This window comes from Mauremys reevesii, linkage group 6, assembly GCF_016161935.1.
Source record: "Mauremys reevesii isolate NIE-2019 linkage group 6, ASM1616193v1, whole genome shotgun sequence".
Lineage (NCBI taxonomy): Eukaryota > Metazoa > Chordata > Testudines > Geoemydidae > Mauremys > Mauremys reevesii.
Window position 1 is genome coordinate 60,651,482 of NC_052628.1, and position 144,179 is coordinate 60,795,660.

Below are 144,179 nucleotides of genomic sequence, written 5' to 3' on the forward strand. Positions count from 1 at the left end.
CTTTGCAAATTTGAAAGTCCCCTTCCTGTTTGCTCAGTGATGCATGCAGTGGTCTCAATGCATCTTTCCAGTGGCCATGCCTGCTCCACACACCAGGCGATGCCCCGCTTGGAGCAATGCTGAGCTGCTGGACCTCATCAGCATTTGGGAAAGGAGGCAGTGCAGTCCCAGCTGCTCTCCAGCTGTATAAATTATGATACCTACGGACAGATATCATGATGCATGATAAAAAGGGGCCATGAGCAGGATACATTGCAGTGTAGGGTAAAAGTGAAGGAGCTGCAGAACGCCTACCACAAGGCACGGGAGGTAAACCACCACTCCCAAGCTACGCCCATGAGCTGCTGGTTCTACAAAGGGCTGGATGTGATACTCAGTGGTGACCCCACTTCCACTGTGAAGGCCCCTGTGAATACTTCGTTGGCTCATGTTCCAGTCGAGAGTGGACCGAGCCAGGAGGAGGAAATCTTAGATGAAGAGAGGGAGGGGGACCCAGAGGCAGAGGACCAGTCACAGCAGTCGGAGCTTGGCAAAGCGCAACAGGAGAGGAGACCCCTGGCAAGTGGATCTGATTTTGGGAATTGATGAGGCGAGTTGTTGGGGGCAGGAGGGTTGCAGGAAACAGGCTTGTCTCCCACCGCGTGCCTAGTTTGAGTGGAGGAAGAGGCTGTTGATTGACTCCCTCACTTTATGGGAATATCCCTCAGAGATCTCCAGGAAACTCTCTTGGAGATACTGGGCAATCCTCAGCAGAGCTGCTTTGTTCCTTGCCCAATTAACGGTAACTTTCCCGTGCCACTTTGCTGTGACTGGCGGGGTGTGTGGAGGGGAGGAATAACCACTGCTGCACACAGGCTAGCTGCATGGGAGCCAGGGCAGAAGCTGCAGGCTTTGAGAAGACCCTCCCTGGATTACCTGCTCACCCTCAGCAGCAAGATATCTTCCATAATGATCACCTCCTGTGGAAAGTGTGGGGACAGAAATTATTATCAGGCCCACTCTACAGCACTGGCTTTCCCCAAGAGCCACATGCCAAGCGTACAACAGGATCTGGGAAGAGTGATTTACCCTGCCCCTGCGGCTACTCATCATTTTGGGGGTCTTGTGGCTCATGTGTGCTTGCCTGGGGTCAGCCAGTTAGTGACAGGTGTGTGAGTACTGGCTGTGTTTCAAAGCACTGAATCACTGTTGTCTGTGTTGCAAATACTGCTTCTGTAAAATACTGCATTTAAACTTCACAGAGAAGACCTTGTGAGACCAGCCTCCCTTATCAGCATCAGAACAGCTGAACAGAATTAGAAAGCGTCCAAGAAGAACTAAGGAGGACTTTCTGCGTGAGGTTATGATGCACTCAGCCGCTGAGAAACAGGAATTGAAGGAGTGGCAGGACAGTGAGAAGAAGGACTGAAAGGAGAACGTGGCACACCAGAAAGAAGCCTAACAGTTATGGAGTGCCAAGAGGACATGCTCCAGGCAATATTAGTTCTTCAAACCGAGCAGCTCTGTGCCTGCTCTCCCCTGCAGCCTCTGTCGCAAAACTCTTTCTCATGAGCCCCCCCCCACACACACACACTGCTAAACACACTGATCAATGTCCTGGCTCCACTCTCTACCCGCAGCATTCCACTCCTCCCTCCTCACAGTCCAACAGTGTGGACTCCCACTACCCACTGCACTCAACACCCATCCCTCAGCAGTTTGGCCCTACTTGAAGTACAGCACCGGGCACATTGTACTCCAAAGGAGAAGGTTGGTATGATCCCTGGATATACACAAATCTGTAGCTGTCCCAGGACCCCTCCTCCGGTTGAAAACTTCCCTTCCCCCATACCCATTCCCCCTTCCTGCTGATGATTTTTTTCATTTGACTCTTTCCTCCGCTTGTTGTCTTTTAATAAAAGAATTGTGTTTGTTTGGAAGCAATCTTTATTCTATTCTAAAGCAAAAAGAGCACTACAAAGCAACATACAATAATGTTAAAGCCCCTTTTTGCATCATGTGCACCAATCACCTCCTAGCATTACAAGCACTGCAATCCCAAGCATAGCAACAAAAATCAGTGGTTTTGAGTTTCAAATTGCAGCCTCAAGGCATTCCAGATCCTCATGGACCTGCACTGTGCCCCTCTAATAGCCCTGGTCTCTGGCTGTTCAAACTTAGCCTCCAGGCGCTGAGCCTCTGCAGTCCAGCCCTGAGTGAAGCTTTCACCCTTCCCTTCACAAATATTATGGAGCATACAGCACACAGCTACAAGCACTGGAATATTGTCATCGCCATGTCCAGCTTCCCATAGAGACAGCACCAGCAGGCTTTTGAACGCCAAATGCACACTCCACAGTCATTCTGCATTTGCTCAGCCTGTTGTTGAACCACTCCTTGCTGCTGTCAAGTTGCCCCATGTATGGCTTCATGAGCCACGGCATTAAGGGGTCGATGGGGTCTCCCAGGATCACAGTGGGCATTTCGACTTCCCCTACGGTGATCGTCTAGTCCGAGAAGAAAGTCCCTGCTTGTAGCTTCTTGAACAGGCCAGTATTCTGTCATGCACTTTTCCTGACCAGCCTCCATTAATGTCTGTAAAATGCCCACGGTGAGCCACAAGTGCCTGCAGAACCATTGAGAAATACCCTTTGCGATGAATGTACTCAGTGGCTAGGTAGTCTGGTGCCAGAATTGGAATATACATGCCATCTATTGCCCTTTCAAGGTTAGGGAAGCCCATTTGTGCAAAGCCATCCAAAATGTCACACACATTACCCAGAGTCATGGTCTTTCAGAGCAGGGTGCGATTAATGGCCCTGCACACTTCCAGCAACATGATTCCAATGGTCAACTTTCCCACTCCGAACTGGTTAGTGACCGATTGGTAGCAGTCTGGAGTAGCCAGCTTCCACAGTGCTATCACCATGCGCCTCTCCAGTGACAAGGCAGCTTTCATTCTCGTGTTGTAGGGCTGGGGCAAGCTCATCACACAGTCCCATGAATGTGGCTTTCCTCATGCAAAAGTTCTGCAGCCACTGCGCGTCATCCCAGATGTGTATCATGATTTGATCCCACCACTCAGTGCTTGTTTCCTGAGCCCAAAAGCAGCATTCCATTGTGGTCAGCACCTCCGTGAATGCCACAAGCAATCTAGTGTCGTAGCTACTATGCGTGGTGAGATCAATGTTGCACTACTCTTGCCTTTGTAGTTTAAGGAATAACGCCACTGCCACTGGTGACATGTTGGTCAGAGCGAGCAGCATACTGGTCAGCAGTTTGCGATCCATTCCTGCAGCCCAAAGAGGCAGATCGCGCAGTACACAAACCGTTGAAAGATGGCACCAAATGTGGATGGAAACACACGGATTTGGGATGCGAAGCAATGCATCATGGGGCATTGGGACAGGATCCAGGATGCCCCACAACCCCCTCTGCCTTCCCACAACTCTTAGCAGTAGAAGAGAAAGAGATGCTCTGTGGGATAGCTGCCCAGAGTGCACTGCTCTGAATACTGCTGAAAGTGTCACAAATGTGAACATGCTATTTTGCAGGCAGCTGTCATTGTGAACACACAACAGTGGTTTCCCTTCAGCACTCTCTGAGTGGTGCTGTAAATTTGCAAGTGTAGACGTTCCCTAATTCTTCATTTTTAAGCTGCCTCTTTAACCCATCAGGTCATATGAATTATTTTTCTAAACTCTTTATTATTGCAAAATTCACACATTCAGGAGCAGCAGCATCCAATTTATTCAACAATGTGAATGACTCCAACATGCTGCTACTCCAGTGAGTCGCTCACACTAGATGGCTCTTGTTCAAAGTGCTTCTCCTTACAAAACAATCACTTTAAAAAACTGCCCCAATGATTATGTGACTGAAATCTACAACCATCAGTAGACTTATTCTTAACAGCTCTTCATAGACACTCTACATTTTTTTCTGGAAGGACAAGTTAGGGTGGCCTCTTACCATGTCCCTTTGAGTGACTACTTCTGTTCTTAGGCCTGGTCTGCTATACAGAGAGGCATAGGGCTATGTTGGTGTAGTTAGGGTGATGCTATGTCCGTATAGACAATGCAGTTACTTACATCCACCGTTGGCTGTCACTCATCAATGGAGCCATGAAATTGACAAGAAAGCTGGACTATTATTCTAGAGAGGGTGGGGGTCCCAAGCTACAGCCCAGCTGCCTCTCAGACTTCCCACTTCTAGCCAGGCTGCACTCCCCCTGGGAGCTGGGCTGCCCCACGAGTCCTGGTTCCCTGCTCCCAGCCCAGAGGGAGCTGCGTATGGAGCTGAGAGCCTGGGCTGTCAGCCTCCCACATTGTGCCTCCTGGTGAGGATGCACACCATCGACAGAAGGAGGGTGGTGTGACCATGAACCACCAGAGTAATTACTGCAGTGGTTGTAAGTTGTCCTAGCACAGGTTGACTTAAGTTTCTAGTGTACGCATGTAAGTTAAACCAGTGTAAATATGGAATAACTCAACTGAAATCAACTCCCTAGACAGATACACTCATCCAACACAGAACATTAAATTGGGAGGCAGTGTATCAGTCACACTTCATATGGTGGGTATTTGGCCAATGCATCATTAGTACTAGTACGTCTCCTGGCATAAATTCTCCTTTCATTTACACTAGTGCTACCTCAGAGGTTTCAATCCTTCTTCCAAAAGGCCTTTCCTGAGTCAAGTGCTGTCAAAGCATGAAAATTTCCACTCCTTAAAAAAATAAATCCACACAAAAATTATGCAACATGTGCCAAACATCTCTTCTCAGTCACACGTCTCTTCTCATGCCCCATTCCCACATTCCATAGCTGTGATGTGATATTGCCTCTGGATTGTAACCTCTTTGGGGCAAGGAATTTCTTACCCAGCCCTGTAGAAAACCTGTAAAAGGCATAACACAATGCTGGCACGATTTAAATATTAAATAACAATTAATATGATGACACCAGTTCATCTGTGAAGTGATGTTTTGGGTCTCTCTCTAATCCAAGCTCATATACAGGTACTTTGTACTTCTGTGACCTTCAGCTGTTCTTTCTACTTTAGGCTCTCGCTTTTTCATAGTAAGAAGGGAAGTGGGAATGGGATTCAGGTGCATTCACTGGCAGCAGCAGCAGAGGCTCAGCATCACCTCTAGCAGTTGCATCAGGCAGGGGTGAAAGTAACTGAGGACACTTACCAGTACGGGGTAGGGGTGTGGCTCTGGCCCCCGGAAGGGGCAGGGCCTCGAGCAGAAGGGGTGGGGCTGGGGGTTAGCATCCCCCAGCCAGTCCTTGGCCTGCACCGCCCGGGGCTCCCGTGTTAATTTAAAGTGCCCGGAGTTTCAGATGCTGCTGCTGCGGTAGCGGCAGTGGCGTCCGGAGCCCCAGGCCCTTTTAAATCGCTGGCCTCAGAGCAGCTGCTCACTTTGTCCTCCCTGCCCATCAAGGGCAAAAGGGTCAGGGATGTTAAAGCGATGCACAGTCCTTTGCCGCAGCAGCACTTTAAAGTTGCTGTGCCCCTCGCCCCCTTCGGTGGCCCTGCCAATTGCAGGGGCGCAGCAACATTAAAACGCTGCAGCAGCAAAGGACCATCCGTGGCAGCGCTTTACAGTTGCTGCTCCTTCCCGCTCCCTCCCTCTCCCCCCCTCCATCGGTGGCCTGCTGGTACGGACCCTACCAGCAGGGCCTCCAACAGGGGAGGCAAAAGGGGCAGGGAAGGGCTGGATATGGGCCAGTGCAGATTCTTACCAGTACGGAGTGCCGGCCCGTACTGGCTCACTTTCACCCTGGCATCAGGTATTGTGCTCACGTACAAACAAGACACAGCAAATCTTACAGTTCTGAAACAAAGTTATTTATGAGCTCAGTTGGAAGTCACATTTATCATGTCCTTTTCTTGCTTTACAGTGCATTCTGTAGGCAAAAATACTGCTTACAAGTAATTTGTGCAAGTTAGGAATTCATTAAAAAAATTATTGATCAGCTTTATGGCTTTAAATGCACTGGGTTCTAAAACATAATTTTGTTTGCTTTGTTTCTATACATTGTAATTCACATCATAAATATGGACATAGTGGCTTAAATCATAGAATCATAAAAATGTCGGACTAGAAGGGACCTCAATAGGCCATCTACACCAGTCCCCTGTACTGAGGCAGTATTATCTAGAGCAGTGTTTCCTGAACTGGGGTCGCCGCCGGTTTGTTTACCTGCCCCAGCTGCAGGTCCGGCCGATCGCGGCTCCCACTGGCCGCGGTTTGCTGCTCCAGGTGAGGGACGTGCTGGCTGCCACTGCCAGCAGCTCCCATTGGCCTGGAGCAGCAAACTGCGGCCAGTGGGAGCCGCGATCCGCCGGACCTGCGGATGGGGCAGGTAAACAAACCGACTCAGCCCGCCAGGGGCTTTCCCTGTACAAGTGGTGTCCCAAGTTTGGAACACACTGATCTAGATCAGTGAGATTCAGACTGAGGCGTGAGCTGCAAGTGGGTCTTTAATGGCTCTCCTGTGGCTCTTTGCAGCACATGATATTAAAACACTGTGTGATTTAATTATTAACCAATCTAAGTTATTAACCAATAAGGAGGCTTTTATTATCTTATTACCCAATTGCAGTTGATAAAATAATAATACTTAGTGAGTCATTTTGCTGTGAGAATTTATACAAACTAAATATTTCCCTTGTCATACTGTTTAAATATGACTATATAGTACTATAGTAAATGAAACAATGAATTCACAATACTGTGGCTCTTTTGGGTAATGTTGCTCACTAATTTGGCTCCTGAACCACTGAGGTCTGAGTAGAACTTGCCTAAACCATCCCAGAATTTGTATAACCTATTATTAAAAATCTCCAATGATGGATATTCCACAAAACTCCCTAGGTAATTTGTTCCAGTGCTTAACTGTCTGTACTGTTAGGAAGTTTTTTCTAATGTCTAACCTAAATCTCCCTTGCTGCAATTTAAGGTCATTACTTCTTGTCCCGGCCTCAGTGGATAAGGAGAACAACCTTAAAGACTATTATCATGCCCCCACCTTCAGTCTTCTCTTCTATAGACTAAACAAACACAATTTTTTTCAATCTTTCCTTACAGGTCATGGTTTCTAGAGGCTGGTCTACATTTACTGGTAGATGGGAGAGCACTCGCCTCTTGATTTGTGTACTCCACCTCTCTGAGAAGCATAAGGAAAGTTGACAGGAGATGTGGTAAGTTAGATCAATTTACCTCGGTAGCATAGACCAGCCCTCAATCTTTAATAATTTTTGTTGCAGTCCTCTGGACTGTCTCCAATTTGTCTACGTGTTTCCTAAAGTGTGGTGCCTAGAATTGGACACACTGCTCCAGCTGAGGCCTTGTCAGTGCTGAATAGAGTGGAAGGATTACTTCTTGTGTCTTGCTTACAATACTCCTGCTAATACATCCCAGAATGAGTTGTTGCCATTTGGTAATCTTCTACCAGCTGCCATCCTAGCCTTCCTCTCCCTGATCCCACCCTGCAAAAAGGAAGTTACTTGCTCACTGGGCTGCAGTATCTGCATTGTGCTTCATAGCTTCTTTTGCCTTGAGATAGACCAGTGGTTCTCAAACTTTTGTACTGGTGACCCCTTTCACATAGCAAGCCTCTGAGTATGACCCCCCCTTATAAATTAAAACCACTTTTAAATATATTTAACACTATTATAAATGCTGGAGGCAAAGCGGGGTTTGGGGTGGAGGCTGGCAGCTCGCAACCCCCCCCATGTAATAACCTTGAAACTCCGTGAGGGGTCCCACCCCCCAATTTGAGAACCCCTGAGATAGAAGCATGCTGTGTAATGCAGCTGTTCCTAGATTCCTCACCCAGGATCAGGACCCCTGGTCATGTACCGCTAAGCACCCAATGTAAAAGCCATGGTGGGCTGGAGCTAACTATAGAGCCATAAAGGGTGCATTGGATAGATGTATTATCGCCTCCATGGGATTCTCCTGACCCTCCTCTAAGTGTATGACTACGGTACAAAACTAACTAACTTATTCTATTCGAATTTTCGGAAGCGATTTTATACATTCGGTGTTGCGTGTCCCCACTAAAGCATGTGAATTTGGCAGAGTGTCTCCACAGTACCAAGGCTAGCATTGAATGTCGGAGCGGTGAACTATGGGACGCTATCCCACAGGTCCCGCAGCCCCTGCCACCCATTGGCATTGTGGGTTAAGCTCCCAGTGCAAGATGGGGCAAAAACATTCTTGTGGGTGTTTCTGGGTGTGTGCCGTCACTCGCTCCTCCCTCCATGAAAGCTATGGCAGATGCCATACTGCCAGCAGACGGTGCAGTAAGTGCACTGCTTGTCTCCTGGTACTATGAATCCACCTCACATGTGCTCTCGTCTTTCTATCTACTCTTTTATCTAACCAGTTCCCACCTCTTTTTGGCTACCATGAACCGAGCAGCACAGCTTCCGCTGCAAACTGCTCACGCTTCCGCCGCAAACTCTGCTCTCCCGCTCTTGCAGCTCTAGCGAGCTTCCCGACTCCATAAAAGCTACAGAAGACAACCGTTTACCACCTTTTATTGGCCATCTTGAACCAAACAGGCCTCCTACATTTTGCGCCCTTTTTCCAGGATTACCATGCAGGTGCCAAAGCGTGGCCATCATGGAGCCCGCTTAAATCTCCGCTGCAGTTATGACCATTGTAAATACCTTGCTCATTATCCAGCAGTATGTGCAGTACCTGCAAAACCGGGCGAGGCAGCGATGACAGTGCGATTACTATACTGATGAGGACATGGACACAGACAGTCCTAGAAGCACGGCATGCTGTGGAATGCTGATTCTAGGCCCAGCAATCAGTCAGTCAGGAATCAGTTTGGAGTGGGCAAATCTACTGTAAGGGCTGCTATGCTGCAAGTAGCTAACGCAATCATTTCCCAAAGTCACTACCCTTGATAGCAGCTGGTCAATGTGCAGACTATTGTGGATGGCTTTAATGTGCTGGGGTTCCCTAACTGCGGCGGTGCGATAGATGGAACGCATATCTCTATCTTAGCCCCGGCACACCGGGGCAGCCAGTACATAAACCGCAAGGGGTACTTTTCCATGGTGCTGCAAGCACTGGTGGATCACAAGGGACATTTCACTGACATCAACGTAGGATGGCCAGGAAAGGTACATGACACTCGCATCTTCAGAAACTCTGATTTGTTTGAACAGCTGCAGGAAGGGACTTACTTCCCAGACCAGAAAATTACTGTTGGGGATCTTGAAATGCCTATAGTTATCCTTGTAGACCCAGCCTACCCCTTAATGCCATGGCTCATGACGCCGTACAGAGGCAGCCTGGGCAGTAGTAAGGAGCAATTCAACTATAGGCTGAGCAAGTGCAGACTGGTGGTAGAATGTGCTTTTGCATGTTTGAAAGCACGCTGGGGCAGTTTACTGACTTGGTTAGATCTCAGCACAACCAATATTCCAATTGTAATTGCTGCTTGTTGTGTGCCCCACAATCTTTGTGAGAGTAAGAGGGAGACATTTATGGTGGGGTTGGTGATTGAGGCAAATTGCCTGGTGGCCAATTTCACACAGCCAGACAACAGGGCGATTAGAAGAGCGCAGCAGGGCGCGCTGCGCATCAGAGAAGCTTTGAAAGCCAGTTTCATGACTGGCTATGGTAGGGTGTGACAGTTGTGTTTGTTTCTCTTGAAGTTACCTGCCCCTTATATATATATATGAAAGGAAATAAAGTCAAAATTGTTTTAAAATTGTTCTTTATTATTTGTTGCACAACACATTGAGAGAAATCTGAAGGTAGACCAGTGGAGGGAGGGTATTGAGTTAGGGGGATGGAGAAGGAGGGAAGGACAAGTCCAGAAACCAATTCAAAAGTTCACATATGCCAACATTCTGCTGCTTGGGCAATCCTCTGGGGTTGAGTGTGTGGGTCCCCGTAGCCCCCCCCCTCGTGTTCTTGGGCATCTGGGTTAGGAGGCTATGGATCTTGGGGAGGAGGGAGGGGGGTTATACAGGGGCTGCAGCGGCAGTCTGTGGTCTTGCTGCCTTTCCCGCATTAGATCCACCATACAGCGGAGCATGTCAGTTAGCTCCCCCATGAGCCTGACCATAGTGTCCTGCCTGCTCTCATAGCACGCATCCCTCCTCTCTTCGTGTTCCTGTAATGCTTTACGGGACTCCGCAATTGTTTGCATTCAGCTGGGCCCTATCAGTGCGGGAGGACTGCATGAGCTTGGTGAACATGTCGTCCCGAGTTTGTTTTTTCCACCTTCTAATCCGGACCAGCCTCTGGGACGGAGTAGATAGGGGCTGCGTTGAAACATTTGCACCTGTGGGAGGAGAAAAAGGGAGGGTAGTATTTTAAAAGATACATTTCAGAGAACAAAGGGGACACTTTGGTGTGAGTAAGCCATCGGACAACAGAATTCAGCTTGCAGGCAGGCTAGGGGCACGCAGCGTTCTGCTTCTTCTACTTTCATTTCAATGCTTTCTAACTGCTGGGCCCCCTTTCCCATAGCAAGCAATGCATGGTGGGTTTGCCATATAAAAAGTATAAAAGGAGGGCCTGTGGGGGGGGGAGGTAGTGGTGGCATCACCCCCCCTAATTGCATGGAGCTCACGGTAAAAGGGGAATGTATGGGGCTGTGACCCAGAGCACCCATTCACCTGCCTGGCTTTTTAGTACGCTTGCCTGAGCTCCTTGTGATTTGTACGACACTGCTCTGTGTCCCTGGAGTAGTCTCTTTCTGTCATGGCCCTGGAGATTTTAGCGTACATATTTGCATTCCTTTTTTTGGAACGTAGTTCTGCCATAACAGACTTGTCTCCCCAGCATGCAATGAGATCCAGTACCAGCCGTTCGGACCATGCTGGAGCTCGTCTGCGAAGCCGGGACTGCGTGATCTCCTGTGATGGTGGACTCTGCATGGTCGCCTATCATGGTGAACTGTGCTGATGGTCACCTGTGCTGATGGTGACCAAACAGGAAATGAAATTCAAAAGTTCCTGGGGCTTTTCCTGCCCACCTGGCTAGTGCATCGGAGTTGACTGTGTTGTCCAGAGCGGTTACAAGGGAGCATTCTGGGATAGCTCCCGGAGGCCAATAACATCGAATTGCATCCACAATACCTTTAACCCGGGATTGCGATCTCAATTTAAGCGATACTCCACTTGCTGGGGTTGAGTACCGAAATTGGATTAAAGAACACTTTAAATCGAAAAACGGTTTGGTTGTGTAGACGGAATAATTTTTTTTTCCCGAATTAACTCGGCTAATTCCGAAATAACAGACTAGTGTAGACCAGGCCTAAGTGTCTGATTAAAGCCTTTTTGCTCCTTTTACTTTCTGACTTCTGTTTGAAAAATCAAACAAAGAAGAAGAAAAAAAAGACTTCGTTTGGCAAATTCTTCCACTCATTTCCTGCAGATTTACTCAGGTAAAACTCACAGCTCAGTCAATGCACCAAATTCTGAGGCTCTTACTCAGTTTTATCAAGTCCTTACTCAGCAAACTCCCATTTACTTTGTTTTTTTTCTTCAATTGTAGCACTTGGTATGTTGCCATCTTTTGGCTGTACCCTGTGTAGAGAAGTCAAAATTATTGGCTAAGAAATATATTCTGTGTAAATTGTTTCCTTGCTAAAATGTTTCTTTGTTCTGCAGATCAACAGTATTATCCGTAGACTGAACACTCCTATTTTTGAGTCATCTGCAGGTTTCAAAACCATACTGCTCATTCTCTCTTTTTAAAATCGTGAACTCCAAAAGTCATCATCTTCCAAAAGGATCTATTCCCATTTACACTGATACTCTGCACCCAAAACCAGTTCTCAATCCTTAATTGTGCATTTAGCTCTGAAAACCTTGATCAGACTAATTGGTATGTGTTCATCTGATTGTCGCATGGACTTATGAAAATAAACAATTAATTGGCTTTCCTCCAGTCCCTTGCCAAAATTAAGTCACTTGTTTGTAGACCTGCTCAAACTGGAGCCATTTATGAAAGACTACATAGTCAGAAAATTATCTTGTGATCCACAAGGGACCAAAACTTATTCCCCTGCTGGGCTGAATTGTAATTGGTGTATTCATTTCTTACTGACAGGTTATCAGTCTATCAGGAATCATCCATCATGGTTCTCCTAGCCACTTTCATTCTGCCACTGCTTCTTACTGGCTTCCCACACATTTCCTATTTTTATTCTCATAAACTCATAGACTTTAAGGTCAGAAGGGACCATTATGATCATCTAGTCTGACCTCCTGCACAATGCAGGCCACAGAATCTCACCCACCCACTCCTGTAACAAACCCCTAACCTATGACTGAGTTATTGAAGTCCTCAAATTGTGATTTAAAGACCTCCAGGTGCAGAGAATCCTCCAGCAAGTGACCCATGCCCCCATGCTGCAGAGGAATGCGAAAAACCTCCAGGGCCTCTGCCAATCTGCCCTGGAGGAAAATTCCTTCCCGACCCCAAATATGGCAATCAGTTAAACCCTGAGCATGTGGGCAAGACTCACCAGCCAGCACCCAGGAAAGAATTCTCTGTAGTAACTCAGATCCCACCCCATCTAACATCCCATCACAGACCATTGGGCATATTTACCCACTAATAATCAAAGATCAATTAATTGCCAAAATTAGGCTATCCCATTATACCATCCCCTCCATAAACTTATCAAGCTTAGCCTTGAAGCCAGATGTCTTTTGCCCCCACTACTCCCCTTGGAAGGCTCTTCCAGAACTTCACTCCTCTAATGGTTAGAAACCTTTATCTAATTTCAAGTCTAAACTTCCTAGTGTCCAGTTTATATTCATTTGTTCTTGTGCCCACATTGGTACTAAGCTTAAATAATTCCTCTCCCTACATGATATTTATCCCTCTGATATATTTATAAAGAGCAATCATATCCCCCCCCCCAGCCTTCTTTTGGTTAGGCTAAACAAGCCAAGCTCTTTGAGTCTCCTTTCATAAGACAGGTTTTCCATTCCTTGGATCATCCTAGTAGCCCTTCTCTGTACCTGTTCCAGTTTGAATTCATCCTTCTTAAACATGGGAGACCAGAACTGCACACAATATTCCAGATGAGGTCTCACCAGTGCCTTGTATAACGGTACTAACACCTCCTTATCTTTACTGGAAATACCTTGCCTGATGCATCCCAAGACCGCATTAGCTTTTTTCACAGCCATATCACATTGGTAGCTCATAGTCATCCTGTGATCAACCAATACGCCGAGGTCCTTCTCCTCCTGTGTTACTTCCAACTGATGTGTCCCCAATTTATAACTAAAATTCTTGTTATTAATCCCTAAATGCATGACCTTGCACTTTTCACTATTAAATTTCATCCTATTACTATTACTCCAGTTTACAAAGTCATCCAGATCTTCCTGTATGATATCCCGGTCCTTATCTGTGTTAGCAATACCTCCCAGCTTTGTGTCATCTGCAAACTTTATTAGTACATTGCCACTTTTTGTGCCAAGGTCAGTAATAAGAAGATTAAATAAGATTGGTCCCAAAACTGATCCCTAAGGAACTCCACTAGTAACCACCTTCCAGCCTGACAGTTCACCTTTCAGTATGACCCATTGTCTCCCCTTTAACCAGTTCCTTATCCACCTTTCAATTTTCATATTGATCCCCATCTTTTCCAATTTAAGTAATAATGCCCCTTGTGGAATCATACCAAATGCCTTACTGAAATTGAGGCAAATTAGATCCACTGCGTTTCCCTTGTCTAAAAAAAATCTGTTATCTTCTCAAAGAAGGAGATCAGGTTGGTTTGGAACAATCTACCTTTTGTAAAACCATGTTGTATTTTGTCCCAATTACCATTGACCTCAATGTCCTTAACTACTTTCTCCTTCAAAATTTTTTCCAAGACCTTGCCTACTACAGATGTCAAACTAACAGTCCTATAGTTACTCGGATCACTTTTTTCCCCTTTCTTAAAAATAGGAACTATGTTAGCAATTCTCCAGTCGTACAGTACAACCCCTGAGTTTACTGATTCATTAAAAATTCTTGCTAATAGGCTTGCAATTTCATGTGCCAGTTTCTTTAATATTCTTGGATGAAGATTAGCTGGGCCCCCCGATTTAGTCCCATTAAGCTGTTCAAGTTTGGCTTCTACCTCGGATATGGTAATACCTACCTCCATATCCTCATTCCCATTTGTCATCCTACCATTATCCCTAAGCTCCTCATTAGCCTCATTAAAGACTGAGGCAAAGTATTTGTTTAGATATTGGGCCATGCCTAGATTATCCTTAACCTCCACTCCATCCTCAGTGTTTTTAGCAGTCCCACTTCTTTCTTTGTTTTCTTATTAATATGGCTATAGAACCTTTTACTATTGGTTTTAATTCCCTTTGCAAGGTCCAACTCTACATGGCTTTTGGCTTTTCTCACTTTAGCCCTACATGTTCTGACCTCAATAAGGTACCTTTTCTTGCTAATCCCTCCCATCTTCCACTCCTTGTAGGCTTTCTGCCTTTTCTTAATCACCTCTCTGAGATGCTTGCTCATCCAGCTTGGTCTACAACTCCTGCCTATGAATTTTTTCCCCTTTCTTGGGATGCAGGCTTCTGATAGTTTCTGCAACTTTGACTTGAACGAATTCCAGGCCTCCTCCACCTTTAGATCCACAAATTCTTCAGTCCAATCCACTTCCATAACTAATTTCCTTAATTCTTTAAAGTTACCTCTTTTGAAATAAAAAATCCTAGTCCCAGATATATTTTTGTTTATCCTTCCATCTAGTTTGAACTGGGCAGTTCAAACTCAGCTCGCACCGCTTCCAGCAGCCCCCACTGGCCCGGAGCAGCGAACCGCGGCCAGTGGGAGTCGCAATCAGCCATACCTGTGGACAGAGCAAGTAAACAAACCAGCCCAGCCCGCCAGGGGCTTTCCCCACTCAAGTGGTGACCCCAGTTTGAGAAACACTGCATAGATGGAATTAAAAATTCCAGTAATGGTGAAGGCCTATAGATTGCTCTAATTCATAGAAGAATGACTCAATGTAGGACACACAAAAGCAGGGCTATAACAGGCTGCTCCCACAGAAGGAACTCTCTAAATGCAACAATCAACCTTGGGGTGTGCAGTAGGGCTGATAGAAAATTGGAATTTCCATCCTGTGGGAAAATCCAATAATTTGACATTTGTTTTTTCCTAAATCAGGATAGAAAAAGTCAAAATACCAAACCTTTTTGCAGAAAGAAAAAAGTTCTGATTTTTTCAGTTTGGAAATATTGAAATATTTAGTTTTAAAAATAGAATACATATTTATGATCAAAGTAAAACATTTCAACTTTCCCAAATTGAAATATTTTATATTGGATTGGTTCATTGAACTACATCTGCTTGAGCTGCGGTGATGCCTCATGGGAACTGTTGTTTGGGTACCTCATGTCCCCCTTCTCCTCAATGGGCTCTCTAGTTGGACTACATCTCCCAGGATAAAACACAGTCATGGGATTCCCATGATGCATCAAGGCAGTTCAGCGAGAGAGGTGGCCACACTACATCCTGGGAAATGCGTCAGGCCAAGGGGCCAAGGCCATCGTTAAGAATGGGGACATGAGGTACCTAAACTACAACTCCCATGAGGATGTGTGGCAGCTCAGATGGACACAGTTTGTCAAACTGACTTGAAATGAAATGTATCAATTTGCTTTGACAAATGAAAATATTTTGATTTGGCTAAAACCGACCTGAAACTAAATATTTTGTTTAGTTTTTCCCAATTGAGGAGGTAGAGAAGGTAAAATAAATAAACCCATGGAAAACATCAACTTTGTGGAAACCACATTTTTCATTGAAAAAAATTAGAAAGAAATTCCAAATATCTGTAATCAGATCTAATGTCAACAGGTCTGTTCTAGTGCTGAATTTGTTCTTGAGAGTCTTTGATATACATGTAGCCCTAACACAAAGCTATTGCATTCTGGTTCCCTATCTCTTTCAAGACCAACATAATCTCTTATTCCAAACTCACATTAATTTAAATCAGGAGGAACTCCATTGTTTCTAGTGTAGATTTACTGGTACAAACCCAGTGGAAGTGAGAAGCAGTCCCAATAATTTTTAGACCATGCACTACACTAGAACATGAAGAGTGTGCATGCAGACTTTTAAATAATAGGCACTTTCTTCATTTTAGTAACTACATGGCACCAGATTCTAGTCTCAGTTACAACAATAGAATAAGTCAATGAATTTGAATCAATGGAGTTATTTCAGATTTACTCTGATGTAACTGTGAGCAGAATTTGGCCAGTAAGACCATATTCTACCATTGATCCTCAGGGAAAATTAGTGTTTACTTCAATGAGAATAAGACTGGTTCTCCATATGATCCAGAGTCAAAAAACAAAACAAAACAAAAAAACAGTGGATCAACAAAGGGGGTGTCTTTTTCATTCTGTTTGTTCCTCATCATACTTTTCCTTAGGCAAATTTTAGTCCCTAGGGAATAAAAAAATTCTCTCTCAGCCCACAGCCTCCTGCACTTTGCCATCTATCTAATATCATAGTATCTGGGTGCCATTAAAAAAGACAAAGTGAAAATTATGTTCCCTTTTGCATTATTCTTTTAGAAATAGTCTTTTATATTCTTGCTAACTAGGGATTCTTAGAATTCTGAGGAAGCAATTAAACAATGTTAAATATACATACATATAGGTTTTGGAATGAGAAAATAGAGGACAGGAAGGAATACAATGAGGAGAAAAAGATGAGGCCATTGTTGAGAACTGTGCAAGAAAACAGATCAGAATACTGAGCATAAGTAGCTCTTCATTATAGTGCAAGCATATATCATGGTACTGTTGTATAATCTGGTATGCACACATCTTCATAGTGGAAGGTAATTAAAACAATACCACTGATCCTATAAAAACTGACCATTATTTAAAGAATCCCAGTCATATTATAGTACTATGAGCTGGATTCAGTAAAATAGAACGTCCAACTTCTATGCAGTGGAAAACAGTGGAGCTCTGCAAAGTATTGACTTTCATGGCTTTTTCAAATATGCCCAGACTTCAGCAGTGTGCACAAGTTGAATCTACCATTACGGAAACAAGTGATCACATTTATTACAGAACAGTACTTTTTATCGATTTTTTTAAAATCTAAACAATTCCATAGTAAGGATATAAACTCTCTATTTGATTCTACAGTATAACTTACAAGTCAATGGCAAATGATAACATTTGCTATTAACTCCAGGAGTTTTTACAGTAACTTTTATAGAACTTGGTTAATTCCTACATAACCCGATGGATTTTATCCCTAGTATATTCTAAACTGTCTGTAAATATTAAATCTGGCCATATTTGATTAGTTTTTCTAACCCTTAAATCCTGACATATGATATATTTTAAAGGATTTTTCTATTGCAACATATTAAGACTAATTTGAAAACCTGTGAAAATAAAACTTAAGGCTGATTGTAGTATAGAGGAACACAGTATGAGAAAGTAAGAGAAAAAATGAAAAAAATTGTTTAATTTATTTTACAGTTATACAAATAATAAAACAGTAATACCCAAATGCTGTACACAAAATAATATTAGAGGACAAGCCTGACAGAATACATCTTAATACTGTAAACTACACAAATGGTATTGTGAATGCTCAGTAGCAATAGTACTGTGCAGAAATGCTCTACTCCATAAACTCTCTTCCTTTATTATATACATTTAGAACAATTGTGCTTTTCCCTACACAAAGTAACATATCTTCAAAACAATAAAACTTAATGTGCAATATAAAGCTTAAATCCTGCAAGAGGCTAGGCGCCTATTTGTTCTGAGCACTTCAACTCTCAGTGAACTCAATGAGAGCAACAAGTGCTCAGCACTTCACAGGATCAGACCCTAAAAAGAAAAAAAATGTACTGAACCCACAAGTATTTATCTGCAAATTGCAGTCAATTCAAACAAGTCGTCATCCTCATGAGCGTGTTGATTTTATTGTTAATGAGAAGTTTATTTCATGGTAGGATTTATTAATTGTGGTTCAGTTTGCAAAACACATCAAATTGCCCAAACCCCTGCAAGGCTGGAAACATTCAGTAGATGTTAGATGAGGGGTAGAAAAGGAGAGAGGAAGAAGTGGAGGGATAGCTCAGTGCTTTGCACATTGACCTACTAAACCCAGTGTTGTGAGTTCAATGCTTGAGGGGGTCATTTAGGGAACTGGGGTAGAAAACTGCAAACTTAACAAGCAAATATATTCTCCATTAAACCACAGGAGAGAGGGTCCCTGACAAAGAAATGTAAAAATACTAGTTTATAAATCATTTACAACAAACATGTTTGAATGAAAACAAATTCCTCTGCTAACTTTGCCTCACTGTAGCTCAGCCTCAAGATTCTGGCAACATAACAGACAGTTTCCAGAATTTTGCTTTCAATTATTATTCTTTTAAAAACATATTTGCTAGAATCATTACCGGTGATTGCTATATCTTGTGCAGGAAGAAGTCAGTCATTTGAGACCATTCCTCATTCATAATCAGCTTAATCTGATGTCCGGTTTCATATCCCCACCAAATGGGTTATCATTATAGCAGGCGGACAACTTGTCCATTTTATTTTCTCTAGTTAACATAAGTCAGCGATAAGTGTTGGGCAATAATTACAATTGATGTTTATACTAGCAGTTCTGTAAGCAGTGTAGGGAGATGAAAACAACAGAACTCATCCAAAGCTGCTATGCAGATTTGAGCTAGATTGTTGTACTGTGAGTTGAAGAACCACACAGTGAAATCCATTCCCTTGCATAGGCCCTATGCCATATTTAAACCTCCATATAAGTTCAATGAGGCCAATCCTTCACCAACCTCCACAGGAAAAAGAGGGTCACATAATGGAAGCAGTGTGATTTCACTGTTGAGGGGAGGATTTGGGGAATTTGAATGGAGGTCCAGGGGCAGCCCTGTATATTATGGACACCAGCTCTGTAATCCTCGTGCAGCAGTGTTTAGGAGCAGGGCATGGCAGGCCAGGGATGGGCTGGCATCCATGGATCTGCTGATGTGGAGAAGATTTACTGGACATTGACCTTCACAAAGGGAGATACAGGATCATGGGGAAGGTGGCTGCAGTAATGGACACAGGACTGGGAATCCCCCTTTTCAGTCTACCGAAGAATCTCCCTGCATTACATTGAGCTACTGGGTTTGTTTGTGGTTTTTGCACTGGGGTCAGTTTTATCAACAGAATTAGATGTGAACACTGCAAAATAGGCTCATGCATATCTTCTAAATACTCATTCATATTCTGCCTACTTCCCCCCAATCTTCATCTGCTGAATTTTAAATCTGAACAGGAAAAAACTCATCTACCATTCTGTTTCTAGGTCTCACTAGTTTCCCTAAGTCTACTAAAAAGCCATTTTTTTTGTGCAATGGGAAATAAAGCATGTCTATCTACTTTGAACTTTATCTTCATTGAACTCATATTGGAGTATTAAAAAGTTCCCTGAGATGGGGCAGAAAAAAACAATTTTAATCCACGAGGAAGCCCTTTTTTGACTGTAGACACTGCCATCTCAACAGGGAGCCCAAATTCACAGACCACGAAGTATGTAGTAATAAAGGTATGTGAATAAGCTAAAAAGGCACTACTCTGAGCTTCTCTGACATGGATATCAGTACATCTCTCAGTGGACAGTCAATCATTCTATAAAAAATAATGGGTGGAACAAGATGACCTCCATGCATACTTACTGTTAACAAGGATATCACCCATATTTGTTTTTAAATGCAAACCTTTAATGTTTACCCTACACAGTTTTGCAGTTTTTCAAACCCAATTTAAATATGTTCCATTCAGTGCTGCCAAGTAGCTCTAAGTGATTCCCCTATGATTTCTGGAATAAAAAAACAAAACAAAAAAGGTATTAATCCATGATCATGTAGGCCAAATCTTGGACCCCAGCACAAAGCCAAAGCAAACAAGTGTTGTGCAGGAAAGCTTGGTGGGGGTGGGGGCGGGGGGAAATGTTGACTATGTCTATGAGATGGACAGCTGTGCTTTCAAACCACAGTCTGTTGGCTGCAGTAATAAGTTCTGTGTCCTCCTCTGAGGGGAGTCTGGCTAGTGGACTTGCATGATTATAGACTTTCCTTTGCCATGTGTAATGAATCCTGGACCCGCAAATTAGGAACAAGATTTATCCTTTAGGGCTAAAACCCACCATGTGTTGTATAGATGCAGGGGGGAGGAAGGAGGAGTTAGTCAACAAGGCAAAGATATGCTCTTAAAACTTTCTTAAGTGCTAGTTCTGGAGCCTGACACATGACTGGAGACATAATCAGGCTTCAGACCCCACTGTCATTAGGGAGCAATCAGAGTGAAAGTATAATATGGCGCTCATTCCACTAGAACCATCACGTCCAAGACCAGCAGTTGGGATTGGGGGGGGGGGTCTTCACTTGGCTACAGTCATTCCTCTACCAAGGTGTGAGTAAAGTTCTTTAACCTAGCTCTTCCCCTTTTTAAATAGGTGCATCCTTGCTCATGTGTCAGGTGTTAAGTTTCCTGATATACACATTCTAAAAAGGAAGTCCTGATTTTGCTTAACTCTAATGCATTCAATCACTCTCATTACCCAAGTCTGTGATATGAACAGTCTAAGAAATGGTACTATAGACTCTTCTGTACTAGATCCTGAAGCTACTCCTTCTGCCACTTCTAAATCTCTTTCTTGGACAAGTACAGGGCAAGAGCAGTTGTTCTGAGTAAGAAAATGAATGAGTGAGTGAGGGAGGTTTGGAAGACTATAACTGATATGGGAATAATACAGCAATGTGCTATTCTCATCAGTTACTTATCAGCATCTTAGACTGATACAAGACAGGTTTATTGTCCAACACTAAGAAATTTAGATTTAAAAAGGACTTTGTTCAATTTATGCTTTATTTTCCATTCAGTTTTTTTACCCATTCCAATGACAGGGATATTACATAGTGCAAAATTTTGCTACATTAATTCTTTGTCATTAATTCTTTTATTACAGTAATTAAAAACTGAAAATTTTGCTCCAACGGAAATAAAAATCACACTCATATGTTTAAGTGCATGGAATAAAAACAATCTGGATATTTCTACAAAACAAATCACCTGGGACAAAGTCAGCATAAGGAATTTGTTTGAGGCTCTTCATTCAAACAAAGTAGGCAACATATATTCCAATAGAAAACAATACCCAAAAACATTTTTCCTTCAGCAGCACAGCAACACAGTACTAAATGTACATTTTCTGCATGAAAAGAAAAACAAAGGTATTTGTATACAAAAAAAAAATCAGTGTAATCTTTGGTACCAAATGTAAGGGCACCTTCTTATTAAGTACGTCCTCCCCAGTTGGCAAGTAACAGAAACTTTTCCTTAAGAATGGCTCAAAATTACCAATCTCATAGTGGTTCTGTTTAGCTGGTACTGACAACCGCAGTTAAAAAAAGCAATCTGGAGGTTTAGAGTTGTGCAACAGCAGGATACAACAAATATTTTTTAAGTATTTGATTTCCCTCCAATAAGAACTTATTTCTTCAAATACAACTCTTTGAAGATTTTATTTTTAATTGTTCCTATTGTCCTCATAAAATCCTTTAAGGATTCCAATACCCAAATGAATAAAACAGCAATCAGAAAAAACACCAACAAAAACAATGAGGTTATAATACAAGGTCAAACAGTCTCCTGACTGAAGGCATTTACTTGATCTATTTAATCATATAGACATCACTTTCTCCACTAATTCCACCATGATTTCTGATGACAAAGGCTGTTTTATTTCCCCAAGGACAGATTCCATCTGCTGGGTATTTCTTCTATAAGCCGCTCAATTTTGTGGTGGCAAGTCAGCATTAAATGGACTATTTGCTTCTTCATTAATTGACGATGAATGCATCATTGGATCTTGTAAACACTACTGATTATACATTCAAGCTTTGTTCTTAGTGAAAGTGGCACTTACTTGAACCCTTGCAGTCAAGATATCTTAGTTTTATAGCACTTCACAGGTATAATATCAGCTGGTCATGGACTTCAGGTAAGCTTCCTTTTCTCAATGGCTTAGTGGGTATTGAAATATATCCTCTGTTGGATCCCATTGCCTTTCACAACATCTTTATGACGAAGTGACTATTCTGTACTTTATATTGTACTTTACATGTGCTTTATTGCTGCACACATTTCCCTGTTGTTAATTTCAGTGCTCCTTGGTTATGTAACATATGTAAAGTTTTAAACTCTAATGGCATCCTATGAGGGCTGGCATTAGAAAAGTACCGATATTTTAGATCATCGTAGTAATGATATTTGACTGGTTTTCCATATAAATCCTTTGGGAATGGCCAGAACCCATACAGGTGAATTTCATCACAAAATCTGGTAGTGAGCGTGTACATGAGGAGACCGGTGCTGGGTCGTTTGATGTGGACCTTGTTTGTCAGCCAGTAGCTACAAAGCAAACAAGAAAAAGACAAGTCATGAAACGTACATACAACTCCATGTAAACAAAACTTGTGAAATGCATTTAGTTTATCTTCATTATATACATTATTTTTCTTTCATGCATGTTTTTATGGGCTTCATTCATTTCCTTGGAATGGAGATATACAGATTAGCTGGTTTCTTCTCCTTTAGGGCAAGATGGTGAGCAGTTACTTGCAAAAGTAGTTCCATTAATTTTCAGTGGTATGACCTCCGTAGGTAACTGCTCACTTGTGTGAGCAAGGAGTTCACAAGTTTTTAAAGGGGTTAACTTTCTTTTTGGAGGAGGAGGTTGAAGCCGCGACCAACACACGGTATTGCTCCTGAACTGAAGCTTTACATTGGCTCAATTGTATACTAGGAGTTAGGAATTCCAAGACAAAATGAAGTAACCACTTGAGTTCTGGAACTGCCAGCTCCAAAAAATATAAAAGGAGATTTCATTCATTTTGAAAAGACACTCTTTTTACATTATTTCATAGACGTTAGATGAGGGGAAGAACTAGAATACCAGTTTACTGAGGTGATGGGGACTGCCACCCTCAGGGGCATTGTTAACAGGTCCAGAGAGTAAAAACTACACCCTCTTTCTTAATGGGACAGGGCCTTAAGTTATTTTCTGTTGTGAGATGGGGTCATGGTATGGAAAAGTTTGGGAAACATGGATTCAAGATTAGCACCTACTAATCAGGATCATTCGCTATAATTAAACACTAAGATAGGAGGAAGTATCTGTGCCAAACAAATGTCTAAATAGTTCACTTTGACTGTGAAAGAGTTCAAATCTTTGGGCCAAAGTCTTTTAGACTATTCTTCAAAAAGATGCATGTAGCTGTTCTAATTATCAGGTAACTGCATAGGCAAAATGGGCCACATAGACATATATCTGATCATTTATACTTAGGAAGATCCAATTTAATAAATAAATATCTAATTAGCCAATTTTAAACACACAAATTAATTGCTTGTGCAAAAGTAGATGCAGTGATAAACATTTTTGTGTAATGACCTATAGCTTCTCTTAAGAAAACACACGAAGGCAAAACTGTATTTTTGTAAAATCTGATTCATTGTTTCATTGAATAATAAAGGACATTTTTATTAAAGTAATCTGACCCTTTAACTTGTTTGCATGTTTACTACAAATTTGAGACTATTCCTTTTCCCCATCACAAGGATAGCAACGTTTTTTTTAATAAATTCAACATTAAAATGAACTACCTCTATTCTCGATTGATCTCTTTATACGTACTAACAAAACCCTCATAAATCTGAACATGCTTTTGTAGACTTGATAGACAAATCTGTGTGCGAAATCAAGATGTTACCAAAAGGTGATGTATCTAATTTCTAATCTGAAATACTGTGCAGTGTTGTAGTTACACTGTTTCTTTGGTTTTCAGCAAACTCTCCTTCCAAATGCAACAATGACAAACGTACATCTTGGCAGGCTTAGTTCAGGATGTCATTAATCACAGGTTTCTCAGGTTTTTTAAAGCATATGTTGGCAATGAGACAGAGCCTCTCAACTGCAAAAGTTGATGCAAAGAGTGACAGAGAAAGAAACACAAGAATGTGAAGAATCTGATAAATTTAGGCTTTTTTTCTTGCGTGCCAAAAAGAAATCCTGACTGATGACACTCCATTGGAAGACCATTCACATCTGTTTTTGGTACATTTTGAATAAACTGAGGGAACTGTATTCTGAAAGGAGGCACTGAGTTGAACCATGTTTTGACAGAATTTTATTTTCTTGGTTCTATTCAGGTTTGCCAAAGTCTGTTTTTAAGAGATGGATGTGCCAGCATTTCACAGGTTTATGAAAAAGGAAACACTTTTGTTAGGGCCAATGGAACTAATCCACATAACATTAAGATAGAGCTACAGCTACACTGACAATGACTCATTAGGTCAACTTATTTTCTTCTAAGATATATTAATTTTTATATTAACACCAGGTTAAAGAGAGGCCAGGCACATGAGTTTGAGTTCCAAATTCTAACAAGCTCTCAAGGCAAGCAGGTGCTGAAAATAATTGCAGATAACCTGCTCCGTCCATTGAACAATGAAGACAGCATGTTGTTCTCTAATGATAAACCTTTACTTCCACACTAGCTTGCCATGCTACTACCCAAGCAGACCAGCCTCACACTGAACCTTTGACAAGTACAGAGGCTGTTTCACATATCATTCTTGCCTAAAAAACAAGTGAATGAAAATAAGAAGTGCAAGACATAACAGTACTGCATAGCTCGCATAACTGCAGACCAAGAGTTACATTTTGTCTTGCTCATGTATATTTACTTAAAAGTTTCCCCATCTGTAAAACTGGGATAATGACATTTACCCTCCTTTGCAAAACATGTGGAGATCTCTGGATGAAAAGTGCTAAATAGGAGCTAAGTTTTATTATTAATTGAAACAAAGAAAAGTGGTCTGATTTTTATGCTGAATAGCCATACATTCCACTGAAGTTAATGGGATTATGTTTGCTCGCCACACTGAAAATCAGGTCACTTTTACATAGGTACCTAAATATGGATTTAGGAATCAGGGGATGTTTTCAAGGACACAAATGGAAGTTGGGTGGACTGCATGGAAAGTCAAAGGGAGTTAGGCATCTAACTGAATCTTCACCGTCTTCCTATCTTTAGGCACCTAGTTCTGAAAAATATGGCCATATTCATTAAATAAGGTTTTGGTGTATTAGTGGCTTGGTAAGGACTGGCCTCATGCTTGCTCAAACACTTAATTAAGGTTTGTTGAGCACTTTGAAGAGGTAAAGCTCTGTAAGTGTTAAGTATTATTACTATTTGGAGCAGGGGTTCTCACAACACATTTTTTGGTGGTCTCAAAGCGTGGCCACCAGCTCTTGCCGTGCTGATACTTTTCTCTAAAATACTTAATTAACTTTAGGGAAAAAAACAAATAAATATGCTTATACACACATCCAAATCATTGTAATTTATTTATGTAAGTTTTTTTGCAGACTCAATAGTAAAAATAATACTTGTATGTTCGTTAATATCACTTTTCACAGCACACTTAGTAGCCAGCTCAGAGGCTGTGATAAGTGACTAACAAACATACAAGTATCACTTATCACAGCCTCCCAGCTAACTAGTAAGTCTGCTGTGAAAAGTGATACTTGAATGTTAATATTACTTTTCTCAGCAAGCCCCAGGACAAATTAAGCCTGGGGGGCACAGGAGGAGGCAGCGGGGCCAGAGACGATGAATGTGGGCCCAGGGAAGGCAGTGGGGCCCAGGGCAATGGGGGTGAGCCTGAATGGCTGGAGCCGGGGGTCAGCGCATGTACTGTGTGGTCAGAGGTGGGGCTGCACAGCTGAAGTCTGGGGTCGGAGCCCGCTGCTGTGCAGCCAGGACCAGGAGTCAGCATTGTGCTCCATGCTCTGCCCTCCAGCGGTGATGCAGGGCAGTGCATGCAGGAGCAACAGGGAGGGAGGGGGAAAGGTCGATAATTGCCCCCCTCCCCCATCACCACCCAGGAGGTTTTCGTGACTGCATGAAAAGCCCCTAGCGGCCGCATTTGAGAAATGCTGGTTTGGAGTGCATACTTATGGTTGTGTGGTTGGGTTTTTTTCAAGACACACAAATTATATTAATTTAGAGCAACATTGGGACCTCATGTGAATACATGTGTTTACAGACATGAGTAAGAGTACCAATATTTAGCCTTTAATATCAAAAGTGTCTTAAAAGCATAAGAATCCCCCAAATCCTAAAAATATTAATTCTGTTAAAATTGACCTTTTCAGTTTCAGTTAGTGTCTTGCAGTCTGAGTCTCTGAAGTGGATGTGGCTTGGACAGTGGTTCTTTCATCTCAGAAAAAAAAAAGGCCTTTGTTTAAAAGGAAAAAAAGAACCTTCTCTCGCCCTTCCAGTCCATCCCCCCTCCAAATCTTTCCTGTTGCACTCACAGTTTTAAAAAGCTGACAGGTTCTGTGAGTTGAAAGCAGCTCCAGGCTGAGCCATGGCCACTTTAAAGACAGCAGAGAAAGACTCAGGCATCTGTTTAGTTTAAAAGACATATGAATGAAAGCAAATTAAGAAAGCGAATATTATGGTATGCGATTATGATAATTGCACAGTACTATGTGTTATTCTGAATGTTTTCATTAACCTGCATTTTTAGGCAGGAGAGACCTCTGAGATGTTCCCTCTGTTGATCCAGCATTTTACAACTGGTAAGATTTTTATTATCGTATTTTGTTTTAATGAGTGCTAGGCTCCCTGAGCCGAAAACAACTTCAGACTGAGCAATAGTCAGTTCAAGAACTTCAAGCCACAGATACAGATATCTGCTCAATATAGGCTGAAGCTGAAACCCAGGGATCTAGTTTCAGCAGAAACAGGTGTTGCAAGGCTATGCAGAATTGGTGTGGCAGGCTCACCACATGCAGGAGGTTGCAGAGTCAAGCTGCTTACTTACTACACTGCTACCTTTCCCTCAGAAGCCCAACCAGGTGCTTCCATTTTTTTGTTGGGAACCTTCCATGGCCTCCTCTTACCCTGGGTGAATTTCACTCATGTAAGAACTAGGGTTGCCAACTTTCTAATTGCACAAAACCAACACCCTTGCCCTGCCCCTTCAAAAGGGCCTGCCTCCACCCCACCCCTTGTCTGAGGCCCCACCACCCATTCACTCCAGCCCCTCTCCCTCCTCGCTTGCTCTCCCCAACCCTCATTCACTTTCACTGGGCTGGGGCAGGGATGTGCAAGGGGGTGAGGGCTCCAGCGGGGGGTGCTGGCTGTGGGGCGGGCCAAGAAATGAGGGGTTAAGAGTGCAGGAAAGGGCTCCAGGATAGGGACACGGACACAGGGGGCGGGGGTGATCGGAGCCGCCAGGGTCGCTTTTTGACCAGTCATTCTGATAAAAAACCGGATGCCTGGCGACTCTAGTAAGAATGGCAGGGTTAAATGTTCAATAAATAAAACTGCAATATATAGAGACAGTTCCATATTTCTGGCACAAGGAATTAGTACAAGTTATTTCCAAGAGGCAGAGATGAATATTCTATTACTGCTAGGATGAAAAACACCCCCAGGATGCCAAAGTCTATCACTAGTAGAGTTTACACTAGGAATTAAAAACCTGCAAGGAAACTTTCTTCTACTTGTCAAAACTCTTATCCAAATCATACTGAGAAAAATGTAATTGTTCGCCCACTCATACAAATGAGACATGGGCCCAAACTAAACTTCATAATCAAAATATGGGGTGGGTTTAAATCTGCAGCTGAATTTTGCAGCTTGAGATCAACTCAAATACAGATCCAAAGAACACAAGATGTGAAATGAATAAAAAGGTTAGAGCAGTTTGAAGCTTAAAGCCTTCTTTAGAAATCAGATTTGTAATTAATCAGGAATGAACACATCTCACCTCTGCAAAGCCAAGATCCCAATCACTGTTTGAACTGATTTTAAAACAGACCTTTTCATCTACCTGGCCTCTGTCATTTAGTCCTGGATTATATGACCAAAATTGTTAATTACTAGAATAACTGCCCCACTATGAGCTCAATTAAGGCTTAATTTTTGGAAATTCCTTAAAGTTGCAAGTAATTGTTGATCAATAACCATTTTGCACCTTTCCTTTCTGCCTGTGAACACATTCAGCTAAATCTAAGCTATAATGACAGCCTCTTTTTATTTATTTTTAGGAGTATGGTTTGAAAGTATTGTTCTCTGTAAGATTAAGAATTCCAAGCAGCAAAGGAAAAGGCAGCTCTACTCAGGATCTGGAAAATGCAGCTGGCATCTTTAGTTTTTCACAGGTTATCTTTGGACCTATATTCACGTCCTAGACCTGATTTTCAAACTGGCTGTGGACGTAGCAAAAACAAGAAACACCACTAGTCCTGAACAGACTATCGTCTCCTTCAGGCTAAGATCAGAATCCTCCCAAGTCTCCTGGCAAGACAGAGCAGCCCTATTAACAAGAAGTTCCTGGATTCAGTCAAATTCTAAAACATCCTTGCATATTACTTCAATTCATCAAAAGGCCGTAAAACAGAAGACTGTTGGTCTCATTATGACCATTCAGTGTTAGTGTCATCATTAACCACAACAGCTGATATTCTGGCATTGAAACATTTGCTCCTTCCTCAAAAGTTCCCAAGGGTTTCTATGGTTTTCTGATTATCTCTGACCAAAAAAAGTACAAAGGAAGACAATGTATCAGTGACCGAAAACAAACAGTTATCGACATGCCCCAGTACAAGAAATACAAGCGTATGTCCTGGCTATTGAAGAAACAGAGAAATCCCACCTTTCTTCCACCACAGCAACTGCTAAATCACATTCCATTGAACTATCACAGATTGTGAATCCTCTTGTTAACTGAGTACTTCAGCTACTCCCATTGAGAAGTATTATCAGAGTCCTTCTTGGAGAAAGTCATCCACATCAAATATTGACTCTTGGAGCCCTAGGAAGCATACAGCAGGCACAGGCCTGATGACAGGATACCCTCTCACTTTGAATTTTCCCATTGGCCTAAAGTTGCAACAGGCAGTGAAAAAGTCAACTACTTCCATCCAAACTCCCTCATGCCTCTCAAAAAGCAATGACAGCAAGCGTTTGCATATCTGCTTAAAATGGATGTACATAGTAGCAATTTGCCAATTTAAATATCCTGATTAGTCATCTTTAAACAGAAGTCATTAGCAAAATACTGTTTGGCTAATTTCAGAGTAGCAGCCGTGTTAGTCTGTATCCGCAAAAAGAACAGGAGTACTTGTGGCACCTTAGAGACAACCAGATTTATTTGAGCACTTGACTGTAGCCCATGAAAGCTTATGCTCAAATAAATCTGGTTGTCTCTAAGGTGCCACAAGTACTCCTGTTCTTTTTGTTTGGCTAATGGCATTAAACAAAGATTAGTAAACTGAGTGTATACTACATAGAAAGCTGAATTGGCCATTAAAGCCTTGCATTCTGTAATATTAAGATTTAAAAAGATTTGTGAGGTAAATTTATGTATCAGAAAGAACACAACAAAAATATTTATATAAATGAGACCTGTTTACATTTTCAGTGTTTAGCATTAAGGATTATTACTTCACAAACTTAATGCATAATTTCTATTGAACTTCTGATGCAGAAGTCCCAGGTACAAGATTTTAGCAGAGGAGTGACTGGCAACAAGTCTGGCAGACACACTTAGAATAAAGTTTTCATGGACAACAGACTTTGAGAAGTCCTATCATGGTGGAAAGGTGATGTAGGAATGGATTTGTCTAATGGTGCCGTGTCCTCTCCATCTTGCATTGTTCAAGTATGGCAAAGTTTTGAGACAGCCTTTCAGCACAGTGGTTTCACCCCAGTAAGATAAAAGATAAAAGATGCTGAGGTACTGTGACTAGCAAAAATTGTGCCATATTATTCATTACATATTCCTGCATGAGAAGTTAAACAGCTGAAAATCTGAACTGACATCATTAAGGGTGAAATCAAATGGAAAATGGTGGTGAGGGTAGATTTTATTTCATATATTTTACACCATTTTATTCAGTTGTGGATGGAAAATACAGCATAGCTAAAAAACCAAGAGTAAACTTAAAAAAAAAAAAAAGTAACAGCATCAGCTGTTGGCTATCACACTATCCATTAACCTTCTTGGCACATGTCCTGTAGCATTCTGAAACCCCACTGAAGCACAGTCCATGCTGTTATAGGCTAATGAAAAATAGCACAATATGTTTATAAGTATAAAGACAGACAGACTTTGTTCCCTATTGTTTAATAAATATACATATAATTACACACACAAAAAACCTATGTTAAAAGAATGTAATTAAGGTTGCAAAGTCAAGCACTCAAAAGTTAGGAAATGCTAGAATTAAGGTTGCCTGTGCTACTTAATTTGGCCCTAATTTAAAAACTTGGCATTATGATATGACCACATACTATTTTTTCCCACAGGACTTCAGGTCCCAGCCTATGCCCCTCTACAGATTTTGTTCTCTTCTTCATTTGAATCATGCAGCTTCCTCCTCCATGTTACTGGAGCCTAGGAGAGGTTAAACTGTTGCCAATTACATTTGTACAATAAGAGCACAGGAAGCATTGTTGAGTGCTTACCTATGAGCTAATTTGCAATATTTATTGTATGGCATTCTCAAGCAGTTAGTATACAAGACAAAACTGTTTTTATCAAAAGTAATAAGGCACTTTAATAAAGGGAGATGCACTTGCTCAAACTGTTAGTCTCTCTTTAATGAGTTCAGTCAATGTTACTGCCCCCTTTCCTCCTTCTTTGACCTGACTTGGTGCCAATGGTTTCTGCTAAATATTTTCAGGCACATTTAAGTTCCTGTTTATAAAGCCGATGGTGAATGAAAAGACCATTAGCCTGGGTTTTTGATGATAGTGTTTTTGTTCTTCTGCAGAATGAAGGAAAAAAAAAATCAGTGACTGAAGCTGTAAAGACAACCAAGTTACAGGAGGCACTATATCTTGTTATGAATAAGCATGAAAGTGCTAAGAAGACTGTGTATTCATCTTAATCACCACTGTGGAGAACTTTAAACATTTCAAATATTAGTTTTAGTGACTGTGACAAAACAGCTAACAATATATTAAAGCTCAGTTTGTACAACCTTAAAAATAATGGCCAAATTCTCTGCTATAGTGAAGCTGGTTTACAGCACTCCGGGGGCGTAATCTGGGCCGAGAGCAAATTTAGCCAATCTAGAGAAGACCACCTTAGTACAAGGGTGATACTCCAGTGACACAGATGTGATGTACGGAAACTTATAACCTAGCATACGTTAGAACTGCCTTCCAGATGGCCCTGTGCAGAGCAGCATCAGGGTTGGGAAACCGCAAATATGAGCTTTAAACAACCTCTGTACCTACCTCTACCTGCACTTTATTTCAGCTGAAGCTTGCTCATTGTCTTTGTCTGTACAGGTTAAACGAAATACCTGAAAACATGTTTTCCCTTTTAAGATGATTCTGAACCTTCTGGGGCAAATTCTGTCTATATTTAGACCTGCAGAACTTTTGGTTTAAAGGGGAACAGAATTTAGCTCTATGTTTTCAGGAATGTCCAGAGGAGCTAAAATTGTACACTATCAAAAACCATCAAAGACATGTTTTAAAAAAAAATGTGTAAGCCTAAAATTTACATTTACGCATTCAGGTACATTGTCTTGCTCCCACACAAGAATTTACTGTGTATATTCAAGTAGGGTGTAAATCCACACTAACATTAAAAAGCCCACTGAAGAGTAGGTGCATCGATGATTCTTAAAAAATAATCTGTTTGTGAAGTTTTCCAAATGGCTAAATTTACATGACCAAATAAAATAAAAATAAAACATAAATAAATAAATATCACAATGTAATCCTATATATCACTGAATAAAACACAACCAGAATAGACTGATATCCCATAATGGCTGCTGAAGTGCCGTGTATGAATTATTAAAATTGATTGTTAGAAGCTCAGAAGACAAGATCCCACATGGACAAGCTGACCCATGGTACAGTAACTAGTTCAATTTGGACTTCACTGCTGAACAAGTTTTAGATGAATTTAAGAAAAATTAATGTACTGATCTCTCTTGGAAGATCAAACACACAGGTGTCACACTATAAATGTAATGGCAAAATACCATCCTATATTACTTTTCAAGCACAGGTGAAATGAACTCAACATGAACTTATACATACTATTCCAAGGAGCCTCTATACGTTTTCCTTTTGCAATATCAGCCTCCAAAATGATAAACATCTCAAAATAAGAACAGCATGACTGTGTTAAAAGTTATATAATTGTCATGTCATGCTTTTGGTGAAGGAGCAATACTTCTATCCTCAAACTTCCAAGCTAACTTTTCTGCTTACTAATGTTATTAAGAACTACCCAAAGGCAGACAATCTGGGAGCAAAATACTAACATGCTTAGAATGTCTCCTAAATAATTATCAACATACATGCATAAAACTATTTCAGCTTAGGGTTACTTAACTCAGAAAAGATCTAAATACACTCAGCACACATTGTAAAAACAATACAGATTGTTGACTTGAGAAAAGGCTCAATCTGCAGCCCCTACTCATGAAAGCAATCCTCCCCCATGAGAGTTGTTCTACTGACTTACATGCAACTATTCATGTGATTAACAGTTATGCCTCATACTCGAAGTGAACATTTAAACTAGACCACAATCTACCAGACCTAAGAACTCCAGTGATGAATCACAAAACCACCTAACCAGATGCTTAGAAGAATTTAATTAAACAATAACATATAAAAAGCTGCAAAACTGTTTTCTCCTAGATAAAAATATTAGAAGGATAGCAAGCTATGGGAGTAGTTATGACTATTAAGATATAGACTCTTAAATAGATTTTTTATTTTAAATTGTGCTATAACATGTATTTTTCAGGAATGGTTAAATGTATGCTAGCTATTCCTCTGTAATTGTGGAGCCATAGCAACAGAGCTTGTTTTTCCTTTACATTAAATGTAGTGCTACAAGATAAATTACCATTTGTTATTTTAGAAAGAAAATATGTTAATCTTATCCAAAATTTGTGTAAATCTTACCCTGCGCCACAGTAAATAACACAACTAAAATGGAAACATGAAGGTGTTTTTAAGAAGCTGTCAAAAAAATGCAGTCAATCATCAAGGATCTGTCTCCTGCTCAAAATGGAGTCAATGAGAGTTTTACTACTGATGGCAATAGGATCAGGAGCAGGCCCAAATTTATTAGCTAAAGACAGCATTCAGCATCTCTGTTCTGATCTTCAAGGCCTTCCATGGAATTGGCCCACCGTACCACAGATGCTTTCCAAGACAAAGATTTCCGTTGACATTCCCCAGGAACTATGAAGCAGCTAAGCTCAAAGATGGAGTTCCTGAGAGTAGGTGAAAAAAGTCTTATTTGGAAACAAGGCCAAGGCTTTGAAACTCATTCCCAGAAATGAAGGGCCACAAATCTCTCTGCCCTCAGAACAAGGGGTTAAATTCACTTCCAATTATCATTCCCTCAGCTGCTGTTCTGAATTGCAAAAAAGGAAAAGAAAGAAAAAGCAGTGAAGGCAAAAAGGGAGAGAGAGAAAGAAGCAGGAGACAGGTAAGTAGAGAGAAAGTAAATACATTAAAAACAAACAAACAAAAAAACCCTTCTACTGCTTCAGGAGGAAGGGAAAGCAGACCACTGGTCTAATGAGATTTTGGAGGCATTCTAATAATGGTGTGCACCATTATAAAGAACATAGGTGGATAATCTCCCCTTTCTAAACTATATAGGACTCAAATATACTCTACAGATTCTTCACTTATTTCAGCAAGATTATACTATTGTGCCTTGACTAGATAGGATTTCTGATAACACTGTTATGTCTTTTCCACCTAAGTGTTTTGTCAGTTTTGTTGCTTTTATCAAAATGAAAAACTTTAAATATGATGGAGTTCATTGCTCTCTCTCAGATTTCTCGATTGTTCATCTCGCGTCTCATTTTCAATGTACCATTTAGATAGGATGTATACTGTTAATCAAAACTAATTTCTAGTTTTGTGTTCTAATTTTAGTTTTCATAGTGGGCATTTATTCTGATTACAGATCTTTTACTTCCAGGGTAAAATTGGAGATTCATTTTATATATCAGATTCATTTTACATACCTGTTTCTTAGTCTACCAACATAACCAGTCTCTAAAACATTTGCATGTCCTTAAAAATCTCAATAATTAACCAATTCAGGAACTTATATTATTAATGATACAATTTTATATCAGCAGAACAACAATTAGATGTATGGTTAGAAGCTGAAAGCTTCATTACAGTTGCTTAAAGGAGGATATTTCCTCGATTACAAAATAGCTAGTAAGCAACTGAGGCCCAGAGTCACAAAAGGTGCCTAAATTTCTGCTGTAGATGTCCCCTAGGCACCTATGTTTTTGGCTCTGGGCATGCACACAATCCCTCAGTATAGGGGCCTGGGTATCTATCTCATGCCTAAGCCACAGCGGGATCCTCAAACCAGGTGAAACTAGATGTTCCCCTGTCTGTCCCACCTGCGCACCTAACTCAGGGTTTGTAGATTCCCCCAGACACCTAATCCCTTTGTGGATTTGGTCTGTGTCCTGTCTGGATCTCAGGGCAAGTCTATACTACAGTGTTACATCGGCGATGCTGCACCGATGCAGCTGTGCTGCTGTAGCATGTCTGGTGAAGATGCACTATGCCAATGGGAGAGCGCTCTCTCATCGGCATACTTACACCACCTCGGCGAGAAGCAGAAGCTATGTCGGCAGGCAAATGTCTTCCACTAATGTAGCACAGGCAGCGAATATGTGAACTCTATTCCTTAATGCATGTCACTATGTTCTTTAGAAAGTGCCTACCTCACTAGTTTCTCCAAAGAAATGGCATTTCTGATCAGTAGTGAAGTTCAGATGTGCCACATACCAAATTGTTGGTTGTAGGCCCACGTTGCTCACGTCATTTTTATTCATTCCACAACCATCTGTTCACACACTTAAGGGGCACACTGAAGTACATAAGGGAGGGATAGCTCAGTGGATTGAGCATTGGCCTATTAACCCCAAGGTTATGAGCTCAGCCCTTGAGGGGCCACTTAGGGATCTGGGGCAAAATTAGTACTTGGTCCTGCCTAGTGAAGGAAGGGGGCTGGACTTGATGACCTTTTAGGAGAGGGATATCTCAGTGGTTTGAGCATTAGCCTGCTAAACCCAGGGTTGTGAGTTCAATCCTTGAGTGTGCCACTTAGGAATCTGGGGAAAAGTTGGTCCTGCTAGTGAAGGCAGTGGGCTGGACTCAATGACCTTTCAGGGTCCCTTCCAGTTCTATGAGATAGGATAGGTATGTATAAACCTGGTAATGCTTGATTATTATCTTCCTCACAAGTTTCTTTATCTGTGCATCTCAAAAACTGTATTTTAATTGCTTTGGGTGTTGCCTCCGGTTTTGGCTTCAAACAACCGTTCAAAGAAAGTCATCAATTCACATTCTTGGTCCTAAAGTGGTAAGTCATTACTGTGAAATTACAAAAGGGTCCCCATTTAATTCTTTTTTGGTCTCAATTCTCTTCTCACACACACATGCAAACATGCACAATCCTGAAAGAGTTTTTCTGCAAAATATTTTTGTAAACACTGATTATTCAGAGAATGCAAGTTTGCTCTTTTAAAGCACAGAAATTAGTTGAATCTATTTTTTATTAACATGGACTGTACCTACACATAGTGAACAAATCGTGCATTAATATTGGTTGAAAATTATCAGCATTGGTGTTTTCTTACTCTATTTGCTAAGTACCCTGATACTGCAAAACTTTTCACATATGCTCCTGTGAGTAGTCCAGTGGTAGTAAACATAAGAACGGCCATACTGGGTCAGACCAAAGGTCCATCTAGCCCAGTATCCTGTCTTCTGACAGTGGCCAATGCCAGGTGCCCCAGAGAGAATGAACAGAACAGGTAATCAAGTGATGCATCCCCTGTCACCCATTCCGAGCTTCTGGCAAACAGAGGCTAGGGATACCACAGAGACTAAGTTAAGCATGTGTGAGTTTACAGGATCAGGGCCTAAGATCACACTTGATTAAAATGTTTTTATTAACAAAAAGTCAGGAAAGAAAATATTTGGAATTCTTTAAGGCAGAAAAACAACTCTGCAAAGTAAAACAGCCAAATGGTCAAAAAGGAGAGATGAAAATGTATGTGTGTGAGTTGATGAGGATGGGGATATGAGGGAGCTAGGAGCTTTCTTTAGTCTGGTCACATCAGGTCAGGTCACATCAAATTAACATTTATCCAAATCTTAATTCACAATTAGCGAAAGAGACCAGAATTTGAAGCAACTTGATCAACTGGCAAAAATGTCATTTTAACAAATGCAGAACCTTCAAGAAGTTTGATAGTCTGACAGCAAGTGCACTCTACGAATCACATACTCTTATGGCACCATGTAACTAATAAAACATAACTACCGCAGCCTGCTGTAAATCACAAGTAGAAAGTAGCAATACATCCTGGAGACGTGGGTTAATGCTGATGCTCATGAAAGTGACCAACGAATAGCTCGGGCAATAGCATAATGTGAACAAGGAGCTGTGCTACACTGATCACATAGCTCTGCCAGTGCACCTTGATTAGGACACATCTCTGCTGTTCCAGGCCCTTGTTTCCTCAGATCAGAGACTTTAAATGGTGCTGAATTGTACAGTTCCTTTTGATGTGGTTAAACATACACTGGAGACTGTATCAAAACCTCTAAACTCATTTTCACTGGTGAGCTAAGTCAACTGTTAATAAAAATCTCCAGAGGTTAAAGGCTAGTGAACCACTACACCCCTTAGTCCACCGGAACACCAAGTCAACACAAAGTCAGAGCAGTTAAGCATGCTGATAGCACAAACATAAAGCCAATCCCTTTGGCAGCAATAGTAGTGTTATGATTAAAATTAGGAGAAACAATGGGCCTGGTCCCACAAACACATACTCTACTGAGTAGTCATTTTTCATGCTAGGTAGTTCCATTGGAGTCAGCGGAACTACTCACATGAGTAAGTGTCAGCATCCCTAGATTTTTCTGTTAGATATACTTAAAATATTTCATTTTCCTTCTGTAAGCATAGTTGAAAGAGAATTAAAACAGCACAAGACTGAGGAAAAGGGAGAACAGCAAAGAGATAATGAGACAGACATCAAAACATGCTTGTGAAAAGATGAAGAGTATAATAACCATGACTTGGAAACAAAAGTAACATGAGTAGAGGAATTAGTCAAACTAATATTGACTGACTATAGTAGCTAATCTGATACTCATAGCAACATTTGTTACTTTGATCTTTGATAAGAATATTTAAATCAGTAATACTATGGGAATCAAACAAAAAAATCCATTGCGGTATTTTATTTCGAACTTTAAAAATTATATTTCATACTTTGCCTTCATTCTTAGGTTGGTAATCCTGCATAAAAAGACCCTAAAACTTAAAAAATAAGACAAAAAAACCCCTAACTAAATATACAGATAAATAGATAACACGTTCTACCCAGAAACTAATTTATTGAGGTTAGTTAGTTATCCATAGTAATGTTTGAAATTATCAGCCAAATACAATTCTCCATCTATTCAGATATGGGTCCTCATCTTGCAAGAATGACAAGAGTTATGCTGTGTGTAAACACACACACACACACAAAGATGGAAAGAAATGTGCAAAAGAGTGAGTGAAAGAGTAAAAAAGGAAGTAGTGGACAAAGGATACTTTTTAAAGTACAGTAATACCAGCTATTTCTAAAAGCAAAATGATAGGAACATATTCATAAAAGACAAGCAAACATTTATTGCATGAAAGACTAATGTTGTTTACAAAACTGTGCAAACCCACCCCGCTGCTCTGGGTACGTAGTGGCATTCTAGCCCGCACTAAAGCCCAGTTTTTAGCAAACTAGATAGATTTAAAGCAGATATGACTACACATGCTGCATGTTACACCTCCAGTTGGAGTTCAGACATAGCCTAGTAATTCATAGTTAGTGCATACTAAATTTCTTAAACAAGAAACAACACCTAGCATAATTTACTGCAGATTAAGGGTTAGTCTTAATTGTGCTGGCTGCAACAGTCCCTCTGGGAGTGCTGCCCCACATAGGGATCACGCAGAGTATTAGGCACCCATCCCACCTTCTTACCTCTTCCTGACACGGTCTCCACACCCCTTCCATTGCCCCCCATCAGGAGGAATCTCCAGCAATCTCTATAAGGCAGTTTTATGGGGGCTTAAGCTTTCAAAAGAGATGCAGCCAGGGCAAAAGTCTGGCCCATAAAGTTTTAGTGTGTCCCATGCCATCATATGAATGTTTCTTTGACAAATTCTTCCGAATCTATTAAAAGATTGGTTTCTGTTAGACAAAAATGGTCTGCTTGTTGCAAAAAGGGGTGGCCTTTAAATGATGGGCACACAAATTATGTTGTAGCTAATACAAGTCCTGGTTCAAAAAAGCACTGTTGCTCAACTTTCAGCAAGTGTCAAATCTCCCTGAAATCAACAGATTGCAAGTACATGCTTAAAGTTAATCATGACTTAAGTGCTCTGTGGCACAGGGGCCGTAGAAGTTCTCACTTTTCCTGGGGATCTCTATTTGCAAGAGAGGGAGTTGTAAAATAGAATGGGACATGGATATCACATGGTTTGTAACAAGACAATATTTGGTTTGAATGGACAAGACTATGTAACCATACACCACTCACTCTGGAAAAGCCATACAGAATGAAGAGCTGTACTCCCCTAGTGAAAAACAAAGAGACAACTTTTGGCTGATGAGAGATGATAACCCAGCAGTAAGAGTAGTTAGGAAAACAGCATGATGTAATCAAACTGCAAAATTATAGTGTTAGGAATATTCTGCCAGTGCAGAAGTCTGATTAGCTGATGATCCCTAAGTGCTTTGCAATAAACAGTATACTTCAGTTGTAATTTTTAAAACATGCATTAAAAAAAACCACACACACACACACACAAAAAACCCCACCCCAACCCACACTTGGGAATCTTACTATTTTATTCAAGCATTATCACAAATTACCTTTTATCTATGTTTTGTTCTTTTTAAATTGCAAAAGCATACCATTGGAGTGGTATAATTAAAGTTAACAACTTGCACTGATTCTACCTTCCACCATTAGCTCTAGTCTTTCCTAACAACACAGATAATTGCTCTTATGCTAATAGCCAAGAGATGTGTTTTCTCTATAGAAAATATCCCAATACATCTCCCTTTTGGACACACTGTCAACACTAAGATAAAAAGGAAAAATGTAAAAAATTAAAATACACTGCATGATATTCAATACATTAAGGATGTGGTTTGCACCCTTTACTTTTTAGATCCGATGTGAAGTTCAAAACTACACCGTGCAATTTAAAATAAATGGCCTGTTCCAGATACATATGGTGAAACACATGCTTATTATTATGTGGTGTTGTTTGTTAGAACAACTACAATCATACAGCTGGAAATTTGACCACTTTTTCTTTAAATCAAGACAATTTAAGGTCTCCTTTTTAGAGATTATTATATATAAAATATTCATTACAGAGAATTAGATTTGATAAATATAATAAACCAGGACATATTAATCAGATATAAAACTATGGATTTAGCAGTTATACATCCCAGTTGTCAGTGTATTTTTATTAGCCAATCAGAAGAACCATGATTAAGGCTATGATAAGGCATGGGTATTTTTAATAAAAGTCCTGGACAGGTGATGGGCAATAAACAAAAAGTCATGACCCCTGATCTGTCCTTGACTTTTACTAAAAATATACCTAACTAAAACTTAAGTGCTGGGGGGGCGGGGGTGGTGTGCTGCTGCTCTGGGAGGTGGGTGCTCCGGGCCCTGCCACTGCTGGGATGGAGTGGGGCCCCGGGCCCCGCAAATGCTGTTGCTTGGGGGAAAAATGGGAGGGGGAACAGCCCAGGGCCCTGCTGGTGCTCCCGGACCACTGCTCCGGGCAGCACCTGGGACCAGCTGCCTGGGGCTGCCTGAACAGTGGCCAGTGCGGCTGGCCCTGGGCTGCTCCAGCTGCTCAGCTGCATTGGTCACTGCAAAAGTCACAGAGGTCTTGGAAAGTCACGGAATCCGTGACCTCCCTGAAAGACCCACAGCATTAGCCATGGTGGATACGTATACAAATAAAGTACTTAAATAAATAACCAAAGAGGTACAAGTTACAATCTAGGACCCAGATTCAGCAGAGTCCTTATGAGCAGAAGTTAATGGGGTTTAAACACATGCTTAAAATTAAGCATATGCTTAACTGCTTTCCTCAAAAGGCCTGGTTTGCTGAATCAGAACCTACTGGAATTTAATGCTGTGAAAGATGCCAGCCTGGCAAAGTGAAGTTCTCTATTCATCCATAAAACACATACAGCACACCTACAGGCACCACAAACTTCCACAAACTGCCAAGCCAAAATGCCCCAGTCTACTTCCTAGTGTCCATGTCCACTCAGTCTCTGACTTCTCTGCTAACAGAAGTGTAATTAGCACCAATTGTGAACAGCAACTAGGCCAAGACCACCAACCTGTTTCATACAAGCCACATAGCCACCAGTTGACAATGACTGCCAATCACTGCTGGACTGGGTCAGAGAGAAACCTGGGACATATAGATGAAAGGCTCTAGATACCGTTATTAATTCCTTGAGCAACCACTTAACCACAAAAGAATCTGTGATGCACAGCAGGGGACAGCTGGCAGCATGTTCTCGATGAGGCTCCCATGACTAGCCTCCGTCATTGGCCTGACAAAACCCAGATTTGATAGCTTTCTGTATCAGCCCATCTTTTCTATTGGGTGTTTGGGAAATCGAGATAATGGAGTATGCTTGAGGGGCTTTATTATACGACTATTCATTCTTGTCAGGCAAATATAAGGGTGTGTGTATATGTGTGTGGTTTATTATATCATTTGTTTTATTTTCTTATTGCAGGTTTTATGGGTTTTTAATATAAAACAAAGATGTCCAAGTGGAAAGATGCCCATTATTACTATTATAAATCAACTCAATAAAAGAGTGTTATGACTAATTTCCAGTAAACTAGCTAACCAGTTCCAATGAACTGCATGAAAGCCACAGTCTTAAAAATGAAACTGTGCAAATCTATTTTAATATTTTTTAAAATGCAAATATTATTCATTTTGTTGCTTATATCCCTCAAGCAAATACTAAAATGTCTACTTGAATAAATAAGCTGCAAGTCATTGCATATTGCCAATGGCCCTACTTATTTACCAACAACCATATAATTAATACTAATTTGAAGAGAGATCTTTAGTTTGAATTCAATCTACTCAACTTCATCATCAATGTTATAGAAATTAAGTGTGTACACATACTGGCACAGTTCCCAGACATTTCATGCCCAGAAGTTTAGAAAAATTGAAAATAAAAATACCAAAAACAAAAACAAAAAAAGCCTAACACTCGTAAATCAATGTACTACTTTTTTTAATCTGCCCTTTCTTAACTATATTAGTAGGCAAATATTTTGCCAGAATACCCACAACTGTTTTCAGAGGTCTCCTGGCTAAGGCACTCAGGGAGTTCAATTCCTGGCTCTGCCACAGGTTTCCTGTTTGACCTCAGACAAGTCATTCAGGCCCAGATTCCCACCCATTGTCTCCCTCCACCTGGGGTCATGCTGTGAAATGACCCAAGGGATTTAGGAAGACATCAATTTAACCAGTGACTTTCTTCCTTTGTGAAGACCCCATTCAATGCCCACTGACTTCATTGGAAAGACACTTATTGACTTCAATGTGTGCTAGATCAGGCCACGAGTTCTATCACTGAAGCTGGTGGCCGGCATTCACCAGTGCATCATGCCTGAAGCTCCTAGACTCACTATGAAACTGGAGACCATTACAAGGATCTTGTCTAAATTCTCCTGTGAGTTTCTCCTTAACAGATCTTTTTGTGACTGACATTTCTGCTAAGACAGAAAGAAACAACCACTGAGACCATGTCTTGTGAGAACTGTTTTTGTGCCTAAGCACCAGAAATCTGTGATTATGAGTCTTCCTTCCAAAGAGTTTCAAAGGTTTGCTGAAGTAGATTTATGTGTGGGAACATAACGAGAAACTGGATACTGCTCTGAAAAAAAGTCATACCACTTTCAGGCCACACATGTATATCTTAAGTTCCTTGTGGGTGTTATAAGTTTTACTTGAAGACATGATTTTTATATGAGTGTAAAATGTACCCATTTTGCATTTCGGCACAACTCTGATACACCCACAACTTCCTCTTTGCAAAGTTCTCTGGCAACAGTGCACACATTTAGATTGAAACAGATACACAAAATCATGCTCCTCCAAAACACTGTGGAAAACGTTTTACTGCATTTGCTAAAAATGACATCTTATCTCAGATTATTTCTACAGATAATATTTAACAGTATAGCAGAAAATGATTACTAATTCTGAATGGAAATCCCCCAGTCCCATCTCTAGCACACAAACAGCAACCGAATTTAAAAAGTAAAAAAGTGCTAGCAATAACTTCTATGCCTCAGCATTGTCATTGATGTACATTTGTGTTTTGATAGGGGGCAAACTACATGAGATAAGACTCCTGTTCCCATTCTCTACACAGTGCTCATGTGAATTTGGGTATATTTTCAAGTGTGATTTCTATCAAGAAATTGAGACTGACTTCCATTTTTACTCTAAGAAGGGTGATGGTCATAACTTTTAAATGATCAGTTAACTCTGTTTTTAGGCACCAAGCCCACAGCTTGCATTTAAAGTCTCCTCTTACTGTTTCAAATTAATATGCGCTATATAAAAACAGATCCCCAAATGACCATTCTTAAAAATCTACATGTAAACTAAAAACAGTGGATTTAGAATGTTACACAAAGGATAATGGATTATTTATTACTTGACTTGTATGTTAGAGCTATCAAAAGAAAAAAAGACTGAGCCAAATCCTTCCTTCAAATATATGCCCACTACTCCCACTGAAATCAGGAGTTACGGGTCATATCTGAAGGCATACTTAAGCCCACTTGATTGGAATTTTTACTGCATTTTCAAACAGTAGGACAACGAAACCAATTTGTTTTAGCTTAAAATCGTTAGGGCTCTGTCCTGTTCTCATTGTAGCCACTGGCAGAATTCCCATTGATTTACTGGCAACAGGATTAGGCTATTTTTAAAATTCCATATAAAGTAATAAGCAATCCTGTGATTGTAGTGAGGTAAAAGGTACCAGTCAGAATCCTGCGGTGACATCATCTACACCTCATGATCATCTATGCAGAAATACATATATAAGGGCTGGATCCAACTCATTGAAGTCAAACAGTGAAACCCAGGAATGTAGTGTAAAGGTGACTCATGTCATACCAGAAATAAGAAACACAGGCTTGTATGTTCTTTGTTGTGGTTGTTTCTTTTCTCCATCCTCTGTAATAAAGACCTGAAAATGTTTGTGGTGGTGGTGGTGGTATACTTAGTTGTTTATTCAAAAGGAAGGTGGTTATGTGTATGGAATTCAGATCTAATATTGTCTGGAGAACTCAGTGGTGACTGGAGAACTAGTGAAATTATGACAAAATAGCCAAATAATATAAACTGAGATGGTAAGAGAGAAAGGGATATTTAGTCAGACTAAAACTCAATTTATTTTACTCCTACTTCACTTCATTAACTAACAATTTAGAGAAAAAAATCTTGGTTAAATATTCAAAATCCCTATCCTGTCACTTTACAAGTTGAAGTAATGTGTGAGAGCTAACAATATACATCTTCCAAGACCTCCTACAAAACCAGGTAAGATCATACCAGGTACGCTAATACTCCTGAAATATCTAAGGTAAAAATCAACTTTAAAACAATAACACAAAAAAATCTTATAGCGTTTTCGTATATGTCCTGTTGAACAGTGTTTTTCAAACCATGGGTCGCAACCCACTACTGGGTCACGGCATGTAAAGTGCTGGGTCTCCTTGCTCTGGTCAGCACCACCGATCAGGACGTTAAAAATGTCGGCGGTGCTGCCCAGCTGAGGCAGGTTAGTGCCTACATTTTCCGACACGTGCTGTGCGCTGGAAGTGACAAGCAGCGGGTCCAGCTTCTAGGCAGGGGGGCCATGGGGGTCCACGTGCTGCCCCCACCCCGAGCACTGGCTCTGCACTTCCATTGGCTGGTAATTGGCCAATGGGAACTAGGGGGGCAGTGCCTGCGGGCAAGAGTTTCACGGAGCCAGACCTGCTGCTGGCCGCTTCCAGGGCACAGCGTGGTCCACGGTGCACCCCGGCTGCACCACTGACTGGGAGCCGCCAGAGGTAAGTCCACGCTCCAACCCCCTGCCCCAGCCCTGAGTCCCCCTAAACCTAGAACCCCTTCCTGCACCCCAAATCCCTCATCCCGGCCCCACCCCAGAGCCTGCACCCCCAGCCCAGAGCCCTGACCCTCCTGCACTCCAACCTTAGCCCTTAGCCCCCTCTCACACCCTGAACCCCTCATCCCCGGCCCCACCCCACAGCCCTCATCCCCACACACCAACCCTCTGCCCCAGCCCTGAGCCCCTCCCACACCCCCAGCTCTGCTGGGTCACGGGCATCAACAATTTTCTTCACTTGGGTCCCCACAAAAAAATTTGAAAACCACTGATGTAGAAGCACTAGATGACACAAATCTAATTATTTTTAAATACTTTGCAAATTACCTTTAAGGGCAGAAACCTCCCACCATCGCCATGTGCACTTTCTCCCCAATATTATCCCCCAATTTGGGTGAGTAGCCCATAGAGCTAGCTTTAGCATTTATTTTATTTAGCAGTGACATAAGGAACATATAGGCCTGTATCTTGTAACACACTGGCTTAAGCAGTTAGCTTAAGGCTTGAGGCCATCAACTTTGACACAAATATATATCCTAACGGTCAATCTGAAGTTTTGGGGAACTGGAAATAGAGTGATTAAGAGGGATGTTTTAGCCATAATGACACTAGCCAACCACAGGAACATGAGCTAACACCAGCTTTTGTTATTTTAGGATGGAAACGTCTGCAGATGTCTGACCACAAAAGTGCCCTGGCAATGAATGGACATCTATGACGGTTAGTTCAGATCATTAAATTTGTACTTGTTTCTCTCACTATTCAGAGGAAGAAACAACACTTCCAGCTCCATCCTCTCATCCTCCAAATCTCTCATTCCCAATTTCACTTCACTCCACCCCATCCAACACCTAGAGCTCCACAGAGCAGCTTCATCTCTTTTCTACTCATGTCAGCAGCGGGAGCATAGACCTCAAAGTAAGGACCATAGAATTTGGCCTAATGTGTTAATTCACAAAATCAGTGCTAACTGGTACCCCATTTAAGGACTCGCTGCAAAGCCAGTTCTAATGCTATCCTATGTAAAGGTTGAAGGGAAATATAATAGTGCAATGTATATTAGCATTATTTTATATTGGAAAGTGATATTTTCCTTTTTATTCTTCCAGTGTGGCATTCCTGTAATGCACTGAGGATTACTACATTGTTTACAGTAGTAAGTAACTCCACTAAACCTCAATCACACAAGTGTAAAATTGGTGTAAGTAAATTCAGAGTCAGATCCAAACGGGCTCAGAGATGCTCAGAAGTCACAACCTTTAATGTGAGTTGCAGCCCTGCACCTCACATCATCAGGCCATTACTGCATTAAAAATACACTGGCAAATCACATTTCAGCTAAAATTTAGCATTTGTAAAACCCAACAGAAATATTTCCAATAAAAAGTTAAATCCTTGTAACTGAAATATTGCAATATAGGCTTACTGCATAAAAACCCAAATGAGAAACTGTGGAGAAACTCAGGTTTCAGAGTGGTAGCCGTGTTAGTCTGTATCAGCAAAAAGAACGAGGAGTACTTGTGGCACCTTAGAGACCAACACATTTATTTGGGCATAAGCTTTTGTGGGCTAAAACCCACTTCATCGGATGCATGCAGTGGAAAATACTGTAGGAAGATATATATACACAGAAAACATGAAAAAAAAATCAGATGTCAAGAATTGTAACATCCAAAAGCCAGTCGGAGAACTCTTCAACCTCCCTGGTCACTCAATTACAGACCTAAAAGTTGTAATTTTCCAACAAAAAAACTTCAAAAATGGACTCCAACGAAAAACTGCAGAATTGGAATTAATTTGCAAACTGGACACCATTAAATTAGGCTTGAATAAAGACTGGGAGTAGATGGGTCATTACACAAAGTAAAAACTATTTCCCCATGCTAATTTTTCCCCTTCTTGTCAACTGTTTGAAATGGGCCATCCTGATTATCACTACAAAAGTTTTTTTCTCCTGCTGATAATAGCCAACCTTAATTGATTAGTCTTGTTAGAGTTGGTATGGCAACACCCATTTTTTCATGTTCTGTGTGTGTGTGTGTGTATATATATATATATATATATATATATATATATATATATATATATATATATATATATATATATATATATATATATATATATATATATATATATATATATATATATATATATATATATATATATATATAGGTATCTATCTATCTTCCTACTGTATTTTCCACTGTATGCATCCGATGAAGTGAGTTTTAGCCCACTAAAGCTTATGCCCAAATAAATTTGTTAGTACTGCCACAAGTACTCTTTGTTCTTTTTGTGGAGAAACTGACAATTAAAAAACAAATTACCCTGACTGGCATATTTTCATTAGCAACGTGAGTTAGACACAAAATGTAAACAAAAACAGAAAAAGCAGTAAGGAAATTTTTAAAAGAAATCCTTCACTGTGAGATGTTTAGAAAGACAGGTTAAGGCATTTACTGTATTAAAACATAAACAATATATGATTTTTAGACTAATCGTGTAACAAATTTTTAATTTTCCAAATTTTTTTTTATATATATATATATATATATATATATATATATAATTATTTACTTTGGCATCAAAAATAGAGAAAGAATGTTAACAGGACAAACCACAAAATGCAATATTGATCCCTCCCAGCAATTGTTTAGCACAGAGCGACAGGAGGACAATTTGACTTATGCATGTTTGAGTTTCATAAAGTATTATTTTTCTGTACTGCCCGCTGTGAAGGACATCAGAGAGATAGGGAAGTTGTATATAAGGTCATTCCCTTCAAAATAAGCTGTTTGTCTCAACTTATAAAGGAAAAGGGCTCTGCACTGAAAAAATGACCATAAATAGGTACAACCCTGTACTGTTTACTCAGGCAAAATTCATAAAGACTTCATTAGGAATTTTGCCTCAGTAGGGAGTACAAGATCAAGCTCATTACTGTCTTTCATAAGAGATGGCAAGATGAAAATCTTAATAAAGGGAAAGCCTGAAGAATGGTTATGTGATTTCCCCTACACAAAAGACTATGAAGGCATGAAGAAATTTCCAGTGATGTGGATGCTGAATGGCAAACAGTTCAAGGGAGTGAACTGTTGCAACTAAAAAAAAAAAAAAAGTCAGGATCATGCATTACATTTAAATTAAGATGCACATGAGAATATTGTTTTTGGACTCCCAGAGGGGCACAGGGCTGGACAAGGCAGGTTCACTTCATAGAAGAATAGTATAAAAGACCGTAAAATTGTTTTACTGACTCTTTTTTGTTTCATTGCATACTCTCATCAGTGAGGAGTGAAGACTGTGGAGTAAGCAGAGGGAAAGACCTTCAGACCCACAGAACCCAGGGATCTGTGGATCACTGTGCCACAGCTCTCCAGTTCCTGGAGCTATGTGTACATCTGTCCAGCCCCTCCATGTTGCCTGCTGGTTCCTCTCTCCCTGATGGTGTAGTTCTTACAGGAGCTTTGGTGCCACTGTTTGCTTCTCTCTGTGGCCATGTAACAGCAGAGGGAATTCACTGGAAGCTAATGATCTTTGGAGCAGTGTTAACAGCTGCTCAGTTATCCATGTGGTCTGCAGAGCGGCATGCCATGGAAGAGAGCATTCCTTGCTCTGCTAGTTTTAATTGCCCTCCATTAGTGGAAATGAAAAGCAGTATTTGACCCACAATGCTAGCCAGTCCTAGTAAGTTCTACTCATCTCTTTGTCTCCTGTTTAATGCGACTTCCATGAAAGTTTTGACTCAACAAGGTACTTGAAGACCCTACATGTACACACTGCACTTACTTTCCTATTCATCTGTCTTATGGTGTATCATTAAAAACAAACACAAAAACAAACAACTGCTCAGCATGAAGTCTCAGGTCCATAAATAACTCCCCGTTTCATCTTTCTGAATTTTTTTGTTCAATTCAATTATTTTTGTTCAATTCAATGGTTTGCTTACTGGAATTACCCTATAATTAACCTTCTGGTCAGTGGCTAAAGAGAGTGAATCATTTAAATCAATTAAACCTTTAATTTGGAGCTTCTACTTCCTGCTGTTAATCTTGAACACCATGGGATATTGATTACCTCAATTATTTTGTCAATAATGCATGCACAATTACATAAAAGTTCAGTAAAAGCTATTAGACATAATGCATAAGCAAGTCACGCAACTGTACAAAGAAAAACTCTTATTGCCCCAAATTGTAAAGTAGTGATATAAAATGATATCTGAGCAAGCAATACAATGCTTAAGAGAAATTTCTTTGTATTTGCCCACAGGAAATGGATTACAGCATAAAGCTATTTGATCATCCTGGGCAAGAACTGCTTAAGTCAGAATCTGAATGTAAAGGTCACTAAAGATATGCAGTGGCTTAAAAATGCAGTTATCATACTGGACCTAGTATTTACATAATATGTGCATACAAAGCTTTAAATCATCATGAGATTTCTAAGCAATACCCATCATTCACAGAAGTTTAATAGAGCATGAAATCTGCAAAAAGCAATTTCTTTTCCAAACACCACATTACCTTTTTTATGAACCAAACAGCCCACAAGTGACCAGAATAAAAAAAGTTTTCTTTAAATTCTCTCATACCGTGGAGGGAGACTAGGATACATTCTGAATAAGAAAAGTGGCCAGATCCAGCTAAAAGTAATCCTATTAAAGACAACAGAGTTAAATGAGTAAGAAGAGAAAGGTTTAGTGCCATGTGTGATCACTGCAAAACTGTCTGGTTATTATATACGCCAGTACACATGAAGATATAATGTGGTCATACTAGATCACCTCAGTAGTCTATCAAGTCTAATATCCTGTCTCTGGAAACTGCTTAAACCTGATGGTCACAGAAAGATGAAGGAAAAACAGTGCCCCTGGATGACTTGGCAATGCTGTTCATGGCAGAGAGCAGGGGTGATTCCTTCCTGAACACTGCAGTCATCAGCCTACAGGATGAAGCGTGAAATTTCTTTAACCCTTGCTCAACAAGTCAAGTTGAAAACAAGAATCAAAGTCATCCAGCCTGTTTTAGACCACAGGTCTCCCTAGAGCACCAAATTTTTAATGAAAATTTCAGGTGAGTCAGACCACAGGGCTCCTGACATTGAATTAAATATAGAGTTGCACAGGACAAAGTTTTGCTTGTTCTACAAAATAATGAATATTTTACAATTTGATTGTAAGCTCCTTGGGGTAGGGATTGTCTCTTAATGCGTGTTTGTAAAGCACCCACAGAGATCCATTGTATTTGGGATGTCTACATTGCCATAAGAAAACCACAGCACTGAGTCTCAGAGGCCAGGTCAGCTGACTCGGGCTGCAGGACCATAAAATTTCAGTGTAGACAGTTGGGCTAGGGCTGAAGCCCAAGTTCTGAGACTCTCTCCTCTCATAGGGTCTCTTAGCCCAGGCTCCATACTGAGCTCAAATGTATAGACTGCAATTTTGCAGCCTGAGTCCCACAGGCTTGAGTCAGTTGACTTGAGCCAGCCACCTCCTAATAGTGACTCGAGCCAGCCACCTCATTACAATGTAGACATATCGTAAGGCTGACTGAGCCTTTGAGCATTACCATCTTACAAATAATATACTGTTCTACTTTGCAGGCTTTGTAGAAGTGTACTTGCAAATCTAATAAAAAAATAAACAGAGTCTCACTAAGGAGCCTCAGTTTGCACATCAGAACTCTATGGAAGTGCTCTGTCCCTCAAAAGACAAAAAAACCCAGTGACCATGTAAGCCACAAAGGGCCTCTTCTCTAACAGAGATGAAAATTCCTTTCTTTCAAAACAACTTTATGGAGTCATTTAAACATCAAATTGCACATTTTATTTATCCCCATTAGATTATCATTTCAAGTTCAGGATACTACTTTGGAAGATCCTCCTAGTATGTCTCTGGCTTGGTCTTATAAAAATCTCTCCACGTTTCACTTAATATAACTTTGGAAGGATTTCAAGACATAAAAAAAAAAAGCAACATTAGAGCCTTAATGATTTGCAGACTGATACTCTTATCATGAAGTCTAATTTAAAAAGCCACCTTCATATAAATGATTATTTAAATGCAAAATAAAATGTAAAACAATGAAGCCTTGTATGTGTTTAAAGGTTAAAAGGAAGTTTCTATGTCTTTGGAGAAAATGCGAATGTTAATTTGGGGGAATGATTCTAAACGTCACATTCACATATGTGTGCTCCAAGCTTTTTGTGGTCCTCAATGAAAATCACCACAGTATATTCAAGGGCAAGGATATGGAAACTATAAGAATCCTGATATTTAACAAAACAAGGATCACAAAAGTAATGGATATACAATTAGCACCATATTGTAACATAAAGTACCTGACCAGACAATACCACTTTTTGCAGTTAGAACATAAGAATGGCCATACTGGGTCAGACCAAAGGTCCATCTAGCCAGTATCATATCTTTTGACAGTGGCCAATGCCAGGTGCCCCAGAGGAAGTGAACAGAACAGGTAATCATCAAGTGATCCATCCCCTGTCGCCCATTGCCAACTTCTGGCAAACAGAGGCTAGGGACACCATCCCTGTCCATCCTGGCTAATAGCCTTGAGTTCAGCCTTGCCTATCTTTCTTTCATCAAAAGTTAAAACTTGATATCCTCTGATTGCTTCAAACACTGATGTAAAATATACCATGTCTAGCAGATTATTTAGCTGGTGTATACAATAAATTAGATGGTTTTTCACAAGTCTCACCCCACCCTTTTTTTTAAAACAAACAAGCAGAGTATTTGGGTGTACATATCCTGTTTCCTTTTTACCACAGAGCTAGCAGCAATCTTCTACATGTTTTCATGCTATTTCTTTCACTTCTGCAGTAGCTGAGGACTCCATTAATTATCACAGTTTATTTATTAGACAGTAACTTATGGAGACTTGTGCTCAAGCATAGCAAAAAATTCTGTATTTGTTTCAAGCTATTACTGATGTCAGACAAGGTAACTATACAAACCTTTTCACATCCAACTATTTTACAAGGTTAGTGTGAGTCCATGGGGGGGGGGGGAGAGGAGGGAGGAAACAAATTTTACTTCATGTTTTCACATTACAGGTTTGTCACTGGGGAATGTGGAACTGAAATTTAAGCATAAATTTTATTGTTATAAAATCAATCTTCAAAATTAATCTTTGCCTATCAACTTCTACCACTGCTATAACATACAAATTGTTCTGCTTGAAATACATAGACCAGATACATATTGTGGTGATAGCTTTTGAGATTTATCTCTAAACATGAAAGAGATGGTACTTTTTTCAGAGGCATAAATTGTATTTAGTACTAAACCCTATTGCTATATTTTTTAAAAGCCAGAAAACTCTGTCTATTAGGAAATCTAGAAGGATATTTACTCTAAATTTAATCAATATATATCTGTATGCTACCTGTCAAATACATGAAGCCAAATTAATCCCTCATGTCACTTTGTGAAAGTCAGTACGGTTAGATCAAAGATGAATCAGACCCAGGACTTTTAGTTTTTGTTTTCATTAGATGAACTTTCATTTTTATTCATACTGTAAATGAGAACAATGAATAATGACGACTTCCATACCTGCTGCAGGGTGCAGCTAGAAGTCCAAATGAATAGGGTTATTAATCCTCTCCACCCGAAAAACTGACTTCAGAGTAACGATTTGAAAGAGATTTAACAGATTTCCTGAAACATCACAGGAGCTCAAATCCCATACTTTTCTAAATATGGGGTCTCACAAATAGAGTAATCCTAACAGATTTAAAATTGTTGGCCTAAATTTTCAAAACTGACTAGTGATTTTTGGTGACTCAGTTATAGGTTACCAATTTAAGACACAATAAAGGGACCTGATTTTCAGAGGGTAAGTGCACAGTGCTTTAAAAAAATTAGGCCCCTTCGAGGTGCCTCAAGTTGGCCACCCAAAATGTAAGCACCCCTAGTCACTAGTCACTTTTGAGAATGTAAGCTATTACTACTACAACAGTTGTTTGTTAACTGAAACCGGACTTATTTTATAGGATTTATAATGTTATGTATTTATTCATTCAGATTTATACACTTTAAATAAAGATCACCTATCCATATGTTCCAGGCACACTAGAGACAACCTGAAAATTCAACAAAATCAGTGCCCAAATGTAATTAAAGTATAGCAGTACAATTCAAAACAACCCACCAACAGCAACCAGGCAATCCAATACCAAATTTACCTCCCCCTCTAACAATTGTCCTCCTATTCTCAACTGGCTGAAGAAGAAAAAGACATGGTTTGCCATCTGAAGGTAGTTCATGTTAACCTCTTTGGACTGGGAGGTGAGCAAACTTTAAAGCAATTTTCATGGAAAGCACTATGCTACAGCAGCTCCTTCTCAGGCCTACTAGTGAGACTTCAGCTCAAACATCTCATCTGATCTCAGCTGTAGTGGTCTGGTAGACAGGCAGGTTCTAAGCTGTTTAGGGCTGTATAATCAAAATAGACACCTTAAACAACACCTGGAAACCTACAAGTCACTAGTGAAGTTCATGGAACATGGGCTGAATATATTCACAGCAAGGTATTGCACTTAATAGATGAGCTATCCCTATGTGCATCATGGTAATGTAATCTTAAAATGACAGACATGAATGACAGTTACAACGTCCACATCCAAGAAGCACATGCAATTTTATCTGGTTGAAAAAAAAAAAAAACAGTCTCCTAGCTCTGCTGGACACATACCTAGCTTTTAACAACAACTTTTAAGCTTTCAGTTATTCTGACTAGTTGGCTGTTTTTGATGGCCCAGAAAGCTCTCAATTCAGGACAAAACAGGGAACATTTTGAAAGGAGCTCAGGTTTTTCACATCTGCCAGACAGACTCTTTTGTAGTACACCATTTCTGGAGATGGAATCTAACTGTTTCTCATGAAATACCAATCCTTTTTGTCCTCCACAGCCTGGCCCAATAGAGAACATGAAGCACTTCTATTGCATTGTGTGTGCCAAAAGCTTCCCACCCATGCTTTGAATTCACCTTATTTTTCAGTAATTCTTCCTTATGATAATAATAGTGTTCATGAAGGTGGAAAAGAAAAGTTACTAAGCTAAAACACCCCAAAATGTTTACCTTTGAACAGACTCAACGAGCGGACAACATTTATTACCAAACAAATAGCTTTATCAACAGATGCAATCCATTATGAAAATAATAGATATACCATAAACCCTTTTAGAGGTTTACTAGAGCTTTTTTCTATCTACTGGAAATTTTAGTTATGAGTTCCATTGTGCCAAGGACAGTCCAGTCTTTTACAGACACTTACCCTCTGACAGCATGAATAAGTCTCAGTGATGGATAAGCAGTTCGCACTTTCAATTTATTCTTAAGGATTAATGCATTAACCCACTCCACATGCTTCTCTCCGCCTTTCACCATGAAAGCAGGGATCCAAAGGACACTGTCATTCAGCATGGATAGTCTATGCACAAATTTTTCTCTGTCACTCTCATTCCGAAAGCCTCCAAATGCTCTTTGTACAACTGATGGATTCATGGTAATAAAATCAGATTTAGTTCCCACATCTGCAGCAAACTCCACCACAGGGGCTAGATTGCACCTGAAGAGGAAAAAATTAGTGGACAAATGAAAATAGATATGAACTATTAACTTAGATAAGGGTATGCATGAAAGAAAAGCTGAAAATGAACATGTAAGACTGTTTCACACTAGGTGAGCAAAAAAGTACCAATGGTAATCTGCATGATATTACTTAGTGCTGTATACAGCCTGGATGTTCCCAGCATGTTCTAAAAAAGGTATTATGTGTAACCAACTCAATGAAAAAGATACTGTACAGTATATTTAAAATTCATATAATTAGTGTTCAAACAGAATGTGTCAATACTTAGACAAGCGCTTAACAATAACAATATGTCCCTTACAGCTATTGTTATTTTCACTAATGTGCATTTGTTTAACCTATCTTGATTAAATTCCTTGGGGACAGCTGAAGCTCTTTAAACGTAGTCATGCCAATCAAGTAGAATTCATGTATTTTTGTTATCCATTATGTAGTTTGTACAGCACATCATTTCATACCAATCACAAATAACTGTCAGAAAAATCAAACTGGTTTGGGTTTGTTTAGTTGTCAGTAAAGCTGGCTGAAAAATTCTGACAATCACAATTTGGATGACATTTTTCATCTAAGTTTCAAGTTTTGACCAAAAGAGTGACTTTTTTGTGAAAATTATGTCCCGTTTTTAGACCAGCTGCAGTTGTCAGTGACCCCTTGCTTCCTCCAATTTTGAGCTTGTTCAGGCCTTTTCCACCAACATGTAACTTTTAATAATCACCAACTAAGCAAAAAGAGATCAGTCTCTTAACGTTTTACTGTAATATATTGGCCATTAAGCTCATCATTAGTAACACATCCACATATTATACACCTGATAATATTTAAAATCTGTTCTAGAATAAATTGCATTTAAAAAACTTTTAATATATAAAATATATCTCCAGAAGAATATGAGAATCTATTTACTGCATATACGTACAGGACACAGAAGTATCAACATAGGTAGGGTTTTTCTTACTCATTTATTTGTTTCTGCAGTTGTTGCCTTGCAACAAAATCTTCCTACTCTTCCACTGAGTAATCTTTTTGTTTGTGACAAAAGTGGGATGTAATTTTAGCAAAAATTGTCAGAAAATTTCATGTAGTGACTATTTTATGGTGCTCATCAGTATCATAAATGTGCCCCTGGAAAACACTGAATTTATCCTCACAATACTGCCGTCCCAGTCTAGTGCTTTAATCACAAGAGCGGCCTTCCTCTCAATAATTCTCAAACAGTGTAAGTTTAAATGAAGAAAGTTAAGTGTGAAGTAGGAGTTGAAATGGAAAAACATATTGGGTCAACTTCATATCTGTGGTGTAACTCAAATGAAATCACTAGAGTTTGTACAGGTGCCAGCACAATGGCTAATTCTGAATGTGACCCTTGGCACTACTGTAATATAAATAATAGTTATTATAATAGAGGTTAATTCATTTAAGAAGAAACAAGATTTGCAATGCAAATTCTATTACCTGTACACACAAGTGCTAGAATCACATGGATGGGAAGTATATGGTGCTGAACATTTTTTTTATGTAAAAACTGCACTGACACAAATTTGGCCAATATGTCTTTAAAACAAACTTCTTCTGACCTGGCAACTACAGTACTGTTTAGGTAGCATCATCTCTCTTCAATTACAAAGGTTTTCTGCAGTTAGAAAATGGTGCCTAAATGTAATTTCCCCATAAACCTGAAAAATAATTATAAGGGTTAATACCTTGTGAGTTATCACCAATTCATGAGAAACATACCTAATGCAAAAGGTTATGTTTTATAATGGTATCCTTTCTTGACCTAATGTATCTGGCAGTACATGTTTTATAACATGTTTTATAACAGGCAGCATCATGAAATTTTTCAACCCTGGGTTAAAAAAGGTAATAAGCCAGCCCAAATTCACTCCTTGGTAATGGAGGTGTCCCTGCTTTGTTACACCTTAAGCAATTTTTTCAAACCTTGGTGCCTCATTATATGGATAGAGGAATTTAAATAAGTGGTTTTATTGTTAGACGTGCTGTGTATCTTCAATACTGGTGCTTGGCCCTCTGAGAATCTAGTCAGTTATTTTAGGTACATAATTATGAATTTAAGAGAATCATTTTAGATACTCAGTTTGAAAAACTTTTGTGATAGCAAAGGTAAGACAATGCCCTGTGAAACTCTAATTTAATGGAAGTACCTCAATGTTGCTATGCTAGTGCAGTGCTTACACTATTATTATTTTGGTAGAATAGTGTAATACTTGCTGTTACAGCAATATAGAATTGTGTTAGGAGAATGAACAATACTACCTTGTGAGCAGCTGATTGCTTTATAATAGTATTATCAGACTTTGCTCACTTCCCACCTATTTAACAGTTTTTTTTCTCCAAAAACGTGGCTTACAGAACAGAAGATAGCAGTACTTAATGTTTTCTCAATAGCTTAATAACTTATATCCCAGTCTAGAAGCAATGCAAAATCTTGCAAAATCTGTAAATTAAAAAAAAGCACGTTCTTCACAAAGCAGCTTATGGTACAATTGTTTCTGCCATTCTAACTGCCCAATCCAAGACTATGTTCACAATAGTCATCAACTGTATTTTTGACACCACACTGCCACTACTAATCAACTTATATTTCCATAGGATTCTTGGAAATCTGATGTTAAAATGCCTTTCAGAATCTATTTTTTTTAAAATACTTTGGACACATGCACATACTACAGTAATGTGGGGTGGGGTCACAGAGAGAGAGAGAGAGCGCGAGCACACTATGTAAGATGTCTGTATGCGCCTTTCTGAAGGTTTCAGAGTAGCATACTTAAAAATAGGTACCTTTCTGTAAAATTGGATGTGAATGATTTCCACAGAGATATTCAGCACTTGTATACATTATGCTTTGGTTTCTGAAAAAATTATTAGCATTTTAGAGACTTAGTTGTTACATTATTAGCAAAATGTTCTTCTTTCTTCGTGCAACTGGGATTTTTCTTGGAATTCAGCACTGCATTTTCTGAATGATAACTACCTATGTCTAAATACATTTATATCTGGTATTAGACTTCACATATATTCTGCATGTCATTATATCTTTTTCTAGATCATAAACTAGTTGCATTGCACATTTCCACTTTTCCACCCTCAAGAATCCACAATCAGGTCATCTTTTATTCTTTTTGGAAGGCTTGGATTCTAAAGCTTTTAGTTGTTGTAGTTTCCATTTAGGACTTCATGTTTTCAGATACACATACATGAACCTTATAAAACCAGCCACTGCCCTTGCACACAGATTTAAGTATATGTAGATAACTTCCTATATCTGTTTTCAAACCCTTTTTGGAGTCTCTAATGCACCACCTTTGTGATGTATCATGCTTGCAATACTGTACTTAAATAAACATACTGTTTTATTAGTTGACATCAATTGTTTTCTACTGTCTGTTCTGCAGACCTGTTTCAGGACAGCATCCTGATTCAGGAAAGCAGTAAACATGTGTTTAATTTTGAGCATGGGCTCAAGTCTTACTGAAGTCAATGGACTTAAGCAGATGCTTAAAGAAAAGCACAGGTTTAATGCATACCAGAATACAAATACATGGAAGAAAATACTTGATTGCCTTCCTGAATCGGGACCTCAGATGAATGGCATGGGAAAAATGAATGGTATCTGAATTAGAATGTCATATTTTAATCACATATTCAATTTTTAACCATATTTCAAACTACCACAGCTTTTTGTCCAACTAATTCATTTCTATCATGCTGTCAGTTCAAGTCACTAAAAAGGTATACATCTTACTCCACTTACTGTTTATTTAACCATAATGCATTGCACCCAACCCCACTGCAGGGTACTGCTGTGATACACCAGACTCCTTTATAGGTCTGGGAGCATGTTCTGTGTAACATGAGCACAGAGATCAGCACTGAAAGTGCTCCAAGCACAAGGATCAATAGGTTTTAGCCCTCAGTGAGTCCCTATTAACACTCAAGTATTCTGAGGAAGTAACTGAAGATTACTTCACTAGGGCTGCCAGAAATAAAGGGAGAGGAATAATCTAGGAACAATTACATTTTATGGTTGCCACAAAAAGGTCAACCCAACCATTCCTAACCCAGCCTAAGAGAGGGGTATAAAGAGTAACCATGTCTTGTTGGGACCTCTCCACATCATAATCCTCCCAACCATATGTACTGTAGTCCCATGTCAAATACTTTCAGGTCATCATCCTGTATCTTGCTACTGCTGCTTACCTGTGCATCTCTTGACAGCCACAGGAAAGATCATAGAATCATAGAATTCAAGATCAGAAGGGACCATTATGATCATCTAGTCTGACCTCCTGCAAGATGCAGGCCACATAAGCCGATCCACCCACTCCTGAACTAATTCTCTCCCTTGACTCTGCTGTTGAATGCTCCAAATCATGATTTAAAGACTTAAAGAAGCAGATAATCCACCAGCAAACGACCCCTGCCCCATGCTTCGGAGGAAGGCGAAAAACCTCCAGGGCCACTGCCAATCTACCCTGGAGGAAAATTCCTTCCCGACCCCAAATATGGCGATCAGCTGAACCCCGAGCATGTGGGCAAGACTCTCCAGCCAGACCCTCTGGAAAAGGCTAACAATATCCCAACATTGACCCTTTGTACTAATTACCAGTGTGGCACGTTATTGACCTATTGACTAAACCCGTTATCCTATCATACCATCCCCTCCATAAACTTATCCAGCTTCCTTGCCCAGCTCTCAAGCCACCTGCTACCCAGCCTTTACCTCAAAGCCCTCAACTGCTGACTCTGGCCTACTACTCCTGGTCACACACAGGCACAGCCTCTTATGCCCTCCTGAGCCTATTCCCCTCTGCTTTCAGAATAGGGTGACCAGATAGCAAGTGTGAAAAATCAGGTCAGGGGTTGAGGGGTAACAGGCACCTATACAAGACAAAGCCACGATTATCGGGACTGTTCCTATAAAATCAGGACATCTGGTCACCCTACCTCAGGAACTCTCTTCCTTTTCTATGCTGGAGGGATTACAGAACCATAGAAATGTAGGGCTGGATGGGACCTCCAGGGATCATCTTGTGCACCCCGCACACTGAGGCAGGATTAAGTTTATCTAGGCCATCCCTGACAGATGTTTATACGGAGCTTTCTACTGGCCGGCGTTAAACTGCATAACATGATATGTTCCATTTGCTAGATCCTTTCACTGCAGCTCAGCCAGTGAAGAAGGTGGATACCCAGTAATAAGCCAGCTGATTCACTACAATATTTTCCAGTACTGGACATTAAATGACAAGCTTCAAATTAAACTTTAATTTCTCCTGTTAATAAAAGGCTATTGCAGGAGTGTCCCTGCTACCACTCAGCCAGATTGAACAAGGGAGAATAAATACTACAGTGGTATTTACTGGGCTATTTCCTGCCCACCTACCCCAATATTGTTTTCTTCCTATTGCACTACTTTTAAAATACCACTCTCAAACACAATTCTCTCCCAGATCTCAGCAACTCCCTTTAAGCTTCACAATCACATGACCATCTTAACAAAAACAGTATCACCACTACTAAAGTCAAGCTGCAAGGAAGCAAGCCTAACTCACCAATGCCCAGGAGGACAGACTTGAATATAGGAAATCTCTGAAGTCACGTACTGAAGTTGGGAACATGAAAACAGGACAGAAATATCAGTTATATCCTACACTGAAGACAGACTTCAGGAAGCAAGCGAGTGGCTCTACATATGAACATCAACAAAACCTCATCACATCCTGCGGAAATTTGCAAGGCTACAGTACAGAATTCACAAATTCCTTACTGCAGCTTATTTTTAAAGGGACTGCAATGTAAACAGGGATTGCCCTGGTAACAAGAATGTTACCAAAAAAAAAAGAGGTTGTTTTATTTAGTTCTTTGTTTTTTATCCATTAAATTTCACATTGGGAAACAGTTCTGGTCTTTGAGATTGAAAGAATAAATATTTTTATATGGAAAAAACAGCTTAGCAGCTTTAGCTCCTTGTGTTCCCCTTGCACTCACTAGTTTTATCCTCCAGTTCTTAGAAAGATTCTTCTTGGTCTGAAGGTGCAGAAAGTTTAACTATAATGGTCTTTATCTGTGGGAAAAAGTAAACAGGTGGGGAAGGATCATAATACATGTGTTGCCTTGTATTCAGTGGAGTGAATACTCGTGAACACACCTGGGTTCCACAGCTCACTACTCTTCCTATTGGATGAACTAAGACAATATCCAAAATCCTAACTCAGCTTGTTCACCATCCCATAAAAAGGATATCCAGGAAATTACAGGCCAATAAATCTAACCTCAATATCATATATTAAAAAAAAACTAGAGTGAATAATAAGGATTCAAGAACCTAGTAAGGAGGATAAGTAAGCAGCAAGAAGATAGTTAAGGTAAGCAGGTTCAAGTCAAACTAAACTGCGTGTGTGCATATTTATGACAAACATAGTGGACATAATATATGGAGATATTAAAAAACAGTTCCAAGTGGAATCTCAATTAGAAAGCAAAAATGTAGTTTGGATAAAAGTACTCATGTAAAAATATGCAAAAAGTAGAAGGATGGATACAGATCTGGCTGGAGGAGAGTAATTATTAATGACCACGTGTAACAGTATCTTGAAGCATTCAACAAGGGTCAGTGTTGTATCCATTATTACTTAGTATCTTCATAAGTGACCTAGAGCAGTGGTTCTCAACCAGGGGTATGTGTATCCCTGGGGGTACGCAGAGGTCTTCCAGGGGGTACATCAACTCATTTAGCTATTTGCCTAGTTTTACAAAAGGCTACATAAAAAGCCCTAGCAAAGTCGGTACAAACTAAAATGTCATAGTATGACTTGTTTATACTGTTCTATATACTATATCAGTGTTTCTCCATCTAGGTGTGGCAATGCCTGGGGAAGGGGAGGATGTCACAGGATGGGTTGGGGGGTGGGTCGCAAGTACAGGACTGCCGTTAGGTGGTGGCAAGCATGTGCCCCTTGAAGTTAAGATATATGCTGAAGCCCAAGCCCCACCACCTGTGGCTCAAGCCAAAGCCTGGGCCCCACTGCCCAGGGCTGAAATCAGACCCCTGAAAGGGTACAGTAATCTGGAAAGGTTGAGAACCATTGACTTAGAGGAAGTAGAGAGGACAGTGATCAGATTGGCTGATAAAATGATGGATGGACTAGCACAATTAACAAGTAAATTCAGTAGCCTTTAAAAAAAAAGTAGAGTAACAGACAGAAATTAAGATAAGATTTAATAGATAAATTATGAGTTGGTTCACTTGGGGAGAAAAAAATATTCTAAAGTATAAAATGTCTGTTTCCTTGATAGGAAACAATACTCCATTGGGGATGACATGAAAGAATAAATTGAACATGAGCATGCAATGTGATGCTGTCACCACAAAAGGAAACAAAGTACTGAAATACACTGCATGTCATTTGGGAACCCATATAATGAACCACATCCTGAGATGTACAGAGTACAGGTTATGCACATGCACACAAAGTGCTTAAACCCTTGATCCTCCTGCAGCACTGTCCAGGAACAGTCCCCCTATACCATGTCAGAACAGCCTGAGGACTGCTCTTAGTAAAAAAGATCTAGAGGCCAAAGGAGTTAAAAATGCTGCCAAAAGATTAGCATTGCATATACTTCTTTTCCTTTGGCCATGCCCCCGTCACCTACATCATGAGAGGCTCTACATTCTTACAGAGAAATTATCCATGCTGGGCTCATTATGCTGGTTTTATGGCCCAATTAAGCCTGTCGCACAGTGAAGTTGCAGAACTGAATAACCTTATAAAAAAGGTATTGCAATCACATTCATGGAAGCCACAGCCAAATACAGATTTTATTGTTCCACCGTGATGCAGTGGAATGGGCTAGGTGACCCAAATGTACATATCCAATTCTAGTATTTACGGGCCAAATCCTGCATTCCTTGCTCAGACAAATTCCAATGTAAAACAACAGGTAAAAACTGAGTAAGGACCTCAGGATTTGGCCCTACACATTTTAAGTGTGTTGATCCATTGTCTAATCTGTGCAATTTGTAGAATACAGGCTCCTTGGTTGAAATAGAAGTGTTTGGCAACTGTTGCTGGCATCAAGCAGAACCTGCACCGAACACTGCTGTGAAAGTGTTTCCTCTTTCAGCAAACCATTCCTTGTGGATCAAAGGATAATATGCCCAGCATATGGTATTAACTCAAGGTGGACTCTGGAAGCCAAAATATTAAGATTAACCTGTTGTTGGAAAATTGATATGTATTCATGTCACCTAAACTCTACAGATGGGCCTAAACTGGCACCAAGAACCCCCAAAGCCTTCCCCCTCACAGCCTGCAAACTTTGGTAATACAGATACAAGTCCTGATCTCTAAAATGGACCAAAACTGGAACCCTGAATCCAGATGCCCCTAAACTTTTAGAATGTATCTAAATCTGGAATTGAACTTCAAGGCTCATGTGCACTGCAACAAAAAAACAAAAACAAAAGCAAGGATAGCACAGAACCTAACAAAGAGGTTTCTATTTACAGAAAGCACATCACTATGACATTTGCATACTGAACAGAAAACAGCTTCATTGCCTTGCATTTGGGCTACATATAGCATGAAGCAAAAAAAAAAAAGGAGAGACCATAAGAACGGCTATACTGGATCAGACCAATGGTTCATCTAGCCTTACATTCTGTCTTCAAACAGTGGCCAATGCCAGGTGCTTCAGAGGGAATGAACAGAACAGGCAATCATCGAATGATCATCCCGTCATCCACTCCCAGTTCCTGGCAGTCAGAGGCTATGGACGCCCAGAGCATGGGGTTGCATCCATGACCATCTTGTCCAATAGCCATTCATGGACTTATCTTCCATGAACTTATCAAATCCTTTTTTGAACCCCGTTATAGTTTTGGCCTTCACAACATCCCTTGGCAATGAGTTCCACAGCTTGACTGCATGTTGCGTGAAGAACTAGTTCTGTGTGTTGTTTTAAACCTGCTGCCTATTAATTTGATTGGGTGATCCCTGGTTATGTGAAGGAATAAATAACATCTCCTTATTCATCTTCTCCATACCATTCATGATTTTATAGACCTCAGTGATCTCTACCTCTTAGCTGTCTCTTTTCCAAGCTGAAAAGCCCCACTCTTTTTGATCTCACCTCATATGGAAGTTGTTTCACACCCTTAAATCATTTTTGTTGCCCTTCTCTGTACCTTTTTTAATTCTAATATATCTTTCTTGAGGTGGGATGACCAGAACTTCATGCAGTATTCAAGGTGTGGGTGTACCATGGATTTATATAGTGGCATTATGATATTAACTATCCTTTTCCTTATGGTTCCTAATATTGTTAGCTTTTTCAACAGCCACTGCACATTGAGCAGATGTTTTCAGAAAACTACCCACCCACGAAGATGCCAAGATCCCTTTTTTGAGTGGTAACAGCTAATTTAGATCCCATAATTTTGTATGCAAGGAAAACAGCATCCCAACTAATGAGCAATATTTTTCATTTGTCAATAACTGGATTTCATTTGCCATTTTATTGCCCAGTCGCCCAGTTTTGTGAGATCCCTTTGTAACACTTCACAGTCTGCTTTGGACTAGTTTTGTATTGTCTACAATTTTTGCCATCTCACTGTTTAGGCCTTTCTCCAGATCATTTATTAACATGTTGACTAGTGCTGGCCCCAGTGCCAATCCCTGGGGAACACCACTGTTTACCTATCTCCAGTCTGAAAACTGACCATTTATTCCTGCTCTTTGTTTCCTGTCCTTTAACCAGTTACTGATCCATGAGAGGACCTGCCTTATTAACCCATGACTAAGGTTATGATTCTGTCATGGAGGTAACTTCTCCCAGGGCTGCAGGGACAACTGACCAGCAGTCAGCCCTAGGGCTGCCAGAGATGCAGTCCCCAGCCCACCGGAGCAGCGGCTGGGGTTGGGTCAGTCACCCTGGGGTTGGAGCAGTTGCAAATCTTGGCAACGCTCTATTTGTCCCCCCTTGTTCCCAGGGTATTTTTAGTAAAAGTCAGAGATAGAACGCAGGCTTCCATGAATTTTTGCTTATTGCTCATGACCTGTCCAAGTGTGGGATCTTGTCAATAGTTCAAGTACATTATATCCATTGGATCACCCTTGTCCACATGTTTGTTGACCTCCTCAAAGAATTCTAATAGATTGGTGAGGTATGATTTCCCTTTACAAAAACTACATTGACTCTACCCCAAAAAATCGTGTTCAGGCATATGTCCGATCAGTATGTTCTTTAGTACATTTTCAAATCAACCAATTTGCCTGCTTCTGAAGTTAGGCTTAACGGCCAGTAATTGCCAGGATGGCCTCTGGAGCTTTTTAAAAAAAACTGGTGCCACATTGGCTATCCTGCAATTTCATAACTGAGTTCCTGCAGAACACCTGGGTGAATACCATCTGAGCCTCACTTATTAATATTTAATTTATCAATTTGTTCCAAAACCTCCTCCGTTGACACCGCAATCTAGGACAGTTCCTCAGATTTGACACCTAAAAAGAATGGGTCAGGTGTGGGAACATCCCTCACATCCTCTGTAGTGAAGACTGATGCAAAGAATTAATTTAGCTTCTCCAGAATGGCCTTATCTTCCTTGACTGGCCCTTTAGCATCTCAATCATCCAGTGGCCCCACTGATTGTTTGGCAGGCTTCCTGTTTCTGATTAACAAAAAAAAAAAAACAGCATTTTTTTCTAAGTATATTGCTCTTCAAAATTCATTTTTGGCCTGCTTAATGATACTTTTACACTTCACTTGCCAGAGTTCATGCTCTTTTCTGTTTTCCTCAATAGGATTTAACTTCTAGTTTTTACAGAATGACTTTTTGCCTCTAACTCACTGTTCCCCAAACTGTGCAGAGGAACGTTTGGAGGGGGGGGGATTCAGAGGGACATTTGGGGGGCTGGGATGGAGTGCCACCCAGCCTCGCTGTGCCCCAGTAGCAGCTCTACTCCACCCCCTGCTCTGTCCCCAGCCCCAACTCCACTCCAGCTCTGCCTGTTCCTCTGCTGAGCCAACTGTGTGGTAACAGAAGGGGGTGCACACAGATTCCATTAGTGTGGAAAGAGGTGGGGGTACAACAAGAAAAGTTTGGGCACTACTGCTCTAAGTACTTCTTTTACTTTGCTGTTTAGCCATGGTGGCACTTTTTGGTCCTCTGTGGATTCCCCCGCCCCCATTTGGAGTATACAGTAAATTTGAGCCTCTATTATGGTGTTTATAAAAGTTTCCATACAGCTTGCAGGCATTTCTCTTTTGAGACTGTACCTTTTAATTTCCATTTAACCAGCTTCCTCAGTTTTGTATAGTTTCCCTTTCTGAAGTTAAATGCTACTGTGGTGGGCTTCTTTGATGTTTCCCCCCTCACGAGGATGTTAAATTTAATTATATTATGGTTGCTATTACTGGGTGACGTGAACCAGCTAGTCCCCTTGTGGGTTCCAGGACTAGCTGGTCCAAGAAGCAGTCATTTATGGTGTGTAGAAACTTTATCTCTGTATCTCATCCTGTGGTGACATGTACACAGGCAATATGAAGATAATAATGGGGGATTGTAACTGAGTTTCCCCCCCCCCCCCATCTTATAGCCTCTCTAATCTCCCTGAGCATTTCACAATCGCCATCACCATCCTGGACAGGTGGTCAGTAGTATAGTCCTATTGCTATATTCTTCTTATTTAAGCATGGAATTTCTATCTATCTATAGAGATTCTATGGTACAGTTTGATTCGTTAAATTTTTTTTTACTATATTTGACTTTGCTTTTTCACAGATAATGCCACTCCCCCACCAGCATGACCTACTCTGTCATTCCTATATATTTTGTACCCTGGTATTACCATATCCCATTGATTATCATCATTCCACCAAATTTCTGTAATGTCAGTTACATCAATATCATCATCATCTTACTTCTAGCTTTTTTACACAAGCACTTATAAAATGTGTCACTTTTCCTTGTCTGCAATTATGTGATGTAACTGAATGGGACTCTTTCATTTGACTGTTTCTCTTCAGTTCCTACCTGGATTTTATCAACATCTATCCTCATCTTTTTATAAGGATACAGAGACTCCCCTTTAATAGAGACTCCCCTACGGGACATCTATGAGAACGGTGTGCTCTCCACACCTGTTGGCTTTCCCCCAGTCCTTAGTTTAAAAAGGAATTTGTATTTCTTCCTAAAAGAACAAAAGAGGTCTGGCAATAGCAGTGATTTGAAAAGCATATGGATTGGAGCCCTCAGGAGTGTAGGATGGTCTGGGAGCCAGTGTGGTTCCTACCATAAACTAGAGCACAGGCTGCTCCAATTTAAGCTCCCTGCAGCTATCTCTAGGCTACTCCACAGTCTGCACAGCCCAGAATCCCTGAAAGTGATGGTCTCACTTCCTAAGACTTTCTCCCATCTGCTGGGTATGCACGGTAGCCAGCACAGAACTTCTTATAGAAGTCATACGATGGGCCTGTGCTGGGGGAGTTTTCCCAAGGCCCTTTGTGGCAGCACAATTCCAGCTCCTATCTGCCACTGATGTACAGGAGCCAGGTCTGCCCCTTAAGGTCTATCCTGGAGATGTTATCATTTGTTAATTATTCCCTACTGTAAGACTTGTCACAAGAATTCAGGTTTCATTAAAAAAAGTGTTGCCTTCTTTAAAGTCAGCTGCCAACAAGTTTCCTCATTTCTAGTACCCTTATTTTTAAGTTGTTTATGAAACAGGAATTTAAACTTATGACCACTAAGTTCCTTGTTCCTGCAATAACAGTGAACAATATGGGTTCTTCTCATGTGAGGCCATAGAGTGAAGTAACAGGGAAAGTTTAAATGGTATTAAATACTTAAAAAAAGTGATGACACATTATTTACTTCTTTGGCAGCAGACCTTGCTGCACCGCTACCCACGAGTTACTGAGTAGTTACTCTTGTTTCCAGCAGAGTTCTTCTGACATGGTTATAAAGAAATAAATTCAAATCACTGAATGGTGCTGCATAGTATATGCAAAAAACTAATTAAGTGAAATATCAAGAATGAGATCTTAATCACAGAAAGCCAGAAAACTGTAAGTTGGAGTTAGAGACGGTGGAAACTACATCTTCTTGCGTACATGTAGTTTTACTGACTTTATATAAGAGGATTAGTCTAGAGGGCAGATCTCACACCACTAACTTTTTTATACTGTTTTAATATAGGTAATTTTAGAGCCATTATGTCACTCAGTGAAAGAAGAGAGGTTAAATATTACGATTATTTACACTTCTGGGAGGGTTAAGTGGAACTCTATTTTCCAGTCATGCAGAAAAAGGATCTTTGTGGTTGTGAATAGCAAGAAGGAGCACTTAAGATATTCAAAAGGAAAAAGGGGGACATTTTATGCTGGTGGAGCTGCACCAACTGAAGGGTTAGTTTTTTTAAAACCACAAAACCCACCAAAAGAAGAAGGGGGTTAGGGAAGCAGACTTATTACAGAACTGGTAACTTGTGGTTTTTGAGTTCAGATTACTGTTTTATAGAATTTTTTTGTTTAGGAGAGTTTTACAGAGTAATGGAATTATGGTGATTGTTAAAAGGTAAATGTAGAGTTTTGTAACTTCTGAAGGAAAAGATATTAATGGATGTTCTGCATTAGAACATTCTTTGCTAGTGACTAACATGAGTATCTTAACCATTAATGGAAATTTTACTACTCTTAGGTGTCCCTCCCAGGAAAACCATTAAAAAAGCCAGACTGGATCTTGTATGCTCTAGAACTAGCTGTTCTAAAAAGCAGTCATTTCTGATATAAATAAACTATTTATCTAAATCCTGTCTGTTGTATGCAGTATTATAGCTATGGTGGTCCCAGGATATTAGGGAGACAAAGTGGGTGAGGTAATATATTTTATTGGACCAGCTTCTGATGGTAAGAGAGAAGACTCTCTTTCTCTCACCCCAAGAGAAGTTGATCCAATAAAAGATATTACCTCACCCATCTTGTCTCTCTAATATCCTGTTATGATATTTGACTAGTCTTCATGTGGGCAGCTGAAATCACCCATCGTTATTGTTTTATTGATTTAGACTCTGATCTTGCATCAAATTGCACATTCAGGCCAAGATTTATGAAACTGAGTGTCTTAAATTAGGCTTCTAAATCCTGACATCCCTAAACAACTGCCATGATTTTCAAAACTGCTGAGCCCCTGACAACATCAAATGAAGTCAATGGCAATGTTAGGTGCTCACTGAACTGATGATTCCCATGGGTAATGAAAAGTTTCTAAAGCTGGTTTTACCTCACCTACTCTGGGGCATATGGCACAGCGGGCATGCCAAGACATGGAAAAGGCCTAGCTAGAGAAATCCTGGGCTGGAGCAGAAATTCAAATGGAAACTTTCCGGCTGCAACAAAGAAAGAATAATCTCAGAGCTGCTCTAACTCATACCAGGGGCTTTCAGTCATCCCAAAGACCGGAAACAGTAGTGGTAGTAGTCACTTCTGCCCTCCTCACTTCTCAGAGGCACCAAATAAAGAACAGCAACAGCTGAAGATATGACTTATTTTTATGCAACTGTTTTGTCTGACAAACGTGATTGGGAACACAATAGAAAAAAGATTAATTAGCTGGCAAAGTAGTAATTGGCATGTATGGAAGAGAAGCAACAGAAGCATCAGAATCTATGATGGAGAAAGTGTCAGCAGAGGCTGAAAAGTTGTCTTTGAAGTGCCATCTATATTTATGATACCCTGCAATATATTTTAAACGAAATAAATAAAAAGACAACGTAAGGTGAGATAGTATTATCCAAAGACAAAAAATGGGTAAAGTGTCACCCTAAATCTTATGCTGACAAGTCTACAGGAAAATTTCTGCTAAGATACAGGAGGGAAAAAACAGAAGAGAAAGCTGGGACCTATGCATAGGTAAACACTGAGTGAAGTGAGCAATATTACTCTCGACACTATTCTCACTCACTGCTCACATACTGTCATTAAAGCTATTTTCCTACACAACAGAATAATTTGCAGAAAGAGGACAGACAATGGGCTGAAGCATTTGTAGAACATGAAGAGGTAGAGAGTTTTAAAGGTTCTATTGAAATTGTCTATCACACAGTCACATGATACCTTAAAGTGCAGTTCTGCTCTGAAGAGTGAGTTTGTAAAATTGGCAACTTCTCAACAGATCTGCTGCCTGTGTGCTTTCCTTGTTGTAACTACTTACTTTCGCAATGAAAGGAAAAGTTTCTACTGCTTTCCTACCTCTTATTTCTACAAAGCCAAGACAGTTATGAGTAACCGAGCTGGATTCTATTCCTTCTGGTGAATAATCAGCAAAAGTTGTTTATCAAGTTCCAATTACCTACACCTGTGAAAACCTCACTAAAGGCAAGGGGAATGCACTGGTTTCACTAAGGGCATGTCTACACTGTAAATTTAAGTTGACCTATGTTAGGGCAACTTATAGCCACCGCAGTAATTATTGTGGTGGTTCATGTCCACACTGCCCTTCTTCTGTCGGTGGTGTGTCTCCTCACCAGAAGAGCTTCCACCAACTTAAGAGGGGCAGTGTCAGGGGCTGAGAGCCAGGACTCTCAGCTCCACACAGTTCCCTGCCAGTAGCCCCGTTCCCTGCCTGGAATGGGGCAGCTGCACCGGGCTTCTCGGCTCCCCGCTCACTACTGGGAATGGGGCAGCTGACCAGTCTCTGGACACAGAGCTCCCTTCCAGGTGCAGCCGTGCTCCCAGCAGGGAGCCAAGAGCCTGGGAGGGCAGCCAGGTTCCCGGCAAGGAGATCCATACCTGAAATCTGGTCAGCTGCCATGCTCCCAGTGGGGAGTAGGGTGACCAGATGTCCAAATTTTATAAGGACAGTCATGATATTCGGAGCTGTCTCTTATACAGATGCCTATTAACCACCACCACCCTCAGCCTGTCCCTATTTTCCCCCACTTACTATCTGGTCACTCTAGTGCAGAACCGGAAGCCTGGCTGGGAGACCTGCACCTGGAGTCTGGTCAGCTGCCGTGTGCCCAGAGGGGAGCAGGGAGCTGAGAGCCTGGACAGCAGCCCAAATCAGAGTGGGGAGCCAGAAACCTGGCGGTAGCCTGGCTAAGAGCAGGAAATTGGGACCTGGGTCACAGTAGGGGTCCCCAAAGGGCGTGGGGAGCCCAGCAGCATCTTGAGTTGGGAGCCGGGGTGACAGCCCATCTTGGAGCAGAGACCAGGCAGCAGCCCAACTGGGGAGTCAGAAATTGACAAGAATGACAGCCAATAGATATAAGTAATGCAGTATCTACAGGGCACTGCATCACCCTAACTACATCAATATAAGCCCTATGCCTCTCATGGAGTTACTATATCAGTACAGTAGGGCACTTACAATTGCAGGAGCAAGGCTGTAGTATGTACAATGATATAATTAGGTCACCATAAACTGCCTTACATCCACCTAATGCTGTAGTATAGACCAGGGCTAAGGGAATAATTTAAGGACAATGAACATTGGAAAACTGAGAACCTAATTTGACAGGCAAAATCTTTCTTACTGAAGATGTGCAACCAGGGTGGATAAAAATCAACGATTTTTTTAAATGAATAAAATCTGATTTTTTTAAATTTAAAATCAGATTTTTCCTCAAAAAGCATTTAATCAAAAAAAATCCATCTAAAGATAAAGATACATTATAGCTCAACGATAACTCATCATGGAATAACGCTTATGAATTCAATATTTTCATGTAATGTTTAAGAAAAGTTTTGCAAATGAGTTGCAATAGTTCATGGATTAGGGATCCATGGATTAGGAGTTTCTGTATAGATTATTTAGGCTAATCTTTCTATCTACCCAATGAGACTCAGTGCTCAGTCTAGAAGATACCATCAGAGATGCTTTGTTTTGCAGTTCCCAAACTGTGGATGCGTCTCTCCAGAGATAACATAATTGTTAACAGCTGACATAGTCAATTTAATTTGTTTTTTAAAATATTTTGTTTAACTATTTTAGTTAATTTTAACAAAAACGAACCTGATTTTAAAAAACTTGAGTGTTTAACTAAATTCAAAAATTCATATGCTTGTTTTGTTAAAATATTATGTTTGCTGTCGAAGAAAAAACACTTAAATTGTGTTATTTAACTAAAACGACGTTAAATGTCTGCTGATGTTCTCCTCCTAATGTAGGAGCATTGCCAGCAGATTGAAGGACGTGATCATTCCCCTCTATTCGGCACTGGTGAGGCCTCATCCGGAGTACTGTGTCCAGTTTTGGGCCCCACACTAGAAGAAGGATGTGGAAAAATTGGAAACTGGAAAGAGTCCAGTAGAGGGCAACAAAAATGATTAGGGGGCTGGAGCACATGCCTTATGAGGAAAGACTGAGGGAACTGGGATTATTTAGTCTGTGGAATAAATGGATGTATAGCTATATCTCCTAGAACTGGAAGGGACCCTGAAAGGTCATTGAGTCCAGCCCCCTGCCTTCACTAGCAGGACCAAGTACTGATTTCTGCCCCAGATGCCTAAGTGACCACCTTAAGGATTGAACTCACAACCCTGGGTTTAGTAGGCCAATGCTCAAACCACTGAACTATCCCTCCCCCAAGAATGAGGTGGGATTTGATAGCTGCTTTTAACTATCTGAAAGAGGGTTCCAAAGAGGACGGATCTAGAATGTTCTCATTGGTAGCAGATGACAGAACAAGGAGTAATGTTCTCACATTACAGTGGGGGAGGTTTAGGTTGGATATTAGGAAAAACTTTTTCACTAGAAGGGTGGTGAAGCACTGGAATGGGTTACCTAGGGAGGTGGTAGAATCTCCTTCCTTAGAGGTTTTTAAGATCAGGCTTGACTAAGCCCTGGCTGGGATGATTTAGTTGGGAATTGGTCCTGCTTTGAGCAGGGGGTTGGACTAGATGACCTCCTGAGGTCTCTTCCAACCCTGATACTCTATGATTCTAATAGAGCATGGCAAGAAAATCCTCCAAGTATTAATGATTAATCTGTTGAATTGGAGATAGTTCACCTCCCAATGACTTCATAAATATCTGCTTCATTTTCCTTTGGTAAATGAAATAACCAAACAATCACTAATTTTCTGATACAGCTGTAAAACTAATCTGAAAAGTTTTCAAAATAAATCACTTTAAAAATGTATAGCGTGTAACCTCTAAAAATGAAACCCACATTTATCTCTGAGCTGTGAAGAATACGTATTAAGGTTATAACAACCATCAAGAATGCACTTTCATGTAGAAATCCATGATTAAATCGAGTCTTCCTGACAAGTGATTTAAATCAATTCCACCCTGCATGCAACAAAGATCCATCTGCTTCCTATAAAAAAGGGACAGCAAGAATAGCAATTGCAGAGGCCAGGAAGTATCTTTATACTTCTAAACTGTGCACTTGTGCACTAAAAGTCTGAGACAATTAACATGGAACCCCAAAATGCTGTTTTTACATATACAATTTTGAGAGTACAACCACACCTTAAGTAGAATTGTGTAACATGGCATATTAGCAGCATGTGGAGTTCAGTGGAGACAGATGGGATAAAGTGTTGTGACTGTTTCCCTTTTTGTGTGGAAGTCAGATAAAAGATTGGGGTAGGAGTTTGGAGATTTAGAAGAGAAACAAGTTCTTCACATTGAAACAGTATTGAAAAAAAAATTTTATTGCACCTGACCAGAAACCTCAGAAGCAGAAGTAGAAATCTGGGGAACCTACTGGATTACAGAAGCGGTAATTGTTGCATGAAGATGAAATTTACAGAGAAATTGGATTTCCCTTTATTTTTATTTGGCTTCCTCGTGGGCTTGTGTGTTGAATTTTAGTCTTTGTAGAGTACTATGGTTAAAAGGGTTTTCATTAGAAGATATATGGGAAATATAACCTGTCTTTGTTATGAGAGATGTAAGTGGTTTAACCATTAAGAGTAGGTTCCTCCAACTTTTAGAGTATCACTCCCAGTGAAGCTATAAAAAACAAAAAAATACAAAGGCCAAGACAAACAGCTCCTGGCTAGTAAATACAATAATATCAGAAGGAGATCTGAAAATGTACAGAAGGTAACTTTAAATTTAGAGAAAAGGGATACCTTAATAAAGAATTTCTCTGAAAATTGAGAAAGACAGATTCCATCCACCATTCTGGAGGCATACAACTGCTGTACAGGAGCCACATGCAAGTGACCATGAGAATATTCCCCTGGTACAGGCACAACATAGGGCTGGTATATACTGCTCTCCTTCTCCCGCATTAGCCCTGGCATAGAGGGCATGCTGGGGACATGGCTGGAGAGAAATCAGGGGTGGGCCCATACTGGTACTATGAGGATTCTAGGCAGCATGGCAGCCCAGGATGGGCTGCCATTACTTTGAGCAGCTAGGGACTGCTTTAATTTACACCAGGGGCCATTTCACTTCGCCGATGCGCAGCATCAAATTAAACCATATGAATGCGGAAATGGTATGTTTCGGGATTGTCATACACATTAATCAAATTCGGATAAGTTCAGTAAGACATTCAAAGGACTGGTTAAAAAGATAGCCAGATTCCTTCCCCCAACATGGGAAGGACTCAAACCCCTGCTCCTCTCCTTCCCAAACACCCTCATTCATAACCACAGATATAACTTAGATAATTTTTTCACATCTTAGTACTACACTTTATCTCAACCAAAGGGCTGAAAGTGATGCCCCATTCCCACCTTTCTTCCTTCCTCCCTTTTCTCAACTGGCAGAAATGTGAATGACTCACATTTCAAATCACTGGTACGCAGTGATCCTTGTAATGACAAATACATTTTTGATGTTTCCCCGAAGTTGCACACTTCATATTGCAACCTGAAAAGCACTGAAGGCATGTCCCATTGCTTCTTGTAGTTCACATCTTTTTTTTTTTAAATTGATTGACACAGTCAAACACATATTGAAACTTACTAAGCTCATCAACTCATCTTAGAGGCCCAGCAGTTGTCAGTTGGTCAAAATTTGGACCCTGATCCTACAAGCTGATTTCTGTAGACCCTTAAGTCAATGGGCTCAGGGCTGTCCACTCCAATCAACTTGGAGTTTTAACCATTATCTACTTGGATCTGACTCACAATGGCAATCTACAAGAAAGTTGTTTTTTGTCATAAATGTAGAGTGATCCTACAAATCCTTACTCACATGAATAGACCTTGGGGCAAGTGTCTGTCGGTCTCTGAGGGTACATCTACACTACCCGCCGGATTGGCAGGTAGTGATCGATCTATCAGGGATCGATTTATGGCGTCTAGTGTAGACATAACATCAAACCCCGATCGCTCTGCCGTCAACTCTGGAACTCCACCGTGGCAAGAAGCGGAAGCAGAGTCAATGGGGGAATGGGCAGGGGTCGACTCGCTGCCGTCCTCACGGCCAGGTAAATTGACCTAAGATACGCCGACTTCAGCTACGCTATTCACATAGCTGAAGTTGGGTATCTTAAGGTCGACCCCCCCCCAGTGTAGACCTAGCCTAAAAGAGATGCACCATTTTCCTACATAAAGCCAATGGAACTAGTTGTACAAGTAAGGACTGCATCATATATGCATAAATACAGTATTCTGGTAAAATGTACTTAAGATGTGACAGAAACCCACAACTGATTAAATGTTTACTATGTGGACAGTTCTGAGGAGCTGTGAGAGAGTCAAAGTAATGGAATACAATGAAAAATCCTTTTCTCTGCTCAGCCTATGTCTCCATGGAACATCTACTATCAAAATTAATATTTGGTAGGTTTATGTGCAACAACAATTTGCTTAATACACATGCAGTAGTTGCTATTATCTCAGATGCCACTTTACAACGTATTCCCCACACTAAACAAGAGGGGAGCAGGCATACTACAATTTCCTTAAGCAGAGCAGAGCCCCTTACTCCAGGATAAATCTAAATGCACCATCTAGCCCACACTAATATATTTAGATCTGGATTCCATGTGGAATAAGGTGCTACTCAGTGTCAGTAAGGCTGGCAGAATCTAGTCCTTAGTTTGCACAGGCACAATAAACTATCTGCAGCTACATCACAAAGGTTTCTTGAGTGATCAGAATCCTTAAGTCCTGCGGAAAAAACGAAGCTGTTTTTCTAAAATCCTCAGTATTCTTAACATTCTGAACCTAGAGGTAAACTGAATTCTCTTGTGTGCTCATGAAATCATGAACTGTTATAGGGGGGAAAAAAATCAGAGAATCCTGAACTCATTTTTTGGCAGGTACACAAGTGGCTCTTCTTTTTGATACTTGGAAACATTATAATTATCTTATAATATATGACTAAAATATAATTTAATATTTTTAAACAAAGGTCTTAAAACCACCATATAACAAAAAAATTGCCACTTGCTTACCCTACAAAGGTTAGCTCTATACTCTTTAATGGGTGTAATGTCATTAGCAGAGTTCATGCTTGAAAAACTCAAGACAGTGAGAGCTGGTACTCCATGACTGAGACACCTTAAACAGAAAAATGGTTAAGGTTAAAAATCATGTGTCCGCTGAATGCCTATTTCACCCTCATTATTTGGGGGCATTCAGCACATCCTATCGCCATTGTCTGGTTGGTTTTCTAAGTACTTGTAACTTATCTCTAAAGAAAAAGCACAATCATAATATGCAGACAAAGGAAAGGAAAGACAAAGGTAAAGGAAACCAAAGAAATGAGTCCTTAGAGCTGCAGAGATCTAGTGAATCTTACTGCATGTGTATTTTTTTACCTGACAGCAATAGCAATAGAAATATTGTTTAGAACATCCTCAGTGGAGGAACAAGCCTGACATGTTTTAATCATAGACAGGAGCACCATCTTATAGCCGTCTGATTCAACAGCTAGAGAACTGAACAGCAGCAGCAAGTGGAGCCAGGCCATTTTTCAGCAACCTGCGAGCAATCAGTGTATTATCTTATTTTTTACAGCACTGATTCCTTTCATAGAGTGACAGGTGTTCTTAGAGTTAAGGAACCTTTTCATGGTATCATACAGAAATGCTACTTGCTGTGATTTCTCACATCAGTACTGTGGATGCAGGGATCAGTGCTCATTTACTTGGATACACTTAGCTTTAAAAGGTGACGAGGAAAGAATCTGAAGAGAGAAAACAATTTGCAATCAGTACCATTTTAAGAGAATAGAAGCCTGATTCTCCTCTCTCACCAAGGTAACTCAACTGGGTCAGACCTTCTGATGCTTAAGCTGTTGTAGCTTTACTGAACTTGACAGAACTAAGCCACTTCACTCCAGCAGAAGATCTAGCCCCTTGACATTAAAGAAGTTACTCCTGATTTACACTGGTGCATGAAGAGGATCAAGTCCTGTGTATGTGTAGAGTTATGCTTTATCTCAAAAATAGCTGCTTATGATGTGCCCTAAATATGGTACAAACAGATAGTTTCACTGACAAAGCATACAACTGCATTTGCAAAAAAGTGTGTGTTTACATATGCACTTTTAGCGCTCTGTAAAGAGGAGTGATAATTGCATTCTTGCAACTGTATAATTTACTAGCACAATTACCTGTTTGTTCCCATGTGTGCATACACTGTCTCTCTCTGTTAGGTACCTATTTTTAAAAATATGGCTTAATAAACATATTCTAAACACAAACTAGTTATTTTCTTCTTTAGCTAGCTGCATGCTCCAATTGACTATGATAGGTCGGACAACAGCATACAGCACACTGTGATGTCTCAGAGAAACAGGGCCGCCCAGAGGGGGGGGGCAAAGGGGGCAATTTGCCCCGGGCCCCGGGCTCCGCAGGGGCCCCCAAGAGAAGAGCGGAGGCTCCCGCCTCCGCCCCTCTCCTGGAGCCTCGGCGCATCAAGCGCCGAGACTCCGGCCGAGCCCCTGAGCCCCGCCCCGATCCGCGTGGTGAGGGGGCGGGGCTGGGAGCTCCAACGGGGCCTGAGCCCCGCCCCGCTCAGAGCGGCGTGGGGAGGGGCGGGGCAGCTGCCTCCGCCGGCGTGGAGTTCACAGCCCCGCCCCCTCACCACGCGGCTCTGAGCGGGACGGAGCTCAGGCCCCGCCGGTGACGCGCTCGGTAAGGAGCCGGGGCCGGGGCCGCAGCCGGGAGGACGGGCGGGCGGGCAAAGCCGGGGCCGCGGCCGGGCGGGCGGGAGAAGCTGGGGCCGGCCGACCGGCCGGCCGGGGGGGGAGGGGGAGAAGCGGGACCCGCCGCCGCCGCCGAAGCACAGCCCAGTCTTCGGCGGCGGGGGGCCCCCATCTGTTCCGGGACCCGCCGCCTCCCGCTGCGGGTCTTCGGGGCACTTTGGCGGCGGGTCCCGGAACGGAAGGGCCCCCCGCCGCCGAAGACCCCGGGCCCCCGGAATCCTCTGGGTGGCCCTGCAGAGAAAGGGGGCCAGTTATTAATGACCTTGGATAACTACCTTAGAGATAAGGCACTATAAAATTTAATGTTTCAGAGTAGCAGCCGTGTTAGTCTGTACCCACAAAAAGAACAGGAGTACTTGTGGCACCTTAAAGACTAACAAATTTATTTCAGCATAAGCTTAAGCAATTACAATATGATGGCATTGGATACTACATTAAAGGTAACCTGAAAATATTAATAACCAAAAAAATATGACTTGGACACCCTAAAAGCATTATCAAGGGGAGAAGGAAGCATTCACTTGGAAGCATAAGCTTATGCTGAAATAAATTTGTTAGTCTTTAAGGTGCCACAAGTACTCCTGTTCTTTTTATAAAATTTAAATATGCTACATAGTGAATGCTTCCTTCTCCCCTTGATAATGCTTTTAGGGTGTCCAAGTCATATTTTTTTGGTTATTAATATTTTCAGGTTACCTTTAATGTAGTATCCAATGCCATCATATTGTAATTCAAGATTGCTGGATTTACTGTATCACAATCCAAATACTAACATAAGAACATAAGAATGGCCATAGTGGGTCAGACCAAGGACCCATCCCGCCCAGTATCCTGTCTACCAATACTGGCCAATGCGAGGTGCCCCAAAGGGAGTGAACCTAACAGGTAATGATCCAGTGATCTCTCTCCTGCTGTGCATCACCACCCTCTGACAAACAGAGGCCAGGGACACCCTTCCTTACCCATCCTGGCTAATAGCCATTAATGGACTTAACTTCCATGAATTTACCTAGTTCTCTTTTAAACCCTGTTATAGTCCTAGCCTTCACAACCTCCTCAGGCAACGAGTTGACTGTGTGAAAAAGAACTTCCTTTTATTTGTTTTAAACCTGCTGCCCATTCATTTCATTTGGTGGCCCCCAAGTTCTTATATTATGGGAACAAGTAAATAACTTTTCCTTATTCACTTTCTCCACACCATTCATGATTTTATATACCTCTATCATATCCCCCCTTAGTCTCCTCTTTTCCAAGCTGAAAAGTCCTAGCCTCTAATCTCTCCTCATATGGGACCCGTTCCAAACCCCTAATCATTTTAGTTGCCCTTCTCTGAACCTTTTCTAATGCCAGTATATCTTTTCTGAGATGAGGAGACCACATCTGTACACAGTATTCGAGATATGGACGTACCATGGATTTATATAAGGACAATAAGATATTCTCGGTCTTATTCTCTATCCCTTTTTTAATGATTCCTAACATCCTGTTTGCTTTTTTGACTGCCGCTGCACAATGCGTGGACGTCTTCAGAGAACTATCCACGATGATTCCAAGATCTTTTTCCAGATTTGTTGTAGCTAAAGTAGCCCCCATCATATTGTATGTATAGGTGGGATTATTTTTTCCCATGTGCATTACTTTACATTTCTCCACATTAAATTTCATTTGCCATTTTGTTGCCCAGTCACTTAGTTTTGTGAGATCTTTTTGAAGTTACTGTAGAATGTCTGAAGTACCTTCCTTACCTTCAGACACTGGTCTCATTTTCACTATCACTGCCACCATCAAATTAACAAGACCATTGATATTAGGGGTAGTGTGATCAAGATACTCCTGTTCTAATTAATCAGATACACTTTGGTATGTATTTCCTTTCTTAAATCTCTTAAGGGGAAAACACAGTATTACCAAAATTAACAGAATATTTAGTTTCACCAAAAAAATATAAGCATCTCTCTAAAATGGTTTGTTCATACTACATAAAACTGCTGGAGTCTACAGAAATTTTCTTCCTTAGCTTGTTCGGTCAACTGTGAGCCCAATATAGCCTATACAACTGCTTTTTCAGAAAAAGCAAAACATGGTGAATAAGGTGTGTATATTTTATTTTCAGAGAAATCAACAAAAAGCAAAGGAATCTGCAAAGTCAGATCATGGAGTTCATACCTGAGCCCTTACAGCAATACAATTATCCAGCATGAAGAAAGCATAGAGTGCGGTTTACTTATTAGGTTCCTTTCTCTCCTCCTCCTAGCAAAGAGATATATTCACTCTTCTCCCATAATTCCTAAAGGACTTCCTTACTACATACTTTAAGCAGTGAAAAGTCTCTGAATGCAGTTTAGCCATACACATTCTGTGCACTTCTGAAGAGTTTTAAGGTCTGACCAGTGAATAAAATCTCTGTATCATACATACTCCAAAGTGTCACACCCATTTCCTTGCCTCTTGTTCATATGAAGGATTCACTCTTGGCTAATCTGACCCTATTCTGGAGTACTAAGGATACTGATTATTATGGCAGTCCCTCTGATGCAATGGGATCGCATTGAAGTGATACATGTGCCTCCAATCTTAATTGCAGGTTTTGCTTCCTGATGTTCATACTGAGCTTTATCATTTTCCTTTCATTCACAGGCTAATTTCTGTAGATTAAACCTTTGCAAACCTACTTTCTTTATTCCACAGAGCTCAAATTCTTTTAGTTCAAAATTCATATTGGATCTCATCCTCTGGTTTCACTACTAGCTAAGACGTGTTTTGGGGATAGGCATAGGTGGTCTTAGCAATGAGTTCTTTGACATCTACAGGAATTAAGCACACGTTAAAGTTAAATACTGAACATGCTTAGGTACTTTGCTGAATCCAGGCCTTTTTGAGGGACAATCATGAGTTTACCTTCACATAGAAGAACTTCCTGCAGAAAGTATGGTATCTGCATCATTATGCAGCTTGTCAAGTCAAACACATTAAACCTGCAAGAGGGCATAACGTCAAGAAAAGAGCTACAGGCTAAGTGCAGTTAGGCAATGGACTGTTTATAATGAACTCTCTCGGCTATAAGTAGGAGTTCTAACTTGGCAGAATCAAAGCATTCTCAGTATAAGTCGAACATGCATGGAAAAGGAAAGGGCAGTCTCTGGCCAGTCTTTGGAAAAACTCCAAAATAAAATATAGCTCCTATATCTGTGTGTGCAGTGTTTGGGTCACGCGTTGTAGGACAGAACAGAGAAATGAAAGGTGGAGTGTGAAGAAAGACATTGTAATATAGCTTCCAACTCTTGGTAATTTTCCTGTCTCTGTCCTCCCAGCTTTCTGCAGTGTCACTATCCAAAACAAAAAAAGTCAGGCCCTTCAGTTAGCAAGGTGCAGGAGGTCTCTGGCAACCCTAAATGACATGCAGCATTTTTCCATAAGAGTCCAAAGGATTTGTATCCATTTTTATTAGCATCTTTGGAAAAGTGCTCTTTTCGCAGATTAATACAAGTGATCATAAAATGGGATAACTAGCTGTGATGAAGTGCATAATGATGAAATGTATTTCACATTGTCCAATATACTAACCAGGTTTTCTTAAGTCTTGTTAAAAAGCTTGCTGTGTTTCACTATTCAAACCTAAAATCGTGCCTTTGAAGAAAATACTACACAATAATTCCTGCAATTGTTACTACTAGGAAAAGGATGATTTATTTATTTCAAAGCTGCCTAAGGGAGTTAGATGTCCAACCTCCACTGAAAGCTTTTGAAAATCCCAGCCTTAACATTATGAAAAGAAAAGAACTATAATTTTTCCTTTCACAGACCCCGTCCTTTTCAAGTTTCTTTGACCACCAGCTTTGTACAAAACAGAAAAGGAAAAAACAGGAACAGGAGCAGTGATGTGAGCTAACCCTACATATATAGTAATTCTCTACCACCACCATTTCACCCTCTTTGTTCCATACCAATGGAGACTTGGCCTAAATTTATCTGTGTATGTTCACATAATGACAGCTTGTCAAATGGAGGCAGTAACTGCTCTTAATTTGCCACTGATCCATGAAGACAAAATTTTGTTGAGGTTGAGCATGTTTGAGTGTCTACTCTAAAAAATAAAATAATTTTTTTTTGTACCTGCTGTGGGGATATATTTTCAGAGCAATGAGGTGAGTGAGATGTGTGGTTTTCAATTACAGTACCAGAAGTCATCTGACTAAATTTCAATGCCTCACAATGAAATTTTGACACCCCCCCCCCCCGGTATATAAAGTAATTCAGTAATTTACTGCTAGGCCACGTCTACTGGCCAAGAGACAGGAAGAGAGATTTTGGAAAAAGAAAAAATTTCCATTTACAGGAACAACTCTTCTATCAGAGTAATGCATTTATCTGGAATAACACAAATGAACAAACACAGGCAATGAGTAATGTGAATCTGTCTTCTACCTCCAAATATGCACACCTCTCATTCCAAAAATGTATTTAAATTTAGGCATCACACAGTGAAAATATCACTTCAGATAAATTACTCAGTAATTCCAAATAATCCCTGAAATTGATCTCTCAGGTTAAAGCATTTCTGCCCATTCCCTCCCCCAACCCCAAAAGTGACAGATAGCAGGCTATAATCCCAGCAGCAGATGAAAGCTCACCTTATTACAAAGTCATGGTTGTCAATCTCCTTTCCACATTCACTGTCCAGGAGGATGCCAGAATTGCCCACAACTGCACATGTTTTAAACCGACGGTTCTTCATTGGTGAAACTTCAGGAAGGAGGCTATGCAAATCTTGAGAAATGTTCAGGGTGCGACGTCTGTCTAGCACATAGTGAATTACGTCTCCTGGCTTGAAGCTGCTTTTGACCACTGAGACATCTCTTTCAGCATCCAAAAATCGAAGAATATTCTTCCTATTTTGAAAGAAACAGGCAGACAGTATTCATTCCTCACAATCAGCTCATCTTCTAGTAATATGGTATAAAACATAACATAAAAGAGTGTGAGGTTTCAGATTTTCATTCCCACAATATCAGACTATGCCATTTCAGGTGCTATAAAGTTATGTTAGAGCTCCATTAAAAACCCTTATGATCTTGATTAAAAAATGTCATGTGACAAACAATTACTCAAAGATAGTCTAATCACTAGATGTTAAAGAATTAAGTGACTATAGATTCAAGTTTTAAAAGTTGGACAGTGCACATGCGCAGTAACTGGTTTTGAGTAGTATTTTAGAAAGCTATCTGGCATGTGGGTTAATGCACAGATTCCAGAATAAACTGCATCATTCTATTTTATTAACAACCAGTAAATTAAAAAAATATTTACAAGGATTTCAATGTAGCCTCGTGTGTCAAAAATCAAGGAATGAACTAGTATGGGTCTCACAGCCTTGGTCGAGTTGTCAGAGCTAGCAGCTAGATAAAACCTTTTTTTTTAACCTCTAAACTGAGCATCTCTGTCATGGAAATCAGCAGGAGATAAGTCTGGCTTCCTCACAGTGTCTTTTTTACAGATTCATTATCACGTTGGAACTGCACTTACGAGATTTGCAGAGTTCCTCTCATCACCATGTCCTTCAGTTTTAAGCACCAAGTTGGTATTATTATTCAGTGTGCTTGCACATGTATAACTCATTAGAATTTAGCACTTGTCTACACAGAGAAATTGCAGTTTTGTAACTTAAATCAGTTTAAGTTCAATTTAAGCCTCGTCTACACAAACTTGCAGTGGTTTCACTAAACAAATTCAGTTGTATTGGTGCAAATCCTAATGTACACATTTATTTTGGTTTAATATTGGCTTATTTTGGTTGACCTTAAGTCAGTTAGGAACGGGTTTAAGATGAACCAAAATAAGCCACTATTAAACAAAGTTAAGAGTACCTTTCTGTGGACACTCAAAGATTTAAATCTGGAAAAATAAAGGCTGTGGTTTGGGGTTTGTAGAGCCCCTCATTACACAAAAAAGGGTTACAAGAACATAAGAAAGGCCATACTGGGTCAGGCCAAAGGTCCATCTAGGCTAGTATCCTGTCTTCCGACAGTGGCCAATGCCAGGTGCCCCAGAGGGAATGAATAGAACAGGTAATCATCAAGTGATCCATCCCCTGTCGCCCATTCCCAGCTTCTGGCAAACAGAGGCTAGGGACACCATCCCTGTCCATCTTGGCTAATAGCCATCGATGTACCTTTCCTCCATGAACTTATCTAGTTCTTTTTTGAACCCTGTTATAGTCTTGGCCTTCACAATAGGTTAGGGGTTTGTTATTGAAGCGCATGGGTGAGATTCTGCGGCCTGCATTGTGCAGGAGGTCAGACTAGATGATCATAATGGTCCCTTCTGACCTTAAAGTCTATGAGCTTGCACCTCTGCAAGCCAAACAGACAGGTTTAAACCAATCTAAGAGTGTACACAGCCAGGGCCGGCTCCAGGCACCAGCTGAGCAAGCTGGTGCTTGGGGCAGCAGATTCTAGGGGGCGGCATGCCGCTCAATCCTAGGGCAGCACGGCCGCTTTTTGGTTTTTTTTTGTTTGCTGCTCTGGCCGCCCTGTAGGGGTGATGGAGGGGCGCGCCCTGCAGCAAACTCAGCAGGGCAGCCCGCGTCCTTCCCTCCCCACCGACCGGAGCAGCGCGGAGCCCTCCCGCAGGCAGCGCGGCAGTCAGGGCCGCGGGGTGAGCTACCTGCTGAAGCGCTGGCCGCTCCCTTCTCTCCCGCCGCCCCCACTAGACCGGGCGCGCACTCTGCAGCACAGGGAGTCCCCCTGCACCCTGGGTCGGGCCGCCCTGTGGGGTTTTTTGTTTGTTTTTTCCCGTTTTGCCAGCCGCGCCGTTGTCCCTCCCCCCCTCCGCTTCGCCGCTCCAGCCGCGCCGTGTTTTTATTTTGCGCCCCCCCCCGGCCTTTGCCGCACCACAGGTTTTTTTTTCCTCTCCTGCTTTGCCGCTCCAGCTATGCTGTTTTTTGTTCCCCCCACCCTGCTTTGCCGCTTTAGCTGTACCGTGTTTTCTTTTCTTTCTTTTTTTTCCACCTGCTTTGCCGCTCCAGCCGTGCCACAGGTTCCCCCCACCCCCGCTTTGCCGCTCCAGCCGCACCATTTTTTTGTTTTTATTCCCCCCGCCTTCCTCCTGCTTTACTGCTCCGGTTGCACTGTTTTTTGTTGTTGTTGTTCCCCCCCCCCCCGCTTTGCAGTTCCAGCCACACTGTTTTTTTGTTCCCTCTACCCCGCTTTGCCGCATTGTGTGTTTTTTTTTCCCCTGCTTTGCGGCTCCGGTGCACCCTTCCCCCCCCCCTTTTTTTTTTGCTTGGGGCGGCAAAAAAGCCAGAGCCAGCCCTGTCCACAGCCAAAGTTGCACCATGTTCGCTACATCAGTTTTTAAAATCACCAGTGCAACTGTACATGTAGACTGGGCCTTAGTAAACAATTTCCTTGATAATGAAGAAGTTGGAAAAGATCTGGTCCACTCTGTCAGAGCCCAACTGTACAAATACCATCAGCTACAAATCCCGAATCAGCAAAGCATTTAAGCACATGTTTAAGTCCATCTCTATTCAGCTATGTACTTACGTTTGTTAATGGGACTACAGTATATGTCTAAAGTTAAGCAGGTGCTCAATGGAATGCAGAAGTGGGGTTAGAACTACACCGAGAGGGCCTGACCTGGCAAAGACATTAGCCTAACTCTTACTAAAGCTTATTGGAGACTGCTCATTATGTATATGCCATCTGGAAGGCAGAAGAGGGCTCTTAATTTTAAAATTGGTTATGGAAGGAGATTTAGTTAAAGCAGATTTGTTATCAATTAAATGGTGCTTTCCCTAAAAAGGTGTTCTACCTCAGCATTGGCTCTGCAATTCTAACAGGAGGGAAAAAAAGCTGTAAAAGACATTTTTATCATTCAAGTCAGCAGATAAGACTCTGGATGCACAACAAGCATTTTGTTGAGTGTAAAAATAGCATTTTCTTATAGTCACTTTGAGGATTCTGCATTGCTAATCCTTAGAACAGAATCAATACTTACCAGGAAAACCATCCTGCTGTTTTAACTGCTGTACAAGCTATTTAGAAGTACCTACTGGGAAATGAAAGGGGGGAAAATAATCTCCAGAGGTGAAGGGACAAAAACACAACATCATCATGTAGGCCAGTCAGCTACCCTGTGTCACTGCCTCAAGATACAAGAGAATGTCTGATAATGAAACTGGTTACAAGACATTTGCTACTCTGGAATTTACCTTAAAAGCCTAAGGGAAAGTGAAAAGTAAGATTTTTTTTTCTAATGTTATCTCACATATCTTAAACCTAACTAAAATAAAGAGAAAACCTTTAAAATCTATTTTAGGGCTCTTGTGAATGTATGAAGTAGCATCAGAGCAAGGACATCTGATGATGTAGCATGCATGAGGGACCGAGAATAATGAAGCAGAAAGGGAGATATTAAAACCTTAAATGCCTTAAGCTTTTGGTAAATGGTGTAAATGGTAAGGCAAGTGATTTTTGTTTTGTTTTTTGTAAAGCAAGATAAAGACTTTCTTCAGCCCGTAAGTTTAATAGACTTAAAAGCCCTGTGGGTTTGATGTGCCTACTTTTGTGGGCACCTGCAATAGAGATGTAAATGACTAGAAAAAGAATGAACGAAGAAAAACATTTGAGCAGATTGAATTAAAATCCTCGTAAAAATATTCATTACATAGGAATGCAGCCTTCAGAGTCGGGGCTTTTTAAAGGAGATGGTGACTACATCTAGGAGGACAGTGGCCACAATGGAGAGCCTCAATGAATAGGTGAAAATGTCAAAAGGACTCTCAGGGACCTGAGTGAAATAATCATAAGGGAAGAGGGATCAGGAAGATTCGCTTTCAATACTGATATACGCTTTCAATATCTAAGAGGCACCTGGCTATTATGTGTTAGCAAACACGCATTTGCATATAAACAGGATTTCCCATGTATTGTTTTACTGTGTCTTTTTAAATGTTAAAGGCATCCAAGTGGGGAATAACTTTCTATCTCAATTAACACGAAAGAAATTAGATAGAAAGAGAACTGTGACTTGTACTTATTAATTTGAATATAGGTAATTCACAGCATAAACTCACTAGTTATCTAATTGTTTTTAAATGCATGAAGGTCCTGATCCAGCTCCCATTAAAATTAATTGAAGTCTTTCATACATATGTATGAAATAATTTGAATAAGATCATTCAGAATTTACAGCTTTGTTTACAGGATAAGTTTACAAGATAGCTCTGTTGCTGACAAGATTATTTGTTGGAGAGTTCGCTCTTAATATGAGCTTCTGATTTCAGTTTCTATAAAAACTGTGGGCATAAATGCAGATTTAATACGCAATATATAATTATTAGCAATGACACTTATTTATAGCTTTCTGGGAGATAGTCTATAGATTCCTTTTAGTAAGCTGGCATTTTTCTCTTAAGATGTAGTTTATCATTAGATAGCTCAAAATGCAATATTTGTACTGTGCCATAGTACCATAAACAATGGCAGCTTCTCCAATCTCTGTCTGAGAATTGTGTAGACTGAAGAAGAGTTGGGTGGATAGACTTTTTTAACTTAAAGGCTCTGGATTAATTTGTAGCCCACTAATGATTGGTCCATTTTCTTGAACTATCTTCCAACTTCAAATCTCCCAGAAAGATCCACAGAGACCATATATCCTGCTTTCACCTATCTCCTAGGAAGATTCACATCCCCAAGCCAGCTAGCACTGGAAGTTCTAGTTTCCAGAAAGGGTCAGGGTCTATGTTCCAGTTGTCTCTAGTAGAAACAACTCATGAGGCGAACTTGCCAAAGAGCACCATAAATATCTAGGAAGCCAGACCAACTCCAGAAACACTGTAGTGTTAAAGCTGTTAGAACTACATTGAGAGGTCCTGCCCTGGCAAAGACATTAGCCTAATTCTTACCAAAACTTTACCAGAGACCATTCATTAAGCATATACCATCCGGAGTGCAGAGAAAGTTCTTAATTTCAAAATTAGTTATGGAAGATTTAGTTAAAACGATTTGTTGTCAATTAAATGGTGCTTTCCCTGAAAAGGTATTAACTCACCTTCTTTATCTGGCTGAATACAGATTTAGATAAGCATTTTGGGGCCAAATTTTGCCTCTCCCTCCTCCCCCACTGACTCCTAATGAAGTCTATAGGAATTACACATGTCTCTGAAAGCAGACTGTGGCCTTATGTTAATACAGATTTTTTTTTTAATGTTTATATTAAGAGGGAGAACCAAAAACATTATTGTTTCACAGGGAACAACTGGGCTTGCCTTTAGCTGCGCATCCGAACAGAAAGTCGTATAGTATACTTCCAGTTATTTGAAAACACTATTTATCCAAATCCACACCGTGCCCCCCCATGTAGTCCTAAATTAGTTAACAACACTTCCATTTATCTAAATGCCTAGTTATCTGAAAGTTTTGGATATTGCCCAGCAGAGTCGGCTCCAGGCATAAGCAGCAATAAACAATTGCTTAGGGTCCTGATCAGCTCAAGGGAGCCCCCTATTTGCTTTTTTAGTTTGTGTTGGGGTGGGGGCCAAAACCATTTCAGCTTAGGGCCCCCAATGGGCTAGCATCACCTCTGTCCCCTGGGCCATTTGGATAAATGAGAGTGTATTTGATTTTTAACAATTTTGAATAAGTGAAAAATGCATACTTTAATTTGATTAACCAATTTTTATTTTTCTGTATTTCTTTTCATGCTCTTACTATGCATAGTGATCACTAAGAAACTTAACTTAGCACTTCTAACAATTGTTTTACGTACTGTACATTTTTGAGTACATATATTTAGTAATTGCAATGAGCTTTCTGCACGCTATTAAAAAAAAGAGATTCATGTTTAACTTCTCCAAGGAACTGTTGCTGATTACTTAAAGGCAAATGGTCACTATTAAGAATATCTGCATGTGTTTTTAATTGCCTTAAAGCATCTTTGTAAACAAAGTCTCTGATTTTTAAATATCACATGGATCATTTTGACAGTAGCTAAAACTAATTTCTCTAATTAGAATACAAAAATAGCAAACCTTGCATGTGTTTTCACTTGAGCCCAACTTTGGGCTTTTTAGTTCTATTTTGGTCCTTGTATGTATTTTTGTATAGAATAAACAAAACGTCTAAATATATAGAAGCAACTAGCAAGTCTCACACATTACTAACTGCTCCTTTAGAAAGATGCTACAGAATCATTCAGTACATTTGGCACATGTCATTTGTTGGCTTGCAGCAAAGCCTATGAACCAAGCACAAGTTTATCCAATCCAATTAATTTTTTTTTTAAATGTGCACACCTGTGTGCTAGGCACACCACAGAAGGCACATACAAAATAGGTCCCTACTCTGAGGAACTTACACTCTAATTGATAGATTTCACAAACGAATGAAGACAAAGGTGAGGGCAATCATTTTAGTTCTGAGTATCGATGCAGGATCGTTTACAAAATACAGCTACTGACTTTTCCTGTACTAAAGTCCTGGCTGGGCACTTTGCAGGCTTCCACTCTTCTTACTTAACAGGAAACTCCATTCATTGCTCCCTGACCCAGCACATTAGTCACTTGGGCAATTTTCTCCTTGCTTTCCATCAAAGGATTCAACCCCCCAACAGTTTACACAGTATTGGAGTTTAAGGGAGGTGAAAGAAGAAGAAGGTCACACACACTGAGTGGGACTCTGAACACCTAGGAGGTTGTATCTAAGATGTCGTATCAACCAGGCAAGGTACTAACAAACCTCAACAGGACTTTATTTTTAAGTGGAAACCTCTTTACCAAGCTGCTGCTGCATCCTCTATAACTCTCATCCTGCCTCCTCAACTCCTCCCCCTTCCTTCCTGTTTCCTATCCTTTCAGACTCCCAACAGCCAGTGCTCCCAGTTCTAATAAACTAAACATCTAAACACCACAATCCCTCCTCTCTTAAGAAACGCTCCCAATTAAATTAAACGTTGTTCTAGCCACAGGAACAAATAGGAAACAAGACACTATACTATTGGCAGAAATATTACACTGAAAATACTGTAGCTACTACATAACATAGTCTCTTATCCAGACAGGTGGTCGTTTGGGTCTGAGAGGCCGTCTCTCAAGCCCCGGTTCCAATGCAATGTCTTGTGTTGATACTATGGTGAAGTCATCCAATGCAGACTGGGCGTTGGCATAATCTCCTCTTGGTGCATAGGCAGGTGCAAGATAAGAAGCATTCCATACCCACTCATCAGAAAGTCAATAGGTGTAACATCCCTTCTTCTCTATGATTTTAAGAGGAGCTGTGAATTTATGGTCCCCTTTGCGTAAGATTCCAGGTTTTTGTATTCTAACGAAGGAACCACCCTCAAACTTTGGTTCCTTAGCACTCGCCGCTTGTCTGTGAAGGCCTTATACTTTGCTTGGTTCTGTTCAACTGTTTCCTCACATCCTCGGTTGGGGCTCAGGTCGTGCCTTTAACAATCCAGCAATGTTCAGTTCAGAATTCATCTATTTCCCATGCAGTAATTCTGCAGGTGATCTTTGAGTTGTGGCATGTCGTGTAGCTCGGTATGCTTGCAAGATATCAGTAGTGAAGGGTATCCACAATCGCCCTTCCAGTTTAGCCATTTGCAAACTCTTTCAAACTTCTGTTAAGCCGTTCGATTTCCCCATTGGCTTGAGGGTAATATAGGGATGACCTTCTGTGTAAAATGTTCCTCTCTGCTAGAAAAGTTTCAAACTCCAGGGAAGTAAATTGACTACCATTATCTGAAACCTGTTCTTTGGGGTTACTTTCCCTGCTAAAAACTGAAGAGAGGAACTTAATTACTGTAGCAGAAGACATTTGCGATGTAAACGCTATCTCAGGCCATTTACTGAAATAGTTTATTAAAGTGATGGCATAACGAAAGTCCATTGGAGCAGTATCAAAGGGTCCTACAATGACAATCACCACTCTTTCCCCATGCAGATTTAGGAAGAGGAACAGGCTCTAATGGAGGGGTACATGTCACTGCTGTCTTATCATGCATTTGGCAAGCGACACAGCATTTTATGAGTGCTTCAGTTTGAGAGTCCATCCCTGGTCACCAATACAGATCCCATAGTCGTTGTTTGGTTCTGACAATTCCTTGATGAGTATCGTGTGCCAGATGTATGAGTTTTGACTGTAATTCTTCAGGCACAAGTAGCCTGTTTGTACCTCATAGCACACAGCCAAAGAAAGTTCATCCCAAACTCTAAAATAAGGCAGCAAAACTGGGTCAAGGTTTTTAGGGTTACTGGGCAATCTTTGTCAGAAATTCCCGTAGTTTTTGTTGAATTGGACACGCTGAACAAACAGCTTTAAATTGTTCTCTTGTAACTGCAGTAAGAGTGCTTGTAATAAGCGCAACTACTACATCCTCATCCTCCGGTGGACCATCTGGTGAAGGCAAAGGCAGGTGAGAAAGAATCAGCTACCACATTTTTGTTTCCAGGGTTACATTCCAGTTCATAGTCTTGCAGACCATCTAGCAACACGATATCCTGCTCTTCCCAGTCCTTTCGTGGTGAGCAACGTCGTCAAAGGGCTGTGGTTTGTGCGCAACTTGAACGTTCGGCCTCACAAGTAAGTTCCCCATTTTTCAGTAGCCCAGACACAAGCAAGTGCTTCTTTTTTGACTGTAGAATATTTTCTCTCAGCGTTACTTAGTGTCCTAGAAGCAAAAGCAACAGTCCTCTCTGTGTTGTCCTCATGAAGTTGTGTGAGGACAGCCCCAAGTCCATAATCAGAAGCATCAGTAGTTACAATTGTGGGCAATGCAGGTCTAAATAGTGCAAGTACTTGACTATGTACAATCAAGTCTTTCACCGTTTCGAAACTAGCTTGTGCATCGGCTCTCCACAATAAGGCTGAACTTCTCCATAGTAATTCTCATAATGGTTCAATGACAGAAGCATAATTGGGAATGAATTTTGCATACCAGGAGGTAAGACCCAAGAAGGAACATAAGGTTTGCTAATCTGTTGGAGGAGGAGCATTTGAAATTGCCAGGATATGATCTGGATCAGGTTTTAGTCCAGCCTGTGAAATTGCATGCCCCAGAAAGGAGAGTTCGGTTTGTCTAAATTTGCATTTGGACCTATTGAGCTTGAGGCCTGCTTTGCTGATGTAGTTTAGTACAGACTGCAGGTTATTGTCATGCTCCTCAGTAGTATTTCCAGACATGATCTTATCATCCAAATAGCACTGAACTCCATGTTGATTCTTCAGAATCAATGACATTTTTTGGAAGGCACTTGGGGCTGATGCAAGACCGTATGGAACACGTTTAAAACCAAACAGTCCCTCGTATAATAAATGCTGTGAGGTCTCTGCTATCTTCATGCAACATAACCTGGTGGTATGCGCTCTGAAAATCAAGAGTAGAAAACATCTTTGCTCCACAGAGTTCTGCAAATACTTCTTCTGTGTGAGGAAGAGGATGGCTGTCAATCACAATAGCTTTATTTGGCTCCCTTAAATCCACACAAAGGCGAATGCCTCCACCCTTCTTCTGCGTCACTACTATAGGTGAAACCCATTCCGAGGAGTTGATCTCTTCCATAATGTCCTTTTGAACAAGTTTTCTAAGTTCCTCTGAAACAACTTCCCTGCCTGAAAATGATAAGTACTGTAATTTCTGTCGTACAGGCATCACATTATTCTGCATTTTAACTTTATGCAGAAACCCATAAGCACAGCCAAGTTTCTCCTCAACCTGGTGTTGGGTCCCAGCTGAAACTGGTTTGTGTACTGCAAGAGTGCTTTGCTGAGGAAGATCAATTCATCCATTAACTACCCTGAGATTTAAAGCAGCCAATAAGTCTCTGCCAAGGATAGGAGTGCCTTTGTGGACAAAGTAGAACTCTGCAGTTACACAGCAATCACCAAAAGTAACTATTGCTGGCAGGTAGCCATGTTTTCAAATAGCACACCAACTAAAGTTTGGGTTCAGTAAGAGGCACATCTTTAAAGTAATGCAAATAGATGGAATCAGGTAGTATAGATACTGCTGAGCCAGTGTCCAACATTAGCTGAATAGAGTGTGATGTGCCTGAGGGTATGGCGGAAACATTTACAGTGCATTTTATCTGTTCTGGAATATGTGCAGTAGTGGTTTTGTCCACACTCAGCACAGTAACATCTGGTATTGTAACTGCATGCACCTGTTGATTGAACTGGATACTGCGACATACTTTAGCAAAATGCCCAATCTTTTTGCAGTGATTGCACTGAGCTACTTTTGCTGGACATCCTGTGTAGCTTGCAAGGTGTTGTGGAGATCCATAGCGAAAGCATGCTTTTACTGTATTCTGAATTTGCTGATTCAGTGGCTTTTCATTAGTTTTCCTCCTGCAATTGTTTGCCTGCAGTGACAGTGAACTTTTCTGCAAAGGAGTCAGAGCCTGGACTGTGCCTCCTGTATCCCTGCTCATTATTTTGGCATCAGCTGTAGTTGACTCAATCTGAGTAGCAATGGTTATTGCTTTTTCTAGTGTAAGTTGTGGTTCTAGAAGTAAGCGCTCTCTTACATGAAGAATGGTTGTTTTCTCAATGAGCTGGTCTCTAATCATCTCATCTGCCATATTCCCAAAGTCACAAGTTACAATCAGACTCCTCAGGGAAACAATATACTGCATTATAGTCTCCCGTTTCTGCTCACACTGGTGAAATCTGTAGCGATTAGCTACTACATTCACTTTTGGCACAAAAAAGTTCTTTAATGCAGTGAGTGCAGTCTCATATTTATCATCTGCAAGGGGAAAAGTGTAAAATATACTCTGCCCTTCTGCTCCAAGGCAGTGGATTAGCAGAGCATGCTTTCTTGCTTCAGAAATCTCTGTAGCACTGATTGCAAGCAGATAAGTCTCAAACATATGGATCCAGGCAGTAAAAGCAATTGGAGGCTCACCTGGGCTTTGCAGAAAGGGTGCAGGTGGGTTCGAGGCAGAAGATCCATCCTTGTCGCCAAAATGTCATATCAACCAGTCAAAGTACTAACAAACTTCAACAGGACTTTATTTTTAAAGTGGAAACCTCTTTACCAAGCTGCTGTTGCACCCTCTGTAACTCTCACTCTGCCTCCTCTACTCCTCCCACATCCTTCCTGTTTCCTGTCCTTTCAGACTTCCAACAGCCAGTGCTCCCAGTTCTAATAATTACAAGCAACATCTAAACACCACACAGTCACAACTGGGAAGGCAGCAGATTTGCTGCAATCTCCAATTGCTAACTAATTATGCCTCCATCCCCACAGCCCCCGGCATGTTCTAGCGGGCTACCATATCAGCCTCTGCTGATTCCCAGGTTAGAGACAGGAGCTAAGGATCCACAAGGGTCAGTTGATAGATGTCAGGAGCTCAGACATAAACCTCCCCACAGAGTTTTGATCATGGAACAGCTTAGCAGCTACTCACCCTCCCACCAGTGTGGATCTGACCATCAAGAATCTGATTCAATATACATAAATAAATAAAAAAAGTTAGGACTTCTGTGGATAGTGGAAAGCTGTCATTTACTCGAGCAAGTCAAAAATAGTAATGAAGAGTGCTCAAAACATGGTACAAAATGAACCATAGACTTTCAGCTGCCTAACGGTTAGGTCCAGGCACACAATGAAACATGCTATCCTTGTAGAAAGCAAATCCCACTCAGAAATTTTTCATATTTTGAACTTTTTATGGTGAGTGTCAAGCTGATGTAATACATAGCAGTGGCTGCCATCATGGGTTTTATAAAATGCCTGTACACTGTACATTAAGGGTTTCACAAATTATTTCTCCATTGCAAAGAACTGACAACTTTTTATACATTATTCAATAGGTACTAGCTTTTTTTTTTTATTGTGTTTCTCTGTTATTTGCTATGGCATACCTCACACCACAAGTACAAACATTTTATTCACACTAACAGTTGCAATAATAGGAGTATGAATCATCTTCATGATCTACATAGTGCTTTTAATGTACTTTGGAAAGCTAAACAATTACTTTAGCAGTGAAAACACTCTAGGAGTTTGCTAGAGACATTCTGAAATTAGTCCCTATGACTCCAACAGTATACAAAATATTAAGGGACAGATCCTATTTACTGTTATGCATGGGGCGGAAAGGTTGCACAGAGAGCCTGTTGCGGAAGCAGAAGAATAAGATTTCTTCTTAGTGTTTAGAGAGTATCAGAAAGGGGACCAGATATAGCAATGGACTGTTTCCAAAAGGCATGGTCAGCTCTGCAGAAATTGTTCCCAACCTTTGTCCACCATTGTTGACTAGCATGTACCCTGGCAGTAAGGATTCCTGGAAAGGAGATGCATCTGCCAGCATCCCTGATCCCCCCTGCACTGATGACTAGGGCAAGATGCAGCCCTAAGTCATATTCAGCTAAAAGCTTCTGTTGGATCCTCTACTTCCACGACTTGATGCTAATGCTCATTACCACTACGGCTCAAAAACAGAGGAGTCATTTAGTGTTCAGCAGCTATTGCAAGTCTTCACACTGGTGTAGTGGAATATTTCCTACTTATACTAAGAGAAAGCATATGCTCTTCTTCATATGTGTTCCTGGGATGACACTATAGCCTACATCATCATTTTAATAAGCCATTGTGTAATTTTTAAACACTTACTCTAACAAAGGCCAGGTCTACACTACTGCAGTAAACTGATCTAAGCTACATTACTCCAGTTACATGAATAACATAACTGAAGTCATCATAACTAGATCCACTTACCGCAGCATCTACACCATGCTGTGTTGATGGGAGACACTCTCCCACCGACTTACCTGACTCTTGTCGGGAAGGCAAAGTACAGAAACTGATGGGAGAACGCTCTCCCATCGATTTAGCACATTTTCACCAAATGAGCTAAGTCAATGCTGCTGCTGCATCGATTTAGCTCCATAGTGAAGACATGCCCGAAGTATTTAAAAAAGTTCTCTTAGTAATATGTTATTTTTGTTTCTACTGTATCTGCATTGTCTCAATTGTTTCTACAATGGTTTTCTTTAAACTACCAAAAATCTTCTGAAAAGCATAAAGATATATCTCTAGAAACAGACTTTGGAGCATTTATCTGACACTCTCTTCAACATTTGTTCTCCTTGTCTTAATGTGATATTTTGCTTTCTTGAAACTGGGGAAAATTAAGTTTGTCAACTGTATGACATGCTGTGTTTCCTTCTGTAAGCCAAATACTTACTACAGTGCTGAAGGTCACACTTAATGGTTTGCCCTGCACAACCAGATAGATTTGTTTTAAATGGTTACATTTTGGAAAGTGACTAAAAAGGGGTTATTACTGGGTTTCGTAATTATGTTCTCTCAATTACTTCCAGAACGAATATGCTCAGTTTGCAAGTAAAACAATGATTTTGCTAAATTGCCAGCCCAACAACCAAGGATTTGAAAGTCAAGAGGTGTTCTTTTGAGCTCACTCACCATCCCCACTTCAAATTGTTCTATCAATTACATCCATGTAAACCTGAAATAATCCCATTGATATAGGAATTACATTGATTTACACTAGGTGTAAATTAGAGCAAAATTTAGCTATTAACAACTATGCATGAGTCGTATAGGCTCCAGAGTACTAAGAGAAGCAAAAAGTAGCTTAAGAGACAGATTTTGCCATCCTTATTTGTAAGCAGTACTTTACTCTGCCCATTACCCCACTAGAGTTCAGTGGGACTACTCACGCATTAAAGGTACAACTTGGTACTAGTAAAGATAGTAATATACGGACTAAATTGAGAAAGCACATGTGCTACTTCTGCTCTCAGTCACACCAACATAAAATTGGAGTAAGTAAAATCACTGGACTTACTCCAAATTTACACTGGTGTAACTGAAAGAAGAATGGGACCAAGTATTTGTAGAAGATAAAAGGTCTCACTTTAAAGTTCTTTTACTGATCACTGTAGCCTGTAGAGCTAGCTTTAGCATTTATTTTTTTTTCAGCAGTAATGCAAGGAACCTACAGGCCTGTATCCTGTAAGACATTGGCTTCAGCAATTAGCATAAGGCTTGAGGCCTATGAACTTAAGTGCAGATAAATGGCGTAACAGGTCAACCGTAAGTTTTGGGGAACCCAGAACAGAGTGTATTTAAGGGGGAAGTTTGTCCATAACAACACCAGCCAACCACAGGAACTTGAGCTAACACCAGCTTTTGATATTTTAGGATGGGAACATCTGCAGATGTCTGACCACAAGAGCGACACAGGCAATGAATTGAGGTATATGATAGTAAATTGAGATCATTCATATACTAACCTATATGAGAAGGGCACCTCAAAATTAGTAGAGTGAGGAAATACAAATAAGGAAGAGGGGAAAAACCCCGAATGAATATGCACTAGAGATAGTGGCATCAGCGTAACATAAAAGTTGTATCCCAGCCTGTGTGATTGGGAAGGCAGAGATGTAGCCCTTGGGAGGTGCCAGGATGATGGCCACTGATGATGAGGAAGATGGTGATGAGCAAAGTTATGGCAAACATTTCAGGTTGTTCTGCAAGGGACGGTGAGAGTATATGGATGTTCAGATGTACATTCTGTATTATCTTTATCTGCCTTGCTGGGTTAGAGTGGTTTATGAATACATTTAGCAAGGTCACAATTACAAATATTTCCTGAAGTATGAATGTTGTAACTGTGCACATCGGGGTTCCCAACTAAACAGTAATTTTAATACTGGGCCTGATCTTGGGACAAGAACCTGTCAAACCTCAGAGTGATAACTGGGAATTCTTCAGTAATCAATATAATTAATATGTGATGTAGCCCAATCTATGAATCATATGTTTAATTTAAAATTTAGAATCATTATTTTCCTAAAAAGCAATGAAATCACTGAAATGCAAGTCATCACAATCACTGTTCAGTAATTGTTATAATGGTGAGGCACCGAGGTCACTCACAGCATAAGCTTTCCGAAATCTCCATAGTCATAAGTATCCCACAGATTCCTTTACCACAACTTTGCACATGCTAATTATCATTGCGCTATTAATATCTTCCCTTTGCTTTAGAATTCAAGACATAAAAACATTGGGCTCAATATAGCAGTCCTTACTAAACCTTTATTCAGGCAAACTACTCTTGCATAAATAGGAGTTTTACCTGATTAAGGACTTCAGGATTTGCCCCTTAAAAAAATGAAATGGTTACATAGAAAGGGCACAGATGCCCCACTTTAAGGACTAGATTGAATTTTTGCTCAATGCCCCAAATATGGGCCAGTACATAGACTGCCCTGCTGCCCCAACACAGAAAGAGGCAATTTGCCACAGTCCTTCACTGGATATATATTCTACCACCCCTACTGGCTCAATTCTGCTAGCCAAGGCTCCACACATTCCCTACCCTTTCTGATCCCTGCTTGCTTGACAGGGGGAGGAAGTACCATACCCACAGCCCTGTGATCTCCCATTCTTTATCCCCCATGCTGGGGCCCAAGGTCCAGGAAGCCTTGCTGTAACCATCTAGAGTGAGAGGTTGTGGCTTCCTCTTACTGCACGGTCTGACCACCCTCGTGTCAGGCACATTCTGGCCTCAAGTAACTTAACAGAAAAAAGGAAACTGCACAAAGTGTCCATATTACTACTATTTTACTCCCTCACAAAGCACAATCATTGTTATTTAAAGCTCCCATTTTATTCATTCTTATACACGAGGATGGAAGTATTACTTCTTTTCAGGCTTTCAGGTCATTCACCATGCAACATTAAATAGAACTAGCACAGTATTTTGTTAAGCAACAGCCACCTTTAAACTGTAAATCAAGAGTTCTAGATAAGTTTGCTAGACCCAGAGAATTATAGGCTATAGTAATATGAAATTAACTGTGTGTTATTCAAGGCACTCACCTTATCTCCAGTACCAAAGAAGAATTGATTTTCCAGCCTTCTACAGAACGATGAAAGATTGAAGAGCCACTCTTTTGAATTATTTTATCAGAGCTATTGAGCATTGATCTACTCAAACTCAACTCACCATCTCTGAAATGCAATACGGAAAAGACACCATTAAGGTAAGGTTGGGGCTGCTGGGATGCTTTTTCTACACATCACAAAACACTAGTGTGGGTTTATTTATATCCATGAGGCAAAGAAGCAAGAATTTCTCCCCCCATCTCCACTCATTTTACATGTTCAAAAAAATAAATTCCACCTAACCAAATGGTATTTTAGATACAAGGAAATGCTTAATCTGAAAAATATATAAACTTTAATTACATTTAAGTTACTTTAAATCATATACCTTAAATACAGAGGAAGCTTTTACTGTGAATGTGGGCCCACACTGACCAGATGTGGGCCAGAACCTATACTCCTGGTACATCACATACACCCATCAACTATTAAGCTATGCATTAAGTTTTAGCTTTCAACCAACCCCACCCAGCCACATAACTTCTCAGTTATTATGCATGTGCTGGGCATATCAATTCTTTTGACTCAATGATACTACAAGTCCCCCACATGTGGAGTTTCAAGCTACTGGGGCATATTCTTCCTTGATATGCTCATGGAATTTCCGTACAAGTTTGGAACAAGGGGGAGAATATGCCCACAGTAACATAAGCTTGATTTTCAGGAACTTTTGCACACACACTTCACACAGCCATATAGTGTCAAAGAATAATCTTATCATAGTTACATACTAAGCAGAGTCAGAGGTGGACATTTTTTAGGTGGAAAAACCTTGTGCACTAGAGGAAGTGGTGGCTGATGATCATGAACATGTACAGAGGTATTGTAATTAAAAACCAGACAATAATAATTGCAGTTATTGAATTGGTGTGTCCTGGTGTGTGGGAAGCTTGAGGGCCAAAGAATCACACAAATCTAATAGGACACCTAAGAAGTTAGAAATAAAAATAGCAAGAATAACATTCAATCTAAATTCTTCCCTCTTGTTGGTAATCCCATTGACCCCAGCACAGAGATACACGAGACAAAATTTGGCTCCCTGAGTTCAAACTTGAGGTTCTTTAATCCAGAGATGGGGTTTCTAACACGGCGCCCGCCAGGGCCGTCTAAGTGTGCCCGGGTACTGGCTGGTGGACGAGCATCTGCCGAAATTCAGCAGCATTTCAGTGGTGACGCCTCTGGATGATGCTGCTTGCTGCCGACAAGCAGCGCCATCCAGAGGCGTCGTCGCTGAAATGCCGCCAAAATTCGGTGGCATTTTGGTGGCGACGCCTCTGGATGACGCCACTTGGCGGCATTTCGGCGGATGCTTGTCCACCACCACGGTCCTCCGTGGCTCGTTGTCTGGTGCCCGCCAGGCAAAAAAAGTTGGGGATCACTGATCCAGAGTTTCTCACTCTGTGGGTCATGACCCAAAATTGGGTCACCAGAATGTAACGAAAGGTTGTGTCAAGGCCTGGTGGGGGAAGATTTGGTCTTGGTGCATGGGATCACAGCACCACTCTTGACTGGCCTAACCACTCCTCCATCACGATGACAAGAGGCCAACTCAGCCAAAAATGATTGGCACTGCGACCCCACATGACAGTTCACAATCCCACTCACAGAAATTACCCCCTTCCAAATGCCCCCGACCCCTCCAATCAAGAAGGCTGGGCCAAACATGAGCGGCACTGAAACTCCAGAGACCACAACACCCAGAGCAGGAAGCAAAACACTGCCAGCCCCACAGGACAGGAGCAGCCGCTACGGCACACCTGGTGTACATATGTCATACTTATTACATTAATGTGTATATTATATATCGTGAGTAAGAAATAGTTAGTAAACTAGATTATTTGTTGTGCTAAATCTATTTGCTGGGTCATGACAGGCCATCAAGATTTACAAATGGTTCCTGAGTTCCAAATGGTTGAGAATCACTGCTTTAATCCTTACTGGATAATAATATTTTAGAGTTAGAGTGCCTTTCATCCAATAACATTTCAAATGACTTTACCAACTATGTACAGGAATCGCTTTGCTTACTAAGGAAATGCAGTCACCTCTGAAATAATACATAAATAATAAAATTAAAACTTGGCTCCAGTATAGAGCTTTTCATCAACAGATCTCAAAGCAAGTAAATGGAACACGCCAGCTGTTAGACAGTAAGCTCTTTGGGTTCGAGTCTGTCTTTGTGTTTACACAGCGCCTAGAACAAATGAGATCCTGGTTAACAAAGGCTCCTAAGCACTACAAAAAATAATATTTGGCAGTATACAAACAGTACAAAACAGATTAGTCTACGGTGATGAATCCAATCGAATTTAAACTGCATTAGAATTTTAGTTAGGCTGAATGTAATTACCTAAACTAAAATTTGGGTAGCACTTCAAAAAAGTCATGGTCACTAAAGAGCCAATAAGTGGCCAAACACTGTTTCACAACTCATCAAAAAGACGCACTACTAGCAACCCTGTGCCCCACTGCTATCATGCTGAGGCACTGATGTTGTACTAATTCCGAGGTAAGATGCCACCTACTGAAAAACCAACTCAGTAATTTTACAGGTCTGGCACCTTTATACAAATTATTCTATTTATTTTAACTTGAAGTGGATAGGAGGATGTTGCAAAAGTCCATGTGGAATAATCCCATTAGTGTCAATGAAAGTTATCTGCATATGTTCTATGGGAAAGATCTCAATCAGAATTCATTTAACCATTCCCTTGTGACTCCACAGGCAGTAAAATTTCTTTACAATAGCAGTGAACATATTTACTGTATATATTTGCCCTACAACACGATACAGTACATGCATCTAAAGGAAAATTAACAAAATAAATCAAGGAAAGTATACCGTATAACAATACATTGGAGAGGATTCTGGTTTATGCTGAGCTAAGAGAAATCCATTAAGCACTTTCACACGGTGGCATACATGACAGAATTAGCAATTAAGTAACTTGTACCTAAAAAGTACTCTACCATTTGAAATGTGGTTGATTTGAGTCTTCAAGACATACTCTACAGCTACAACAAACTAAAAATATGATGCACTAAAACAACTTTAAAAAACATGTTTTCAGGAGCTGAAAGTCCCAAATGTTCTGCATTAAAGCTCTATTTCAAATGCAGTAGAAATTTGCTTACTCATAAAAGTGCTCTCCTTATCCTTTTTCTTTACCCCTATATATCAGTAAATACACCAAAGAAAAAACTACATTTACATAAAGCTAAGCACGTGTCACAAAACACCCAGAAATTTTTCTTTGCATAAATCGTCTGAAAAGTATAATAAATAATTTGGGCCGCATTCTTCCCATCAGATTTGTGTGGAACTACAACTGATGTTAGTGAAATCCACCTAAAGACAAAGGGCAATTTAGGACTGAAAGCATCAACCTTGATGCTGACTCTCTTGACTTCGGAGATATATTAAACCATTCATATCAATGAACCAAACAATCAATCTTAGGTAAAATATGGCCCAATATGATTCCAGAAAGAAATCTTTCACAACCCCTCTTTTCTGGTCTTCAAACAAACCCCACAACTTCACCAAAAACACCAGAAGCAAGCTTCCCACAAACCAGAACACACCAATTCAAAGCAGCACCAGACCCTGCCAGAACAACAGATGCAAAACTGGGACACTGATCTCCATTGCTACGATGATCAACATCCCAACAACACACCTTTCAAGTTCCAAAGGTCCTACATATGCCTATCATAAGATGTTGGTATACCTCATGCAGTGAATCAAATGCCACAAGAACTATGTGGGTGAAAACAGTTCTTGACCCTCAAAGGAAATCGACACACCATCTTCAAAGAGACAAACCTAGAAGCTTAAATTCATAACTTTGCTAGACACTAAAAATCATGGACTCGGAGACACCAGTTTTATATCTTATTACAACAACAGTTAGGGACTACTTTCTAACTGATTTTAAATACTTTCAGTTATATGTGCCCCAAAAAGCACATATATTAGGATACATGTTTATATTTATATAAACAGATATATTTATTAGGAGACATGTTTATCTTTAATAAGCTAGTGAGAAAGAAGGCTAGCTAGTTTTAAATGTCTTCTTGGGAACACAACTAAAACATTTAGCTTTATATATACATATACATACAAAGACATCAAGAGAAGTTTGAAGAGAAAGGAACTCCAAGATATGGTCCAAAAGGAGTGGGGAGGAATTGTGGGCACCCCTGATTCTGTGTAAATGGGAAAAGGAGTTGAGAGTGAAGTGTGTATCTAAAATACCTACATTTGTAAAGAAACTATACTAAACCTTAGATTTTAATATACCAAATTGCAGCAAGACAGAAAAGGTTATAGCCCAGTTATGCGTCCCTTTATAAAAGGTGATCCAAACAATACATTAACCATATGAAATACAAAGGAGCTCCCAGGCTTAACTCTGTGCTGGGGGGAAAAAAGAATGAAAAAAAGCAGGGCAAGGAAGAAACAAGCTCGCTGCAGCCTGGCAGGAGTGGAACAATCTGCCTGGCCCCCCAGCTCTGTAATTAGTGGAGTTAATGAAGGAGGAGGAGCCCTGCTATCTGAACTGTGCCTGCTCCTTTCGATGGCCGGGGCAACCTGCCTGCGCTAACAAAGGCTCCGTTCTTTTGCCTCTTTGAGGCTCAAGCTCAGCTCAGCGGTTGAAAGAGATAGGCAGCGCTTTTCATGTCGACTTGCAGCGAAATGCTCGCAATGCAAATTTTCAGACACGCTACGTACGAGGCAACCACAAAGCCTGCCCGGAGCTGCTGCTGCATCTGCTCCAGCCCGCCGGCAGCAACCTTTCTGCCAGCTGAGCACAGCTGCTTGTCATGGTCCCTGCAACCAGGCATTGGGGGGGGGGCAGGCGAGGCGTTCCAGCGGTGCAATGTCCGCCCCTCCTTCCAGCAGGGAAGGGACCCTGGTCGGGATGAAGGGGGAAGCGATGCACTGGCTTCCTTCCAGCATAGCTACCTGTCAAGGAACTTGGAAACAGGATGCTAGAGATGAGGGTGGGGAAGGGTCGATGCACTCGCCTCCCTCCAGCATAGAAAGGAGCTTGGGGAAGCGATGCACTCGCCTCCTTCACACTAGCACAGCTGTGCCCGTCAGCGGCTGGACCAAACCTCTCCGAGGCACTGGCAGGCTTGCAAGGAGGAGCAGAAGGACGTACACCAGCCACCGGCTGGCTCTCCATCCTCCGGGGCGCACACATGCACACACCCTCCTTCCCAGCCACGCCAGCCGCACATGGGTAACGGAACCATATTGTATGCATGAATAGAAATGCACATACGGAGCGGGCCATGCCCCCTCTGGGTAATACCTCCACAGCCCCACCGCGTTCACACATGGCACCTTCGTAGGGGGCACAGGTTTGCCACGAGCCCTTTAGGGAGCTCTCTCTTTCCTGTAAATGATTCACTGGGGATCTCCTATTCTTCCTCTCCCACCACTCCCAATAAGTAACACTGCTTTGCATTTATATTGCGCCTCCAAACCAATGAGCTCTGGGCGTGTGCAAACATTCATGAATAAAAACCCGCTGTGAATGCTTCCAAAAAAATCGATTTTACGCTTCTGGTGACATAAATAAAAACCAAGAATTAAATTCCGCTGCGTTATCGCATTTCTGCAGTCCTTGGCTGTCTTTAAAAAGAAATCATGAAAGAATAAAAATTCGACAATCATCTCTGGTGGACGGAAACAAAGACTTGGCTAAGAAACCAGCTTCTTCCCGTTAGTTTCAAGTTTAAAAAAAATGGAGTGACCAAAGACGACAATAAACCAAGAGGAAGACAGCAAGCAGCTTTTGTCTTTTGTCTTAATCACAGATAGGGAGAAGAAGGAAACAGGCGGTGGTCTGTGCAAGAAAAGGTTTGCAAGAGGAAACATCTGAAGAGTGAAGGGGATTTTATAATCTATTCTCGGATCCCCGAGGAACAGGGTACCAGCAACAACAGCCATCACCAAAGTTATGACAATCTGCTATACAAACTTCAAAGCAACAGAGGCAGAAAAAGACAGCTCCTTGTTATTGCTCCCTCACTCAAGCCGGGAAACGAAACGTAACTTGATTTTATTATTATGGCCAGTGTAACCACCAGAAAGGTGTCCCAAGTCTTCAATAAAAAGCTTTTTTTCCATCTAACCTTCTTAGAAAATGTGTTATTGCCTAGATCACAAAAGCAACAAATCTAACGTGCCACCCGTTTCAAAACTACACGACACTGATCAACCCTTTTCTGTTTAAAAGTAACCGGCTTCCTTCAGCCTCTTTCTGCGAGCAAAAAACAACCATTTGTGGGGCGTGGAGTATTTAACAAACCTCAGATCACACTTTACTTTTTCTCCTTAAATCTAAAATCAACGACAAACTCTCTATTGCGAGACCATTCTGCAGTGCTGGTTGCTTTTATCATTTGAAAATGAAAGCAATACCACACGCTTATAAACGCAAAGTTGAAATAGATGCTAGAATATAAAACCCAGGAAATGCGCGGTGGGGGGAGGCGGAGGAGAGAGAGAGAGAGTAAGAAAGAGCCTGGGTCATTTAAATTTCACATGCTGCTTTTCTTTTGTCAAATCCTTACAAGTCAAGGCTTTGCATTTACCCCGTGAGTTGCGTTTCCTGGTGCTCCTCAGTTCTTGCTATTTCTTTTGTCTTATAAAAGATCAGGAGAATACTTATCGTGCAGATAGTCCACCTCTTCCTGACGGAACGCATGTCTTCTCCCAGAGCCCCCCCCCCTTCTCTTTGTTTAGCAGGGGCGTGCAAAAAAAAAAAAACCAAACACACACAAAACACAAAGACTCTACGCAAATTTGCAAAAATAAAAAATAAAAATAAAGGAGCGGGCAGAGATGCTGCCGTTCTGGGCAGAAATCAGAGGCGGCGGGGGAGGCGGCTGCTCCTCGGCTGGGGGAGTCAGTCCTTCTCCTCTCCCCTGGCACTGCCCAGAGCCCGTGTGCGCACCGACGCGCCGCGGCTCTCTCTGGCTCAGCGGCCACTCTCACGTTTCTTCCCCGTGTACAGAGCAGGCGGCGGCGGCAGCCAGGGCCAAGCTCCGCGGCGTCGTTAGCCCCGCCCTTTCCCTGGCGGGGAAATGATGAGCACAGCCCGGCCAATAAGTGGCCAGGGGGCGGAGACGGCTGCCTCCCCAACTTTAAAAGCCTTTCCCGGCGCCCCGAGCTTCTTTAATGGTGCTTCACGCACTAGAGGTGGGGATGGGGCGGTAGCATCTCACCGCGCTGAAGGGCGCGCCCCGCAGAAAACTCCTCAAGGATCCTCTTCCCTTTGAGGCTGGAGGCATCAGCCCCAAGGGGACAGCTGCGTATTGTGCATGTACCGCTAGAGTCAGTGCGCTGCTCGCAGATTCTGTGTCATACTAGCGCTTGGCACTAACCACCGGCATGAATTAAGTCATCCACTCTGCAGTCAGTTAGCAATTTCTTTGATGTGGGTAAAAAGGTGTTTATTACAGCTGGAACAAGGTGGCAAAACAATTTCTTTTGTAATACTCCCCCCCCCATACACTTAATGTCCTCAACCAGTCACTGGACGGTATGACTAGAAGATTGGGGGGGGGGAGGTAAGAAGAGGGAATTTTCAGTAAAATCTCTTCAACCACCCTGCAGCACTGGGACAATAAGAAAATACATTTTCTTTTAAAGAGATTCTTTTAAAAGGGGAGGAGGGGTGATAGCACAAATTGCTCCCACGTTTGCACCTTGGCAGGCTGGAGTTGGTTTAGAGCAGGGGTAGGCAACCCATGGCACCTGTGCCAAAGGTGGCATGTGAACTGATTTTCAGTGGCACTCACACTGCCCGGGTCCTGGCCACCAGTCCTGGGGGCTCTGCATTTTAGTTTAATTTTAAATGAAGCTTCTTAAACATTTTAAAAACCTTATTTACTTTACATACAACAATAGTTTAGTTATATATTATAGACTTATAGAAAGAGCCCTTCTAAAAATGTTAAAATGTATTACTGGCACGCAGAACCTTAAATTAGAGTAAATAAATGAAGACTTAGCACACCACTTCTGAAAGGTTGCCGACCACTGGTTTAGAGGATAAAAACAACATTAACTGACCATGCATATGCCCTGATCCTGCAAAGATTTATGCATGTGTGTAGTCCCTTCAGTTAGTAGGACTACTGGCGTGCATAAAGTTAAGTATGTGCATAAGTCTCTGGACAGCAGTTGCTAAGATATTAGCAAGGCATAGTTAAATCCTAACTCACTCTGCTCAATATTATTGTATACTTGTTAGCTGGCTTGGCACTCAATAGGCTGTTACTATCAGACTACTGCAGGGACAATTGGTATTAAATGGATAGTGGCCCTTTAATACCAAGTAAAACTCGGGAGGCAGAGGGAGACCAAACAAAAAGACATGAGTAGTAGAAAATTGTAAAGCTTGACAGTCAAAACCTGGCTCACTTGGGGCTGTATTTACTCTCCTATGGCCCCGCTATGCTCTCTTCCAATAGAGTTGACATGTCAACTGCATGGGGAATCCCTGGAGTTTGACTGGGTAAATACATGGGGGTGGGGAGGGAGGAGTCAATCCCAGGCAGGCAGAATAGCTGTTTGTCTTTTAGCTTAATGTTGGCATAAGAACAAATGGGTATAAACTGGCTGTGAATACATTTACGCTGGAACTTAAAAGAAGATTTCTAACTATCAGTACAGTGAGGTCCTGCAAACAGCCTCCCCCTAGGAATTATGGGGTCAAACAACCTAACTAGGTTTAAGATGGAGCTTAATAGATTTATATTCAGGGGCCTGAACTTGATGATCTGTGAGGTTCCTTTTACAAGCCTATAATATATATAGAGTAATTTATTTTTCCTCCTTTACTGTGCATTGCTTTGCATTTAATCAACAATGTTCTTCATTTGTCATGTTTCCCATTCATCTACATTGTCTAGGTTCCTTCAAAGTTTCTCACAGTTGTTTCTGAATTGGCACACAATTATTTATCTTTGGCATCTGCAAATTATTACATCCCTAGTAATCCCTCTTTTCCAAATCTAGTGCAGAATACTGAGGCACCCCATTGTTAACTTTTAGCTATGATGCAAATTGACTGTTTATTCCGACACTTGATAAAACCTTTGACTCTCATCCACAACTGGTTAGTTTCTTTTGTGAAGAATCTTGTTGAAAGCCCTGTGAGAGAGGGGAAAAAACAAAAAACCCTACATCAAGCAGTTCTTTTTTAACCATTACTCTGATACTCAAAGGTTTCAGAGATTAGTGACAATTTTCCTTAGCAGAAACCATATTAGACACTATCACATCACGATCTTGCAGTTTTTTTTGTTTTTTTATTTCATTTCAACCAAGTGACCAAGTACAGATGTAAGGCTTGTTGGTCTGTAATTCCCTAGATCACACCTTTTAAAATGTTAATTTGCTCTTCTCCAACCCTCAACTCAGCTTTACAATTTTCATTCCTAAGTTCCTTCATGAGAATCTGAGGTGTCCCCCACCGCAGCAGAACCTTCTCCCACACATTTGCATGAGTGACTGAAGCCCCTCTTGTTGCAGGGTTTCTAAGATTTGGTACATTCTACAATAATCTACAAATGCTAATAGTTATTTAGAGAATGGGCCCAGTCCAGAACCAGCACCCATTGAAGTCAACAGGAGTTGTACTAGTGACATTAATGAGAACTGAATCAAACAGCAAAGAAAACTGGTGTACTACTGCTCTGATAACCCAGACTCAGATAATGGTCACCAGATAAATAGAAGTATCAGAGGTAGGAAACCACTTTACCTCTAGGAGATGAGATCTTCAGAGGCTACTTGGGACCATTTAAATGTTACCATTAAGAGCAGGCAGTTTCTCTTTTTTAAAAAAAAATTATATATGAAATGCAAAAATCTACACTGACATAATATTAAAGTGGCATAGCTAAGATCACAAGGAAATGCAAAAGTTACAGTTCCACTTGCCATGTTAGCTATGCTGTACATAGGTGATATTTTCTATTTCTGGTTAGATGTGTATATAATTTGTACATGTCAAAATTTATACCATAATGGCAGGCAGGATGTACAATATATTCATTTTTTCATGAACTTACTCAGATTTTGAATTAAGTGCTCTGAACTGCCACTTAGTGATGGCAATATGCAGTCTAATATTACTGTGGTTCTCAACCAAGGGTCCAGGGGCCCCAAGCAGGTTTCAGGGGTCTGCCAAGCAGGGCCAGCATTAGACTTGCTGTGGCCCAAGGCAGAAAGCTGAAGCCCCACCTCATGGGGCTGAAGCCTAGGGTTCCAAGCCCTGCCACCCATGGGTGAAGCCTGAGAAACTTAGCTTCACAGGGCCCCATGTGGTTTGGGGCCCTGGCAATTGCCCTTCTTGCTACCCCTAATACTGACCCTGCCTTTTATATGCAGAAAAACAGCTGTTGTGGCACAGGTGGGCCATGGAGTTTTTAGGGGGGGGGGGGCTCAGAAAGAAAACGGTTGAGAACTCCTGTAATATTACAGAGTAATAATGGGTTTCATGTTATATAAAACATGGAGAAACACATGGTTCCTGCCCCAAGAAATTTACAACCTTAAAATAAAGTGTTCATAGATTCCAAGGTCAGAACCATTGTGATCATCTAGTCTGTGTATAACATGGTTATAAACACCCACAAAATAATTCCTAGATAATAATTCTATAATTTAGAACAACATTAAATGTTACTTTAAAAGTTGTCAGTGATGGAATCCACCACAAATGGTAGTAAATTATTTTGTGACAAGGGTGTAATTCCTATATTCCTGCCTTTCCCATGAACACAGACCACTCAGACCTTTTTGCTTGTAAACACTGGCCTGTCCTTTATTTACAATGTCTCACTCTCTCCCCCAATACATATCAGTGCATCCACCCTTTTGCACTGTATGTGTGGGGCAGTGGTTTGAGGGGGTCTAGACTCAGGCAACTCCCCTGGCCATGCTCTCACTTACCTTCTTTCTCTCTCCCCTCCACCCCCCTTTTTAAACACTGGCCTGTGATGGGTTAATTAGCTCATTGACTTCCTCTGGCCTAATAATTGGATACATTCCTGACCAATTAGGTCTTCCTTGAGGCAATGTAAGTGTTGCTAATACTGACCAGACTGCTGGTTCAAACTCCATTTCTCAGACTTGTCACATGTTCTAATGTGAAATTAAAAATTTGCACCTTATTTCCAGCCTGAATTTGTCTAGCTTCAACTTCCAGCTACTGAAGCGTGTTATACCCTCTCTGCTAGACTGAAGAGCCCATTAAAATATTTGTTCCCCATGTAGATACATATTGACTGTAATCAAGTCACCCTCTCCTCCTTTGTTAAGTTTAATAGATTCAAAGAGCTTACTCTATCACTGTAAGGCAGGTTTCTAATCTTTTAATCATTCTCTTGGTTCTTCTCTGAACCTTTGCCAATTTATCCTCCTTTATGTTTCTACTTCTTGAATTGGGGCACCAGAACTGGACAAAGTATCCCAGCAGCAGTCACACCAGTGCCAAATATGGAGTTAAATAACCTTTACCCCTACTGAGTAGTCCCTGGTTTATGTGTCACAGGATTGCATTAGTGTTGTTAGCCTCAGCACCACAGTGGCAGCTCATGTTCAGGTGATTATGCACCAATCACCCCCATGTCATTTTCAGAATCATTGGTTCCCTGGACAGAGTCCCCCATGCCATAGGTGCCAACTCCATGGGTGCTCTGGGGCTGGAGCACCCGTGGGGAAAAATTAGTGGATGCCCTGCACCCACTGGCAGCCAATCTCCCCTCACCCCCTGCCCCACCTCCTCCTCCTCACCCCCCCAGGCACACTGTGTCCCTGCTCCTCCACCAACTTCCCACCATTTCCCACCTGGCCACTGCCAAATAGCTCTTTGGCAGTGTGTTGGGAGGCAGGGGGAGAAGTGGGAATGTGACACACTCAGGGGAGGAGGTGGGGATTTTGGGAAGGAGTTGGAATAGGGGCAGGGAGGGGGTGCAGTTGGGGCAGGGACTTTGGGGAAAGGGTTGGAATGGGGGCGGGGCTGCATGGAAGGGGTGGAGTGGGGGCAGAGCCAGGGGAAGGGGGGTGTCGAGCCAGGGGAAAGTGGGGAAGTCGGCGCCTATGCCCCATGCTGTAAGTAGGGCCTACGTTCTTTGTTCTCCATTTAGCTGTATTAAAATACATAGTTTGCTTGTAAATTGTGCACAGGCAATCCAGATCACTGAGTTAGTGTCCTGTCCTCTTCCTTATTTACCTCTCCAGAATAGGATTGCCAACTGTCTAATCACACAAACCCAAACACCTTGCCCTGCCCCTTCCCCGAGGCCAAGGCCCTGCCCCTCTCACTCCATCTCCTCTCCTTCTGTCGCTTGCTCTCTCCCACCCTCACTCAGTTCCATGGGGCTAGGGCAGGGGGTTAGGGTGCAGGAAGGGGTGCGAGGTAAAAGCTCTGGGAGCGAGTTTGGGTGCAGGAGGCGGCTCAAGTCTGGGGTGGGGGGTTGGGGTGTGGGCTCTGGGAGGAAGGTTGTAGGAGGGGGCTCAGGGCTGCGGTGCAATAGGGGGTGAGGGGTGCATGCTCTGGCTGGGAGATGCTTACCTCAGGCAGCTTCCGGGTGATGGTGCAGTGGGGTTAAGGCTATGTCTACAATGGCAACTGAACAACAAAACTTTTGTCTTTTAGAGGTGTCAACTCCGCCCAAAAGAAAAGTTTTGCCAATGACAAGTGCCAGTGTGAACAGCTCTTTGTCGGCAGTACCACTCGCCTGCTGATGACGCTAACACCGCTCGTCGTGGGGTTTTTTGTCCACAGGAGAGCAGACAAACAGCAGCTACACGGCACAACTTTTAGCAGCACGATTGTAGTGACACAGCCATGTCACTAAAAGCTGCATAATGTAGACATAGCCTATAGAGCAGGGGTAGCATTTGGAGAACCCCTGTCCCCCCACCCCAAAGGCCGCAGGGATGTGCTGGACACTTCCAGGACTCTTCCGGGAGCAGCAGTGGGGGCAGAGTAGGCAGGAATCCTGCCTTAGCGGCTGCCAGACTTTTAGCGCCTAAGATCTCCTCATTTGGCTTCAGTAGCTTCTGAGAGATAAGGCGTGATTAGACACAGGCAAAACCAGGAGAGTTGACAACCCTACTCCACAAATGTGTGGGTCATCTGCAAACTATCAGTGATTATTTTGTTTTGTTCCAGGTCCTTGATAAGAAATGTTAACTAGCATAGGGCCAAGAACTTGCAGTACCCTACAGGGGTAACACTCGATTATTCCTTCTTTACTATTACATTTTGAGGCTTAGCAGTTAGTAATCCATTTAATGGGTGCCATATTAATTACATTGTTCTATTTTTCTTTAATCAAAATGTTGTGTGATACCATGTCAAAACACCATACAAAGTATGTTATGTCAGTACTATTTCTTTATCAGCCAAACTTGTAATGTCTTTAAGAAAAGAAATCAAGTTACGGAAGATCTATTTTCCATAAACCCATGTAGATTTGCATTATTTTTTTATTAAAAAGTCCCATATCAGCCACTCCACTATCTTGCCCAGGTTTGATGTCAGGTTGAGAGGTCTAAGTTACCCAGATCATCCTATTTACCCCTTTTTAAAAGTTGGGGCATTAGTTTTCTTCCAGTCTTCTGGAACTTTCCCAGTGTTCCAAGACTTACTGGAAAAAAGTCAACAACATTAATGGTCCAGCAAGCTCCTGAGCCAGCTCTTTTAAAAACATTTGGATGAAAGTTATCTGGACCTGCTGATCTAAAAATATCTGATGTTAGTAGCTTCTGTTTAATATCCTCCAGAGATAATAGCAAAACGGAAAATGTTCTCCCCAGATACAGAACAGAAATATTTCTTGAACACTTCAGCTTTTTCTGCATTACCACCATCTAGTAATGGACCAATACCATTGTTAGGTTTCTTTGTTTAATATTAAACTCCCTATTGTCCTGAACTCTGCTGGCCATAGATTTCTCATGGCCTTTTGCTTTCCATATCAAATATTCTACAATTCCTAGCTTCTGATTTATTTTCATTACCGTCAATTTTCCTTTTCTTCCAGTTACATCATTGGGTGTTCTCATTGCATAAGGAATGTACTATCTGTCCCCTTGGCCCCTTTTTGTGGTTGCTATTCCAGGCTAGGAGACTGCAACCCATCTGTGTGCACTATGCAGTGATTTTTTGGCCACTGGAATAGTTCAAATGTGATCTATTGGTCCCTCCTCAACTTGACACAGTCCATTATCCAAAGCACCTCTGTGCCAGTCTGTTCAGCACCTACCTCTGAGTCCCTACCTCAAGGCCCACTGGGAGTATGAGGGGAGACCCTCTGTCTGGATGCTCTACCCATGTTTCCCCTTCTTGTATAGGATTGTATTCTAGCTCTCATATGTAGTCAAGTAATAAGCAGAGGCATATAGTTAATTGAGCCAGGTGGTGCATTTTATTTCTAATGACAGTTTATTACAACACAAAATGAGTTTACTGTATAAAGAATTTTGAAATTCTTATCTAGTACTTCACCAATTCTTTTAATTACCTTTCTTTAATGGGCCATCAACAGTACTTCACAGCACTAACAAGCTATCTAAATTATCCCTTGAAATTATATGGCTTGGTTTTTTTTATAAAAACTGATATTTACATAAAAAGAATTCATATCAAATATAGTTTATAATATGAATTAAATAGTTTAGTTAAACTAATCCAGAAACATGCTCTGAAAATCATATTTCATGGCAGCTAACAGGAAGATTTTTCACAGAGGGGTATTGGAGAAGCAAAAAATTGTGAATACTACAAATCATGCATTTAAGCAGTTCATGTTTTTGTGTGCTAATTAGTTCCAACATCAGACTTCATGAAAGAGCCTGAACTTTGTACTGAATAAATTTAACGACTGGAAATATTTGCATTTGTTAAACCATATTAAGTCTTTTCCCACTAAATACATTTCATTCTATGCATCTGTGCCCAAAAAACAAACAAACAAAAAAACACTTTTGTGGCCAAATTCTTCTCTCATTTAAACTAATATAAATCCACTGTAGTCAAAGTAAAAATGTAGTTCTCTGAGCTTTATCATACAGTCACTTTTTAAAAAAGAATCTCCATCTAAATTCATGTAGTTCTACCTTAACAAAAATAAAATGCTATAGCTCTGTATTTGTAACTACATTTACTGCAAGGAGGAGTTTGGTGATGTCTGTTCTTGAGGAGGGAGGTATTCATATATGCTCAATACTTTAGAACTGATTTAGTTTTGCACACCACATTTGCTACTACAAGCCCTTCTATTTTTGTTGTGTAACAAAAATCTTAGATAATGAATGATCAATCCTTTGAGCAGTTTAAGCACTTCTCATGGTTAGATATTTTTTCCACAGAGGCATGATTCAATATGTATTATTTCCTTTGATAACTTCAAGTAAAGATAAACAATGACAGTGTTAACTTTAAGTTGTTTAGTGTTGATGTTCAGGAAACACTAATACTTTGAACAAAACATCAATCTTAACCCCAAATTTTAACACCTCCCTGTGGTTTTTTTCCATTAAACCTTGTCCTTCAACATGTTTATGCTAGAGGAGCTCTTTGATATGCAATCTTTTTATTCTTGTAGCAGAAGCATAATCCTGTATTTTTAAAATTACTAGCATTTCAAATAGCAAAACATTGCACATTAGCAGTGTAGAGGAATGGCTTTGCTATATGCAGTAGGGTTAAAGTAGTTTTAGTAAACTTTTTATCATATTTATTCCACCATATAGAAAGTGAAGTATGGGTGGGTCATGCTGTTTTTTGCTTTTCAGATTAATAAAAAGCATGTATTTCCCCTCTTTTTTTGTGCTTAAATTATGACGACTTATGTGCAACAACCTGACAGAACAGCCACAGGATCAACATAGAATTGCAATAAACTTGCATGCATTACCAAATCTTTTTCAGCAATTTCTTGTGTAGTGGAAATCTCCCCTCAATCCCTCAGAAGTGCTGTAGTAAATCATAATGTTGATGTCAAATTCCAGTGTGTTTTGCTTGTGTTTCTTTTGCACTGGAGTAGCTATACCAGCGCAGACACCCCCCATGCTACAGGGGTGCTGCAAAATGTTTACAGTGGGGGGTGCTGAGAGCCATTGAATCAAAACTGTAAACCCTGTATATGATGGAAACCACTTCAAGCCATGGGGTGCAGCAGCACCCAGTTCCAGCACCTGTGTCAAGTGGTAGCTGCTCAGTAGAAATGTAAGACAGAGCTTGCTCTGGTGCTGCAATGCATTTATTTTAGGAGTCTGCACCAGTGTAACTCAGTATAGTTACACTAAAGCATTGGTATTCCAACTGTGGGGTGCACTCCCCAGGGGGAAGAGCAATGAGTTTCCAGGAGGGCAGAAGGACCTGACTGGTTAAGAATTCTCTTGTTTCTTCAAACTATTATCAATAAAATAAGGATTCCTTTCACTAGCCACCAAGTCACTTGTTCCAGCCACTGCTGCCAGGTTGGAAGAACAAGGAGATAGGAAGGATGAGAGGAGGTGAGGGGCACCCCATTCCAGCTCACTAACCTCTACAGAGATTGATGCACATGGCCCCATACTGGTGGTTCCTCCCATGCTCTTGTGCATGTATGCTAGGGATTGTGTCAGGGTCAGAGAAGCCTGTGGCCTGCCAGTGATTCTGGGGAGAGTGGGTGCAATGTGTGTCCTGCTGGGGCTGCCTGTCTGGTGCACATCCGAGTAAGAGGATACTTGCAGGTCAGGAGCAGCTGGATGGCCTGTCTGGGTTGGGCTGCCACAGAAATACTGTTTCTTAGAAGGGGGCAGGTATGCAAGGGACATGAGATCTCTGAAGGGAGCCCTCCCACACACACAAATAAAGAATTTGGAAGCCTCTGGACTAGAGCAAGTTTCCCTGATCCAGATGTGTCCTTATATGGCCAGAACTACATTAAACACTCTTGGCACATAGCTATGTTGGTCAGCAATCACAGTGCTGACCAACACAGCTGTGCCAGCAAGAGTACCTAGCTTAGACCCAGCTATACTAGCAAAATTACACTTTTGCCAATATAGCTCATCTCACTCAGTTGGGGGGGGGGGCGCGGAATTCTTCATGATCACTCATCCTAGTGTGAAGTTGGATTAAGTAGTGGTAAGGAGTTCCTCAGGCCAGGTCTATGCTAGAAGTGCTCAGGGCTAGCCTTTGAGATCCATGAAAACTGTGGCATCAGATCTCAGATTTGGTGGGGACCAAGGTTAGTTTGCAACTATGGGGAGCAGCATAACCTAGTTGTCTAACAGCATTAGGACAGCCACAAGATTACTCCCAGCCAGAGGCCTTGCAGCAGAGTCAGCAAGCATATCTGTGGGACAGCTGATACACTTTTGGACACAAGGAGATTAATGGGGTCAGCTACTCACTACTCAGCAGCGCCTGCTTCTGGTCACTCTGGGATTAGCTCTTTGAACCTGATGCTCTCTTCCTGCAATTCCTTGGCCTGTCATCTCACTCTGCAGCCCCTCTCTTGCTCCTCAGGAGTTGCAGTGCCTCATCTTTGTGGCTTTGTCCTCTGGCCAAGCCACAAGAGTCCTTTCCTTCCAGAGTAATATCAGTGTCTTTCTTGCCTACTAAACAGTCTTTAAATCCACTGCCCTGGCTGGGCCACTCCCTCACATGGTCCCAGACAGCCTTCAAGTACACTGCCAGGACTGAGCCGCACAATGGCCAGTAGGTGGATTCAGGCCCACCTTGTACTCTGGGGCATCTACTCCAGGGCCTTATCTCCAGTAGCAAAGGTCCAGGCAATGACAAACCTTCCCGCCACTCCCCTGGACTACTTCCTACCTTGCCTATCCCAGGCCTGCATTCTCCACCCTTCTAGCCAAACCCTTTTCTTGGGTCTACTTTTCTCACTCACTTCTCTCAGGGAGAGTGACTGCAGCCCTCTTTCTGCTACTAGCTTCCTGGTTTTATAGAAACCCTGCCTGTTCCTGCACAGGTTAGCTTCCCTTAATTAGGGATTTTCTCAGCCTAAATATCCCCCAGCTTGCAGCCCAGTAGGTTAATTGGCCCACCTGGCCTACATTAAACCCATTAGGGCCAGTGTGGAGGGCACATTCCAGAAACAGAGCAGCAGCAGGGACTAGATTATGAGAATGGAAACAAGGACTCCCACACTCTAATCCTCTCTCTGAAACTAACTCCTTCTGAAGCTTGGGTCAAGATATTTCACCTTTTTGTTCCCTCAGCGATAAAATGGAGTTAATACTTGGCTGCCACACAGCAAGAGGGCTGTGAAACTTAAACAGTTGCTGTTTGTAGAGAAACATGTGTCAAGCCAGATTTCGGCTGGATGCCACACAAAAGACTCCAGTGGCTGCAGACATAGTGGCTTCCACGTGCCCAGATTATCCATGATAATTTTCCTTGAAATGCCACATGCAGACCCCAGCACAAGCAGCTGACCTCCATATCTGCACCTGGGGAAGTAGGAAGTAAACATTTTCCTCCACTTTTTATAAGTGAATTAGTAAAATGTAGGATGCATCCCAAATAATCTTACTAACTCTTCTCCAAATCCTCAGGCTGGCCCTCTGCATAGTGGGGTGATCATAACATACAGGGGTCAGTTAGGTCTTTGTGTATGAGGGAGAGTGGCTATATTTTGTTTTGAAAGCTTGCCTAAGACTACTGAGGCCACCTGTGGCCTACCAATAGGTAGGCCACTCGGTCAGTTTTAAATTGGACAGTCCTACTTTTGTAATGTTTGTCCCCCATCTGGTAGCGAGACAAAACCCCCATCTGATACTGGACAAACCCAGATATGGACACCATAATGGAGTGCACTGCTCTGCCCACACTTGTGTGACTTTGCACACACAGTTCATGCAAGATCATGTGAGGAGAGGCAGGGTTACACCATTCCTTGAAGTAATAGAATACCCAGTATTCTGGGACTGTGTATATGGACATCCTATCTACCTCTGAGGAGTTTGCCCTGTAGGATGCACATGCTGTAGGTCCCCACATCCACAGACTGCATATGGGGCCATTCCATCAGCTCTGTGACTAGGGTGGCCAGGTGCCCAGTTTTCAACCAGAGTCTGCCCAAAAATGGGACCTTACGGTATCTCGTCTCGTCAGATCTACTGACTGGACAGCTAAAGTCCGGTTACTGCAAGCAGGGGAGGCACTGGGTCATCACCTGCACCACCCCTATTCCTTTGGGGATGCCTCCTACTTGCACTGGACAGCTGCAGCTCCCAGCCCTGGCTCCATGGGAGAGTCCCCCCTGACCCAGGCAGCGGGTTGGGAGGGCAAAAGCAGTGAGCAATTGCCAGGGGGGTGGGGGGAGGAAGAGAAGAGTGTGTGACGTTATTGACAATCTGTAACTGTATAGACCACTGTTATATATTTGCAGCAAAAATTGTATAAAGGTGTCATGTAAGGGGTCTATGGAGAGGTTATGATTATGCTGTCTATATATGCATATCATTTTTGAAGTTGAAGTTATGAATATTGACTCTATACTGTCTGTATTTCAAACTTATGCTACGCTTTTAGGTGATACCCCAGACAAGCTGGTGTCAGTTCTGCCTAGCCTGCTTCCTAGCATGCTTGATGGCCCATTAAGAACCATCAGCTATACAACTGATCCATTGAAAGAAGGCAGATACACCTTGTGACTCAGCAAAGTATGCAAGGACCTGCTCATGTGACTCCAGACTCCATTTTGCTGTAATTTTCCACAGTAAGAACAAAGAGGTGTTCTTACACCTGGAAAAGAACAGACCCATCAGACTATAAAAGGCTGATGGCTCATCTCCATCTGGTCTTCAATCCTGCTTCATACCTCTGCAGGGACTTTGGTACAAATGGAAGCTCTAAACTAAGGACTGATGACCCATCCCAGCTGTGGATGTACTCCAGAGATTTGATTTGAACCTGCAGTTTATTCTATCACTGCTACAAGCCTGAACCAAGAACGTTGCCATTACTGTATGTAATTGATTCCATTTAACCAATTCTAGTTCTCATCTATATCCTTTTCCTTTTATGAATAAACCTTTAGATTCTAAAGGATTGGCAACAGTGTGATTTGTGGGTAAGATTTGATTTGTATATTGACCTGGATCTGGGGCTTGGTCCTTTGGGATCGAGAGAACCTCTTTTCTTTTATTGGGGTATTGGTTTTCATAACCATTTGTCCCCATAATGAGTGGCACTGGTGGTGATACTGGGAAACTGGAGTGTCTAAGGGAATTGTTTGTGTGACTTATGGTTTGCCAGTGGGGTAAAACCAAAGTCTTCTCTGTTTGGCTGGTTCGGTTTGCCTTCGTGTGCATAGAAACCCCAGCCTTGGGCTGTAACTGCTCTGCTTTAAGCAATTTGTCCTGAATTGATACTCTGAGTTGGGTCCCACCAGAACCAGCATCGTTACAGTGGATGGTGCAGAGCCGGAGGGTGGGGGGAGAGGAAGGGCAAGGGAGGTTCCAGCACTCCTGTTGGAGTGTCTGTTTTTTAAATATTACCTATTTGACAACCGTACCTGTGACACTCATTTCTTTCTAGTTGCAAATCCAAAGGCATGCATGCACTCCCTGTGACCTGAAGGAGATGTGCACACCTACCTGAAATAAGTACCTACAGTAACAGTAGAGGGTTCTTTAGCAGACAAAGGTGTAAGAAAATTCAATGGCTGGAAGTTGAAGCTTGATGAATTCAGAACAGAAATAAGAAGCAAATATTTAATAGTGAGGGTCATTAGCTGTTGGAACAAATTACCTAGGGATGCGCCGGATTTTTCAAAACCCCCATCTGAAGGATTTGAATCTAACCCTGACAGTTTAAGATCAGGGAGGCACTCATGTAGAGCCATGGAAATTCTGTTGGGATTTCATCAGGAAAAAAGCTCACTGCTGTCTGACCCAGCAGATACTCCTAAAGGGGACACCATTGGGGCAGAGTGCAGAAGGGCTGTATTTGTAGCACCTAGGAGACCTAGTCATGGACCAGGATCCCATCACGCTAAGCACGTACAAACAAACATGCTGTCACAGCGACCCATCATGGGTTATCATTAATTATTTGTATTATGGGAGGACCCCATTCAGGAAGAAAGATTCTATCATGCTAGTTGCTGTATACACAGGTAATAAAAGAAAGGGTGGGGGGAAGAAAGTCCCTTCCCCAAGCTTTTAATCTTACCTTATGAAGATAAATACGTGGACACAGGCTAATGAGTGGAAGACAACAGCAAAACTATGATTATTGCAATGAACAGTGGTCTCAGCACATCAATTGTCAAACCCTCTTGTCACCTACCACCCCACAGCCATACGGGGTTATCATTAAACAATTACAACCCATATTCAGTGGGGACCACCCATATCCTGAAAGAAGCCTTTCCTGAACCCCTCCTTCTGGCCTTCAAACAACCCCCAATCTCACTATTATAAGTGCCCCACAGACCAAAGCCCACCTACTCAAGGCAGCACCAGACCCTGATATAACAGGTGAAAAACAAGCAGGCATCTCTCTACTTCTAGGATGATCAACACCCCAACAACACACCTTTCAAGATCCATGGGTCCTACATGTGCCTATTGCAACATGTAGTGTAACTTAGCCAGTGCAGTAAGTGCCCAACAACCACATGGGTGAAACCAGACAACCACCACACAGTGGCAAACACTTTTCAGAAAACGATCATTCTGTATTTGACCTCTCAGTCTTCAAAGGAAACCTGCACAACACCTTCAAAAAATGAGCCTGGGAATTTAAACCCATAATTTTGCTAGACACTACAAATCATAGTTTTAATAAAGACAATGGATTTATGGCTTATTACAACAAAATGTATAACCTACTAATACCCCCCCCCTTTTTTTTTTTGTCTCATGAATGCAAAGGTGTTAACAAGCCACTACACCTTGAATGGTCTCTTAGAACATGAATTACTTATGTTAAACAATCTCTTCCACCTTGTATTAGCTGTGATATGGTGAGTACCTTTCCCCAGACATGAAGAGTCCAGTGCATCTCAAAAGCTTCTTTCACCAACTGAAGTTGGTCCAATAAAAGATATTACCTTATTCATCTTGACTCCAGAACAAAGATTCCTAGACATCACGGCAGACATAAGTTATAAGTCTGAAGGAGAAAATGTACTGCCTTTATGGATATTATGTGGAGCTTAGTGTCAGAGACAAGATGAGTGACGTGTTTTATTGGACTGACTTCTGTTAGTGAAAGAGAAGCTTTTCAGCTTATATAGAACCCTTCTTCAGGTCTGGAAAATATACTTTGTTGCAGATAAATACAGATAATGGTGGAACAGATAACACATGTTGCAAGAGACCACTCGGCACTGTAAATGAGCTTGCATGTCTGCATTTTGCAGCTTTGCAAGTTACTAAATAATAAAATCAAGGAAGATACATCTCAAAATCTCCCATTTGAAGCATTGTGCAGGAGTTAATACTTCATAGACTACTAGTAAATGCAGAGTAGTACATTTTGTAAGCATGTCATAATAAGGATGCAGTAATGAGAGAGCTTTACTGCATTATTTTGCCACTAAGACTGACAGCCTTTTTGGTGAATCAGGTGTGTGGATTAGTAGGAGTCTACTGTATTTTAATTATCAAATGGTCCTTCAGTGAGAGCTGTCCTTTTACTAATGCTTCCCTGCAGGAAGCCCAGCTTGTTGTTGTAGATTAAGGAAAGTAAGCTTTGTGTTTAAATTCAGGAAAACAGCAGTGGCTTTCAGTGCCCTGGAAGATATTCTATTTTTTTTAAACTGTTGATTAATTTACCACTGCTTAAAGTGTCTGTAGACAGAGTACAATGCACACCTGCCTTCCTCTGATTTTCACCAAAAATAAAGCTATGGGCCTTCAGCTACATTTTATTAGGTCTTGTATGACAATAGCACCTGGAGGCCCTAGCTGAGGTCAGAGCCACACTGAGCTAAGCACTGTACAAACAAAACAAAAACAAAACAAACAAACAAAAATCCTGTCCAGAGTCTATATTCTGACTAGTAAAGAATAAGGGTGGGAGGGGAAGCAGTGGTACAGAGGTAAAGTCATTTGCCCAATGTCACAACTGGCCAGAGGTAGACCTGTGAAGAAAATCTAGGTGTGGAGTCCTGTATCCACTGAAGTCAATGGCAAAACTTCCACTGACTTCAGTGGAGCCAGGATTTTGCTCCAGTCCAGTGATATATATCGACTTAGACCATGTTGCTAAATATCATGAGAGAGAAAACTAGTTTTACAAAAGTAGGGTGCAGTGAAAGTTATTTCTGAATAAGAAGTTTCCAAAAATAAATGACAAATTCCATTAAAAATTGCATTAATGATCCAATTATATTACTTTCATTCTGCTCAACTTCTGTGACTGAGACTTCCTCCCCATTCCACCCCCCGTCCCCATTCTGATGGCTTAGAGAAAGCAGACAAAGTTTTAAACTGGTCACAGTTATAGAAGTCCTTTAGAAGCTTTTCAATGCTAAGGCTCTCATCTGAGGAAATATAAGTACTGTATCAACTTCAGAGCATTTTTCTTTTGACTCTTCAAATATGCTTTTCATTAAATAAAGGCCATAGATCTTCTTTTGCTGAGAACATTTGAACTTGTGTTCTTTAAAAAGCAAATTGTCACACAATCAAACAAATATTTTTGATACAAGGGAGTAGCACAATAAAAGCACTTCTAGTTCAGTGAAATACTGTGAAAAGCAAATTTGATTTACCAAGTCTGTAGGATAATGTGAACTTTAATGTTAAAGTTACAGGGATGTTTGATCTTGAAAACACTGTTTGAGCCTTGCCTGAGGTAAACTCCATTGTGTGAAGGACGTTTATTTTTATATATACACATATAAAGTGTTACAGGCTGTAGCTATGTTTTAGCTACATAGAAAGGGTCAAATCTGAAGCTAAAAGCATTTTAGAGGAAAATTGCCTCTTACCAAGGGAGCATTCTGGGGGTTGGGAGAGTTTATATCTCTGGGCCAGGCTAATGAAAAGCTCAGTGTGATCTGATTAATTCAGTCCTGTGCCCACACACAGGATTAGATTCACCTGCAACTTTGTTCAGGTAGCACAAGAGTGTTGTAATGTGGTCACAAATTCCAGCAGAGAACTTCTCTAGTGCAGGATGTAGATGTGCCCAATGTGGGTCTGCACCTCAGCCTCTCTACTATGTCTCCAGCATAAGACGTGTGCCATGGAGGGGGAGGTAGGGTTGAGAATTTAGCGGGAGCTCTGGGGCAATCTCCCATTGGTGAAATTTAGAGGTGTCTGGAAGCACCTAAAAGTTATGTCAGGACCAGGTCTTGGAGGCCAGAGCTCTGATATAGCAGCCAGTTATATGAACACCGCAACCTACCTGGGCAGCAATCTGATAGCTGCCCCTCTCCCCCATAACAACTTTTAGCCTCTGCAGCTGGCCATGTGTCTGTCTATTCTACAGCATGGAGGTGTTGCATGCACTGTTGCATCCCCTAACATCCTTTTTAAAGTGTCACCATCCACACACAAAGCTTTACTGAACAGCACAAAGGCATTCACACCACTAATGTAATTACACTTGCTCTGAGGAAGGCTAAAACACCACTAGATCCACCACATTTCACTCTTGCAGTGCTAGCAGGCACAAGTAGCAACTGTTCCTGTGCATTTGGTACTCTCAGCCAGTGGTTAAAGTAGATTGAAACAAGAGGGGGAGCACCTCTGCACCAGATTAAAAACAAAACAAAAAACAAAACAAAACAAAAGGCTCTTGGGCGTGCCACCGCTATACTCAAACCAGGGAGAGAAGGGAGCAAAATTTCCCTGGCCTCCACCAGAAACAGTCTCTCTATCCCCACCCCCCAAAAATGCCCAAGAAATCCCTTAATGGCCTTTGTGGGTCAAGTTTCTGAACTTCACAGCTAGTGGGGTTTGTAAGAATAGCTACTGGGATTAGAGGCTAGCAGCCTTTGCTAGATATCAGGAGATTTAACCCTGGCTCTTGTTATGTGACTGGGACCATGAAATTAAAACTCTTCTTGCCTGAATCTGTGCCAAAAGTGGAGTAAATTAAGGCACCCAAATCCATGCATTTGGAAGGTCCCCTGCCAGGGAATATTAGGAGGTGGTTGCATTGCTTTCAAATTTGTCTTAAAGCAAGTGATATTGATGAGAAATTGGAGTGGCAAAGTCCTCCACACAACTGTGTGTGAGAGCCCCATAAGTACAGGAGAGCTATACCACATTCCATTAGAAGCACAAAGTCTTTCAAAAGTTTCAAAAATGCTTGGATCCATGCAAAAGTGTTATTTGGGAAAAACAGCTTTACAAAGGGGCCAAGGAAGACCATTGTTATAGACGTGTAATAAAGCTAAGTAATATGAAATTGATGAGTGCAAATTAGTTAAAGATTATATGTGGTATAACAGGTCAAAGCAAGGTTATTGTGAGGAATGAACTTCACGTTACAAAGCACAGTGAGTATTTGCAGAACTAATGAAAACTGCTTCCCAAATGCAAGTGTTAGCAAGCAGAGAAAAATGAAGTGCATCTAACTAAGAGTGCATACCAAGGTAAACAAAATACAAGGGTAAACCACTGACAGAGGCCAGTTTTGTTTGCAATAAGTGTGGAGGTAATCACAACAGGATGCAAACGTGTGTAGGACAAAGGGTGTTCTGTCAATAGGCAGGAAAACACCATATTTCCAAAGTATTTAACTCAGTACAGATAGACAAAAAACAAAGAACATGCATCTGGAGGACAAGGCTTTGATGAAGAAGCTTTAAACCATGTTCGATGGGGCAGGAGACAAAAGTCCACAAGTCAGTCCAAAATATGGAGTTGGAATCTTAGGGGACATGGGCAATCACAGTAGGGATGAAGGAGAGACAAAAGGGACTGTAGAGGGGAAATTAACAAATATCTTAAATGTCTGCATACTAATTTCTCATACTCCTTGTATAAGCAGTAAGAACTAGAAATACTAGCAAATAGTTAAGTTTACAACATAACTGGCATCAAAAATGCTTGCTGGGATAATTCCCATTATTGGAATATTGATTTAGAAGGGTACAACCTGTTCAGGAAGGAGATGTTCCCTTTATATCAAAGATGTATACACTTGCACTGAATTTGAGATAGAGGTGGGAGTCTGACCTATTGAAAGTCTCTGGATAAGGATAAAAGTGGCAAAAAATAAGGGTGATGTCATGGTAGGTGTCCATAGACCACCTAAACATGAAGAGGTGGATGAGGATTTAAAACAAAAACAAAACAAAAAAACCCTGAACATTTCATCCAAAACACAGGACTTGGTGATGATGGAGGGACTTCAGCTACCCAGATACAAGTTTAGCCAACAAATTCTTGGAACACATTGAGACAACTTATTACAGAAGGTGAAGAAAGCTACTAGGGGAGAGATTTGATTGAGAAAGAAGAACTTGTTGGGAATCTGAAGGTGGAAGACAACTTCGATGAGTGATTATGAAATTATGAGTTTGTGATTCTAAGAAAAAGAGCAGAATAAAGACAACGGACTTCAGTAAATTCAGAATTGATAGTAAGATTCCATGGGAAACAAATCTAAGGAAAGAGAATTCAGGAGAGTTGGCAATTTAAGAGTACAAGAGTAAACTATCCTGATGTGTAGGAAAGCTAGAAAGTATGGTAAGAGACCATTCTGGTTTAACCAGGAGATCTTCCACAACCTGAAATAAAAAAAAATGAAAAAAAAGTCATCCAGAGGAGAAACTAGGTCAAATGGCAAAGGATGAATATAAGAAACCTCAATCATGTATGGACAAAATATGAGATTAAACTCATCAGGGACATAAAGGGTCACAAGAAACATTTTACAGACACACGAGAAGCAAGAGAAAGATCAAAGACAGGGTAGGCCCATTACTCAGTGGGAAGGGGGGGGAGGGAGAGACAGCAGAAAACATGGCAATGGCCAAAGTGTTAAATGGCTTGTTTCAGTTTTCACAAAAAATAAAGTTTCTAGTCATGAACATCAGCGTAGGTGGGGTAGGATCTGAGGTTAACATAGGAAAACGAACAAGTGAAGAATCACTTAGACAAAATCAGATCTCAGTTGGCAGGGCCTGATAAAATACATCCTAGAATATTTAAGGAGCTGGCTGAAGAGATTTCAGCCATTATAGATTATCTTTGAGAACTCATGGAGGCTGGGAGAAATAACCAAGGACTGGAAAAGGGCACATGTAGTACTTCTCTATAAAGAGGGAATAAGGCCAACCCAGGAAATTACAGACCAGTCAGCTTAATGTCAGTACCCAGGAGGATAATGGAGCAAAACAATTAGTAAATACCTAGAAAAAAAATAAGATGAGTAATAATCAACATGGGTTTGCAAAGAAGAAATCCTTCTTTGACAGAGAAACAAGTCTTGTAGATGGAGTAAACAGTAAATATGATGCATCGATCTCAGCTCTAGTAAGGCTTTTGATACTCTCTCATACGACCTTCTCAAACAGACAAGAGAAATATAGCCTAGATAGAACTACTATAAGGTGGGTGCATAACTGGTTGGAAAACTGTTTCCAGGGAGTAGTTATCACAATCAAACTGAAATGACATGTTGAGTGGGGTCCTGGAGGGATGTGTCCTATGTCCAGTTCTATTCAATATCTTCATAAATTATTTGAATAATAGCATAGAGAGTACACTTATAAAGTTGGCAGACAATACTAAGCTGGGAGGGGTTGAAAGCACTTTGGAGGACAGGATTAGAATTCAAAGTGATCTTGACAAACTGGAGAAGTGATCTGAAATGAACAGGATGAAATTCAATACAGACAAATGCAAAGTACTACACTTAGGAAGGAATAATCAACACACAAATACAAAATGGAAAACATCTAGGAAGGAGTACTGTAGAAAAGGATCTGGGGGATCTAGTGGATGATAAGCTAAATATGAGTCAACTATGCAATATAGTTGCAAATAAGCAAACATTCTAGAATGTATTGGCAGGAGTGTTGTAAGCAAGACATGAGAAGTAATTCTTCTACTCTATTCAGTGCTGATAAGGCCTCAACTGGAGTAGTGTGTCCAGGTCTGGGTACCTTACTTCGGTAAAGGTGGATAAATTGGAGAAAGTCCAGAGAAGAGCAACAAGAATAAGTAAGTCTGGAAAACATGACCTATCAGGGAAGACTGAAAAAATTGTTGTTTTTTAAGTCTGGGGAAGAGAACAGTTTTCAAGCACATAAAAGATTGTTATAAAAAGAAGGTGATAAATTGTTCTCCTTATCCACTGAGGACAGGAGAAGTAGTAATGGGTTATTATTGCAGCAAGGGAGATTTAGACATTAGGAAAAGCTTCCCAACTGTAAGGGCAGTTAAACCTAGGGAAGTTGTGGAATCTCCATCACTGGAGGTTTAAGAACAGGTTAGACAAACACCTGTCAGGAATGGTCAGATAATACTTAGCCCTGTCTTAGTGCAGCAGTCTGGACTAGATGACCTATCGATGTCCCTTCCAGTCCTATATTTCTATGTAGCTGCAAAAAAAAAGTTCTTTGTTGGGTCTCTTTATAAGTGTACAAAGCAATGTCTAACCATGGACTGGTCTGTGGCAATGGAAATAAAGAATGTTTCAAAATAGATAGTGGACATAGTGAAATGTTCTCAAAGTGAGCATGTACAGGCTTACTGACTGTCCAATCTAAAAGAAGACATTAAAGTTTGACCCTGCAGGCTACTGAGCTCTCTTGAAAAATCACTTATCTTAAACCTGGTGTAGTCATGGGAGTATGCATATGCTTAGAGTTACCATCTGCTTAATTGGATTCAGTCCAGACTGCTCAACACCTTGTAGGATTGAGCCCCAAGCTATCTTTCTGGATAGATTTTGTTCCAGTACCTTGGTCTATTTCATCAAGCAATCCTTCAGAGTGCTTATAACAACATATTTTAGCCTAAGAGGGGTTTTGCTGAATTACAGCCCATCAAAATACTTTTGTCCTCAATTGGTTATCGATCAGTTTGCTACATGATAGCTCAAGGACAAAGCACAATTTGTAAAGAGCTCCTGTTGGGAATTTACAGTACATTACCATTACCATGCCTATGTTTGCTCTGGCACATGTAGAAAAAAAGAAAGTGAAGCCTGCTCTCTTGCTAAGCAAAGATTTTTCTTTAATATTATTTTGCAATTGGCCAAGATCATCTTTTTGTCCAACTGAGCAGTAAATGGAACTGTAATAGCAGGTGCAGTTGGAATGTTATCACCATCTCCATTTTCTCAGTTAGTTATGCCTTGTTCATAGGGTTTTTAGAATTCCCATTAAGACACCTATCAATCGTCGCCTTAAAAGCTGGTGGCAAGTCCAAATTAATATAAAATAAAGCAGTGAGAAAAAAAACACAATGCCATTCCCCTACGTTTCAAGCCTACTGAGAGATATAAAACAGGTTCTAGCTTTCAAGGCCATTTTCTGTTGACTTATTTCAAATGTTAAAGAAGTACTAGTCTCCAGGCAAAAGATTAATAATATTTTCACGGGCACGCCTGCCATATGCTGTAATTAAGTTTTAACTACTGATTAGTTGTCAAAAGCAAATCAGAGGGGTTGCATGACTCATTCATCAGCATTGGTGAAATTCTCCTCTGTGTGTAGTCACGGTAAAAGGGTTTTGTTTGAGACACAAACATGGGAACTTCAATATTCTCTCCAGTTCACAGACAGTGCATAGGCCACATGTGCAGAGGAGCTGCTTCTAAAATTTGTGGATCAAAATCAAGGCAGCAGCCCATTTTGATCTCCCACATCCCTGTGTGGAGCCTCTGCCATGTGGACCCTTCATATTTCTCCGGACCCCAGCCACTCTCCAGGCCCCAAGGACAAGCCAACCTAGAGCTTGGGACTACAGTTTCCCTGGATATCCTCACCCAGTCTGAGGTTTACTTGTAGGACCACCACAGCAGGTTAGCTGCAAGCAGGGAATTTTAGGGTTACATGGGACCCAGTGATAAAATGTACATTTCTGTTTTCTCCAGCTTCATTTAAGTGTTTTGGGTATATTTAAGAGCAGGTAAAGATGATTTAAAAAATGCACAAATTCTAGTTAGAATCTAAAATTAGTAATGGTGCATGTGTAGCCTTATATTTATGCAAATAGAGTAAAAGGGATTGGCTTTAAAAAATAAAATGTTACCTGCCAGAACCTGTACTCAGAGTTGCATACTTGTACTAAAAGAGGACTGCACTGGCGTAGGCAGGGAACCACACTTATCCTGCTGCTTTAGGTATCAGTGACAGCAACAATCCTCAGAGCAAAAATAGAGACCTCTGGGCAGATAACACTGAACCTTTGGCAGATCAGTAACAGAATATATGTAGTTTTAAAAGAGTGTGCTTTACAATAGATTCACACCAAGTGCAAGAGTGTAAACCAGATCCTACCATGCCTGTCTGGGAAGTTGTGTGTCGGGGGATTCAGCTGGTGGGAGGGCAAGGCACCAGATGGCAGCCGAGAGCATCATTCCTGGTTGCTTGTTCCATCTTAAGATATGAGCTCCCTCACTTCATCTAAGATGCTCCAGGTCTCATAGGATTTGATCCAAATCAGCTCATATCGCTGCTGGTATGGCCCTTCCCATATACACCCTATCAGCGATGTTGGGTAGTTCCAGGCCTGACTTCAGACACTTGTACTACTGCACCCCTAATTATGGTGGAATTTCTGCCATCAAGGGAACACAAAAACTGAGCTGTGGTATTCAGGTTAAGTCCCTGTATGTATTACATGTGTGAATGCTACCCTTCCATCAGAGCCTCAAAAGGGCCACAATACAAAACTACAGTGGTGAAGAGACCCTGTAAGAGATCTTTATGAACTCTGAACACAATAGAGTTGAGGTTAGTTGCAGCCCAGTCCTAGGAGCACACAGATGAGAAGGTCTTGGGGGGAGGGGAAGTTATGGATTCATGTTTCTGGGCCTGTGAATTTCTTAGATTCACCAGTTGGAATAAAAATACACCACCCCCCCCGCCGCCATCTCATTGAGTAGCAGCATTTGCTCTCCCACCCCCTATCATTTCATGGGCTGATTTCCCATATTCAAAGTTTGCAGGCCAATAAATGTGTACTGATGTGATGGTGCCTTATAGTCTGAATAATGTTGTGCACTGTTAGTTATTTTTTCAGTATTTGAAAAAGTATTAAAAATAGTAAAATAAATGTGGGGGGAGGGCTTCCACCTCTATTCTTCAGTTTCAATAAACTCATAACTAAAAAAGAAATCCCATTCTATTTTTCTAGTCACAGACTCAGACTAACCCACTGGAAGGTTCACTATCTAGTTCATCCAGGACACTATTTTTGTTGTAGAACAAAACAAAAAAACGGATGACTGGTTGTTCAAAGATTTATGCTTAAATAGGCTTATATGCAGGTTCCAAATGAAGTTCTATTTTGATTTTCAAAATATAAGTTGTCCTTAGCACCATATGTCCTCTAAATCTCTGCTTCTTCTATGAGCTAAAAATTGTCAGATGTTTCCAGATTTACTGCAAGTCAAGAAACGTGTACCATAAATGGAACAAAACTGTAATTTTAAATCTTTGCTAACTTTATTTCTGATTCACAGCTATGGTATTTTGACCTTTTCAGGTGTGCTCTATAAAAGAAAATATCAAAATAAGTTTCTACTTGCAGTAAAGTTAATATACTACTAGTTGGTCTGGAACATGAGTAAAACAGGCCAATTGTTTTAAAATTGCCAGAGTCTCATTTATTTCTAGGGCATTACTGTAAGTGCTCATAGGGCAAATATGTTTAAGATGAAATAAGATACTTGTGGCCTGTTTCTCCTCTCATTTACATGTGAATAATTCTAACTCTGCTGTCAATAGAATTAAACCAATGTAAACTGGTGTAAGTGAGTGGAAAATTAGGTTTGATCTTGATATTTGATCTTGGCAGCAGAAAAAACTGCTAGCTAAAAGTTCAAAAATTTAAAGTAAAGAGACCATGGGCCTGATCCAAAGCTCATTAAAGTATATGGAAAAAACTCAGGTGGATTTCAGATTAGACCTTATAGGACACTGATTTAAGTCAGGAACAACTCCACTGAAGAAGTGAATGGAATTACAGCAACATAAGTGACAAATGAGGCAGCTTTGCTATGTGTTCACAGGTTCAATTGCACCCACAGAAATCATAAAACCAAGAGTGCAAAAAACAGGAGAAAATACACTGGTCCTGGTCTGACAGAGCAGGGAGGCGTTAGGCTGGAGAACAAGCCCACCTTGCACTCATATCACAACAGTGGTCCTCCACTCACTCAAATTCTGCCTGGTCATCCCTCTGACAGAGGGACAGCCAAACCAAACCTGGGTGGCATTGTGACCTGTGCACCAGTTTGCAACAACCAGACCAGGGAGCTGGGCTCAGCCCCACGGGACAGGAGCCATTGCTGTAAGGTGAGTGTCAGAAAGGCCTGCTTTCCAATATCTCCTTGCCCAGTGTCTCCCCTTCACACTGGGTTAGGACTAGGGCAGAGAGTGCTGTTGCAGCTGGCTGGTCAGTGCCCTCTCAGCAGTGAAGTACAGTACACCCATTGAATTGGGAAGCTACATTCAACCAAGCCCTATGTAAAAGTGACAATTCAACTCATCTGCTCCCTGGATGTATTCAGACTTACTAAAATACATCCTCACTTCTATTAGCACTACATAGCTAGTACAGCTACAGAGAATGAGCTGGTGCTTGTTTAGCTCATGCTTCATCAGTTACAAGTAGAATTAAAAAAAAAAGTCTACATTAAGATGGAGTTAAGGTTGGATAGATTTACAAGGGGTAAAACAATTACAGGGACATTGCAATTACCCAAAACCCAAGCATTAGAAACAGGAAATTCAGAATTAAGGTGACACATAAGAAATCCAAACATGTAAAGGTATGGAAATTCACAGTTAACTCCTTAACAACTTTCACACAACAAGTATGTTTGAGGCATTTTATTGTTTTTGGCCCCATATGAAATGAAACAGATGCTTAAGGGCACATTAGAGATTTGTAATATATTTGATTTCCCAGTGCCACAGGGCACAGTTATTTGGGTACCTTAATAGTAATGAAAAATTGTTCTTAAAAGAAAGAAAGAAAGAAAGAAAGCAAGCAAGAAAGAAACTGCTGACTGTTCATTACTGCTTATTAAGATGCAAGCAAAAGGAGGCAAATCATCCTATGTATCTTATTCATTTTTTGGACTATGATATATAAGAAACCTTTATTTCACACCATTCATTGAGTTATTTCAGAGGATGTATAGTCATGACAAGTTAATTGACATGTTTTCATGTGACTGTAAAGCAAAGTTAATGCAGTCTAGTTAATACTGTTCTGTTTTAGAGGTGGGATATGAATGAGCATTTTAGATCTGCAGCTCTAGAGCTCATGACCATTTGAATGGTCAAAACAAGAGGTAGGTAGGAAAAAAACATTTTCCTGAGGAAGATTTTGTTTTTTAGATTTACATGGAAGTCTTCAAGGGCAGGGAGAGAGAAGGAGGACAAGTGTGCACACATACTTTTGGCCAAACACTGAAGCGTTTCAGTCAAAAACTTTGTTTAAACAGAAAATTACACGCTGGAAAAGCCACCACGGTGCCTCATGGGAGTTTTAGTTTGGATGCCTTATGCCTGCCCCCTCCTACTCCAATCTCTCTCTATGATCCAGGCTCCTTGGTTGGACTGCATGTTCCATGATGCATCACAGACTCCCTCTTGTGTTGCAGTGCATGAGGGCAAATTTGTTAGCTATGGTGCATGAGGGCAAATTAGTTTAGTTTGGGAATCTGGCTCACAGGAGAATGAGGACACAAGGCAGCTAAATTGCAACGCCAGCTGAAGAGCTGCCTTAAAGTCCATTTGCCAATAACTTCCTTTATATCTTTAAAGGAAGAGAAAATATTTATAATTAAAGAATGCCAAAGTACGAAGCAGAAGTGAGGTATAATGGAAGAGCCATTTTCACTCCAGCAACAGAAACACTGGGCTCAGCCAATGTTTCTTATCACTTTCAGGTTAGCAACCCCTTTTTTGGGCTTTGAATAAGGGAATGTATCCCATTACAAATGATATAGATATAGGAATAAGTATCAATGACAAGAGTTATATGAGTTTAATTGTGTGTGTCAAGAGATTAACAAAGCCTTGCCTTGAAGGTGTTATGGGGCATGCTCACCTTTAGAGCAAACTTCCCTGCATCAGCACATAATATCCCTAGAATCCTCAACTCCAATGCCTCCTGCAGGCCATCTGCCTCTCACCAGGTCTTCCACAGCTCAGCCCTCCAGTCCTATGACAAAATTCAACCACCTTCCAGTTCCCCGTTCCTTACAGATCTTAGCTCAGGACTTCCCCAACAGGAGTCTATCTTGCTCCCTGTGGGTCTCTCCTATTCTCTGTTCCCCTTCCAGAACACAGGTCCCAAGACTGCTTCCCTGGACAGCTCACCTTTGTTCCAGGGGCCCACTGCAGAAATTAGTTCGGTTCCTGCCACTTAGTCACAGCCACTCCCAAAGCATCAGGCTTCCTCCATACATTCTCTGAACTGAGTTCACACAGGCTCCTTACAAGGCCCAGGTGACCATTGGCTCATGACCTAGCTCCACTTCCTGCAGCTGGAAGGAAATCAATCAGTCAATCACCCCATAGGTAATGCAGCATGTCTCTACTTGGGTTTTCATTTCTTTTCTAGCAGATGATGGAGAAACCCCATCACAGAAAGGTGTGGGGAAACAAGATAGTGTGGCAGGGTCTCCTGGGCAGACATGAAAGGAGTGGAGCTACTACTACATTTGAAATCACGATCTTTGAAGGGTTTGGCCATCCAGAAGTTATTCTGTGAATGTTTTTCATTTTTGTTTTAGAATTATAATAAAATGTTCAGTACTTTTTATGAACCTACTGGTTGAAAAACTCTGGGCTATACTGTATCATTTGGAAAAAACTTCTGAAGCTCCCAAGCATGCAAAGTGAGTGCACCTGCTATCACACTCCTTTGTGGGACACAACTCACTTTGCCTTATATGGCTGGCCAGTTCATCTTGCCAGTGCATAAAGGGGATCAGTCATGATCCAGTCAACTCCTCCCACATCTTTCTGGGTACCAGGCACCCCAGGATTGGAGAGGGAGAAGCCTCTGCACTCCACAGAGAACAGGGACTGCAAATTTGCCTGGCCCTTATGCAGGCCACAAAAGAGAAATGAAATCCTGTCCCCATTGAGTCAATGGCAGAACTCTCATAGATCTCATCGTGGCCAGGATTTCATCCCAGATGGCTCCTTATGCCCTTTCCCTTTCCTGCCCAACCAAATAAAGAGCAGGTGGAACCAGCCCTCAGTCTGCAGTTTAAATTTGTATCCATCTTGGACAGTTCTCAGCATTCTTCTCCAGCAACACTTTTTAACCATTCATCTTACCATCCACACATTGGGTTATTAACGTACAAGGGGAACATTAAAATAAACAAACAATGCTAATGTAACAGTTCACCCTGGCAAAAATCATTACAAAATTGTACCCATCCTACAGTGGACAGTGCAGAAAACAATGACAGTGCAGAATATAAGAAGATAAACAAGCCAGTAACATCAAATGAAGAAATATCCTTATCTGACAGGAACCTAGTCCAGAAAAATAAATAAATAAAATATATAATTTGCAGTGTGTTTTGTTAAAAAAATTGATATCTTAGCTATGTGAAATAAAAATTCTTCAAACAAGGCAAAGTCTCAAGTCCTCATTCAGGCCAGATCCTGCTGGTTCTGACTATCTAAGCCATTTCCCTTTGGCTTCAATCCGAGTTGTGGTTGATCAGTACCTCACATTAAGTATCATGCATGAATGGGTTCTATATCTATGCCAAGTCTGATGTTTTAAAGCTATACAGTATTTGAATAATCTGTGTACAAAAAGCATGTTAACAAAACCCTTTAAAAACTGCTTATTTGTATTTTAGTCTTGACAAGGAAAGCCTGATTTTTTCCACATACTTACCTCAAAAATGGCAAAACTCAAAATAATTAATTTCAGTGCTGACTAGATCCAGAAAACATTAGCTCTGAGAGCATGTTTTTAGAATGTTATAGACATAAAGTATATATTTTTCAAATACATCTAAGTGATTTAGGGACATATATTCCATTGGCTTTTAATAGGACTTGTACTCCTAAGTCATTTAAGTACTCTGGAAAATTCCACCCAAAAAAGGAGGTGGTATATCTTACAGCCTTCTGTTAATGCTTGAGGGTTAAAAGCTGGGGGAGAGTACAGAAAGAGCAACTAAGTTACACCTTCTTACTCCTACTTTCTGACCAGTTTATATCAGATACATATTTTACATGATCATTTACATCACTGCTGTATTTGGCCAAACGTCTTTTCAATGGCCCATGAAAATCCGCTATAACTCTCCACGTTTTTTTTTTAAACTATTGGTATATAACCTGCACTAGGGACCAAATTCTTCTCTCACTTACACCAGTGTAAATTTGGAGTGATTCCATGAAATAAGTGGCCCTACCTAGATTTACATTGGTATAACGGAGTAAAATCTATTCTAATCCACATAGGGTCCAATCCTTACCTGGTGTAAATTGGTGTATATATTGGAAGAATGTATTGGAAGAAAACTAGGAAGAAGCCTTTACATAGGGGGACCTGGAAGTTTGAGGGGTGTCTAGCTTTTTGATGAATCTGGGTCCTGGTTAGCCTTAGCTTAGAATAATTGTGTCATCTCAGCCTTAAGAATATCTAGTCCATCTACTAGTGCAATTCTGTAAGTGGTAGAGGTACAAGTAGATTTGGCATCTTACATTCAGAGAAATTGTGGCTATTACTGTCAGTTAATAGCTAACTAAAAATGGCTGATTTAATGTTGGTCTTCATCGTATATCTGTCTACTTTAGAGTTCCACTGTTTCTTTGCTAACTGAAGTTATTTCACGACCATGGCATATTACTACGGGAGATGTCACTGATAACTCAAGAGAAGCAGTGTTTCTCAGACACAACTCTTTAAAACAACCCATCTGACTTAAGGTTTCACAGAAAACCTCAACAGAATCTTTGTAAATACCAGATGTTAATAGGTTACTAAATTATTTTTCTCTATACAAGAAACTGTTGCTACACTTAATAGCTCTGCTGATTGTTTAAGTCTCAGTTTGTAGTCAACTCCATGTTACTGCATCTATTAAAGTTCATTTTTAAAATTTTAACAATTCATACAATGTTTGATATTCCTAACAGTATGATGGTGTACGAAGTAATTGTTAAATCTAATAAAATAGCATGTACAAAAGGTTTCTGTCAAGTTAAAAATTACAGATTTTACTGTGTTGGTTTGTTTTTATAGTTACACAAATAATTTAAAAAAACTGATTTCAATCTCAAAACCTGCTCACAAATGTGGTGCTATTTCTGCTCTAAAATGAGCACAATGCAACTGTTTCCTTTTGGGTTTAATATTTTCTTATTCAGTATTCTTGTTCTTCATCAATGAAAAATTAAAACAAAATTTTCAATGCCTGTAAGATGCAAAATGCCTCATCCTCAAGTTGCTTCTGAGGCACTGAAGACAAAGAAACAGAAACAGCAGCTAAAAAGATGATCCTCTGCAGCACTTGTTTATCATATATTTGTAAATGGATAAAAATACATTTAAAAAGTCTTAGAGCTTAATTCATCTGCAATTTTACAAGCTTTGCATTCAACAGAAAACTCGTCAGGGTGATAGTTTTGATAAGAAAAAAAATCAAAGCTAGTTGAGTTGTTACAGAAAAATATTTCTGAACAAAAGCTCTATCAACCATCCAGCTCACTATTCTGAAACTAGAAACAATAATGATTTATGACATTTTATGACATTTAACATGACATTTAACAGAACATGAAATGTCATTGCCTACACTACATAATTTCATATGTAAATGTAAGTAACACAGTTAGATGAAACATTGCAAAATCTCTTCTGAAATATTTTTTTCTCAGTAGTTAAGGATTTTTAGTAAGAGAGCTCAGGAAATCTGAATAAGTTAGACCACTCTTTATTGAAATCCAGAAGTATATATTTTTCCCTAGCACCAAAAAGAACAATAATTAGATGATATGTCTTGATATGTGATTTTCATAGGCACTTAATGGAGTTCAACAACCAGTGGAAGTTAACTTAACTCCCTTAGATGCTTTTGAAAATCCCAGTCTAGAAATATGCACTGCTATAAGTACTAGTTCAGCTCCTGGCACAAATAAGAGGAGCCATAATTATGCCAGCAATAATCGCTGGACAGGAGCGTACTGCAGCCATACCATCTACAACATGCCCTCTATACCAATAATATTGGGCATTGGTGTCACAGAACTAGCTATGCTGGCTGTAACCTAGCTAGGAATTTCCCTAGGCAAATTTTCTGACCCATTTGCAGCACAGGAGTGGTGCAAAGGGGATAAAGTAGAGATAAAGAATTTGGCCAGAATGTTTTATATCATTTTGCAATAGTGAAAAATCTGGAGGTTTCACTCAAACATTTCAAACAAAAGATTTTTTTATAGGAAAAACTGTTGAATGGATACTTTTTTGGGGAAGGGAATTGTCTATTTGCACAGTGGCAAATATCTAAAAATTTGCTTTTTCTTGAAGGAAATTGTTACACTTTTTCACAATAAAATGATGTTTTTGCACTCTACATATGGTCATAGCAACATAATCACCCCTGAATGTGCACATAAGTGAAATATACAGTTAACCAAAATGAGCCAGAACTGTGCCATTGAATGAATCACAGAGTTTTGCTCATAGTGCAAATCTCATCTTAGAATGGATGTTAAGACAAATTAATTTCAGTTAACATAATATATCATAATATATTATATATGTACTGAAATACAGTACAGGTTTGTACCTACTATAGCTATGGTAGTGTACTTTTTTCAGGCGTGTCAAAGAGAAAGGAAAGAAGTCACATATCTCTAGGTGGGGATTCTGTCCTTTCAAGGAGAAAGGGGTAAAGTGGATATCCCTGGATCATACTGTTTTCCCTCAATCCCCAGCTGAAATATGGTCGTTTGGGACCATTGCAAGTTGGCAGAGTTTCGAGTGGCCCATTGACTTTTCTAAACTCCACTGGGGATGGGACCAGCCAGAGAATCAGGAAAACATTACCAGTTGCCCAATAATCCCTCCTGCTCTCCCTCCACTGCCCCCAGTTTTCAGTGCACAGCAGATAATATGATCTACAGTCTCTGCCCCAAAAAATTAACAATATTATTGTAGGCAGGGCTGGTAGCACTGTAATATTAAGGTTGTCCAAGACTTCTTGTGGAAAAAATAGTATATGATCATATAATTAAAGACTATATCATATTTTGAACAGGAATACTTGTGGCACCTTAGAGACTAACACATTTATTTCAGAAATAAATTTGTTAGTCTCTAAGGTGCCACAAGTACTCCTGTTCTTTTTACGGATACAGACTAACACGGCTGCTACTCTGAAACCTATATCATAATATGTACTCACAAGAGGGCTGAATTAAGGTAGCACAGACAACCATACTTCTGGCATGTGTGTGTGTGTGTGTGTGTGTGTGTGTGTGTGTGTGTGTGAGAGAGAGAGAGAGAGAGAGAAATTAGTATGCTATAACCAATACACTGATTGTATTGAAAACATGGCATCTTGAGCAAAGGCATTTCATCAACCACATAAGTGCAGTACAATTGTGAATTAAATTACCTTCCTTTATTTAATGTTTAGTTCCAGTAAACATGCTTGTTATTAATTATTTTAAGATATAGACCACATACAGCAGTGGTCACAATAGAATTCCTTATCTTTTAGTTATGTGTGTCTATATTCTGTTTCAAGGAAATCTATATAAGTTAAACTTGCTTGCTTAAAATTATTTAAGTAAAAAATGGTTTAGATTATATAAATACTCTTCCTACAGGTTACTTCAATATGGATCCAACTGTCGTACAAACAAATGAATGAAAATATTTTGGTTTAAAAATTAAAATGTATTATTTTTGGAGAAAATATATTCATTGTAAAGCAAAAAAAGACTTAATGCAAAGGCAAAACTACCTCTAAAATGCATTTCCTAAAACCACTTCAAGGTACTGTATATAAAATGCAATAAAAGCTCCCTTAGTAATAAAATTGCACCTTCTAACTCAGTATGACTCATGTCTGCCCACCTATTGACCAAAACCAATATTTTACGTGCTTCTAGCACACCAGAGCCAATAACAATATGGAAGGGTGAGTGGGATGCCATTTTGTTAGCATATTAAATTATTACAGAATAAATACACAAAGTCAGTTTTCATGCTGATGTGCATTGGCATAGCTCCATTAATTTTCATGGTGTTAGGTCAACTTTCACCTGCTAAGGAGCTGCTCCAGAATTTTTTATTATTTGTGAAGGATGATGTAAGAGGAAAAAAGCACAGCTTTATTTTTCAGATACCTATGCTGAGTTTGAAGGATAAGAAGTAGAAAGTCATTTTGTGACTTGTAGATTGAGCACATTTTGTATAAAAATCACAACTGAATATAAAACTCCATGAAGCTATTTTTTTGGTTCTGTTTCTAACCCTATCCCAACTACCAGGCCTATTTTCTTTGGTCTATTACACCAGTGTTCTGCTAGTTAATTCCATTGAAGTCTGTGGATTACACCAGCATAAAACTGATGTAACGGAGTGGAGAATTCAGTCCTAAATTGTAAATGGATGGCATGGCTGCTGCTTCTTCTACTCATGAAGACTAGTGAAGTGAGTGATCTTAGGGTTCTGTAATATTACCTTCATGGTTCTTCTGATGTGCACCTCTGATTTCATTTAATTATTTAAAATATATTCTAATTTTCTACTAAGTGATTTGATTATCAAGCTTGATATAGGATTGCAGTTTTGCAAATGTTGAGATGAAAAGTTCTTGGTACTGTGTTTTCAAGGTCTCAGGCTAAAAGAAAAGATTACAAATGAGTTTATATCAAAGATCCAGGTTTTGTTCTAATCAATCATTCATAACTTCCACACTGGATCTTTCAGAGGTTTTTAATCTATTCTGTGAACCAAAGATGCATTGAATTACAACAAAGGTAAGTGTTGACTTCCTTTATCTACATTATTAGGTGTCTTTTTAGAGTGGTTCAACACTAATTCTTAGCTTAGGCTGCTTTTTTAAACATCCATCTAACAGCTTCCTATCTCACTTTATTGTTTCTATTATAATTTAAAAGGAAGCAGCTGTTCAAATTAATTTATGTTCTTTTTTGCATCTACTCAGACCCATTGTATTTATTTTGGCTTCCACAAATCTGTTTGTATCCAGTGTCTTTATTCTTACAAGTAAAAGAGGAGGTTTTCTGCTTTTTCTTTAAACACACAAATTGCCTTCTTTTTGTTCCAGAACTGTTGTGTACACAGAAATAGGCACTGAAAATAAACTTATGCCAAGAGAATAAATCAGATAAAAAGAGTTAAGAAAGTGATTGTTGAGGCTTTGGAACAGTAAATCTGGCCTTCACTGGTAGTTTTATATCACTCCTGTGGTGCAAAATAGCCATACACTAAGACAGGGGTAGGCAACCTATGGCACACGGGTGCCGAAGGTGGCACGTGAGGTGATTTTCAGTGGCACTCACACTGCCCGGGTCCTGGCCACCGGTCCAGGGGGCTCTGCATTTTAATTTAATTTTAAATGAAGCTTCTTAAACATTTTAAAATCCTTATTTAGTTTACATACAACAATAGTTTAGTTATATATTATAGACTTATAGAAAGAGACCTTCTAAAACATTAAAATGTATTACTGGCACATGAAACCTTAAATTAGAGTGAATAAATGAAGACTCGGCACACCACTTCTGAAAAGTTGCCGACCCCTGCACTAAGAGTATGTCTACACTGGCAAGTTTCTGCACCACAAGTTATACCACTTTTATTAAAATGCTGGAATTAAACCACTGATGCGTGTCCACGCTATGCTCCTTGTGATGCTGGACTGCATCCACATTAGCAGCTCTTGCAATGGCAAAGACAGCAGTGCATTGTGGTACCTATCCCACTCTGCAACTGGCCACAGGGTGCTTTGGGAAGGATTTGCAATGCCTCATGGGGCAGGCACAGTGTCACATGATACAGGTTTCTTTGGTCTGTTCTAATTTTCAACAGGGAGCACACAGGTGCCAGCTCACACTCGAACTATCTATATTATTAAATGGATAGGGAATGTCTGATAACAGAGTGTTTCTTAGAATCATAGAATATCAGGGTTGGAAGGGACCTCAGGAGGTCATTTAGTCCAACCCCCTGCTCAACGCAGGACCAATCCCAAACTAAATCATCCCAGCCAGGGCTTTGTCAAGCTTGACTTTAAAAACCTCTAAGGAAGGAGATTCCATCACCTCCCTAGGTAACCCATTCCAGTGCTCCACCACCCTCCTACTGAAAAAGTTTTCCTAATATCCAACCTAAACCTCCCCCACTGCAACTTTATTATAGTTTACAGATTACTCCTTGTTCTGTCATCTGGTACCATGAAGAATAGTCTAGATCCATCTCTTTGGAACCCCCTTTCAGATAATTGAAAGCAGCTATCAAATCCTCCCTCATTCTTCTCCTCTGTAGACTAAACAATCCCTCAGCCTCTCCTCATAAGTCATGTGCTCCAGCCCCCTAATCATTTTTGTGGCCCTCCGCTGGACTCCTTCCAACTTTTCCACATCCTTCTTGTAGTGTGGGGCCCAAAACTGGACACAATACTCCAGATGAGGCCTCACCAATGTTGAATAGAGGGGAATGATCACGTCTCTCGATCTGCTGGCAATGCCCCTACTTATACAGCCCAAAAGGCCGTTAGCCTTCTTGGCAACAAGGGCACACTGTCGACTCATATCTAGCTTCTCATCCACTGTAACCTCAGGTCCTTTTCTGCAGAACTGCTGCCTAGCCATTCTGTCCCTAGTCTCAGGGGCGGCTCTAGAGTAGGGCTGCCCCAGCAGCGCGCGCGCGCGCGCCCGCCCTTCCGGGTCCGCCCCCCCTTCCCCTCCCTCTCTTCCTCTCCTGCCCGGCATGCCTGCGGCAGGTCGGAGCCCGCGGGACCCGACCAGCCCGCTGCGCGCGCGCGCCTGCGAGCGGGGAGCCAGAGCAGACGGAACCGGGACCGCGCCAGTCATGCGCTGCGGCGGTCCGCGCGCCCCGCGCGCCCGGGACCTGCCCCGCAGCGCATGGGCGCGGAGCTCCGAGCCAAATGCCGCGCCCGCCCCCCGCCGCGCGCCGCCGCTGGCGCCTGGGGTCCCGGGCCTGCCTAGTCTGTAGCAGTGCATGGGATTCTTCCTTCCTAAGTGCAGGACTCTGCACTTGTCCTTGTTGAACCTCATCAGATTTCTTTTGGCCCAATCCTCTAATTTGTCTAGGTCCCTCTGTATCCTATCCCTACCCTCCAGCATATCTACCACTCCTCCCAGTTTAGTGTCATCTGCAAACTTGCTGAGGGTGCAGTCCATGCTATCCTCCAGATCATTAATGAAGATATTGAACAAAACTGGCCCCAGGACCGACCCTTAGGGCACTCCACTTGATACTGGCTGTCAACTAGACATGGAGCCATTGATCACTAACTGTTGAGCCTGATGATCTAGCCAGTTTTCTATCCACCTTATAGTCCATTCATCTAGCCCATACTACTTTAACTTGCCGGCAAGAATACTGTGGGAGACCGTATCAAAAGCTTTGCTAAAGTCAAGGAATAACACATCCACTGTTTCCCCTCATCCACAGACCCAGTTATCTCATCATAGAAGGCAATTAGGTTAGTCAGGCATGACTTGCCCTTGGTGAATCCATGCTGACTGTTCCTGATCACTTTCCTCTCCTCTAAGTGCTTCAGAATTGATTCCTTGAGGACCTGTTCCATGATTTTTCCAGGGACTGAGGTGAGGCTGACTGGCCTGTAGGTCTCCGGATCCTCCTCCCTTTTTTAAAGATGGGCACTACATTATCCTTTTTCCAGTCATCCAGGACCTCGACGGATCACCATGAGTTTTCAAAGATAATGGCCAATGGCTCTGCAATCACATCTGCCAACTCTTTTAGCACCCTTGGATGCAGCGCATCTGGCCCCATGGACTTGTGTTTGTCCAGCTTTTCTAAATAGTCCTGAACCACTTCTTTCTCCACAGAGGGCTGGTCACCTCCACCCCATGCTGTGCTGCCCAGTGCAGCAGTCTGGGTGCTGACCTTGTTTGTATAGACAGAGGCAAAAAAAGCATTGAGTAAAATAGTTTTTTCCACATCCTCGGTCACTAGGTTGCCTCTCTCATTCAGTAAGGGGCCCACATTTTCCTTGACTTTCTTCTTGTTGCTAACATACCTGAAGAAACCCTTCTTGTTACTCTTAACATCCCTTGCTAGCTGCAACTCCAAGTGTGATTTGGCCTTCCTGATTTCACTCTGGCATGCCTGAGCAATATTTTTATACTCCACTCTGGTCATTTGTCCAATCTTCCACTTTTTGTAAGCTTCTTTTTTGTGTTTAAGATCAGCAAGAATTTCACTGTTAAGCCAAGCTGGTCGCCTGCCATATTTACTATTCTTTCTACACATTGGGATGGTTTGTCCCTGCAACCTCAATAAGGATTCTTTAAAATACAGCCAGCTCTCTTGGACTCCTTTCCCCCTCATGTTATTCTCCCAGGGGATCCTGCCCATCAGTTTCCTGAGGGAGTCAAAGTCTGCTTTTCTGAAGCTCAGAGTCTGTATTCTGCTGCTCTCCTTTCTTCCTTGTGTCAGGATCCTGACCTCAACCATCTCATGGTCACTGCCTCCCAGGTTCCCATCCACTTTTGCTTCCCCTATTAATTCTTCCCGGTTTGTGAGCAGCATTTCAAGAAGAGCTCTGCCCTTAGTTGGTTCCTCCAGCACTTGCACCAGGAAATTGTCCCCTACACTTTCCAAAAACTTCCTGGGTTGTCTGTGCACCACTGTATTGCTCTCCCAGCAGATATCAGGGTGATTGAAGTCTCCCATGAGAACCAGGGCCTGTGATCTAGTAACTTCTGTTAGTTACCGGAAGAAAACCTTGTCCACCTCAGCCACCTGGTTTGGTTGTCTATAGCAGATTCCCACCATGACATCACCCTTGTTGCGCACACTTCTAAACTTAATCCAGCGACTCTCAGTTTTTTCTGCAGTTTCATACCAGAGTTCTGAGCAGTCATACTGCTCTCTTACATACAATGCAACTCCCCCACCTTTTCTGCCCTGCCTGTCCTTCCTGAACAGTTTGTATCCATCCATGACAGTACTCCATTCATGTGAATTATCCCACCAAGCCCCTATTATTCCAATCACATCATAGTTCCTTGACTGTGCCAGGACTTCCAGTTCTCCCTGCTTGTTTCCCAGGCTTCTTGCATTTGTGTACAGGCACTTAAGATAACTTGCTGATGTCCCACTTTCTCAGTTTGAGACAGGAGTCCTCCCCTCTTGCACTCTCCTGCTCGTGCTTCCTCCTGGTATCCCATTTCCCCACTTACGTCAGGGCTTTGATATCCTTCCCCCAGTGAACATAGTTTAAAGCCCTCCTCACTAGGTTAGCCAGCCTGCTTGCGAAGATGCTCTTCCCTCTCTTCATTAGGTGGATCCCATCTCTTCCTAGCATTCCTCCTTTTTGGAACACCATCCCATGGTCTTCTCTCCAAAACCACCTGCGTAACCATTCATTGACTTCCACGATTCAACGGTCTCTACCTGGCCATTTTCCTTCCACAGGCAGGATGGACGAGAACACCACTTGTGCCTCAAACTTCTTTATCCTTCTTCCCAGAACCACGCAGTCTGCAGTGATCCGCTCAAGGTCATTCTTGGCAGTATCATTGGTACCTACGTGGAGAAGCAGGAAGGGGTAGCAATCCGAGGGCTTGATGAGTCTCGGCAGTCTCTCCATCACATTGTGAATCCTAGCTCCTG

At 41.1% G+C, this 144,179-nt stretch overlaps 1 protein-coding gene across 4 annotated transcripts; it reads right to left on the reverse strand.

Moving 5' to 3' along the window:
* Window positions 1–18,079: 18,079 nt before the first annotated feature.
* ST8SIA4 (ST8 alpha-N-acetyl-neuraminide alpha-2,8-sialyltransferase 4) lies at window positions 18,080–105,481 on the reverse strand. Of its 4 annotated transcripts, XM_039545342.1 has the most exons (7): window positions 104,726–105,230; window positions 98,048–98,179; window positions 81,817–82,074; window positions 53,723–54,016; window positions 26,431–26,521; window positions 26,261–26,333; window positions 22,348–22,457 (listed from the first exon to the last, which is right to left on the reverse strand). In XM_039545342.1, exons 1-6 carry the CDS (start codon window positions 104,836–104,838, stop codon window positions 26,271–26,273), a joined length of 951 nt encoding a protein of 316 aa, XP_039401276.1. In that variant the 5' UTR covers window positions 104,839–105,230; the 3' UTR covers window positions 22,348–22,457; window positions 26,261–26,270. The 4 variants fall into 4 exon arrangements, with proteins under 4 accessions (XP_039401277.1, XP_039401273.1, XP_039401275.1 ...); XM_039545341.1 differs by lacking the exon at window positions 26,261–26,333 and having other exon boundaries at window positions 22,242–22,457; XM_039545343.1 differs by lacking the exons at window positions 26,261–26,333; window positions 26,431–26,521; window positions 104,726–105,230 and adding an exon at window positions 105,359–105,481 and having other exon boundaries at window positions 18,080–22,457.
* Window positions 105,482–144,179: the final 38,698 nt, after the last annotated feature.

What these genes read in the sequence shown, in the direction of transcription:
- ST8SIA4 (XM_039545339.1), bottom strand. Translation starts at nt 104,838, where the DNA reads ATGCGTTCCGTCAGGAAGAGGTGGACTATCTGCACGATAAGTATTCTC. An exon ending in AACCATGACTTTGTAATAAG is followed by an intron (nt 54,017 to 81,816) that starts GTGAGCTTTCAT and finishes TTTCCTCTTCAG; the next exon opens with GTGCAATCTAGCCCCTGTGG. An exon ending in CTTATTCATGCTGTCAGAGG is followed by an intron (nt 22,458 to 53,722) that starts GTAAGTGTCTGT and finishes TTTGCTTTGTAG; the next exon opens with CTACTGGCTGACAAACAAGG.